General features: G+C 42.0%; 2 protein-coding genes across 5 annotated transcripts; one reads left to right on the top strand and one right to left on the bottom strand.

Moving 5' to 3' along the window:
* The first annotated feature begins 32,151 nt into the window (after nt 1-32,151).
* On the top strand, nt 32,152-81,993 carry ZC2HC1A (zinc finger C2HC-type containing 1A). 4 transcript variants are annotated; one of them, XM_075920483.1, is made up of 10 exons: nt 32,152-32,310; nt 38,356-38,432; nt 39,932-40,048; nt 41,928-42,069; nt 44,043-44,191; nt 49,623-49,719; nt 50,719-50,797; nt 69,714-69,833; nt 75,101-75,214; nt 76,063-81,993. In XM_075920483.1, the coding sequence occupies exons 1-10, from the start codon at nt 32,295-32,297 to the stop codon at nt 76,247-76,249; spliced, it is 1,098 nt and encodes a 365-aa protein (XP_075776598.1). In that variant the 5' UTR covers nt 32,152-32,294; the 3' UTR covers nt 76,250-81,993. The 4 variants fall into 4 exon arrangements, with proteins under 4 accessions (XP_075776598.1, XP_075776600.1, XP_075776599.1 ...); XM_075920482.1 differs by having other exon boundaries at nt 32,153-32,310; nt 50,689-50,797; XM_075920485.1 differs by lacking the exon at nt 69,714-69,833.
* Nucleotides 81,994-87,825: 5,832 nt separating this feature from the next.
* On the bottom strand, nt 87,826-126,634 carry IL7 (interleukin 7). The gene is made up of 5 exons (XM_075920481.1): nt 125,838-126,634; nt 107,561-107,700; nt 103,549-103,635; nt 97,764-97,919; nt 87,826-95,438 (listed from the first exon to the last, which is right to left on the bottom strand). The coding sequence occupies exons 1-5, from the start codon at nt 125,845-125,847 to the stop codon at nt 95,289-95,291; spliced, it is 543 nt and encodes a 180-aa protein (XP_075776596.1). The 5' UTR covers nt 125,848-126,634; the 3' UTR covers nt 87,826-95,288.
* Between the last annotated feature and the right edge of the window lie 1,106 nt (nt 126,635-127,740).

Raw genomic sequence — 127,740 nt, 5'->3', positions numbered from 1 at the left:
AATTTAGTTATCTCTCTTGAAAAAATTAAGTTGAAACTCCCTTGTAAGAACAGGTGTCACAAAGACGGACCAACACAATTTGCCCACCTTAGATAAGACAGAGGATACAGGCCCCTATGGATATAAAGATGGGTCCAGCAGCACACTTACTCTGAGCGTCAATCAACCATCTGTCTGCTGGTCGGGTTAGGTGATTGGCCTCCCGAGGTTCCACGGGGACACCCACCTCGTATTCGTCTTTCCTAGGAATTGAGGGACTGGCACTGGCCTGAAAAGCTGGAGTCGAGAGGCACAGAAGGGGGGTAAAAATTGTACCTGGTTGCGTCCTTTGTCTTAAGTGTACGCATAGACTTAGAGCTCTTTAAAGATTAAGCTGTCACTTGGTACCATTATTTCTATTTTCTATCTTTATTTTCTTTGTAACCATTTTTAAGATCTATATTTGCTAGCAGTTAAGAAATAGAGCAATAGCTATTGTAACCATATGATTTATAAACTTCTTTAATAAACTTGTAACTATTTAAGCTTTAACCTGACTCCTTCAGTTGCTGTAATAGAACCAAGCACAATTTAAAAGAACTCCAGCCGGTCATAGGGGCTGACGCAAGCAGAGCTGGGCATTTGGATCATGCCGCCTCCAGGGAGCAGAGGCATAGGGGCACCCCTCAGCCTTCCATAGGCTGCCCACTACGGAGGGACCTCGGTTCTAGCAGCTAAAGACACGGGTGTAATAAGCTCTCCTGTAAAAACTCTGGGGCGTCTGTCAGCCTGTTGGCTGCCCGCCACGAAGGGACCCAGGTCCTAGCGGTCAAAGACACAGACATAAAACTTCTCGGGGCGCCTGTCGGCCTCCCCTAAGGCCACCGGCTGTGACAGGACCTCGTGTCCTAGCAGTTGAAGACTCGGGTGTAACACACACACACACACACACACTGCCCTGACCATCAGCTGACACAGAGCAGCCTCACTGCTACAGCAGGAGCATGATGCAGCACCAGGTTCTCTTTGGGGAGAGTGCAACGCTCTGGCTAGATACTCTTAAATCCCCAGGTTTTAATTAGACCAAACCAGAATGTGCTGTAAACTAGAATTGTAGCTGGAAACTTTTCCTCTATCGCTGCGTGCTTGCCAGCTAAATACAAAACACAATTTTGCTTGTCTTCAAGCTCTTGGTCAGGTGATTTTAATAAGACGAGACAAATTACGAGGAAGACAGATGGTGAAGGTGTATAATACATATTCCACTTATGTTTGTTTATGTTAATTGCAACAACTATCTTGCTATAAGTATTGAGGTTCATGCAAATAGCAAGATTCAAACAAACAGAATAATAGGATAATTCATTAATAGCTGTTTACAAGACTACCTGGCATAGGATCTTATAACTACTTTGAATGTCAACAGCTGTTTAGAGAGATTTAGCCTGTTCAATGTAACTATACATGTAAGAAAATAAACATAACTATTGAAAACAGTACAACTGTTGTGCACAAGCTCCTGTTGGAAGCAGCAACATTGTGTCATTTTGCAATATGTTCTGTGTACATGATGGAAAGATGGGATGCGGGAAAGCAAAGGTTGCTTAGTTTCTGATTACACGTGTGTACACACATACACATACTCTTTCTCTCCTCCTCCCGCCCGTGATACCTTCAGGATAATGTGTTATGTTTCAACACAGCAGGTGCTCTAAAATGTTTGGAAAAACTCAAGACTTTTTAATTCTGGTGTTGTTGTTTTTAAATTGTAGTATGTGTATTCAGTCCCTAATGGCACTGAGAACTTCTTTGGTATTTAAAAAAATTAATTATAACAGTTGAGATACCGCATTCTGATAAACGTTGACAAATGTACAGGCTGTAAAGAGCTGCATCCCTATTTCTAAACTCAATTTGCAACAACAAAGCACCATTCAAAACATACTGGCATCTTTCTTCGTTGATGTACCATTTCTCTGTAGTTAAACAATTACTAATTATTTCATGTCAAAGTATTCTCACTTCTGTTACTTAATTTAGATCCACATTCAGCTATGAGAAAAAAATTGCTGCTTCCACTGGAGGAGAAAAGCTTCTGATCACAGAAGGGCTAGCAATATCGCAGTTTGATTTACAAAGAGACGAGAGGCCAATCAAAGAGTAAGTAAAGGGGAAAATGGTGGATCACCGTTAGAGCCTTGCAAATCAGGATATTTGCTTTATCTGTATGGAAAATGTGGACCATGTTTGTGGATCAGATGTGCCTACAAATTCTGTATTCACCCAGGACTCTAGTCATCATATTGCAATATTGCCACGTCTGTTTGGTACAGGAGGGAGAGAAAGTCTCAGGCACGTTGGGCCTTGCCCATTGAGAGCATTGCAAATGAGAAATTTTTTGTGCCTTATGTGTTAATCTGGGCTTGCTCCACTGTGCATCAGTTGAAGTTTCTTTAGCATCTGAATTGATTCCCATTGCAGTCATTAGACTTGGAGCTCACAAACACTTGGATCATTTGGTTCTTGTGTGAGCTGGTGGGATTTAGCTGCCTGCCCGGCAATCAGGAAAATGCTGTTTTTGTCTAACAATAATATATCTACTAGAAATACACATTTTAAAGAAGTGCTTTCAGGAAACATGAGCTATCATTTCATTTTATATTTTTTTAATTGCTGTCATCATCAGGATATTGCTATTTGCATACCCGTGGTCCCTCTAAAGACAGAGGTGTAACTCGCATAAATTAGCACAAATGTGAGATTGTACGTGTAAGCAAAAATGTTCCTTTGCCCCAATGAAGATTCATGAGGGCTTTTTAAAAAATTGTTGCTTTGAAGGAAAAATAACTATCATGCTGAGAAAACTACATCTATGCCTACCTGCCTTGGAGTCTAGATGAACAGTCATTTTTACCAGCCCTCATGTTTCCCATTAGCACCACCAAGATATCATCCTTTGCCTAGCAACATAAATTTAATCTTTATTTCTGAAGCCTACCCTCTTATCTATATCATTTCCTTGACTTGCCAGGTTTTATCTGATGCAACACTACCTATGAGATATGTAAGTTAACATCACATTTACTCATACACTTCACACAAGCTTAATTAACATACACCCCCTGTAGAACTGAGCAGAAACTACAAACCTACAAAAACAAGCAATTTTGAACTGTCATTTCTGGTACATAAGCAACATTTGCAAAACTGGCCAAGAAGGGCTTGTCTGAGAAGGGCTTGTCTGGTCATTAATTATGTGACTGACCCCTCCTATAAAATCCAAGTTATATTAAATTCATGTATTTATTATGATATAGATCGCCTAACTGATATTTTAGATTAGCATGCCCAACATTGTTTTAAATCTAGTATTTAGTGGGCATAATATATTGTTGTTGGACAAGTACAGATGACCACTAGACAGACCAAAAATTCGTTCTGCAGATCCCATGAGAAAACTCTTTGGCCAGAAATGGAAATGTCCTTGCAACAAAATAGAATGGTGTGGTGTCAACTTACGTTCATGGAGGAATGGATGAAGACAAGCCTAACAAAGGTGATACTCTGAACACTTAATCCCATAATAATGTTATATTTAATCAAAGGGGCCTGGCCTCTTTCAGGGACTGACAGAGTGGGAGAGCCAAATGCCCCATGGTGGGTGAAACCAGGAAGACCTAGGCCACCATGCTAGAAGCAAAAGGACAGGACAGGAATAGACAATATGGAGGAGGATCCTGCAGCTCAGTTGAGTGGCAGCCACTGAGGGAGACAGATGCTTCCAGCCTGCTACTGGAGCTGGAACCCATGGAAGACTTGTTAGCCCAAGAAAACATCCCAGTGCCAGGACTGCTAGACAGGCCTGATGCTGAGGAGCTGCTATGATTGCCATTGGCAGTGCACCTGAAGAGAGGGAGGAGGATCTTGGGGTTCAGGTACGCTCTATGGGGAGAGGAACAAGTGGTCCAGGGCAGCCGAGTACTGTCTGGCTATAAAGCTGGCAGACTCTAAGGGTATGTCTACACTGCCACCCTAGTTCGAACTAGGGTGGTTAATGTAGTCAATCGAAGTTGCAAATGAAACCTGGGATTTAAATATCCCGGGCTTCATTTGCATCTTGCCGGGCGCCGCCATTTTTAAATCCCCAGTAGTTCGGACTCCGTGCCCGCAGCTACATGCGGCATGGAGTAGGTAGTTCTAATTAGGCTTTCTAATTCGAACTACCGGTACACCTCGTTCTACCTGCAATGAGGTGTAACAGTTAATCCGAACTAAGAACTTAGTTTGGATTAACTTCTGACTGCTGCGTGTAGCCGCGGGCAGTCAGTTCGAACTAAGGGGATTTAAAAATGGCGCCCGCACGGGAACATGCAAATGAAGCCCGGGATATTTAAATCCCAGGCTTCATTTGCAAGTTCGAATGCCTACATTAGCCACCCTTGTTCAAACTAGGGGGCTAGTGTAGACATATCCTAAGATTCTTTCAGAGAATTATGATTTCACACTGGGGAAGAAGCAAAAGAGCAAGCTGACTTATAAAGCAGAGCAATCTTGATTACCTAACAGTAACAGCAAGACTATAGAAAATTATTGGCACAAGGGGGTTATTTCATTATTTTATTTTTTAGAAGATCTTCCCCATGCTAAAAAAATTAAATAAGACATCAAGCAGGAAAAGCAAATGATCATAGGAAAAAAATTCCTCTCTGGGGTTGACCTAAACAAATCTGAAGATTATGAAGTGGTTTGATTACTGACTCAATCATGTCTTAGTTTCCACTTACTTAAATTTTAACAAAACATATCTGCCTCCTGGTGGTCATCTGTAGTATGTTAAGTAGAAAAATTTAGAAATGAAATCTGTCTAATTGTGGAAAGGGGTGTCTAAGGTAGAAAGGATCCAGAAAAATATTAATGATCGAGAAAGACTAGTTGAAATCATAAAAACAAAATATTGTATGCCATCTGCCTTTTACATGTATTCATTGACTTGGGACTGATGCCTCACCCAGAGTTTTTCCTTAATAAAATAAAAGACTTTAGCCTCAGACCATTCCCACGAGATGTACCCATTTCCTCAAAGGAAGAAACCTTTTCATCTAGCTTAGGCAGTGGTGCTAAATTCAGGAATGTATAATTGTCTTGTTTTCCTACAGGATACTGACTGCCAAAAGGGGTGCCCACAGAATTCATTCAGGATTCTCATGTCTGACAGCAGTTCTGCTTAAATTGTTTTCTTTCTTTGCCACTCTCCCAGCAATCCTGTAGGCTTTTTCCACAATGTTGTTTGCAAGTTAGAAGCTGGTTTTGAAACTTAGATAGATCTGAATACACCAAGATCTGCATTTGCCAGGTAGTTTGTGTTTATCAGAAGTCAGCGATGAAAAAATACCAAAAGAAATTTCAAATAGCAAGTCTGAAAGAAGACAGAAGCTGTATTACAAGACTAGAATACACAAGGGCTGAAGGATTGATCACTATGGCTACGTCTACACTACAAGTTTTCTCAGCAAAAAATATGCAAATGAGGGACTCATTTCCATGAGTCACTATCTCATTTGCATATTTTCTGCAAAGGTATAAATCTTGTGGAAAAAGGGATTTTTGCACAAAAGAAAACGTCTACACTGCTTGTTTTTGTGCAAAAAACCCCAGTGCAAAAACGCAATTCATGCAATGAGTCCCTCATTTGCATATTTTTTGCCAAGAATACTCGTAGTGTAGACATAGCCTATGGCCTTATCTTAAGTTACCTGACCAGGATCCAGGTTATAAAAGGGTACATGTGTTCCAGATGCAAAGTAGAGTCTAGTATCCATTGACTTCTGGGGCACCAAGCCCATGAGAGATCCACTCTATTTTGGACAACAAAGTAAAAAGGGAGCTATGTGAGTGTGGAAAGGGAAACTAGGTCATTTTATTCATTTAAATAAATCTGCCATTTTATCAGAGATGCTCAGTACTACAGGATCCAAGAGAAACAAACTGTGCCAATAACTGGCTTACAAATAAAATTATATCAATAGTTCCAAACATGTCACAACAACATGAGAACTGAAACTGAGTGTCATTGTGTAATGTATATGCAAAAGTCTCTGCCAAACCATGTATTTCTCTAATGCTGAACAAAGTCATTCAAACTAATACCAACATCTGCTTTGGTTCTCTTCCACTTTTTCCACCGGCCCTGCCAAAACATATGTGTTGCTGACTCATGCACTCACTTCAGAATCAGCCAGATGTCTTGCCTTTTCTCTTTGTTCAAAAGAGGACACTCTGGCAGGCTCCAGCATGTGGTTGATAGCCTTGGCTACCTGCATGAGAATGGCTCTGATACTGGATTTTCCCACCCCAAACTGGTTCCCTACTGAGCGATAGCAAACTTAGGCATGGCAAACTCCACTGGGTAATGGCCACGCACTACTGCATGGGAACGGGCAGGTCTCATGCAGGTGTCCTATCACCTGAGGGCAGGGGTGAGCCACTCGCAGAGCTCCAGGAAAGTTGCTTTGCACATGCAGAAGTTCTGAAGCCACTGCTGACTGTCCCATTCTTGCATGATGATGTGGTCCCGCCAGTCTGAGCTCATCTTCCTCCATGAGAAGCGGTGTTCGACTGTGTCTACGGGATCGACGGGTGTGCACAGAGGAAGGAGTGCCAAGACTGAGCTGAGTAGGGCCTCCAGTCCATGCTGGGGTTCGTTGTCCTTGTCCCAGTGGAGCAACATGCAAGCACAATGGAAGTTCTGTACTATGAAGTGTAGCATAAGAGCTATAAGCATGGCAATGCTTTGCAGCAGCTCTGGCTCCATGGTGTCAGCGCTGTGGCATACATGCAGGCACCCAGAGCACGAGAAGGTGTGTGCCCACTGCATCCCCTTTCTTTCCTGCAAGAGGGAGGCAGTGGAGGAGCAGCTTGTGAGACACGGCCATACAGAGGAGCTCTGTAAGTACGTGACGCAGCTTGCAGGACCAAGCAGCCACAGGAACTATCTGTCCTCCTGGCACCCTCCCCACAGTGCTTCTGGGGGCTCTTATTCTGAGGCAGGCTCTGTTAAATATGGACGTACTACTTCAGACTTATTTTTAGGCTTCCCCATAGTGAGGACACACTAGTTTGAATTGGTTAAATTAGGACTTTTTAAGTCAAATAGTTTCCTTGTGTAGACATGGCCTTAGTGAAAAGCTCCCCCTCCCATTGCTAGTCTCAAGCCAGCCAATTCCTCCCAACAGTGATACTGGTTTAAGTTTGGCACTTTAGTCCAGCATTCTCTGGTGTGGCATGATTTTAGTTAGCCGGACGCCCACTTATCAAGGGTGTGGCCAAGTTTCCTGCTGTTCTATAAAGTTTGTTTACAGCCACCAGTCTTGGCAGTCAGTGCTCTGTGCTGTTATTTAGCCACAATTTACCCCTAAATGTCTTCTAAGAGCCCAGTAAGCAGTGGAAGTGTTGGTAATGCTGCTAGACAATACTGACCTTTCTTGGTTCCGCAAATTCTCTGGTTCAGCACCGGTCAGGTCCTGAAGGTGCCAGACTAAAGATATTTAACCTGGACTTATGTATAATATTTTTGAATGTAGTAGTACAATCTCTCAAAGATGTATATGCACATGACAAAATAAGGACTTAGTTGTCAAGTTCTACAACAGAAAACTGGATTAATTTTTGCCAGGCATTAAGAAGCCTGGCAGTGTTTGACAAGCTTAAACTCCTATTTGTCTTCGTTTTACTTATATATATGCTTGAATAAATATACCTCATGGAAATGATATGAGATGTTGGGCCCTTGATTTAGCATATATATTGCAGTAGGTATTATACAGTCATACCAACCTATTGCAAGTACCCTAATGGTGAACAGGCAATTTTGTTTTAAAGTCTTTCCAAGCTGTCAAAACTCACCATGAGAATTAAATTGGTAATTTCTATAAACTGGTCCATGAGGCTGTACAACAGGAGATATAAATGTATTGTACATTAAGTGAAGATGTTGCACAGATTCTTGATGTGCACACGAAAAAAATGTTTGGCTACCAATTGCTTATTCATAACCTCATCTAACCCAAATAGAAGTTGTGTAATGAAGATGATTTTGGCCAGGGACTGATTGTTTTTAGTTACTCACATCACACCTGGAAATAAGTATGTAACTGTTGTAATCTAAGGCCTCAGCCCTCAATGCGCAAAGCACTTTGGCTTTGATCTAACCTTCCTTGAAGCCAACAAAAAGACTTCCATTGATGTCAATTGGCTTAGACTAAAGCCCTCAAGCAAGTGTTTAAGTCCCATTAAAGTTATAAATCACAGAAACACAAAAAGGCTAGACAAACACTAGAGATCAGGTCTGGAGTTTTGAGAGGCAGTAACTGTTATGTTTTAATGTCTTGTGTCTTGAAATCCGTTTATAACATCATGCTCTAGCTCACTTGTATCTGTACAAGATGGGATATGGCCATAGCCTCTCCTCCTCATTCCCATTAAGGTATCTTGTGCTAGAGGGATGTGAATGAAAAGAGTTGCCTTGTCTCATGGGATTAGTTGGCCCTAACTACTATGCATCTGTACAGCAGGTGGGCACAGCTTGGCCTATGCCAAAAGGTCGCCTCAGCAAACTTTCAGCACCCAGGAGGAGATTTCCCATTCTCACCTGTTTAGCACTGCTTTTTAGGGCCCTGGGCAAAGGCAGAAGATTGGGCTTGCTTCCAAAAGCCTTAGGGTATGTCTAAACTGCAGGTGGGAATGTGCCTTCCACCCCATGAAGATGGACATGTGCTAGCTCTGCTGGAGGCACCACTTGTGGGGTGGCTCAAGCTAACCACCCAAATAAAATCGTGCCTGAACCTGTGGGTTCCTACTCGGGTGGCCATGCCACGAATATCCACACTGCTATTTTTAGTATGCTATTTAACTAGGCTAAAGTACATTTATATCTACCCAGGCTGGGGAGGTTTGCTCCCAGCCACTGTGTAGACAGATCCACATTGTCTTCCTTGGAACTCCCTAGCAATCATAAATATCATAGATCCATTAGAATGTACTAAACTGAATTTCAAGTGAGGATTCTCCCTTGACTCCTTAGCTCTGCACTGTTTAGTAATTCAGCAGTACCAGAATAGAAGGACAAATCCTGCTGCCTGCTATACTGGAGTAAAGCCATAGCAGCAGCTCTGAAATGAATGTTTCATAGATTTTAAGGTCAGGTAAAACCAATATGATTATGTAAGCACAACATGCAACCTCAAACAGTAATTAATCCCTTCTTCTAGGATGCAATTCAACTTTATCTTTTAGAAAGGCTTAAATGTTGTTGTAGATCCAGAACAAATGAACCAAAGTCAATGTTGTTACTCCCGATTTACATGTGAGTGACTAGGAGCAAGATCTGGCCCCAAGCTTTTTAGGCCTCAGTCATACAATCTGATTCATGCAGGCTGACTCTTATGATGATGTGGAGTCTCATTTTGGGACTCAGTGTGGGTGCCAAATGGCAGGACTGGAGCCTTAGTTTAATCATTCCATGGTATCTATGCCCTTCAGACATTTAATAGGCTGACAAAGAGCAGCTTCCATTTTAGAGTCCACAGAATAGTTTCTTCAGACTGAATGCCTACGACACTGAGGAGACTATTCTGTAGACACTAGAAATGGAAGCTCCTACAGAATAGAAAGATCTATTCTGTTGGAGTATGTCTATACTTGCTCCCTAGTTCGAGCTAGGGATGCAAATGTAGGCGACCGAAATTGCTAATGAAGCGGGGATTTAAATATCCTGTGCTTCATTACCATGATCTCGCCAGCGCGTCAGTCCGCTCGCCAGCTGATTCGAAAGTGAAAGTGCGCTCCTGGACGCGTTAGTTCTAACCAAATCCCTTGGTTCGAACTAATCAAAAAATGAGGAGGTTTGGTTCGAACTAACGCATCCAGAAGCACACTTACACTTTCGAATCAGCTGGCAAGCAGAGTAACGCACCGGCAAGAAGTGATTACTCAAATACACACACACACTTCTCATTACTTGAATCTTATAAAGCTACTTTAGGACTATGTTCTTTCAGGTATGTGCATGCACTACAGCTTGTTGCTTTCTGTATGAGAGCTGTAAACATGCACATCTGAGAACAGAATTTGGCTCTAAAAGACTAAAGTGCAAACTGATATAAAGCAAAACTTACTCAAAACTTGAACTGTACTTTTTTTTCCCTCTTTATTTGCCAGTTACAAGGAATGATGGGGAAATAAAGATACTGCAATAAACACTGGAAGAGAATTCCTTTTATTTTCCATGTACAAATTCAGGACCTGCTCCTGTAAATTATATTTGCAGAAGAACACTTACTTACACAGCAATGTCCTATTGATGTCCTGTGGTAATGGCTCTTGTTAAACAAATGATCATTAAAATATCCACCAAAATAATTATGCTATAGGCTTTAAGGCCAGAAGGGACCATCATGATCACATGGTCTGAATCTCCTGTATGTTGCAGGCCATAAAGCCTCACCCACCAACTCCCATAACCTCTGGCTGAGTTATGGCAGACCTTAAATCATGACTTAAAGACTTCAAGTTAAAGAGAGACTCCACTATTTATACTAATTACACCTGCAATGCTCCCATACCCATGAGGTAGAAAAGGCAGGAGGGAGTCCAGAATCTCTGCCATATATGGGTCAGGATGGATTTTTCCCTGGTCAGATTAGCAATCAGACCTTGAGCATAAGGGAAAGACCCATCTGTCAGACACCTGAGAAAAAACGTGCTATAGTATTTCAGAGCCATCGCACATCTAGTGTCCCATCATGTTATAATATGATTAGAGACAGTGGTGCTGTTATATATAATCTTCCAAGTATTTTTTTCTTAGCATGAGAGCAAATGTTCATCCTTAGGATGGCAGGTTACATGGTAATGGTTTGGTTATTTAAGATCATGGGTAGAAGGAGCCATGGACAGGCAGCTGGTCATTCATTCTTGGCCATTGTTTCTGATTAAAGTCTATTCCAGAGATGGAGTTTCTCCCTGGAAATTTGAGATCCTTGAAAGGGTTCTGCCTGCTCTTTGTACAAGTCTGTTTCAGGACTGGTGTATAAGTAACTACAAATAAGTTACACTAAAAATATACCATGACTTATTTCCATTAGAAATCAGATATGTCAGGCCATTAATCTGCTACTGTTCTCCAGACCATTCTCTAATCAAAATCTCAAGTGATAAAAATCTATAGAATACTGAAACTCGATAAACAAACAAGCCTTCACCGCAGGGTAAGTATTCAAAGCCTGCCAGAAACAATAAAAGAATAGAAGTGAGCAGTCACCATCTCAAAGTGATCGAAACAGCACACGGATGAATTATGTATAGAATCTTAGCACAAGTCTGAGCACAGCAAACATGTTACAGTTGATTTCCATTAACATGGTATTAAAGCATACCAAAAAAACTCCAAGTACTGGAGAGTTCGTCAAAGTTTATCTGGAATATCTTCTAAACGTCAGCAGTTTACCATGCTAGCTGGACAAGTTCCAGTAAGGAAGGTGAATATGTTGCACCATTCTTATGAGATTAGAAAACAAGCTAGTATTTTACTATCTTTTAATTATTATAATTGACCTATCATTTAACATGTTTTGGTAATTCCAATGGCATTTAGCAACAACATTTCAGTGGGAAGAGGGCATTTGCGTTATTTGTCCAAACTAGTTTACAGATTTGGAGACACTGACTAAGATTATGTAATTATGAAATGGCAGTGCCTGCTATTTTAATTAATAAACAATTATATTCAATTCTTTGTAGTTCCATGGGACCTTTCATCTGAGGACATTATAAACTTTAATTAATCCTCAGATCACCCCTGTGATGTAGATAAAGAGTATATACAGATCACTTCACCCACTATTGAAAGGCAGCCACCTCTGGGGTGGAAGGCACTAGTTGTTTAACAGCCATACAAGATATGAAATAAATGAATATTGCATCAAATGGTGAGACTAGAATTTGCAGGGTTGTATGTACATTTAATGTCACTCAACTGGTAGTTGACCGAGATGCTGGGATTAATACTTTTCTACTTTAGAACACCAAATTCAACTGACCCTCCAAACCAGTTGAGGTTTGTTTGTCAACTTATGGACCCTTTCCTATGTTTCTTTGAGACAAATCATCTATTGAAATGATGGGTGGTTTCTTATAAAGAGAGAGACAGAGAGCACCTCCAGACTATAAGGTTGTCATATTTTATGCCCAAACTTCTTGAAAGTGTACACTGAACACTTGAAAAGATCAAATACTTTCAGAATATAACATACAAAACAAAAAGGCCCAATATTTGCCTTTATATTTATATTGCAACTATTTCCCATTGGTGAGCTAAATGAGGCAAAATTAAGGTCAAAACAATTTAAAAAACAAACACAGCTCCTTAAATGGATTATTCTATATACTTTAAGAACAAAACATACTTCTAAGTAAAAAGCAGAATCTAATATGTGAATATGGTCAACTGTATTTTTATTATAGATTTGTCTGTCTTGAGTTTTATTAGGAAATTAAAATGAATAGCCTCAGAGCATTGATGCTGTCCATTACAATAATATATTTACATATTATTCATAGCAAATAGTGTAAAGATAGGCAATCATGTACCTGCATCATGCCTTGGTTTCCCCATCTCTAAAATGGGGATGATATTAGTTTTTGATTTGATATTCAATGCAATTGTATAGCTGTATGTCTGGCATTTTGTGGTTGGACAATATTAAAATAAGTTCTATATCAATTCGCATTTTCCCAGAATAGGAAGTGTATGTTAGCTGCATGTGTTTCTATTGGTGGTGCACATCTGCACATACTTTGGTGCACATAACAAAGTTTGTTCTGCACAAGGATGGAAAAACTTTGAGAGAGCATTGGTCAGGATACCACCCCTCAGAAACTGGACTGTAATGTGTTGGAATGATAACAAAACTCAAATATTTCTAGAGGCATAGCAAATTACAAGATGTTCTTTGGTACTTTTCTTCCTAATTGTGGGTAACAAACTTAGTTGAACACTGAGCTGTGGTCTACACTAGGGAGCTATTTCAAAATTACCCCCCTTATTTCAAAATAATAAGAGGCACGTCCACGCTACCAAGAGATTATTTCAAAATCTGTACTCCTGCTTTCCTCGGGGAATAACCTTATTTTAAATAGTTATTTTGGGAGTTATTTCGAATTTAATTATTTTGAAGTAATTTCCTAGTATAGATATGCTGTGGGAGTGTGTGTGGAAGATGAGACACTTTAGCTATTTGCCAAGAAAACCTAAAGATACCATAAAGGAAGCAGCCATGAGGTGGCCAATAGTGGACCTTTATGAAGTGAACATACCCCCGGGAAGCAAGTGTATGGGCACGTGTGAAGCTGTAATAGAGCCAATGGGAAGAAGCTGCTGTGAACAACTTAGCTGGTTCTAGGGCAACTGGGGCACAGAAAGTATTTTCCCTGGAAAAATCATGGAAGGGATCCTTGAGAAATCCATTTTGAGGCACTTGGAAGAGGGGAAAGTGATCAAGAATAGTCAGCATAGATTCACAAAGGGCAAGTCGTGCCTGACCAATCTGATTAGCTTCTATGATGAGGTAACTGGCTCTGTAGACATGGGAAAATCAGTGGATTAGCTATACCTTGACTTTAGCAAGGCTTTTGATACGGTCTCCCAAAATATTCTTGCCAGAAAGTTAAGGGAATGTGGATTGGATAAATGGGTGGTAAGATGGATAGAAAGCTGGCTAGAAGGTCAGGCCTAACAAGTAGTGATCAATGGATGACAGTCGGTGTCTAGCGGAGTGCCCCAAGATTCGGTTCTAGGACCGGTTTCAGTCAATATCTTTATTAATGACCTGGATGAGGGGATGGATTGCACCCTCAGCAAGTTTACAGATGACACTAAGGGTATGTCTAGACTACATGCCTCTGTCAGCAGAGGCATGTTTCACAAGGCATAAGGGAGCGGTCTACAAAGGCTTCCCTTGTCGACCGATCTGCGTCTTGACTGCTGCGCTGTGCCGACAATCAGCTGATCCAGCACAAGCCGGGGATATTTAAATCCCTGCTTCACTGACTACGTCGGGTAGCCTATTTTACATGCCTCTTCTGACAAAGGCATATAGTCTAGACATACCCTCAGCTAGGGAGAGAGGTAGATACACTCGAGGGCAGAGATAGGGTCCAGAGTGACTTAGACAAATTGGAGGATTGGGCCACCAGAAATCTGATGAGGTTCAACAAGGACAAATGCGGAGTCCTGCACTTGGGACGAAAGAATCCCAAGCATTGTTACAGTCTGGGGACCAACCAGCTAAATAGTAGTTCAGCAGAAAAGGACCTGGGGATTACAGTGGATGAGAAGCTGGATATGAGTCAACTGTGTGCCCTTGTAGCCAAGAAGGCTAATGGCATATTAGGTTGCATTAGGAGGAGCATTGCCAGCAGATCCAGAGATGTGATTATTCCCCTTTATTCGGCTCTGGTGAGGCCACATCTGGAGTATTGTGTCCAGTTCTGGGTCCCCCACTACAAAAGGATGTGGACACATTGGAGAGGATCCAGCAGAGGACAACCAAAATGATTAGAGGGCTGGAGCATATGACCTACAAGGAGAGGCTGAGGGAGTTGGGTCTGTTTAGTCTACAGAAGCAAAGAGTGAGGGGGGATTTGATAGCAGCCTTCAACTTCCTGAAGGGAGGTTCCAAAGAGGATGGAGAGAGGCTGTTTTCAGTAGTGATGGATAGCAGAACAAGTAACAATGGTCTCAAATTGTGGTGGGAGAGGTCCAGGTTGGATATTAGGAAAAACAATTTCACTAGGAGAGTGGGGAAGCACTAGAATAGGTTACCTTGGGAAGTAGTGGAGTCTCTATCCCTAGAGATTTTTAAGTCTCGGCTTGACAAATCCCTGTCTGGGTTGATTTAGTTGGGATTGGTCCTGCCTTGGGCAGGGGGCTGGACTTGATGACCTCCTGAAGTCTCTTCCAGCTCTATGATTCTATGAGCGTAAGCCAGTAGGTGCTAGATCGGTAACTATTGAATAATATAGTGAAAGGGAGACTGAAAAAGGATAATGTGATCCCTGAAACCAAAGGGAAGCGGACAGGGCTGTAAACAGAGAAACTGATGCAGGAAGTTTTCCAGATCTTTAAAGGGCCAGTAGCATGGAGCCTTAAAGGGGCTGTGCATCACTATCAGTCATCCAATGTATAAGTGAGCAGTGTGTAACTTTGATTTAAAAGATTCTCCCAAGCCCAAATAAGCTTGCCTCTTCCTAATGATTGTACAGGGTGCAAATGTCAGTGTGTGGCCATGAGGAATGAGTGACTTAGAAGGAAATGGTAAAAAAGTCAAAGTTTGAGAGCTGAATAAGTTAGTGATGTAGCCATTGAAGTCTAGGGGAAGTTCAGTCAGACAAGATGCTTCTTCATCTCCTTAGCTCTGAAATTTTGTAACTACATACCACAAATTATCCTACCCTGATTTTAAGATAAACAGTAATAATATCTCAGATTTAGAGTGAAGCACCAAAAGTAATTTGACAGAAGTTTTTTTTATCTATCTTGACTGCAGATGATAAATTATTACTGTTTCTCTGTCTGTGTGTTGTACCCTGAAATGCTATTCTGGTGCTGCAGGATAAATCTCATTTCCACTCCTGCTCCCAATTTAAATAGACCAGGGACGGGGAACCTATGGCAGATTTGGCCCTGGTTTGCTTGGATCTGATCCCCAAGGCTCAGGGCTCCCCCCAGAATCTGGGAATCAGCGCTGGTGCTCCAGGTCTGTGGCCCCCTCCTGCCCAGCCTGCTTCTGCACCCTTCCAATCTCCCAGATCCAGAAACCCCACACACCACAAGCCTGCTTTCCACAGCCCCCCTCACACACTGAACCCCTCATTTTTGGTCCTATCCCAGAGCCTAGAGGGGCCCACAAAATCTACCAGCCTGTGTTCCTCTAAACTCTGGTGTGCAAGAGGAATGTGGGGAGTGTCTTTCTGCTTCTCAGTCAGAGGCCACATCAGTGAGGGGGGGGGGTTACTTAATTTTATTTTATTTTGAGTGACCCCCCTACTGATTTCTCAATGGGTCAGCAGCCCCTGACCCAAAAAGGTTTCCCACCCCAATATACCTTTCAAAATATCAGTTTTCTAAATTGTAAGTGTTTAAATGGAAATGAGTAGAGAAAGCAGTTCAAAGAAAAGCAGCAACACATATTGTCAGCAAAACACAATTTCTTTATCCAGTATTACTAATGCATGACCTCTGTATGACTTTTCTGAACTTGACTGTACTTATTGCAGTTGGCACTGTGTAAAATTGTTTGAGGTCTTATTGCTCTAGCCAAATGAACTTGAAACTCTACTTGAAAAGAGCAGTGAAAATACAAGAGGGACAGGGTAAAGTAGACAAACAAGAGGCATGCAGCAGAAGATATGCCAACTAAAATGTTTATTAAAGAGATTATACACTGTTCATTTTCCTGTAATTGCCAGAAATTGAAGCATTGCTTTTAAAACACATAAAATAATAAGACAGAAAAGGATATTATGTATTCAATATAATATAGTTATTAAATTTGCAAGGGCATTGCAGGACATAGTCTTACTAGTTAATGAAGATCACTAATCTTAGATATGTTTTGTAGAATGAAGGTACAGGTAAAATCTAATGCTATGTCTACACAGCAGCATTGTTTAGAAATAACTGATGTTATTCCAAAATAACAAAATCCATGCCTACACTACAAGCAGCTATTTCCACATAATGTTGAAATAATATCAAGTTGCAAGACTCCTTCTTCTGACTCCTGTAACCCTTGGAGCTGGAAGAAGAGTGCTCTTTCTCGGACTTCCTGCTGTGTAGATAGCACCAAAAGCCGAAATAAGCTATTTCGACTTAAGCCTCGCAATTCATAGAATCATAGAACTGGAAGGGACCTCAAGAGGTCATCGAGTCCATTCCCCCACCCTCAAGGCAGGACCAAGCTCCGTCTACACCATCCCTGACAGATGTCTATCTAACCTGTTCTTAAATATCTCCAGAGAGGGAGATTCCACCACCTCCCTTGGCAATTTATTCCAATATTTGACCACCCTGACAGTTAGGAATTTTTTCCTAATGTCCAATCTAAACCTCCCCTGCTGCACTTTAAGCCCATTACTCCTTGTCCTGTCCTCAGAAACCAAGAGGAACAAATTTTCTCCTTCCTCCTTGTGACACCCTTTTAGATATTTGAAAACCGCCATCATGTCCCCCCTTAATCTTCTTTCTCCAAACTAAATAAGCCCAGTTCATGAAGCCTGGCTTCATAGGTCATGTTCTCTAGACCTTTAATCATTCTTGTCACTCTTCTCTGTACCCTTTCCAATTTCTCCACATCTTTCTTGAAATGTGGCGCCCAGAACTGGACACAGTACTCCAGCTGAGGCCTAACTAGTGCAGAGTAGAGCGGCAGAATGACTTCACGAGTTTTGCTTACAACACACCTGTTGATACAACCTAGAATCATATTTGCTTTTTTTGCAACAGCATCACACTGTTGACTCATATTCAACTTGTGGTCCACTATGACCCTGGATCCCTTTCCGCCATGCTCCTTCCTATACAGTCGCTTCCCATCTTGTATGTATGGAACTGATTGTTCCTTCCTAAGTGGAGCACTTTGCATTTCTCTTTATTAAACTTCATCCTGTTTACCTCTGACCATTTCTCTAACTTGCTAAGGTCATTTTGAATTATGTCCCTATCCTCCAAAGAAGTTGCAACCCCACCCAGTTTGGTATCATCTGCAAACTTAATAAGCGTACTCTCTATCCCAATATCTACATCATTGATGAAGATATTGAACAGTACAGGTCCCAAAACAGACCCTTGCGGAACTCCACTTGTTATCCCTTTCCAGCAGGATTTAGCACTGTTAACAACAACTCTCTGACTACGGTTATCCAGCCAATTATGCACCCCCCTTATCGTGGCCCTATCTACGTTATATTTGCCTAGTTTATCAATAAGAATATCATGCGAGACCGTATCAAATGCCTTACTAAAGTCTAGGTATATGACATCCACCGCTTCTCCCTTATCCACAAGGCTCGTTATCTTATCAAAGAAAGCTATCAGATTAGTTTGGCATGACTTGTTCTTCACAAACCCATGCTGGCTATTCCCTATCACTTTATTACCTTCCAAGTGTTTGCATATGATTTCCTTAATTACCTGCTCCATTATCTTCCCTGGGACAGACATTAAACTGACAGGTCTGTAGTTTCCTGGGTTGTTCTTATTCCCCTTTGTATAGATGGGCACAATATTTGCCCTTTTCCAGTCTTCTGGAATCTCCCCTGTCTTCCATGATTTTTCAAAGATCATAGCTAAAGGCTCAGATACCTCCTCTATCAGCTCCTTGAATATCCTGGGATGCATTTCATCAGGACCTGGTGATTTGCTGACATCTAACTTTCCTAAGTGATTTTTAACTTGTTCTTTGTGTATCCTATCTTCTAAACTTACCCTCTCTCTGCTTGTATTCACTACGTTAGGCACACCTCCAGACTTCTCAGTGAAGACCGAAACAAAGAAGTCATTGAGCATCTCTGCCATTTCCAAGTTTCCTGTTACTGCTTCTCCCTCCTCACTGAGCAGTGGGCCTACCCTGTCCTTGGTCTTCCTCTTGCTTCTAATGTATTTATAAAAGGTCTTCTTGTTTCCCTTTATGCCTGTAGCTAGTTTGATCTCATTTTGTGCCTTTGCCTTTCTAATCTTGCCCCTGCATTCCCGTGTTGCTTGCCTATATTCATCCTTTGTTATTTGTCCTAGTTTCCATTTTTTATAGGACTCCTTTTTTATTTTGAGATCATGCAAGATCTCATTGTTAAGCCAAGCTGCTCTTTTGCCGTATTTTCTATCTTTCCTACACAGCGGAATTGTTTGCTTTTGGGCCCTTAACGTCCCTTTGAAATACTTCCAACTCTCTTCAGTTGTTTTTCCCTTCAGTCTTGCTTCCCATGGGACCTTACCTACAAGTTCTCTGACAAGTTGATGTAGTTCAAGTTGACGTAGTTCAAGTTGCGTAGCTTATTTTGGCTTTAGGCCTGCTATGTAGACGTGCCCAAGAAGGGTAACACAAAAGGCAAAACTACAGGGTAAAGCTGAGAAGGACTTTATGGAGTTGACTATGAAAAGGATGAAGTGAGCACCATGTGGACAAGGAGTGGATTAATATTGGGATTTTGTGGTGACAAATATATTGGAGAGTGCTGAAAAAGTTGTGGGTGAATCAAAAAGAAACTTGGTAGTGGAACAAAGTAGTACAGGAAGTGACAAAAGAATAAGTTAAACTCTAGCAAAGGAGTATAAGCAAATGAGATAGAGGAATGCAAAGATGGGAAAAAATTGGCTTTAAATAGAGTTGCAAAAATAAAAGCAAAGATCTCAAAGAGCTTTACATAAGACTTGGGACAAAAGAAGAGGCAAAAGAAGTATAAAGACTGATGAAAATTCAGAACAGAAGTCCTAGAGACATAAAAGAAGAAACGTATATGATGTTGACCAATAAAAGATCAACAGAAAAGGAATTTTGAACAGTTTTTAAATGAAGAAAAGAGAACGATGCAACTTCAAAATTATGAGTTTGGGTGTAATGGAGTTTATAACAACAAATGAAGTGGCAAATGCTATAAAAGAAAGGAAAAATAATAATGTCCTAAGCCCAGATAAAATTCTTATTTCCACCTGCTGACATCCCTGCCTCATTCAGTCATGAAGGGAGAAAAGATACCAAATGGATGGAAGAGACATACAAAGGAAAAGGTGATGCTGGCAATTGCAAAAGTTGGAAACGTAAAGCTGATGTGTCATACAGTGAGACTGTGGGAGATTGCCATCTGGGACTATGTCTAGACTGCAGGCTTCTTTCAGCAGAAGCTTTTCCAGAAGAGATCTTCTGAAAAAACTTCTTCTGAAAGAGCCCATCCACACTGCCAAAGTGCATAAAAAAGAGATCTGCTTTTTTGAAAGATAGTCAACACTGAATGGGCGCTATCTTGCATTTCAACTGTGATTACTATGGATGGAGTAGCCACCTTTCGGAAAATGGCTTCTTCCTTGTAGAAAGAGGTTTACCAATGTCAGAAAACCCCCTCTGTTTTTTCTATTTTTTTTTTCAAAAGAATGAGATTGCAGTGTGGATGTAAGTAAAGTTTTGTTGGTAAAACAGCCGTTTTTCTGAAAAAAAAAACCACCTCTGTAGTGTAGACATAGCCTGTGAGGGAGAAGAGGCAAAATAAATATTAGCACAAATCAACATGGCTTAATGCCAGAGAGATCAACAATAGATGCTCATCCTATAATTTGGGCTGGCTCAATGTTGTAGAGGCAGTGCAACCCACTGCTGTATGGAGAGATCAGTGGTAAGAATTTTAGCTTCATTGTGTGCTTCTGGGCCAGCAAAAGCTTTTGTTTTGGAAAATGGAAAGGAATGTTTGGCATCGGGATGGGGGTGTTGGGAATTTAGTATGAAATCTCAGGGTTCATCACTTGAGGCTTCAACACTTGTTCACCATTTCCTGGCTAACAAGTGCCCTGGGTGTCTGGCACCAAATCCATTACCAATTTGGGAGTGACTTGGGGGAAGCTCAGTCTTGAAAATGGGTGGGCAGCTAATTTAAAAAATTATAATTTAAGAAAGTCTATTGGCCTGGAATAATAGAATACTAGAGGTGGAAGGGACCTTGAGAGGTCATTGAGTCCAGTCTCCTGCCCTCATGGCAGGACCAAGCATCGTCTAGACCATCACTGATAGATGTCTATCTAACCTGCTCTTAAATATCTCCAGAGATGGAGATTCCACAACCTCCTTAGGCAATTTAATCCAAAGTTTAACTATCCTGACAGTTAGGAAGTTTTTCCTAATGTTCAACCAAAGCCTCCCTTGCCGCAGTTTAAGCTCATTGCTTCTTGTCCTATCCTCAGAGGCCAAGGAGAACAATTTCCTCCCTCCTCCGTGTGACACCGTTAGATACTTGAAACCACTATCTTGTCCCCTCTCGATCTTCTCTTTTCCAAACTAAACAAGCCCAATTCCTTCAACCTTCCCTCATAGGTCATGTTTTCTAGACCTTTAATCACTTTTGTTCTTCTTCTCTGGACTTTCTACAGTTTCTCCACATCTTTCTTTAAATGTGGTGCCCAGAACTGGACACAATACTCCAGCTGAGGCCTAATGAGAGCAGAGTAGAACAGAAGAATGACTTCTCATGTCTTGCTCACAACACTCCTATTAATGCATCCTAGAATCAGGTTTGCCTTTTTTGCAACAGTATCACTCTGTTGACTCATATTTAGCTTGTGGTCCACTATGATCCCTATGATTAATAGATGTAACTAACAGTCAAGGAATGTTACTCCTACAGTGTGTTCATTATGCACTTGATAATCTCTATTGGTAGGACAATGAAGTATGGAATATATAAAATGCCATCTGTTGGATTTCTTTTCAATGGATTGGCTTTCTGATAGATCAGGAACTGCAGCTCAGCACCAAGAATGTGACAACATGTAATACCAAAGCATTCTGTGATTACGAATACTGAAGCCATTAAACATCAAGAGAGCATCAAATGATCTGAAGAAAGGGGTAAGCAGTGAGGTAGTAAAGTTTGCAGATGATACCAAACTGTTTAGGATAGTCAAGACAGAAGCAGACTGTGAGGGACTCCAAGAAGATCTCACCAAACTGAGTGATTGGGCAACAAAATGGCAAATGAAATTTAATGTGGATAAGTGTAAAGTAATGCACATCAGGAAAAATAACCCCAACTGTACGTACAGTATGATGGGGGCTAATTTGGCTACGACAAATCAGGAAAGAGATCTTGGAGTTATCGTGGACAGTTCTCTGAAAACTTCCACACAGAGTGCAGCAGCGGTCAAAAAGGCAAATAGGATGCTAGGAATTATTAGGAAAGGGATAGAAAATAAGACCCAGAATATCTTATTGCCCCGTATAAAACTATGGTACGCCCACATCTTGAATACTGTGTACAGATGTGGTCTCCTCACCTCAAAAAAGATATTTTGGCCTTGGAAAGGGTTCAGAAAAGGGCAACTAAAATGATTAGGGGTTTGGAATGGGTCCCATATGAGGAGAGGTTAAAGCGACTGGGACTTTTCAGTTTAGAAAAGAGGAGACTGAGGGGGGATATGATAGAGGTCTATAAAATCATGAGTGGTGTGGAGAGGGCTGATAAAGAAAAGTTATATATTAGTTCCCATAATAGAAGAACTAGAGGACACCAAATGAAATTAATGGGTAGCAGGTTTAAAACTAATAAAAGAAAGTTCTTCTTCACACAGCGTGTAGTCAACCTGTGGAACTCCTTGCCAGAGGAGGCTGTGAAGGCTAGGACTATAATAGAGTTTAAAGAGAAGCTGGATAAATTCATGGAGGTTAGGTCCATAAAAGGCTATTAGCCAGGGGATGAAATGGTGTCCTTGGCCTCTGTTTGTCAGAGGCTGGAGAGGGATGGCAGGAGACAAATCGTTTGATCATTGTCTTCGGTCCACCCTCTCTGGGGCACCTGGTGCTGGCCACTGTCGGCAGACAGGATACTGGGCTAGGTGGACCTTTGGTCTGACCCAGTACGGCTGTTCTTATGTTCTCATGTAAGAGGCACATCTGCAGTACTCCTTCCTAGACAGTCGCTTCCCATTCTGTATGTGTTAAACTGATTGTTCCCTCCAAAGTGGAGTACTTTGCATTTGTCATTATTAAACTTCCTCCTATTTACCTCAGACCGTTTCTCCAATTTGTCCAGATCATTTTGAATTATGACTCCTTCCTCTAAAGCCTTTGCAACCCCTCCCAGGCTTGGTATCATCATGAAACTCATCTTCTTTAAAAAACAACAACAACAACAACACCTTCACTACATTTGCAAGCCTACTGAGAACATACCTTTTTGATAGTTTAAGATAAACCAACTCCTTCAAGAAAGGATTGGTTCTGGACAGGCATATTCTGGACAGGTAAACAAAAAAAAACCCTACAGAAACAGTATTTTTTCCATCTCTTAAGAGAGAAATCACACCTCTGTTTTACACAATTATTTAAATTGAAATAAAACCATCTTTGGAACTCCATTTTTACACACTACCTTGCTTGTCAGAAGGTGAGTTGAGAACCCTCTAAACTGTGATAATTTTTTAATTTCTGAACTCTTTGGCAATGTCTACTCTTCCCCATAGTTTGGACTATGGGCAAGCAAACAGTAGTGTGCACCAAAATGTAACCCCTTTTGAAAAGGGTTAAATTAATGTCAACTAGGCACCTTTGAGTTGGACCTGCAACTTCCAGATGGGGGACCTACAGCAAAGCACTTTGATGTGCACAGCTGTTCACATTCCTGTAGTCCAAAGTGCTGGGCAGTATGCACAAGCCCTTAATGTCTGTGTTCATCAGGCCTAGCATGATTATTTGCAGGGGTTAGTTTCAATGAGGTTCTGTGTCCCAGGTTTCTGGCATCTATTAATCCTAGGGCTCTACCTCTGCCCATGAAGGGTTGTGGGGGCTGCTCCTCCAGTGGTTCAAAGAACTCCTGGGTTGACAATGCACAGGGGCTGGGCTACCCAGGGAACCCTCACCACTGGCACCTGTGGCAGCCTCGTCCTCTTCTCCCATGGGCTGGGGGTTCCGGGGGGAGGGGGCTGCCTCCACCATGTGCAGCCCACAGCTTCAGATCATGTATCAGGTAGGATGTGCCTCCTGGGCAGGCAGGGTCAATAATAAAGCATGGGGCCACATGCAGGGGAACCAACTGCACACACCTCATGCCAGCCTGATGTTGATTTATCCAGCTTCAGTGTGTGATGCATTGCTGACTTTCACCCATGAATACACACACTGCATGGTATTTATAACACCATGTTTCAGGTACAAGACATTTCATTTAGCATAAATATTGCAAATCAAATCCAACTGCTGAGAAAAGAATAGAGTATAAATTCTGGCAAGCCAAATGTAAAAGTATAATTAGGCAGTCCAAAAAACAATATAAAGAGCAACTACTCAAAGATTCAAAAAGTAACAGCAAATATATATATATATATATATATATATATATATATATATCTGTCAGAAGCAGAAAATCTGCTAAACAATCAGTAGGATCACTGGATGATCAAAGTGCTGAAGAAGTAGTACAGGAAGACAAGGCCAGTATGGAGAAGCAAAATGAATTATTTGCATCATTTTTCACTTCAGAGGATGGGAGGAACACTCCCACATATGAGTCATTCTTTTTAAGTGATAAATCTGAGGAGCTGTCCCAGAGGTGTCAGTAGAAGAAGTTTGGAACAAACTGATAAACGCTATATCATCAGAACCGATGGTATTATCAAATTTGGCATTATTCCTCGTGGAATGAGGTTTACCAAATTCGAAATAAGCATACCACTATTGTGAATTAATTTTGAAATAGCAGTTTGGCTATGTAGACACTAGTTAAGTTATTTTGAATAACTTTGCTGTGTAGACATACCGCTAGTGTCCCTCTGGTGTTTTTAGGAATCTGTGTGAGAAGAACCATAAATTCTTACATAGCTTTTTTTATCTTACATAGCTTTTGCATATGGCCAGAAGTCTTTGTTACAAAGCTTGGTTCCCATTCCACTCAGTGGAAACATACTGATATCACAAGATGGAGACCAGCACCAGGTGACCTGGTCACAGGTCCCTATAGTGTCACACCAGCCACAGCTCAGAAGCTGTTTAGAGTATCCTCAGGAAGGCTCCTAAATGGAAGATAAGCTTTGTCTGAGGTCTTTTGTTTTCTCTAAAGTAAATGCACCCCTACTTCTCCAATCTTCTATCCTATGTCAGAGACCCCAACCCTCTGTTCTACCAACCATGGCGATGTCCAGATTCATTTCTCTGCTTTTCCACACAAGCACCTAGAAAGAACAGAATACCTTCCATGAACCATTAAATAGTATTGTCCTCCATCAAACCCCCTGCCGCCAAAAGCTATTTTTACCATACTCATAGGCCAACTGATGATGATTGGATAGATAGCCATTAAAATGTTTCTGATATTTGTCATATTGTGTACTTGTACAGTGTCTAGCAAAAAGGGCTCCACTCCTGACTAACAAATTTAGGTTCTACCATAATATAAATTACCAGTATTGAAGCCTACAATCAATTACATTGCCAAGAAACTCCATATGACTATGACTTTGAGTACAGGCAGTCCCCGGGTTACGTACAAGATAGGGACTATAGGTTTGTTCTTAAGTTGAATTTGTATGTAAGTCGGAACTGGTACATATTGTAGGGGAAACTCTAGCCAAACATTTCTCCAGAGCTCAGTTTTATTCTCCCACACCTCACTTCCCTCAGTCCTTTATTCTTAAGCTGAGGTGTCTGCTGAGAAAAGCCGCTCCGCGTCTCCCTGGTCTGCTGGGGGGGGAAGGGGGGGAAGAGGGCGCTAGCTTCGCGTCTCCCTGGTCTGCTGGGGAGAAGCAGCTAGTGCGAGGTTGCCTCACCCCGTTTGTAAGTAGGGATCCGATGTAACCCGGGGACTGCCTGTAGTGTAGAATCATAGAATCATAGAATAATAGGACTGGAAGGGACCTCGAGAGGTCATCGAGTCCAGCCCCCCGCCCTCAAGGCAGGATCAAGCTCCGTCTACACCATCCCTGACAGATGTCTATCTAACCTGTTCTTAAATATCTCCAGAGTGGGAGATTCCACCACCTCCCTTGGCAATTTATTCCAATATTTGACCACCCTGACAGTTAGGAATTTTTTCCTAATGTCCAATCTAAACCTCCCCTGCTGCACTTTAAGCCCATTACTCCTTGTCCTGTCCTCAGAAACCAAGAGGAACAAATTTTTTCCTTCCTCCTTGTGACACCCTTTTAGATATTTGAAAACCGCTATCATGTCCCCCCTTAATCTTCTTTTTTCCAAACTAAACAAGCCCAGTTCATGAAGCCTGGCTTCATAGGTCATGTTCTCTAAACCTTTAATCATTCTTGTCGCTCTTCTCTGTACCCTTTCCAATTTCTCCACATCTTTCTTGAAATGTGGTGCCCAGAACTGGACACGTAGGGATACGTCTCTTATCCTTTGCATATTTGTTTGTAAGATATACTTATGTATACAATTCAAGCAGTCTATTAACGTATACACTTTTCATCATATGGGCATACCCAGAAGGCTTATTGAAAGGGCAACTTAGTAGTGCTAAGGAGAGTATTGCAAACTTACAACAAAATGGGACCATCCTAGTACTAAAGATCCCTACCTATTAACAGATCTGCCACAGTTTCATTCTGTGATGTTGGGTGATTCAACTTAACGTCTCTGTACCTCTGTTTTTGCCACCTGTAAAATGTGGAGTATGACACTTTGAGGTCTACAGACAAAGTGTGCAAGCTGAGTTTGAATTATTTTTGCTTTATCTTCTGTTATATAATGAAACATGTTGCTGAAAACAGTTTGCCAATGAAATAGTGAATTTTAAGTAGTGTACATACAATGCATTAACAGGTTAAGATACTAAATAGTTGCTAACAAAGCAAAAATATTTCCTCAGTATAAAACAAGTGTATTGACACAGTCCCTGTGATCCTAGCCATACTATAAAGCCTGTCATTTTCTATTGTCTTATCATGACTTTGCAGGCAATGGAACGAGAGGGCTGATAAGAATTGTTTTATATTTTTTTCTTGTGCTTACTAATGTGTGAATGATAAACATTCATGTCCCTTATAAAGAATGGTTACATATAGCAACTGAGTTCTCTGAGAGGTTGTCTGTGCAAATCCCACTGTAGTGCACATGTGCCCCACTGATGTGAGATCAGAGTCTTTGAGGTTCTGTTGGACCCTGCCTGCTGTGTATGTCTTTGTGTAGCTATACCCAATAACATAAAGGGCAGAGTAGCCACAACTGTCCCTCAGTTCACTTGCTGACTCAGAATCCCAGATAACAAAGACAGAAAAAAGTGGGGATGAAAAGTAAGTCTAGGGATCTACACAGACAACAAACATCTCAGTGAACCATGGTTACTTAAGGTAAGTAACCAGTCTCTCTTTAAGTATGTGTCTGTGTGGCTCCCACTTCCGGTGACTGGAGCATAGTGACGCATTTGAAGGGCGGGATTGAGGAGTCGCAACTGCCACTAACTAAACAGTGACTGTGAGAGGATAATTCCGTGTAGCTGTCTTGCAAAGTTCAGACAGAAAGATGTTCCTGAAGCAGAGGTATCAGAGGGGTAGCCGTGTTCGTCTGAATCTGCAAAAGCGACGAGGAGTCCTGTGGCACCTTATAGACTAACTGAAGTGTAGGAGCATAAGCTTTCGTGGGCAAAGACCCACTTCGTCAGATGCATGTAGTGGAAATTTCCAGAGGCAGGAATAAATATGCAGGCCAGGATCAGGCTGGAGATGACGAGGTGGATCCAATCAAGGAGGATGAGGCCCACTTCTAGCAGCTGATCTGGAGGTGTGAATTCCAAGAGAATAGAAGCTGCTTTTGTAGTTAGCAAGCCATTCACAGTTTTTGTTTAATCCAGAGTTGATTGTGTCAAACTTAAAGATGAACTGTAGCTCAGCAGTTTCTCTTTGAAGTCTGGTCCTGAAGTTTTTTTGCTGCAGGATGGCTACTTTTAGATCTGCAATTGTGTGTCCAGGAAGACTGAAGTGTTCCATCACAGGACCTAACCAGATCAGCCATACTGTCACTGGTACATTCTCCTGCACATCCACCAACGTAATATATGCCATCATGTGCCAACAATGCCCCACTGCTATATACATCGGCCAAACAGGACAGTCCCTACGTAAAAGAATCAATGGACACAAATCTGATATTAGGAATGGCAACATACAAAAACCTGTAGGGGAACACTTCAATCTTCCTGGACACACAATTGCAGATCTAAAAGTAGCCATCCTGCAGCAAAAAAACTTCAGGACCAGACTTCAAAGAGAAACTGCTGAGCTACAGTTCATCTTTAAGTTTGACACAATCAACTCTGGATTAAACAAAGACTGTGAATGGCTTGCTAACTACAAAAGCAGCTTCTATTCTCTTGGAATTCACACCTCCAGATCAGCTGCTAGAAGTGGGCCTCATCCTCCTTGATTGGATCCACCTGGTCATCTCCAGCCTGATCCTGGCCTGCATATTTATTCCTGCCTCTGGAAATTTCCACTACATGCATCTGACGAAGTGGGTCTTTGCCCACGAAAGCTTATGCTCCTACACTTCAGTTAGTCTATAAGGTGCCACAGGACTCCTCGTCACTGAAGCAGAGGGTTCAGCTTACACTATACTGGATTGAGTTTAATATTTGAAGCAAGAAAGCTATCAGCCCTCAGATAAGAGACACTACATAATCCATCTTGATATGCTGTGGGAGGAGATGTCTTGCTGCTTAAAAGCAGGAGAGATGGCAATAAAAAGCTGGGGAATCTGTCTGAAAGGCCCTTGCATCCTGGCTAAGGCATTTCTTTTCTCCTAGAGAGGGACAGACTGTTGGAAAGAAATCGGGTAAAGCAGGATTAGCCATGAGAGCTTGAAGTTCATTGATCCTTATGGCTGCTGTAATGGCTCCTAAAAATAGGATGACTCTGACCAGATATCCCAATATTTAAGCCTTTGTTCCACATCCCAACTGCTGTACTATTCAGGATGCCATTTGCTCTGATATTTGGGTGGGAAGGTGAGTGGTGGGCAGGGGACTGGGGATGAAAAGGCAAGCACCCAAGTAAGCATTGAAGCAAGTGATGGGTGGAGAGGGTGAGGAGGTGAGAATTGAGAGGGAGTGAGGTAGCAAGCAGTGAGAGGGGTGAGGAGGGAAGTGGGGGCAAGGATGAGCTCTTGAGGTGAGCAGTGAGCCAGCAGTGGGCAAGGGGGTGTCTGGTGGGGAAATGAGGAAGGGAATGGAAGTTGGGGAAGGTGAGAGGAAGCAAGGCACAGGTGGGGAACTGAGGAAGGACAAGTAAGCCAGTGACAGGCAGGGAAGGGGAGGACAAGCAGGGAAGGAATGGAATGTGAAGCAGAAGTGGAGCGTGAGCAAGCCAACTGCACCCCAATGCTGCTGTGATCTGGTCACCCTACCTAAAAAGAATGTTTAGGGAGTGAGGTGGCCACAGCAGCAGTGCCTCCGGTCAGGGCCGCATTATGACTTTTGTGGGCCATAGGCATTTTTGCCTTCGTGGGCCCCTCCCACCATAATAATATCAATATTAAAAATTATTTTTGATATAACTTTAAATACTTCAACATTTTATTTTTTTCTGTTTTAGGTAAAATTTAATAGATTTTCGTGGGCCCTGAAAGTTTCATTTTTTTCTGATGTAAGAAAAAATTTAAATATTTTCCTCAACCCTAAAAGTTCATTTTTTTCTTCTGATTTTAAAATAAATTAAAACATTTTCATGGTCCCCTAAAAGTATTGTGTGTCCTAGGCACAGTGCCTACTGTGCCTAATGGATCAGTCGGCCCTGCCTCCGGTCTCTGGGGCTGACCCAGGACTGCGTGACTGCAGCAGTTACTTCAAGGGGGTGCAAAGCCAGGTAAGTATCTCCCTCATGCCCAGACCCCCATAGTCCATCACTCAATCTCCTCCCTGACCAAGACTACTGTGATGGATAGGAGGGGCACTCGCCATCACCCAGTGACTAAGGGATTAAACTCAGGTAGCTAGCAAGGATGTTGGCAGGGGGCCAGAAGAACCAATGGGGATACAGTGCTGAAATTTGAATTGTATAAGATACCTTGCCTGCTTTGTGTGGGGAAGTTAAGCCTAGAGTTGAGACACAAACAATGATTTAAAACCAGGGAAATGGACTGAACAAGAAAGGGATTGTGATTAAATAAAGAGAAACATATTTAGTCCCAGAATCTAAGTGGGTCCATAAAATCCACTAACTCCAGAATCCCAGAAAAGTAAATCTGGGAAATTCTGAACCTCAGTCTTCCTTGTCCCTTCCCCTTACACCATGAGGCTGGAGCATCAGAGGAGTGAGGTGTCTCAGTAGGGGGCCACATCAGTGAGGGTTGGGGGGGGTTGGAGTTTTTTTGCTTCCCACTTGTGTGGTCCCCAACTGATTTTTCTGTGGGTCAGTGGCCCCTGACCCAAAAAAGGTTCCCCATCCCTACCATAAATAAAGCATTAAAACTTTTGTGTTGGACATAAATTAGAATTTTACTTTATTTAAAATGAAGTTTGGTAAACTAACATGAGAACGTTAAAATGCTAGCTATAGCTGGTTCAGAAAATATGGTCACTGTATCCAGCCTGCTTCTTTTCTCTCCACCCTCCCCCCCCCCCAGCATGAGGATCCGTACATAGAAGTGAATAAATCTTTGCATGCCACTTCTGAAAGGTAGCTGACCCGTTCTAGATTTTCAGCAGCTCTAAGAGAATTAATCATAATTAATGGATGATATGCCATTGCAGATAGAAGTAGGAAGATGGAAAATGATATAAGGAGATTTGGGATAGATTGGTATAGAGAAAAATAAGACATAACAGTGGGATTTGAGGGTAGAGGGAGAGTTGATACAAGGGAATTAGGGATGTTAATTTTTTATCAACCAACTAATTGACTAGTTGATGGATTTTCAATTAGTTGATAAGCGGTGGCGCTACAGCTGGATTAGCTCTGGCAGAAGAGCTAACCCCACTGTGGTTCTGCCTTTTAAATGTATTAAGAGCCTGCCAGAAGCCCAGTATGGGGGATCCAGCACAAGCCGGGACAGGTGATTCCTGGCTTGCACTGGGTCCCCCCCGCTGTGCTTTAGCTTTTCAAATGTATTAAGAGGCAGCAGGCTCTTATTACGTTTACAAAGCAGAGGTGCAGCATTTGAGACTGGGCATGAGCTGGGAATCAGCTGATTCCAGGCTCACTCCCAGTCCCTGCTACCCGCCTGCCTCCCTTGCCTCCCACGGAGACAATGCTTGGGGGAACGAGCTTTTAAGCAGGCTCCACCCAGCGCTGGCTCCTGTTCCCCCACTTGCTGCCTCTGCTTTTGCTTATTGGATAGTCAGCTAGTCACTTACATCCCTAAAGGGAACAGAATAATGTTAGTCAGATTTGGTCAGATCAATGGTCCATCTAGCACAATAGCCCATCTTCTGACTGTGGCCAGTGCTTCAAAGGGAGACCAGGGCAATTATCAAGTGATTGATTACAGGGGTGGGGAACCTAGATCCAGCCCCTGAGGCTTGGGGCTCCCCTCCAGTATTGGGAAGGTGCTCTAGCCCCCACATTGCTTCTCCATGGGGATAGAGCACATAAAATGTACTAGTTTATCCTTCTCCCCAGGATGGGATGTGTGAGGGAATATGGGGAGTGTCTTTCTCCTTCTCAGTTTGGGGCCATGTCAGTGAGGGTTTGTTTAGGTGTTTTTTTTTTTTTTTTTTTTTTTTTTTTTTTTTTTTTTTGCTTTTCACTTGTGTCCAGCCCCCAACTGACTTTTCTGTGGGTTAGCAGCCTCTGGCCCAAAAAAGGTACCCCAGTTCTGAATTACATCATCCCAGTCCAGCAACTGGCAATCAGAGGGAATCTGGGTTGAAAGGAAAAGATTAGCAATGAACTGAGGGAGGGGGAGTTGAGAGTAAGAAAAGATGTACAGGCATTTGTCAGAGGATTCAGGAGAGTGGAACGTAAATTAGACTAAGGACATACTGGATGCAAGAAAATTGCATGGGGAGGGGAAACAAGGGGTATTTTGGAAGATGCCAGGGAAAAAGTAAGAGAGCCAAAAGAACTGGGGGCCACCAGGGGATTTAGAGCAACTGGGGGACATGAGGCTTTGGGAAGGGCTCGAAGGATGGGGACCAGGACCCGGTCATTTGGGGAGGTGGAAGGATGCGGGGCATTAGGGGAGCAGCAGATTGAGGTCCCGGGTGGGGGAGGCCACGCGGAGGTATCTGGGGAGCGACTAGAGACGCAGGGAAGACTTAGAGATGCGCGGGCATTTGGCGGCGGGGGCAGTGCAAGGGGAGCGGGTGCGCGGGCAGGGACAGGAGAGGCGGGGAGCTCGGACACGTAGGGAGGAGGCCAGAGAGGCCGAGGGGGGCGGGAATCAGGCGGCTGCCAGAGTCAGCAGCGAGCGCCTCCAGGTCCGGCGGGGGGAGGGGAGCCCTGTCTCCCTCCCTCCTGCCCTGCGCGCCGGCCGGGAAGCCAATGGGAGCGGGGGATCTTAGCGGCCGGGGTGGGGCCGCGTTGCTACAGCAGCGGCAGCCGAGCCGAGCCGGAGCGCGCCATGGAGGAGCTGGAAGGTGAAGGGTGGGGCGCGGGGAACGGAGACCCAGCGGGTCCCAGCCCCGGGGGAGGAGGCGGGAGCCTTGGAGGGCGGGGAGCCGCGCCGGGCCGCTGTGTGTGTCCGGGGCTGGGCGGGGCTGGCTAGGAAGGGGGGTGGGACGAGGAGCGGGGGTGCCTGGGGGAGGGGAATACGGGACCTCAGCTCCGCCTTGGGCACCGCATCCCCCACCCCCCGGAGGCAGCCGGGCTCCGGAGCCGCCGCGGGGTGGGGGTGCGGGGCCCCTCCCAGTTCCTCCTCGCTGTGGCTCGGCAGAGCCCCGGCCCGGCGCCGAGCTACGCGGCTTGCGGTCTCTCCGGGGCACGAACAGCCTCGTTTGCTGCGGCTCAGAGCGGCTGCAGCCTGCCAGCGCCTTGGGGAGCCGCGCGGCGTGTCCTGGGGGGCCGGGTCATCCCGGCTGTCTGCCCAGCAGTGACCTTGCGGGGCCAGGGTGGGCTCCACAACTGGGCGCTTACGGTACGTCTAGACTACCTGTCGCCAGAGGCATGTAGCTTAGGCTACCAGGCATAGGAAAATGAAGCTGTGATTTAAATAATCGCCACTGCATTTAAGTGTACATGGCTGCCAGCTGAGCCGATCAGCTGAGCGTTTGTCCACTCAGTGCAGTAGTCTGGACATGCCTCCCTCAACATCAAAGGCATTTGTCCATCTCCCAGATTATTTAAATTGCAGCTTCATTTTCCTATGCCTAGTAGTTTAATCTACGTGCCTCTGTTGCCAGAGGCATGTAGTCTAGACGTACCCTTTAGTGCTTGGCTGTTTGTAGACACACATTTGCTTCCAGGTTTTAAAAGCACCTGATCATCTCTGCAGCATTTTTTTGGGGAGTTCCCAACCTAAGGCTATGCCTTGCTGATGTGCTGCAGCCAGTTGATATCCTGGGATTGACACTAGGACTAGGCATTGTTTTGGTTGGTGCCAGCAATCTTGTAGGCCTTGTTTATCTAGAGCATTGTGTTAGATTGTATTATAAGTTTGAAGCACTTGCTTGAGATATTATAAATGATTAATTATGTCATGGTATATATCACAAACTTCTATTGATGTAACTTTTTCCACCCTCCTGAGCAGCATTGTTATAATGAGCTAACCCCTAGTGTAGACCACCCTAGCGCTGTAGTTACTACTTCTTGGAGAAGTGAAAGAGAAGCTCATAGGTAGTACTATAATGCTTAGTGGGAATGTTGGAGCAGTGCTGTAAGTGTGGACAAGCTCAACTTTTTATCTGGTAGAGTTAGATTAATGCAAATAATACTTGGTTGGGTTGTAGCAGAAAGCAGAATAAGGCTGGAAGAGAATGTAAGAGGTCTACGAATTCAATACACTGCACCCAAGAAAAGACTACATATCCCCTGACAGGTGTTTGTCTAACATGGTCTTAAAAATCTTCAGTAAAAGAGAAAGATGTTAGATTTAGATTAATCAACTAATCAAATAGTTTATGTAATTTGTATCAACTATTCAATTAGTCGATAAGGGCACCTCCATCTTTGAAATGTAACAAGAGCCCTCTCCGCTCTTGCTACGTTTCAAAGGTGGAAGCATCGCAGGGAGCATGGCCAGTGGGAGACTCAAGCAATCTCCTGCTGAGCCTGTGCTCCCTGCTTTTGAAATATACAAGAGCCATGGGAGGGCTCTTGTATATTTCAGAAGCAAAGCACCACTGGGTGTGTGGGGCCAATAAGAGATTCAAACAGTTCCCTTCTGGCCCCCATGCGTAACCAGTGGGGGACTATTTGAGTCTCCAGCTTGCCCCAGGCTCCCAGCACTTCTGCTTTTGAAATGTAGCAAGAGCCTGGCATTTGCTTATTGGATAGTGAACTAGTTGCTTCTATCCCTAACAACAGAGATTCCACAACCTCCCAAGGCAATTTATTCTAGTACTTAACCATTCTGATAGGGAGTTTTTCCTGAAATCCAGCCTGAATTGCTTTTGCTGTAGTTTAAGACCATTGCTTCTTGTCCTGTCTAAGGATGTAATGGAAGAACTGTTTAAGCGATTAACCAATAAGCCCGGGCTTATTGATCACCACAAATGGTTGTACACAGGCTCCTGTCCCATTCCCAGGGAGCCAGCTGCCACCCTGCGCTGTCTATCAGAGCCTGCATTATGGGGTGGCAGCTGACTCCTGACACGCACTAGCTTCCGGGGAGTCAGTATCACAGTCAGAAGCCAGCTCTCCAGGAGCAGGTTGGCGGGTGGGAGCCGGCTTTTGAGCCAGTTTCCCATGTGTACTGGCTTCTGCAGAGCTACCTGCCCCCCTGCGCTGCATTTCCCCCAGCCCTCTGCGTGTAAACATGTATCCACTGAAAATTTCAGCAAGTACATGTTTACCAAAATAAACATATTTTAACATTCCTTTTAGAATGCTTGCATTTTTCAGCAGTTTTGCAGTGTTGACTCCTATTTAGAATAGTGATAGAAATGTAGCCGTGTTAGTCTGGGGTAGTTGAAGCAAAATGCAGGACAATGTAGCACTTTAAAGACTAACAAGATGGTTTATTAGAACCAACTAACAAGATGGTTTATTCGTGGGCCAGACCCACTTCCTCAGATCAAATAGTGGAAGAAAGTAGTCACAACCATATATACCAAAGGATACAATTAAAAAAAATGAACAAATATGAAAAGGACAAATCACATTGCAGAACAGAAAGGGGATGCGGGGGGGTGGGAAGGGGGAGGAAGGAAGGTAAGTGTCTGTGAATTGCTGATATTAAAGGTAGGGAGAGTGGGATGTTTGTGAGTTAATGGTATTACAGGTGATAATTGGGGAAACTGTCTTGGTAATGGGTGAGAAAGTTCAAAGTCTTATTAAGTCCTTGTTGACAAGTGTCGAATTTTAACATGAATGACAGTTCAGAGGATTCCCTTTCAAGTGCAGATGTAAAAGGTCTTTGTAGCAGAATGCAGGTGGCTAAGTCATTTAGAGAGTGTCCTTTCTGGTTAAAGTGGCAAGAAACTGTTTTCTCTTTGTGATCTTGTCTGATATCTGTTTTGTGGGCATTAATCCTTTGGCGAAGTGTCTGAGATGTTTGTCCAATGTACATAGCAGACGGACACTTTCGGCACATGATAGCATAGATTATATTTCTGGATGCGCAGGAATATGTGTTCTTGATCTTATAACTCACTTGGTTAGGTCCAATAATGGTATCAGCAGAATGAATATGTGGACAAAGCTGGCAACGGGGTTTGTTGCAAGGGAAGGTACCAGGGTTGGTATTAGTGTGGTATGTCCTGTGGTGGTTGGTAAGAATCATCTTGAGGTTAGGTGGTTGTCTATAGGAGACTATGGGTCTGTCTCCCAGAGCCTCTTTGAGTATGGTATCCTGTTCCAATATAGGCTGTAGTTTATTGATAATGTGTTGGACAGGTTTAAGTTGGGGGTTGTAGGTGATGACAAGTGGTGTTCTATTGTTGGTTTTCTTGGGTCTGTCTTGAAGTAGATGGTTTCTAGGTATTCGTCTGGCTCTTTCAATTTGCTTTTTTATTTCTCTGGGTGGGTAGTTGAGATTTATAAATGCTTGGTAGAGATCCTGAAGCTTCTGGTCTCTGTCAGTGGGGTTAGAGCAGATGCGGTTGTATCGAAGGGCTTGGCTGTAGACGATGGATCGTGTGGTGTGTTCTGGATGGGAGCTGGATGCATGTAGGTAACTGTATGAGTCGGTGGGTTTTCTGTAGAGAGTGGTGTCTAATTTTCCATTGTTGATTTGTACGGTGGTGTCCAGGAAGTGGATCTCTCGTGTAGAATGGTCCAGGCTGAGGTTGATGGTGGGGTGTAGGTTGTTGAAATCTCTGTGGAATATCTCCAGTGTTTCTTGGCCATGTGTCCAGATCATAAAGGGAATCCTCTGAACTGTCATTCATGTTAAAATTCGACACTTGTCAACAAGGACTTAACAAGACTTTGAACTTTCTCACCCATTACCAAGACAGTTTCCCCAATTATCACCTGTAATACCATTAACTCACAAACATCCCACTCTCCCTACCTTTAATATCAGCAATTCACAGACACTTACCTTCCTTCCTCCCCCTTCCCCCCCCCCCCCCCGCATCCCCCTTCTGTTCTGCAATGTGATTTGTCCTTTTCATATTTGTTCATTTTTTTTAATTGTATCCTTTGGTATATATGGTTGTGACTACTTTCTTCCACTATTTGATCTGAGGAAGTGGGTCTGGCCCACGAAAGCTCATCATCTAATAAACCATCTTGTTAGTCTTTAAAGTGCTACATTGTCCTGCATTTTGACTCCTATTTAGTTTGTGATCCAGTATGAGCCCCAGAGCCCTTTCCACAGTGCTCCTTCCTAGACAGTCATTTTCCATTTTGTACATGTGTAGTTACAAAATAGTTCCTTCCTAAGTGGAGTGCTTTTGATTTTTTTTCCATATTGAAGTTTATCCTATTTACTTTAGATCTTTTTTCCAGTTTGTCCAAATCACTTTGAATTTTAAACTTATTCTCCAACACTTGAAACCCTTCACAGGTTGGTGTCATCCACAAACTTTATAAGTACAGTCTATGCCATAATCTAAATAATTGAGGAGGATATTGAGCAGAACTGACCCCTGCATTATCCTATTCAATCCATCCTTCCAGCTTGTCTGAACCACTAATAGCTACTCTCTGCAAATGGTTTTCCAACTAGTTATGCACCCAATTTATAATAGGTCCATCTAGTTTGTATTTCCCTAATCTGTTCATGAGAAAGTCACGTCTGACAGTATCAAAAAACCTTACCAAAGTCAATATATACCACACCTACTGCTTCCCCCTTATCCAAAATGCTTGTTCTCCTGCCAAAGAAAGCTATTGGGCTGGTTTGACATGGATGTGTGAAGAACAAATCATGCCAACTGTCACTTTAAATCAATTTGCAAGCACTTAGAAAATAATAGTTTAAATTATTTTTATAAAAAGAAATGTGGGTTACATATGCTGTGATAAAGGACCTGCTCATGTAATAATATTTCTTTCCAAAGAGTGACAAAAATTAGTAAGTTAAACATGTGAAATATAGAATCATAGACATGTAGAACTTCAAAGGGACTTGAGTAGATCATCTAGTCCAGTCCCTTGCACTGAAGCAGCAATAATTAATTAGACTTTTCATGACAGGTGTTTGTGACAGTGTAACCTGTTCTTAAAAAGCTCCAATGATGCAAATACCGCAGTCTTTCTTGGCAATTAATTCCAGTACTTAACAACACTTACCATTAGGAAATTTTTCTTAATGTCTAAACTTCCTTGCTTCAACTTAAGCCACCTTTTCCTGTCCTCTTCTGTTAAGAACAATTTTATCACCCTACATTTTCTTGCAATGTTTTAAGTATTTTAAGACTGTTGTTTTATTCCTCTTTGTCCATGTCTCCTTTTTGTTTTCTCCAGATTAAACCTTTTTTTCTTTTCAATTATTCCTCATAGATGATGTTGTCTAGACCTTTAATCATTTTTGTTTCTTTCTTCTTGTTTTTCCTCAATTTGTCTACATGTTTACCAAAGTGGTGCCCAGTACTCCACTCCTCAGTAGAATGGAAGAATTAACCTTTGTGTCTTGGTTACAACACTCCTGCCAATACATCTCAGAATGCAGTTTGCTTCCACCCCCCCCCCCCACACTTTCGCAATGGTATTATATTGTGATCCACTAAAACTCCCAGATTTCTTTCTGCAGTACTTATTCATAGGCAGTCATTTCTCATCTTCTATTTGTGGAATTGATTATTCCTCTCTGGCAGCCCTGGAGTAGCAGGGCTGGGAGCTGGCAGCACCTCACCCCTGGTCTGCCGCTTCTGGCCGTGTGGAAGACCACTGAATCCCAGACCAGGTTGAAGGCTGCTCCCAGTTAACCAGTTACACATTCCTACTAAATATATTAAGTCAGCAAGGGCAAGGTGGAAGAAAAGATTTTTTTACATACCCAAAGTGTTGTCAAAAAGTTGAAAAAAATCAGTTTGTTTATAATAAATATGCATGTTTTTTTTTCTTTTTGTTAGAAACTGATCTTTCAGTTCCAGCTGGAGATCTATTACCATGCAAGATTTGTGGAAGGACATTCTTTCCAACAGCACTGGTGAGTAAAATGAATATCTTTTTCTATTTGCTTTTGAAATACAGATGTAAGAGATTAGTCAACTTTTGGATGAACAGTTTATCGGATTGTCGACTAGTGATGCAACTAGTTGCTTCTTCCCTCTCCCCCCCACTGCCTCTATCAGAGAGAGGCAGCAAGTGGGGAGGAGTAGGAGCTGCTGCTTGGGGGAAGCTGGCTTAAAAGCCAGTTCCCCCCATCAATGTCTCTGCGGGGGACAGGGGAAGTAGAGGCACAGAGGGAAATGGCACAAGCAGGGACTGAAGCAGTGTCTGCTTGCGCTGCTTCTGCTGCAGTTCTGCTTTTGAAATGTACAAGAACCCCAGTGGGGCTAATGAGGCTCTTGTACATTTCAAAAGGAAGCCCCATGCTTCCTGCAGGGCTTCTGCTTTTGAACTGTAGCAAGAGCCGAGATTCATGCTGTTTGTATAAATATTGCGTACATTTCCCCTCTTCTTCTTGCAGTTCAAGGGTGGAGGCACACTTATAGACTAATCCAGTAGTCAGTGGATATCTCACTGACTATTCAATTTTTTTTAATTAATCTAAATGTAACATCCCTATTTTGAAATAGGTTTCTCAACTTAGAATCCTGTGTTGATCCCTCTGATGTGGTCAGGGCAGCAAAGCATCCGGGTCTACATTTTCAAAAGTTACTAATGACGTTTAGTTCCTGCTTTGTGAGGGTACTCTACTTAAAACACCGTAAACAAACCTGATTTTCAGAGTTCCAGTGAAAATCAGGCCTTTTTAAGGACACTTACAATTACTAGTCACTTCTGAATATGTAAGCCCACATATCATCCTGTACTAAATTGAGAAAGGGTGAACTTTGTCAACCATCCCCGATCTGCGTTGCTATGAAGTGTGAGCATGTCCTTCTTAACACCAATCTTTATTATTATTCATTTTATAGTGAAGAACTTAATGTCAAGCTTCCTCTCACTTAGGGTACGTCTAGACTGCAAAGTTTTCTGGGATACCAGAAGTATCCAAGGAATGCGTCTGCTTTTCTGAAAAAAAATTCAGAAAAGCAGATGCGTTTTTTTTTGCCTCCTTGTAAACCTCGTTCTACGAGGAAGAAAGGATGTTTCGAAACAGGCTTTTCCCCCCGACATTTGGCCCAGTACAGATGGGACAAATGTCAGAAAAGCCTCTTTCGGAAGAAAAATGTAAGGAGATACGCAAATTGAGGTTCGAATCATCCAACTTCTGTATGCAATGACAGTAATTATTTATCCATATAATGTATTTGCTTTGAGCTTGTACCTTTTTTCTCAACACTTGGTATGGCTGCGTGTTTTAGAGAGAAGACTGACAATTCAACAAGAAGTGGCATAAATGTTTAGGTGAAATCATTCGCATCATCTTGAGAAATAGAAGGCTATTGGTTATTTTTTTATCTGATGATTGAACTTTCTAATAAGATCTTCATGCTGTTTGTATAAATATTGCATACATTTCCCCTCTTCTTTTTACAGAAAAAGCATTCACCCATTTGCCAAAAAACTGCTACAAGGAAAAGGAAGGCATTTGATTCCAGTAGACAGAGAGCAGAAGGAACTGATATTTCCACAGTAAAACCTCTGAAACCACGGGTAGGTAGATAGCCTCTGAATATTATGATTTTTGGGCTTGTATTTTGTGTTCAGTTAATTATTTGTGTGCAAGGAATACCACTGGTGGTAATGCATATGTGGCAGTCAGAACAACCTTAGCCAAAACATACAGTTAGATCAAGAAACCGGTATAATTGTAAAGTCCACTATCTTGTAAAAATTTAGATTAGATTAAAACAGACCCAGCTTTCTAGTGATATAAAGTAGTAACCTGTAGCATTTAATAAGACACTGGTTGCTAAAATCATATTGGAATTAAAATGTAGAAAGAAAAATGATGTAATCAGAATGACATAATTGTGAAATGTGATGGACCAGTGCAAATGTTTTCAAGATTAGTATACTATTCAAGATTAGTATGCTATTCTAAGTGCCAGTCTGCCCTAGTTTTTCTCTGGATGGACATGAGTGAACAAAACCACTGGGTCCAACATTCCTCTAACAGGGTCTGGGCAGATTCTGACCACTGTTCTAGATCTGGGTCTCTAGAGTTTAGACTCCACGTCTGAACTCTTTCTTATGATGTTGGGACTCTGTAGTCTCAGCTGCCCCAAACCCTGAAACCAATATCTCAGAATTCCACTTAGTTGTGGGTATAAACCTTTCAGGGACAAAGTTACAGGAAAGCAAAGAAGACAGGCTTAGCTAAGGAATTTCTTAGCCACAGTCACTTTTCTCTTTGAAAAGCACTAGAAATTTACAGATCTTTACAAAATAAGAGAAGTCCTGAGGTTCACCTCTTTGGCTGAACAGTTGCAAATCTACCAACCACACTGATGCCACTGTGTAGAAAATTCATTGTTCTATGATTTTAGTCCAGCAGTTGAGGCACACTCCAAGTTTCTGGCCTTAGACTGCTCTGTGATAGCTTCTCAGCAAGAATCCTTCAAGATAACAAGCATGTTTTCTGGACAGGATACATTGTAATAGACTTGCAAAGTTACACGTTTCACACATGGCACAAAATCAAAATAGAAATTACAGAATAAAAGGGATTTCACAGGTTACTGCAGATATACTACTCTGTCACACTCAGTTTTGGCTCTGGACTAGGGATCAGAGAGCAGAAAAGGGTATCAGAAATCACGGTTTTCAGAAATTCCAGGTATACTGCTGATTAAAATATTTACTCTTTGTGTTTCTGAGACACAAACTTTTGTCATCCTTATGCCAAACTGGATATCCAGATCTTTCTCGTTTAAGGTGTCACCCATGTTCTTCTTTGCAGATTTATGCAAACACATAGCTCTTTATGTGTTTTGAAATATAACTTTGCTTTAGGGTCAGACAGGATTTTAAATATTATAGTATTAAATAAAAAACAGGACTATGTAGCACTTTAAAGACGAACAAGATGGTTTATTAGATGATGAGCTTTCGTGGGCCAGATCCACTTCCTCAGATCAAATTGTGGAAGAAAATAGTCACAACCATATATACCAAAGGATACAATTTAAAAAAAAAGAACACATATGAAAAGGACAAATCACATTTCAGAACAGAAGGCGGATGCGGGGGGGGGGGCAGGGAAAGGGAAGGTGAATGCCTGTGAGTTAATGATATTAGAGGTGGGGAAGGGTAGATGTCTGTGAGTTAATGGTATTAGAGGTGATAATTGGAGAAGCTATCTATTTGATCTTAGGAAGTGGGTCTGGCCCACGAAAGCTCATCATCTAATAAACCATCTTGTTAGTCTTTAAAGTGCTACATAGTCCTGTATTTTGTTTCAGCTACACCAGACTAACACGGCTACATTTCTATCACTATAGTATTAAATAGTGCATAATAAAATCAGAAATGTGTTGTATAAAATGAGGTACCCCAAAACACCTTAATTTTTTTTTTGTTGGCTTCATAGCCAGAACCCCCCAAAAAACAATCCAACTGGAGACGAAAGCATGAGGAATTTATAGCAACTATACGAGCAGCCAAAGGACTAGATCAGACTCTCAAAGAGGGTGGAAAACTTCCTCCTCCTCCTCCACCTTCATATGATCCAGGTATGTGAAATGGTGAAGTTCCATCAAAGTTTGTAATTTTGATATGTTGTATGTGTTGAATTGGTAAGGAATAAAAAGGAATCAGATGCTCATGAATGTGTACAGAGAACTGTCATCTGATAACAGCTAAATAGCTGATGATCTGTTACGGAGTCTGACTGACTAAGAATTGCTAACGTCTATGGGATGAGTCAGGTTTTTGTTTCCTTTCTTTGGAAAAGGAAATCTTTCTTTAAGAATCAGGCCGCCCCATAAAGTATGAGAATTATGTTGAGGAGAATGCGTAGCACTCATGCTGTTATGCCATTTTTTATGATAACTGTCTATAGTCAAGTGAAGACTTCACATATTATTTGTTCCAAAATTTGGACTGAAATTTTATACTCTTCCGAACTATTGTTCCAAATTTAAAGTCAAGTGAATTTTAACTAACTTCATGGATAAATGTACATCTTTGAAATTGAGGTCATGCAGAATATCACTGGTATAGTCCTGTATTAGTGTTTCCACCAATTGAATGCTCACTTTGACTGTGTTCTCTTATGTTTTGTTGCAGTCCCTTCTGTAAGCCAATGAACAATAGCCTAATAGGGCTGAAAAATTACCTTTATCTGTGTTTTGATCAAGTTGCTTGTAGAAAATGTGCATTTAACTGCTGCAGTGCAATGGGACAATAATAACAATATTTCTCATTGCCAGGTGGCTGGGTAGTTAAAAAGTCAAAGAATAAACTAACCAAGTACAGTTTGGAAAGTATGCAAACCCTGATGCTTAAGGTCTTAAGATTACCTTTAAGGGTCTGATTTAAAGCCTATTGAAATAAATGTGAAGACTTCCATTGGGTTTCCGATCATGCCCCCTTTCCGATCATGTCCCCTCTAGGATTTTTAAAAAAAAATCTTCCCCGTGAGCATTTTTTTCTGTAATTACTTGTTCAGGATATCTAGCACCATCCCTACTGGCCAATGTTGGAGACAGGAATGGGGCAAAATGAAATACTATTTTTAATCCAGTAAGGTAATTCTTACGGTACACTGCTTGGATTCTGCCATCATTTATTGTGGATTTGCTAGTATTTGTGTAATTTTAAAGGTAGTTACCAATACAGGGCACTCTCCTTTCCCTTCTCACTCAGCACCCATGTGAAGAGGCCTTCCAGGCTATTAATGTATATGTTACCATATCGGATTAATTCTCTTTTTGTTACCATTCCTTTATATGAAGTCCAAAGATTTAATCTGTGTGAACATTGATTTCTGTAGCTGGTTGAGTCTGGTATCCACATGTCAAATGGCAGAGTTTAGACATGTAGGTCTGAAAGCTTTGTAACTTTACCCAAGTATATTTTCTCCTTGAAATTTATCATCTCTAAGGAAACATCTTTGAACATAGAAGCCAGGATTATCTTTCATTGTTACAAATTTTAGCAAAGCTTTTCCTACCTTTTGCAAAGCTAGCAAAAGTTATTCCTTTTGCAAAGCAAGAGAGACTGTAGTCACTGCAGTGATTAAATTCATCCCGAATTACAACGTACGCACAAATTAATCTGTTTAAGAATGTCTCTAATTTGAGTTACATTTTCCCTTTGATTCAGTTTCCCTGGTCCATATGTGACTTAATTTTTTAGTAATGCTTTCAGTATGCACAATGTTCACTTGTTTCAAAATTATCGGTGAAAACTTGAAATTGCTATTGTTATCTTTTGGGACTTCAATAATAAAGTTTTTGAAAGTGTAATTCAAATCCCAATGATAAATTAGGGCACTCAAATGCAAAGGTTCCTATTAGCAGCTATAGAAATTATATATCTTGAATTTTAATTAGTCTTATAGGTCTTATAAGATATTATCATAAGCAAGCTAGTAAAATACAGTCTAGAGGAAATTACTATAAAGTAGTTGTACAACTGCCTGAAAGACCCGTTGTTCATCTTCCCTTTTTCAAGTTAAGGTGTTTTTTGTTTTGTTTTTAAGATTACATTCAGTGCCCATATTGCCAGAGAAGATTTAATGAAAATGCAGCTGACCGGCACATCAGTTTCTGCAAGGAACAGGCAGCACGTATTACTAATAAAGGAAAATTGACTGCTGATGCAAAAGGGAAGCTGCCTGCCCGAACACAGGTGAATTATGATACTTTCTTTGACTGATGATTTATTTTTATGTCTTTGATTGTTAAGCCAAGTCAGTTAATCATTTTAGGAGTATCACAAAGATAAATATTTAGATGTATAGTGTTAAATAGAGTTAAATAACTTTAAATATATTTATAGACACAGATGAGGATTTGTAGAGTTAAATAATGCAAGTCCAGAATAACATAACTGTGTGAAAGAGAAATCAAGAGGCATAGATAAGAGAAAAGTTTAGGGGGTTGGATGATAGTTAATTAAGTGTAGAGATTCAGGAAGACTTTCCCAGATAATACGAGTCAGATAAAAGAAAGCTGTCTCAAAAGATCAGTGAGATTCTGGGAAATGGAAGAGATGTAGTGCTCCAGACTTTTGCATGCAGAATACTGAAGGTTTATGGAGGCATTAGGAGGAGGAGGAGTACAGAAAGGCAAGATTTGTAAACTAGGTTGAAACAAGTCCAGAGAACATAATAAAAACAAGAACTGAATTTTGAACTGGATTCTTAACTGTGGAGCAAGTTAAGGTACTAGAGCAGTGTTTCTTAAACTTTTTAAGACCAAGGAATACCAAACAATAATTTTTTTTTATGAGGAACACCAAGGATTTTTTGCTGGGGGGGGGGGGAAGTTGGGGGGAACACGGGTTGGGGTTTTTTTTTGCTCAATAAAAGGTAGCCTGCCCCTTTAAGGGTGGCCATTTTGAATTATATTCTCCACAGCACACCTCTGAGTGTGCCGCAGAACACAGCTGAAGAAACACTGTACTAGAGTATGACAATTCTGACTTTTTTTCATGGGACATATGAGAAATTACCAACAAAATAGACAAACAAAAACAATGAGTCTATGGCATCTTAAAGACTCACAGATTTATTTGCTCATAAGCTTACATGGGCAAAGACTTACTTTGTCAGATTTATTTATAGTAAAGCCATGTTCACCTTTAAGGTGCCACAGGACTCCTTGTTGTTTTTGCAGATACAGACTAACGTGGCTACCCCTCTGATAATTTTATTTAGTTGTTTTAGTTTACACTTGTTTTGTTACCATTTTCCTTTTCTGTCTACATCTCTCATGTCCAGACATCTGCCTAGCAGCTCTCTGATAAATATACCAGGTTGCTGAGATGATGGTACACAGATGTCTGGACATGAGAGATGTAGACAGAAAAGGAAAATGCTAACAAAACAAGTGTAAACTAAAACAACTAAATAAAATTATCAGAGGGGTAGCCACGTTAGTCTGTATCTGCACAAACAACAAGGAGTCCTGTGGAACCTTAGAGACTAACAGGATACATCTACGCAGTAGTGTGTACCTCAAAATATGCTACGCAATTTGAGCTACACAAATTACATAGCTTATTTTAAAAGAGCTTATTTCAAAATTTGGCGTTGTCTACACAGTGCTAATTTCAAAATAAATCACTATTCTGGCAGCTTCCTTTTAATCCTCTGCAATGAGGTTTACAGGAAACTGGAATAAGAAGCCCATTCTTTCAAATGTATTTCAAAATAACAAGCATGTTCTTAAGACATGCAGAATACTATTTTGAGATAACAGATGTTATCCCAAAATAGTGCTGCTGTGTAGATGTTTCCATAGATATATTAGGGCATAATCTTTTGTGGATAAAACCCACTTCTTCAGATGAATTGGAGTGGAGGTTACAGAGGCAGGGATATATACACACGCACACACAGGGCTTGACAAAATACGGAAAACCCTACTCGCCAGACAAAAAAGGGACTCGCTGCCCTCCCCCCCAAAAAAGTGTGCTTTTTTTTTAATGGCATAAATTCCTAATAAGAACAGTAATTACTAATAAGTTATTAATAAATATCACCAAGTTGTTAATAAATACCTTATAAACCTCTACCTTTTCCCTCTGCTGCCATGTCTCCTCCCCTTGCTCCATCAGCTCCCCTGGTGCCTGCTTCCTACCACCCCTCACCCTCCTCTGCTGTCCTGAGACCTGCCCCCCTCCACCAGCCCTTCTCTCCCCCCTGTGCCCACTCCTCCAGTAGCCCCACTCTGATCATGTGAGCTACCCCTCCTCATCCCCTCTCCTAACACCTCCCTCTACACACCTGCCCTGCCTCTCCTCTGGTGCTGGTCCCTCCCCTTCAGGTGTCTGCCCTTCTGCTTCACCCCCAGAATCTCCTGGCACCTGCACCCTCCTGGTGCCTCCCCCTTCCCTCCTGCCCCCTTTGCCCTCTTTTTCCCTGATACCCACCCCCTCGCCATCCTCTCCCCTGTTCCCCTCATGCCCCTGTGCCCTCACACATGCCTTGCTCCTCGCCTTCCTCATGCCCACCCCTTCTTTCAAGCCTTCTCCCAGCACCTCCCCCTCCTCCCTCTAGCCCCCAGTGCCCTTTTCCTCTCCTCTCCCAGCATCACCCTGTTCCCCCCTCCCACTGACACCTTCCCTCCTGCCCTTTTCCTCATTGTCTGCACTTGGCCCCCTGGGATTTGTCTCTCCTGCACCCCTGTCTCTTGGTGCCTTCCCCTTTCTTCTTCTTCTTCTTCTTCTTCTCCTGACCTCCTCCGCTCTCCTCCCCTTCCCTACCCTCCCCTCAGCACAAGCCCCTTCCCCATATTTTTCTCCTCCCCTTCCCTCCCCACAGCCCAGCCCAGCCCCTTCCCCTCCCCCAGGGCCAGCTCTAGGTTTTTTGCTGCCCCAAGCAAAACGTTTTGCCCCCCCCACCCCTTTTTTGTGTTGTCTTTTACACTCGCCAGCTGGTAAAATCTACTCACCACGGGCGAGCGTATTTGTCGAGGGGTGTGTGTGTGTGTGTGTGTGTGTGTGTGTGTGTGTGTGTACAGTAAAACTCCAGTTGTCCAGCATCCAGTGGTCTGGCACGCCTGCTAGTCCGGCACCACCTGGAAAACGGAAGTGCTCTAGGCAGCCAATTAGAGCTGCTCTGCCCTGGGCTTCCCTGAGTCAGCCACTCATCAGTTTCAGGAGCGGCTGACTTGGGTACGCCCGGGGCAAAGCAGCTGGGGTGCTGGGTTGGTCCCGTAGCGCTGCCCCTTGGCTCTGCGGGACCAACTCGGCAACCCCACAGCTGCTCTGCCCCGGGCGTCCCCAAGTCAGCCGCTGCTGAAACTGACGAGCAGCTGACTTGAAGAAGCCCGGGGCAGAGCAGTTGGGATGCTGCCGGGTTGGTCCTGCAGCGCTGCCCTCCCATTTCCCCTCACCCCACCCCAGACACCTCAAAGCCCCCCCTTCCGAAAGTCCGGCATACTTGATAATCCGGCACCCCCTGGGACCTAAAGGTGCCGGATTATCGGAAGTTTTGTGTGTGTGTGTGTGTGTGTGTGTGTGTGTGTGTGTATATAATATACACATACATATACAGGGCTCGACAATCTATGTAATCTACTCGCCTGCGGTGAGTAGATTACATCCCGGAAGAGCCGGGTTCGGGTGATGTGCACATGCGCAGAATGCCGGACAGCACGGCTGACGAGCAGGGCTCGCCAAGCCGTGGCGAACCCTGTGTGTGTGTGATATATACACACATACATATATATATAATGTTAATGAAGCTAATCAAGTCAGGGTGGAAGTGGCTCACTCACGGCATTTGCTATGGAGATGTGAATATCAAAAGACGGGAAATTGGCTTTGTTGTGTGTTAACCATTGAAGATCTTTATTCAGTCCTAAGTTGATTGTATTGAATTTGCAGATGAACTCCAGTTTTGTAAGTGGGTTTTGAAATTCTTTTGTGGAAGGATGGCTACTCTCAGATCCATTACTGACTGTCTAGGGTGGTTAAAGTGTTTGACACCTGTAATCAAGGTTTGAAGAAAGACCTGACCTGGATGGGCTGGTACATTTCACACTGTAATGACATAAAAAGTTAAGCACTGGGTACTTATACCCCACTCTGTTAGCCTCATTTAACACAGACACTCTAATTGACTGACGATATTTTTTCCTTTTTTTTTTTTTTCCCCCCTTCTCTTTCTCTCTCCATCCCCTTTCTTTCTCTATTTGTTTGTACCCTGGACTATGGATGTAAGCGACTAATTGACTATCCAGTAAGCAAAAGCTTATTGGCTAGTCAACTAGTCCCTCGACTAGTCGCTTCCCTGCCCCTTGCAGCAAGAGGGGGGAGCAGAAGCCAGTGCTGGGGGCAGCCAGCTTAAAAGAGAGTTTCCCCCTCAGCACTGTCTCCACAGGGGGTAGCGGGCTGATTCTTGGCTTGTGCCCAATCCCAGCCAGTAATTTCTACATTTAAAAAGCAGAAGCATGGGGCGGGACACCCTGTTTGAGCTGGGACAGCTGATTACCGGCTCACGCTGGGCCCTTCCCCTGCTGCACATTAGCCTTTTAAATGTATTAAGAGCCTGTCAGCTTTTAATGCATTTAAAAGGCAGAGCTGCAGTAGGGTTAGCTCCTGGATGGGAGCTAACCCTGCTGCAGCTTCCCCATTTATCGACTAATCATCTAGTCGATGGAAAATTCATCGATTAGTTGATTAAACTAACTTTAACATCCCTACACTGGACCCCATACTTCATTCATCTGAAGAACTGGGTTGTGACCACGAAAGCTCATGATACCATCTACATTTTTGTTAGTCTCTAGGGCCGTGTCCAGACTCAGGGGTTTTTTCGGGAAAAGTAGCCTTTTCCCGAAAAAACTTCCCCTGCGTCCAGACTCAAGCCGCGTTCTTTCGAAATTATTTCGAAAGAACGCGGCTTTTCTTTTGATGGCGGTAAACCTCAATTTACGAGGAAGAACGCCTTCTTTCGAAAGTTCCTCTTTCGAAAGAAGGCGTTCTTCAATGTAAAGAGGCCGTCTTCGAAAGAGAGCATCCAGACTCGCTGGGTGCTCTCTTTCGAAAAAGCGGATTTCTCTTTCGAAAGATCCGTCTGCAGTCTAGACGCGATCTTTCGAAAGAGGCTCTTTCGAAAGATGCTTTCGAAAGAGGCTCTTTCGAAAGAAGCCTGCAGTCTAGACATAGCCTAAGGGTGCACCTACCCTTCAGGGCTTAATTTGAAATAAGCTACACAAATTGAACTACGCCAATTAGTAGCTTATTTCGAAGTTGGGAGCATCTGCACAGCATTTACTTTGAAATAGAGCACTCTTCCTCTGACTTTCCTTAATCCTCATACAGTAAGGGTTACAGGAGTCAAAATAAGAAGTCCTCCAGCTTGACAGTATTTCAGCATTATTTCAAAATAACTGCCTGCTGTGTAGACACGGACTAAGTTATTTCGAAATAATGTCGCTGTGTAGACATAACTTTAGGTGCTGCAGAACTATTTGTTGTTGAAGGTTTTTTCAGTTACAGACTAACATGACTACCCTCCTGAGGCTAACAGTCTTTTACTTTATATTTTATTACTGGATTAAACAGCTAAATAATTAATTATATTATAGTTTTATGTCCATTGTTACAGTACAAGCCTGCTACTGTTAGAAAGGCACCTTCTACAGGATCAACACCGTCCTCTTCACGCTTACCACAGCCAAGTAATGTCAGCAAAACTGTTGTAGGTATGAACTGGTATTTTGAACTGTATATTTACTTTCTAAATAATTGATTTCAGATGGAAATAATGATTGTATAATTTTAGTAGCAGTAGAGTTCTACAAGTAGTGCGCACAGATAAAGACAAGACATAAAAGTTTCTTATGGAGAACTTGTAGAACTCAAACAGTAGCACATGGGTGAGTTATATTGCAGTTGGCTTTTACTTGCATACTACTTCCTGTTGCTTTTTACTAGATTTTTTTTTTGTAATCACAGGCCTTTTGCTACATTTTAAATTGGCATCTATTGTGATTTTTGATTTGTAGATTTAGTTATTCAATAAAAATTCAATTAAAGACTTAGTAAGTGTCCTAAAACAGGGACACTGTTTCAGTCTGTTCATCGAGATACTTTTTAGCACATTTATGACTTTATTCATGCGTATTCCTATTCAGGTCACTGAGACTGCTTTCATGCTTAATTACCCATTTGGTTAAGTACTGTGTTTAACTGGGTCTTCTGTGGACTGATCAAGTGCAACACTGCTTTTAATTTCAGCCTTTTGAAGTCAGATTTTGATTTTGGTTGGTAAATTCTCTTAGTACACTGCATATACTGGTAAGCAATTTAAAATATATGTATAGTAAAGCAAATTCCATAAACATTGGGCCCTATTCTAATTGCAAATAGGCACCTAGCATTTCTGTCTGTGAAATTCATTATTGCATTTATACGGCCCTATTCATTATTGAATTTTCTTTAAAATGCAGAATGCACCAATTCATGCCCGTATTTTTAGTAGAATAGACCTTTTTGTCTCACTGGGCTTCTAGGTAATGATTAGTACTCTTACTAGTGCCATTATATATTCAGAAATGAGTTTTTAAGAATTTTGTGTTCTGATTTAAAAGTGGGCTCTACATGTTATCATACAAGAATACTATTTTTTCATCCAGTAGCAAAATCTATTATTAGCTTCTTTATATCATAAGGTACGCCTACGAGTAAAGTGTTATCTACAGGTGGGCCTTCTGGAAGCAAAATTCAGACCTTATCTCCAGCTCATAAAAATTCAGTGAGTGTGACAAGCCCACAAGCAGGGTAAGTCCACGTTAATTTTGTAGTTCATGTTTGATTTGTCCTTGATGACGTTAGTTTTAAAAGTGTTAGTTGTTTACTGTGCCATCAATTATATTTAAAAATAATTACTTTCCTTTCTATTAATGATAGAGATGAAATAGGTCAATTTTATCCCTGAGTCAACTCTGATTTTTCTGCATATGAACCAAAGATAAATTTTACATGATTTGTTTAGGCCATAATATGGCCCACAGGATGGATCCAGCTTGCCAAACATTTCTCTCCAGCCCACCATGGCCCTCCGGGAAGCTAAAAGTCCCATCCAAGAGAGTTTACATCTAAGAAATAGGATAAGTCACAGATGGATATAGATATACTGAGCCCATATTGGTCAGCATCATAGGCAGTGGTGTCTGCATACTAGTAGACTAACTATTGTCAAGTGTTAGGGGTTGTTTTTGTAAGCATTATGGAAAAACGGGGTTTTGAAGGGGGATAATGAAGTTGTTTTGTTGATACTTATAGGGAGCTCCTCGCAAGCATAGTGGACAATGTGAGAGAAAGTATGAAGGTATATACATAACAAGTAGGCAGTGAAGGCTGGTATCTGAGGCAGTTGGAGGCAGGCCTTGACATTTCAGTAGTACATGAATGATGACATACTCAGAGTAGTTATCAACAATTTGCTGTCAAGTTGGGAGGGCCTATCTTGTGGAGTCCTGAAGGAAATCAGTCCTTTTCGCTGGTACTATTCAATATTTTAATTAGTGATTTGGATAAGTAAGTGGAAAGAATGCCTATAAAATATGCGGGTAACACCAAGCTGGGAAGAATTACAAGTACTTTGGAGAATTGGATTAGAGAATTCAACAGATCATGGCAAACTGGAAAGTTGGTTTGAAGTTGAGATGAAAGTCAATAAAAGACATTATTGTGTAAAGTATTTTACTTAGGAAAGAAAAATCAAATGCATACCTAACAGTAGCAGGGAATAATTAAGTAATAATACTGCTGAAAAGCATCTGGAGATTACAGTATATCATATTCATCATATTTATCTCTTTTTAAAAAAGGCTATCATTCCTGGGTATATTATTAACAGGAGTGTCATCTAAAAAGTTAGAGGATAACTGTCCCACTCTGCTTAACAATGGTAAGGCCTCAGTGGGAATATTGTGTCCAGTTCCGTAGATATCCGTGTGGATACAAAATTGGTATCTGCATCTGTATAAATGATTCGTGGATATCCATATCCATATCTGCGGATACCCATGGTTATAAAGCATATATTTGCAGTGTTTGAGACAAAACTTATATCTGCATCCATATCTGCAAAAATGAGCTGTGGATATCTGCATCCACATCCTCACATACAGATACTCGCAGATATAAAGTGGATATCTATGAATTTGTAGAGCTATACAATTGTAGATATCACATTTTAAGAAAGATGTGTTCAAATAAGGGACAGCAACAAAAACGATCAAAGGCTTAGAAAACATGACCTATGAAGAATGGTTTAAAAAAAAAAAAGATACAGTAGAGTCCTGATTATCCGACCTAAATGGGACTGATGGGTGGTTGGATTAACGAAAATGTCGGATAATACGGAAACACGTATAAAATCAGGTTTATTAATAATTATTCTACAGTACAACTAACATAATGGAGTACAGAACATTTAGTATGCAGCGTGGCAAAACGCAAAAGTTATTGTTTTAAAAAATTAGTGATTGAAGTTTGTTTCCCAGCTTTTTTTCTTTTCCTTGCGGCGAGGTCGCGCCAGCGTCTCAATAACATAACATCACTAGCAGTTGCCTCCCCTTGTTGTTCAACATAAGCCAGTGCCGCCTCGAGAGCCTTGACCCCTTCACTATGACTCATTCTCTCCGTTTTGTCATTGTCATTTGTATCTTCTTCATCTTCATTGTTATCCCGATTCACCAGAGCTATTATGTCGTGGTCAGTCAGTTCTTGTTGCTCATCCTTCTCCATCCATTCCTGTATATCATCATCATTCACTTTCTCACAGCTGGAATTTGTTGTAACAAAGGTAGCAGGCCATCACAATTTTCTTGCACCATTTCTTGTATATTTTCATCTTCCGAAAGTAACTTTCTCCATAATCTTGCCAGAGTTTGCTGTTCAGTCTCTTCCCATGATTGTGCTATCCAGTAAATAACATCTTTTATGTTCACTGTCCTTAGCTTATCTAGCATACCACTTCCATCATCTATCACCTCAATGAGAGTAGTTAAAAGCTTATGGCGATATTTTTTTCTTTAACGTTTCAAGCACACCTTGGTCCATAGTCTGACACAATGAGGTGATATTAGGAGGAAGAAAAATTATTCTAATGTCCCCACTGATCAGTTCATCCTCATGAGGATGAGATGGTGCATTATCAATTATAAGGATTGCTTTCACTGGTAGGTTTAGCAATTTCAAAAATTGTTCTAATGAAGGAACAAATTCATTGAAAAACCAGCCTCAGAAAATTGCTGAATCCATCCATGCATTCCTCTGATTCTTGTACAAAACTGGTAGAGCAGTCATGGCTAGGTTTTTGAAAGCTTGTGGTTTTTTCGCCTTTCCAATAAATGTGAGTCTTAGTTTGTGGTTACCAGTAGTGTTACTATAGGCTAGAATCGTCACTCTTTCTTTACTTCATTTATACCCAGGAGCTGAGGCTTCAGCGCGGGAAGCTAAGAGTTTGTGAAGGCAGCATTTTATAGTTTAAGCCGGTCTCCTCACAGTTACATATCTGCTTACCTGATAATCCTTCATTGTCGATGAGACACTGAAATTTAGCTTTAAATTTCAGAAACCCACCCTGATTTGCCAGTAATTTTTCACCACAGATACTGAGCTGCCTTAACCCATATCTTTTTTTCCAGTGATCAAGCCAGCCTACACTAGCTGTGAAATCAGGTTCCCCTTCATTAAATTCCTTTTGGAAAATCAGAGCTTTCTCTTGCAGAATCGGGCCTGTGACAGGCATGCCCTTATCCCTTTGCTGTGTAACCATAAGAACAAAGCTTCACTCACTTTTTCATATTCACATTTCTTCATTGTTTTTCTGTCCTTCAGTCCTTCACTTGAGGCTCGATCAGAGCACCACTTTTCTAACTCCTTTCTTTTCCTCTTCCAGTCACCAACTGTAACTTGCCCCACACCGAGTTCGGATGCAGTTTTTAGCATGGACTCGCCTTTGTCTAGTCTCTTTAAGGCTTCAAGTTTTTGTTCAATGGAAAGAACCACTTTTTTTCTCTTTTCACTCGCCATGTTCTTCAAACAATAAAATTATATTACAGTAAGGGGAACACGCAATTGGAAAAATGAAACACAATCACAGCACAAACATAAATCACTAGCGCAGAGGAACAAACGAAGCTACAGCCATGGCGGTATATGACACATGCGTGCATAAATAGCATGTCGAATGGCTACGTCGGATAAAGCAGAATGTCGGATAAACGAAGGTCGGATAATCAGGACTCTACCATATGTTTAATCTTGGAAAAAAGAAGACTGAAGGGTGACCTGATAAATCTTTAAAAATATTAAGGGCTGCTATTCATTTGATAATAACTCAGTTATCTAAAATATTCTATTAGCCAGCCCCCTACAAACTCGCAACATGTTGGATAGCAGAGCTTTTACTGTAGTTGTAAATTCTAAAAGCGCACAAAGTCGTCTTTCCTCTATACTGGCTGGTCTGCATAGAGAATAACAACCTACTACTGCTATCAATTATTTTTTTAATTAAGAGGTAGAGATCAGTCTTCTGGATATAAAAATTGCTGACTTTTTGCTGACCCTTATGGTGTCAGTGTGGTGTTCCCAGCTAGACTTTGTATTTGCAGATTTTTTTTTAAATCTTAAATTACACTAGTAAAACACTATTATAAAAAATGTTATTAAGATTTGCAAAGTCAAGCACTCAGAAGTTAGGAACACCACTACGCTGAAGTTTCCATCATGTAACCTAAATTAGGTCTATCTTGTGCACTGAATGAGGCAAGGAGGGAAACCCAGGATATGATTACGTAATTAGTGCCTCCACATACATGGGCTAAATTAAGGCAACTTTAATTCTATAATTTCCTAAGTGTAGCAGGGGGTGGTAGGAAGAAAAAGGATGAGCTCATGATTGAGATAGTTGGGATGCCCCTTCTGAGAACTTGATTCGATCAGTGCCTCTGCCAAATAGTACCTGTGTGGTGATGGGCAAGTCACTGAAACCACACTTTTTCAGTTAGCCACTTTTCATGGTTCCTCACTTTCTGGGTGCTCAGCTTGAAGCTCTGCAGATTGATTTGCAGAAGCACTCAGAGCTGCAGATGAAGGCAATAGGAGCTGTGATTTGAAATTATAAAGGGCTATAAAAATGTTCACTACCCTAGGTGTATCAAGATGGGCATAAAAATTAATAGATAACTGACACTTGTGGCCTTAAATAGGGGATGCAGCTATACTTTTTCCCTCTAGGTGGCAATCTTTCACTGCTTCATGAGACTATTGTTAAAAAGTATTGCTATTCCACTGTGGGCAAAAATTTTGTATGAGGAGGGGTCAGGGTTGTTCCCCTCTCTGGCACACCAACTGCAGAAGGTGAGGACCCACAAGAGAGCTTCAAAACCTTGCCTCTACAGGCACTGGTTACAAAAAACTTCCCCGCTAGAATCCTAATCCACAGATTTGGGGGAATCGCTGCCACCATCAAATGCTTTTTTGTCCCTGAAGACCAGGGTGAACACTGGAAATCACCCTCAGGGGTACCCCAAGCTCTTTTGCCCCAAAAGAGCTTGAGAAAAGAAAGGAGGAAAAACAAGCTGCAGTCTCTGGTAGCAGAACCCTCAGTAAGAGGCATACAGACACACACAGACAGACCTTCCAGGACACAAGAATGAAATCATTTCCTTAAAATAAATGATTATTACAAAACAAAAGATAAACTTGATAAAGCATACGTGGTTGCTAGATGTTACAGGGCACTAAGGAAAACAAATTTAAAAAGACATAGAGAAAATCTGTAGGAACAATGCTTAGATGGTAGAGGGGGAGGGGAGGTAAAGAATCACACAGAGCAGTTAAAACCAAACTACAAAATAAAGAAAGATACCCTGAATGACTGGATTCCCTTTTCCCTTTACTTACTTCTACTTTTGTCTTTGTTCAGTCCACTCCCATGTCCTGAACACCATGGAGCCATGGTAGACCTGCCTCGGTTTAAATCATTCTGACTCTGACAAGTCCTGGTGTCCCTCTGCCACACAAAGAAAGTAGATAAGGAACCTATATTCAATTCAAATTTTAGGGTTACCAGATGGTTTCAACAAAAATACCGGACACGCTTGACATTACATCACAGTCTACATTATATCTTATTTAGAAAATACTGGACATTTATATTTTCTCAGTTTGTTTCCCAAACAGAGAGCTCAAATACTAGACTGTCCGGTTCAAAACCGGACACCTGGCAACCCTAAATTTCAACCCTCTATGTTGATTGGTTCCCCCCAACCCCCTGGCCAACACCTTTGCTAGCTATCTGAGCTTCACTCCTTAGTGCTGGTCAGCACTGCTCCTGTCCATTACAGGGGGTCATTCCAAGAATTTGGTAAATGGTCAAGGGCCACACTCTTTGATATGAATGGAGGAGGTGGAGGGTATGGGATGGAGATGGGATGCAGAAGGGAGCTTGGGATAAGGAACTGGGGTGCAGGAGGGTTGTGGAATCTGGGAGTGAATTTGGGTGAAGGAGGGGGTTGTGATTTGGGACAAGAGACTGGGATGCAGGAAGTGGGGTATGGATGCAGGAAAAGATTCTGATCTGGAGGAGGGGTGTGGCGTCTGGAAGGGAGTTGTGTTCTGGAGAAGGGATGTTTGAGGGGGTGCAGGTTTGGGAGGGAGTATGGATGCAGGAGCAGGGGTGCAGAGGGTTTGGATTGTATGAGATAGGACTGAAGGAGAGGGGCAGAGGGTTGGAGAGGGGAAGGAGGGGTTGGGGGTGCCAGAAACAGGCTCTGGCTGGGAGGCACCTGGGCAGTTTCCAGCTAGCAACCCAGCTGTTTCCTCAGCTAGAGTCCCTGCTTTCTATGCCCGTGCACTGGTGCAGACGCCATTTGGCTATGAATGCTGCGGGCACAGAGGAGGGAGGGGTACTTAGCAAATATGCAGCAATGGAAACCGGCCAATGGGAGCTGCAAGATTTTCTGGAGGCAAGGGCAGCATGCGAAGCCTCTCTCTCCCTCCCTCCGGGCTCAGAGAGCTGTTCTCAGCAGCGTATGGGGGTGGGGTTGGCAAGAAGCCTGATGGAGGCTCCTGCAGGCTGGATATGGTGGGTGGCAGGTTGGATCCCGCCCGGGGGCTGTATTTGTCCCACCCCTGTGCTATTCAGATAAGGCTATTAACCATGCATGTTTTAAAGGTGATTTCTGAAATGCAGTGTTTCTTTTAAATAATTCTGTAGTAAGAAAATTATGTAGCTCCATTTTATGTTGTAATAATGCTTAAATAGAATAATGTTTAAACAGATGTATTAATGCAACTCTGTGGTAGCATTCTCTGAAATGCTTCCAGTTCCATGAGTAGAGTCAGAAATGCATATTTGCAGAGTCTAAATCTGTGGATGAGATGATGTAGTAAGTGAGAGCTTATACAGGAAGGATAAACCTAAACCAAAACAGAACCAGAGTTCTGGCTTGTAAACTGAAAAAGTTATAGAAGTTTTTAAACTGAGGCATGAGGGGAGGTAGAAAAGTTGAGAGATGCAGAGAAGTGCAAATTCAGGCAGAAACCTGAAATAGAGTAAATTCATTAAAGGGGGAATGCCACATCTTAGTAAAGAGGATAGAGAAGAAGTTGGTATAGTGAGGCATAGTGCACCATTAAAATATTCTGTTTAAATATACACATGAAAGCAAACAGCTGGATATTGACAAAATGCTTATACAAATGCTAGAAGTCTAAACACTAAGATGTCTGAACCAGGGTTCCTGGCATTAAATGAAGATAGTGATATAATAGACATTTCAGAAAATTGGTGGAATGAGGCTAATCAATGGGACACAGTAATATTACTGAATAAAATATATAGGAATGGCAGAGTAGGTCATTCTGATGGGAGAGTTTTAGCGGGATAGCCATGTTAGTCTGTTACTTTAAAAACAATGAGTAGTCCTGTGGCACCTTAGAGACTAACAAAAATATATATAGTATCATGAGCAGAAGAGGGATAACGCAAACCCAGAATTTAGAACAGAAAAAGAAGGGGGAGGGGAAGGTACCTGTCAATTGTAGGACCAATGCTAATGAGGCTAATTAAGTGCGCTGGAAGTGTCCGATACTTAGCTTTTGATGTGAAAATGAGATATTAAATGCCTGGAAGACTTGATTTAAAATGCAACATCCAATTGGTGTCTTTGGTCAAGCCCAGAGAAAAAGCGTCAGATTTGCAAATTAATGTCAATTCTTCTCTCTCTCTCGCTCTCTCTCTTTGTAATGAGCTAGTGAAATAGCTTTGCAGAAGAATGGCTACCTTTAAATCCAGTGAGTGACTTGTGTCCATTTATCCTTTGTTGTAGGGACTGTCCAATTTGACTAGTGTACATAGCAAGGGGCATTGCTGGCACTTGATGACATATATCACATTAGGGCCAGGTCTTCACTAGACCTGGAAGGTCAGCTTAAGGTATGCGGCACAGGAGCCAAGCAAACAGAGCTGTAAACAGGGGAGTTTGAGTGGGAGTTTGTAAAGGGAGTTTGGATATTGGAACTTGTTTGGAGTTTGTTTTTGCTGTGGAGAGAGTGTTTTGGTTTGTTTTTGTGTTCACCGGACTAATAGGATTTTGGTGAGAGAGTAGATAAAACACAGAGGCATTAGTGTCCATGGCCCAAGTAGTAGAGAACACAAGGAGGATGATTGGATGAGTGGTAGCTGCGGTATGTACATGATTCTGGAGGAGGTACCTGAAAGGAGTTTTGTTTGCATGAAGTGCCGCCTGATAGAGCTAGAAGAAAAGGCCTGGAGATGCAGGTGGAAACTCTGGTCGAGTTTAGAAGGGGGTTTGAGCAGATGATGGGGCAAAGGCATGACGTAGCTGAAGGGGAAAGCTTAGATATGCAGATGGAAGCAGGATCAAGAGCCTCAGAGGGGGGACTGCTGGGCGGAGAAAATGGACAGTGGAAGCATGTGACTCAGAGGACCAGGCAGAGGAAAAGATGGGTCAGTGAAGGAAAAATAGAGCTCAAGAACAGGTATGTGGAGCTGGAAAATGAAGGAGTACAGCAGGTAGATAATGAAGATGGAAGGGTAAGGAAGAAGAGAAGAGTGGCTAGTCCCATAGATAAAGGGGAAGACTTAATGGAGACAACACCAATAATGAGCATTAGGATTACAAGGGAAAATAGGAATGGCAAGGACTTGCAGCCAGAGGAAGCTAGAGATAGACCAGAGAATTTCACTGTCACTAGGAAAAGGCAGGTCTATGTGATTGGGGACTCCTTATTGAGAAGAATAGATAGGCCTGTAACCAGAGCTGATCCAGAGAATAGAAGGGTGTGCTGTCTGCCAGGTGCTAAGATACGAGATGTGGAACTGAGGTTGAAGAGAATTATTAAGGGAGCAGAAAGGAATCCATTGATCATCCTTCATGTAGGAACAAATGATACGGCTAGATTCTCGCTGGAACGAATTAAGGGAGACTATGCTAGGCTGGGGAGGATGCTCAAGGAAATTGAGGCTCAGGTGATCTTTAGTGGGATTCTGCCTGTTCCTAGAGAATGGCAACTAAGATGTGACAGGATTATGATGATCAATAGATGGCTTAGGCAGTGGTGCTATAAGGAGGGCTTTGGGATGTATGGTCACTGGGAGGCATTTATGGACAGAGAACTGTTCTCTAGAGATGGACTTCACCTAAGTAGGGAGGGAAATAGACTTCTAGGATGGAGGCTGGCCCAACTTATTAAGAGAGCTTTAAACTAGGAATTTGGGGGAGACGGTTGGGAGATGCCCAGGTAATCTCTATGCCAGATTTTAACACTGAGAGGGAGGAAAGCTAAGTAAGAAAGGATATAGCTGGGGGTGGGAGAATGAACATGAGGAAGGGTGGGGTGGATACTAGTCTAATAGGTCATATTGGAGGTATAACGTCTGTTCCAAATTGGGTAAAGAATGTGAATGAGGCCAAACAGCAAAAATTAAGATGTTTGTACACCAATGCGAGGAGCCTAGGTAACAAAAAGGAGGAACTAGAGCTATTGGTCCAGGAAGTGAAACCAGATGATATAGGAATAACAGAAACATGGTGGAATACTAGGCATGACTGGAGTACAGGTATTGAAGGGTATGTGCTGTTTAGGAAAGACAGAAATAAGAGTAAAGGTGGTGGAGTCGCATTTATATCAAAGATGAGGTAGATTGTAATGAAATAAAAAGTGATGGAATGGAGAAGACAGAGTCTGTCTGGGCAAAAATCACATTAGGGAAGAAAAATATCAGATCCTCCCCTGGGATAGTGCTTGGGGTGTGTTATAGACCACCAGGATCCAATTTGGATATGGATAGAGACCTCTTTAATGTTTTTAATGAAGTAAATACTCATGGAAACTGTGTAATCATGGGAGATTTCAACTTTCCAGATATAGACTGGAGAACAAGTGCTAGTAATAATAATAGGGCTCAGATTTTCCTAGATGTGATAGCTAATGAATTCCTTCATCAAGTAGTTGCTGAACCAACAAGAGGGGATGCTATTTTAGATTTGGTTTTGGTGAGTAGCGAGGACCTCATAGATGAAATGGTTGTAGGAAACAACCTTGGCTCGAGTGATCATGAGCTAATTCAGTTTAAATTAAATGGAAGGATAAACAAAAATAAATCTGAGACTAGGGTTTTTGATTTCAAAAGGGCTAACTTTAGTACATTAAGGAAATTATTTAGGGAAGTTGATTGAACTAAAGAAATTATGGCTCTTAAAGTGGAGGAGGCCTGGAATTATTTTAAGTTAAAGTTGCAGAAGCTGTCAGAAGCCTGTATCCCTAGAAAAGGGAAAAAAATTATAAGCAGGTGTGTTAGACCAAGCTGGATGAGCAAGCATCTCAGAGAGGTGATTAAGAAAAATCAGAAAGCATATAAGAAGTAGAAAATGGGAGGGATCAGTAAAGAAAGCTACCTTACTGAGGTTAGAGCATGTAGGGATAAAGTGAGAGAGGCTAAAATTCAGGTAGAGTTGGACCTTGCAAAGGGAATTAAAACCAATAGTAAAAGGTTTTATAGCCATATAAATAGGAAAAAAAAACAAAAAAAGAAGTAGGACCGCTAATTACTAAGGATGGAGTGGAGGTTAAGGATAATCTAGGAATGGCCCAATATTTGAACAAATACTTTGCTTCAGTCTTTAATGAGGCTAATGAAGAGGTTAGGGATAATGGTAAGTTAACAAATGGGACTAAAGATAAGGAGGTAGATATTACCATATCCGAGGTAAAAGCCAAACTTGAACAGCTTAATGGGAGTAAATCGGGGGGCCCAGATAATCTTCATCCAAGAATATTAAAGGAACTGGCACATGAAATTGCAAGTCCATTAGCAAAATTTTTTAATAAATCTCTAAACTCAGGGGTTGTACCATTTGACTGGAGAATTGCTAATATAGTTCTGATTTTTAAGAAAGGGGGGCAAAAAAGCGACCCGGGTAACTGTAGGCCTGTTAGTTTGACATCTGTAGTATGTAAGATCCTGGAAAAAATTCTGAAGGAGAAAGTAGTTAGAGACATTGAGGCTAATGGCAATTGGGACAAATTACAACATGGTTTTACAAAAGATAGATCATGCCAAACCAACCTGATCTCCTTTTTTGAGAAAGTAACAGATTTTTTAGATAAAGGAAATGCAGTGGATCTAATCTACCTTGACTTTAGTAAGGCATTTGATACAGTACCACATGGGGAATTATTGGTTAAATTGGAAAAGATAGGGATTAATATGAAAGTTGAGAGGTGGATAAGCAACTGGTTAAAGGGGAGATTACAGCGGGTCATGCTGAAAGGTGAACTGTCAGGTTTGAAGAAGGTTACTAGCGGAGTTCCTCAGGGATTAGTTTTGGGGCCAATTTTATTTAATCTTTTTATTGCTGATCTTGGCACCAAAAGTGGAAGTGTCCTAATAAAATTTGCGGATGACACAAAGTTGGGAGCTATTGCCAATTCAGAAAAGGATCAGGATATCATACAGGAAGATCTGGATGATCTTGTAAATTGGAGTGATAGCAATAGGATGAAATTTAATAGTGAGAAGTGTAAGGTTATGCATTTAGGGATTAATAACAAGAATTTTAATTATAAGTTGGGGACACATCAGTTGGAAGTAACAGAGGAGGAGAAGGACCTCGGAGTCCTGGTTGATTATAGAATGACTATGAGCCGCCATTGTGACATGGCCGTGAAAAAGGCTAATACGATCTTGGGATGTATTAGGCGAGGTATTTCCAGTAGGGATAAGGAGGTGTTAGTGCCATTATACAAGGCATTGGTGAGACCCCATTTGGAATACTGTGTGCAGTTCTGGTCTCCCATGTTTAAGAAGGATGAATTCAAACTGGAACAGGTACAAAGAAGGGCCACTAGGATGATCCGAGGAATGGAAAACCTGTTTTATGAAAGGAGACTCAAGGAGCTTGGCTTGTTTACCTTAACCAAAAGAAAGCTGAGGGGGGACATGATTGCACTTTTTAAATATATTAGAGGGATAAATACCAGGGAGGGAGAGGAATTATTTAAGTTTAATACCAACGTGGACACAAGAACAAATGGATATAAGCTGGCTAAAAGGAAGTTTAGAAACCTTTGTCTAATCTCAATTCTAATCATTAGAGGAGTGAGGCTCTGGAACGGCCTTCCAAGGGAAGTAGTGGGGGCAAAAGATCTCTCTGGTTTCAAGATTAAACTAGATGCGATTATGAAGGGGATAGTTTGATGAGATAACATGATCTTGGTAACTAATTGACCATTCATTATCAGTGGGAAATAGGTCAATGGAGGGATGATAGGAATTACTATAGAGAACTTTCTGGGTGTCTGGCTGATGAGTCTTGCCCACATGCTCAGGGTTTAGCTGATCGCCATATTTGGGGTCGGGAAGGAATTTTCCTCCAGGGTAGATTGGCAGAGGCCCTGGAGGTTTTTCGCCTTCCTCTGTAGCATGGGGTACAGATCACAGCTAGAGGATTCTCTGCATCTTGGGGTCTTCAAAGTATTTGAAGGCTTCAGTATCTGAGGGTATGTCTACACTACCCCGCTAGTTCGAACTAGCGGGGTAATGTAGGCATACCGCACTTGCAAATGAAGCCCGGGATTTGAATTTCCCGGGCTTCATTTGCATAAGCGGGGAGCCTCCATTTTTAAATCCCTGCTGCTTCGAACCCCGTGCAGAGCGGCTACACGGGGCTCGAAGTAGGTAGTTTGGACTAGGGTGCCTATTCCGAACTACCGGTACACCTCATTTCACGAGGAGTAACGGTAGTTCGGAATAGGAACCTAGTCCGAACTACCTAGTTCGAGCCCCGTGTAGCCGCGCTGCACGGGGTTCGAAGCAGCGGGGATTTAAAAATGGCGGCTCCCCGCTTATGCAAATGAAGCCCGGGAAATTCAAATCCCGGGCTTCATTTGCAAGTGCGGTATGCCTACATTACCCCGCTAGTTCGAACTAGCGGGGTAGTGTAGACCTACCCTGAGATATAGGTGAGAGGATTATTCTAGGAGGGGTGGGTGAGATTTTGTGGCCTGCACTGTGCAGGGAGTCAGACTAGATGATCATAATGGTCCCTTCTGACCCTAAAGTCTATGAGTCTAGCTACATAGAATACCTTAAGATGAGTTTGGTGACATCCACACAGCGGGAGGCCAACAGGAGCAAATGCTCCCATCAGCTTCCCTTACTTTTCGCAACTGTGAGAAATACAGGTGCGGGCGCTACCCTCAGAGTTCAATTTATGGGTCTAAATCAAACCCGATAAATCCAATGCAGAACATCAATTTCTAGCTCAGCGACTGTAGATATGCTCTAGAGGGTATGTAGTTGTATGAGCCCCTGATGTTGTGGCTTATGTGATTAGGTCCTGTGATAGTGTCACTTCCATAGGTGTGTGGACAGAGTTGGCAATGCGGTTGTTGCAGGTGTAGGTTTCTGGGTCAGTATATGTGAGGTGTGACTGCTGGAAAGTATTTGCTCCAGGTTAAGGGGTTGTCTACAGGCAAGGATTGACCTATTTCCCAAAGCCTGTGAGAATGAGAGATTGTTTTGTGGGAGAGTGGCACTATGTGAAAGAAAGCTTAAGGTCACATAAGTAAAATCTCAAATGAATCAAACTGTACCATAGTCTTCTCTGGATAGAAATTCCACGTTTGAATAATAAGAGTATAATAGCAGAATATATACTCCTAATCACCTGGTTAGGATGGTGATGGTGATTATGAAACACTCGGGGAGAGTAGAAGCAACAAAGGCAGAAAACACAGTAATAATAGGGGATTTCAGCTATCCCCATGTTGACTGCGTGTATTTCGCCGCAGATGGGGAATGTTTCTACACAACATAAATGACTGCTTATTGGAGCAGCTTGTCTTAGAACTCATAGAGTGGGAGTCCTAGATAGAGCATAGGATTTCCAAAGGATGAATGTAGCCTAACCTCTTGGTAATTACATTATGTAATTCATTATTAACAATCTTGATGAGGTGTGGGGGGAAAATACCAGAGAAACCCACCACAGTGACATTTAATATCACAAATAGAAATTACCCCAAAATTATGAAGCTAGTGACACAGAAAGTAAAAGAAACTGTGATGAAGTTTGCAGGCATATTTAAAACACCATGATAGAGGCTCAAAATAAATGTATATCCAAAATTAAAACAAAAACAATCTGATGACCAAAATAAGTCACCATGGCTAAACAGAGTAAAAAAAAAAAAAAAAAAGTGGTAAAAAGGCATCCTTTAAATATTGGAAGTCTCAGAACTGCTAACTAGTATGTAGTCTATCCATTTAAATCAGCTTCTGTACTGGATGACTGGAGGGTAGCTAAAGTAGTGCCAGTTTTTAAAAAGATTCTAGAGCTAATCCTGTAAGTTACAGACCAGTAAACCTAATTCCGTACCAGCCAAATTGATTGAAATGATAGTAAAGAAAACAATTATCAGACACAATAGGGTATGTCTAGACTGAAAGGCTTTTTCCAGATACCGGAGGTATCCCGAAATAGCTACCCTGCACTCAAGGAACACGTCCACTATTTTAAAATAATTTTTGAAATAACGGACGGGCTATTTCGGCATCCCTGTAAATCACATTCCATGAGGAATAAGCAATGTCTCGAAATAGTGCTTTATTTCGAAATTTGGCACTGTGTAGATGTGCCAAATTTTGAAATTGCAAATTGTGTATCTTACTTCGATTTTATTTAGAAATAGGCTAAGTGCAAATTGCATATCTTATTTCAGTTTTAGAGTGCAGCTTAGATGTATCCATAGATGAACATGTGTTTTTTCCAAAGGAAAATCATGCTTCATCAATTTAGTAGAATTATTTGAGTGGTTCAACAAGCATGTGGACAAGGAGGATTCAATGGATAGGATATACTCAGACTTTCGGAGAGTGTGACAAGTCCCTCAACAATGGCCTTAAGCAAACAAACCAAGTCCTTGTGGATCAGTACTTGGTTAAAATATAGGAAACAAAGGGCATGAATAAATTATCAGTTTTCACAATGGTGACAGGTAAATAGTGGGTTCCCCAAGGATCTGTACTTGGACATGTGCTTTTCAACATAGTCATAAATTATGTGGAAAAAGGGTAAACAATGAGGTGGCAAAATTTGCAGACCACACAAAATTGCTCAAGATAGTTAAGTCCAAGGCTGTCAGTGAAGAATTACAAAAGGATCTCACATTGGGTGATTGGTCTACAAAATGAAAGATGAAATTCTGAGTTGGTAAATACAAAGAAGTACATATTGGAAATGTAATCCCAACTATACATGAAAAAATGATGTCTAAATTTAGCTGTTACCACTCAAGAAAGAGATCTTGGAGTCATCATGGATGATTTCCTTGAAAACATCCACTCAATGTACAGCCAAAAAAGCTAACAATATTAGGAACCATTGCAAAAGGGATAGAAGATAAAACAGAAAATATCATGATGTCACTATATATGTGCACGGTGCGCACGCACCTTGAATGCTATATGCAGTTATGGTCACTCCAACTCAAAAAAGAGAATTGGAAAAGGCACAGAGAAGTACAATGACAATGATTAGGAACAGGAACAGGTTTCATACAAGAAAGATTAAAAGGGACAGCACTGTTCAGCTTAGAAAAGAGGTGACTGGAAGAGAATATGATAGAATTCAATAAAATCATGAATGATGTGGAAAAAGTGACTAGGAAAGTATTATTTGCCCCTTCACCTAACACAAGAATCAGAAAAAACTTAAAAAACAACAAATAGTCTAGTAGCACCTTAAAGACTAACAGAACATGTAGACAGTATGAGCTTTCATGGGCAAAATCCACTTCTTCAGATGACCGGAGTATAATATGTCCAGAAAAAGAGACAGTAAGTAGATAGTTCAGATAGTTACAGGAGGCTGTTAAGAAACATTAGCATCTTCATTGTTTGGTTGATTGGTTAAGTCATTAAAAGGTTGAAGATAGTGTGGGAGCCATCCTATAACCTGGTTCAGACGACTAGCATAAGAATTAAACTTGTGAATGAAGTTAAGTTCCAATCCTTCTCTGTGTATTTGTCCTGTGAAATTGGTCAGAGCCAAAACGGCAACTTGGAGATCTGTCAATGAGTGTCCAGGAAGATAAAAGTGTTCTCCAATATCAGGATTTACCCAGTGAATGAACAGGCAGCAGGCTTAAAACAAACTTAAGGAAATGCTTCTTCACACAATGTACAGTCAGCCCGTGGAACTCAATGCCATGGGATGTTGTCAAAGCAAAAAGTGTAACTGGGGTTTAAAAAAGAATTTGATAAATTGAAGATGGTTAGGTGAATACTCATGTTCTGGGTGTTTCAACAAATGTCAAGAAAATAATTATTTTTAAGCTCCGAGAGCACAAATGGAACATTAGGAAAATAAAAGGAAAGCCTGGGTGAGGAAAAACTCCATTGACTTCTCTAAAGCCAGAATAATATTACCTAGATTTTATATACCTAACTTTTTATTCATAGGTCTTAGAGTTGGGGAAGCTGAACACACAGAAACGTGATTTGCTTAGGGTCAGTCAGTAGAACACTTGAGACTAGAATCCAAGTGTACTGAGTCCTAGTCCAGTGCACTAGCCACTAGGCAACACTACTTCTCTTGAAGTTTTTCACCCCTTCACAATTGGAGACCTGGAGAAAGAAAATTAACCCTAAGTAGGCAGTAGTCAGGATCATATTTGGATAGTGAATCAGGTTAATGAGGCCCCAAGTTAGTTCCAGTGCACACTTTGAAGAAGCTCTAAGAAGTGCTATATTATGACAACTTCTTCATTTGGGGAGAGGGGACAGGAAATTCCTGTTAAGCTGCTTGGCATACTCAGATCTCCGGTAGAGTAGTACAATTCAAGTTTATTATGTACTTAGAATTAGAGCTGGGTGAGAAACAGTTTTTCCATCCCATGAGAATTTTTGAGACAGTGTTATGAACCACTCCCCAAAAATTCTGATCAGGTCAGTAGAAACAGCTCATTTAGATATTTTTAAAATATTTAATGTTCATTTAAATTTTTTTATTTTTGTTACATTTTTACTCAACATTCACTTATATTTTGAAACCAAAATTTATTTGACTAAGAAATGAAACTTTGTGATTTAGAAGATGCCTTAAACAGCATTTCAACAACTTAGAAATTTTCTCAAACTATTTTTCAGTTTAATTGATCCCTTTTCGGCAAAGGGTTTCACTTTTGTCAAATTGGCATTTGCTGACCAAACAAGGGTTGTCAAAAATGTATGATTAGCTGTTTAGCATTTCCATTTTATAATGGTAGAAGACAGGTCATGCCTGATATTGACAATGACGCTTATCTGTTCTGGCTAAAGTATGTTGTGTGCTGATTCTGAAGACCTATCCAGTACCAAAAATGCCTTCTCAAGCAGTTCTGCCACAGTCTTTTTAAAATGTCATTGTTTCTGCCATCTATTTTAATTAATCTTTAAGAAATGTTTATACACAGTTCATACACAGCTTTAATTCTCCATTGAGGACTATATAAATACATACACTTCCTGATCTGTTCCATACTTCCAAATGTCATCTCTCTGACTCTGTTGACCTCAAGTTCCCACCAACAAATTAAAGGCTCAATCAACTTGGATTTTTAAGTTCACCTGTATTGACAACCATATTTAGTATTGTTGGTCTTGTTACTTGTTGTATATACATTTTTTGCTGACATTGCATTGAGATAATGTAAGTTTCAAGAACTATGCAGAGCCTTACTGCTTTTCTGTAGTATCTTGCAATCTGCATGAATTTAGTATCTTTAAGATGATACTGTAGAAATGGATAATTGAATGAAAGATAATATTCATATTAGAGAGGTATACAAAGAAAATAACTAATTTTCACGGGTTATTAAAACCATATCAAAGCTTAATTTATATGTTGATGAATTAAGTTGCTATGAAGCCAATACTAAAATTACATTTTAGTACCTTGAACTTTCTTTTAAAAAACGTTATGGATTTTGCTGGCTCTTTATAGGCATATAACAAAAGTAAGGTTCTTTTTGCCTCTACCTCATGAGAATTTGGAAATTGTGCTTCTGCCTTCTCAGAATTTTAAGTCACATGGCGTCCGGGTCTCTCAGTGTTAGACAGGGATGCGAATAAAAGGCATATTGCATTATTTTGATGTTATGCTCAGGAACTCCTGAAATGGGAGAGGGAAGAAAGACCACTTCTCCTTTTTCAGGAAGTGTAGTCTGGAAGAATATAGCATTTTCCTCATACTTGCCCTCTGTTTTATCCCACGGTTTGCCTAGCAAGGTTGGGGTGTGACTCTTCCGAACAATAACCTGCTGATATTAACTCTTGCACACTAATAGTTCCTCAAAGAGGTTTGAGCTAGTATTTCAAAATATTGTGGCTCAAAGAACACTAAGGAACTGTTTCTCCATGACAGCAGGGTCCACATAGATCATTAGTATGCAGCAAGCTAGTATGGGGTAGATTCTTGTTCCAGTTTGCCACAAACTAAATATTTGGGTAGGCAATCTGTCAGTGAAGTTTGTATGAGTTCTGCATGAGCTCTCCATTCTGCTTCATTGCCATGATTAATTTTACTTTATAATGCTACCCAGTTTATTGTGAGATAGTAAATCATTAAATTACACCTTTTGGGATTACCTAGATTTAATAATTTGCATTAATGTGTTGGAGACACTAATCCCAATATCCTTTCTGGCACTTTAGAAGGAAGTGCCTTTTGATAGACCAAGGCTATGTGCAAGGAATACATGTGCTTTTCTGAAAACATTTTTGGAAAAGGCATGTTTTTTTGGCATCCCGGTAAACCTCGTTCTATGAGGAAGAAAGGATGTTCCAATAGAGGGTTTTTTCCCGACATTTGGCCCCATATAGACAGGCCAAAAGTTGGAAAAGCCTCTAGAAGAAAAGCGAAAAAAGATACTCAAATTGCAACTTTTCTTTATAGGGTAAATATAGCCCAAGATTGTAAATAACTTCCTGAAGTTAATGTGTTCACTGGGTCTGACTGTACAAGATAAGAATAATTGAATTCAAAAAATGAATAGAGCTGTGATGAGCAAGATAAATGTTTAATTGTGATTACTTGTTTGAAATACTTGCAATAATATAAATGGCAAAGTAGCAAACTCCTTATGAGTCCACCTTTATATATTTTAATAGTAAGACGGACAAGTTAGGCCCACCACTACGAACTGGAAGAGATGTACAAAGGTTGTATGACAGTGATACAAAAACAGACAGTACCATCAAAAGACCAAATGAGTTGTTGCCCATTAACAAGTAAGTATTGCAAATCAGTGTGCTTTATCTCTTTTTCAGGTATGTTCCCCCAAAAGAGTTGGAATATTGAAAGCATTTTGTGACTTTTGAAATATGCAAAACTTTCCTCATAAAGTTATCTGATAACATTGTAACTTACTAGCTTCTCCCCTTCTAAGTGTCTCTGTGAATAATAGACCAAAACCGGGTGTCTTGTGAGAAGGAGGAAATAAATAAGTAACTCTGTATAGGTTTGGTGTATATAACTCTCATATTGGATAAAATGTTTTATAGTCGGACAGAAAACACAGTATAGTGCTTGCACCAGAAGACCTTTTCCACCATTTCTTCCTTTGGCTGCAGCTTATTACATTTACTCTTATTTCAACTATCCCCATGTTGACGGGGTGTATGTCACCTCAGAAAGGGATACATACGGAATGTTTCTAGACAACAAATGACTGCTTATTGGAGCACCTTTTCTTAGAACTCATAGAGTGAGAGTCCTAGGTAGAGCATAGAATCTCCAAAGGATGAATGTAGCTTTCAGAAGTTATTGAAAGTCATATATACCATTGCTTCAACTAGGAATGTAAAATTTCGATTAACTGACTAATCAAATAGTCGATGCAATTTGCAGTCGATAGGGTGCCTCCACCTTTGAAGCATAGTATCAGCCCTAGGTCTGTTGCTACACTTCAAAGGAAAGTGCTGCAGAGAGCACAGGGCCAGTGGTGCTGCACGCTGCGTGAAACCTGGGGTCTAGCCCCTGGCTCCACACAGTGCCACCGCTTTGAAGCACCCCCTCTTCTCCCCTCTCCCTGCTGCCTCTGGGAGGGGAGCGACTAGTTGACTAGTTCACATCCCTAGCTTCAACATGGTATATAAAATATTTTTCTGTATGTTGAAACAGAAAAAATATACCACTTCAAGGTAACTGGACAAATGCTGATTTTTAAATGGCAAATACTTTTTATGTAATATGTTAAGGTAAATTGCTAAGAAAGAGTTAGTTACAAATAGTGACACATTGCAAAAATATACAAGAAATGAATATGACTTATTGAGGGAATATTTTGAAATAATAAAAGCAATTTTCTGACAATAATTGTTCTCAAAGATGCTGTTTTAATTTTTAATATTTAATTTTTTAAAAATGTAAGACTACTTAGACAAAAGAATTAATGGTTGAGTGGCTAAAGTTTGATATCAAAAGAAAAAGAACACTGGTCCTTTTTCCTGAAGTGCGTAGCATTTCTATCTTCTGTTGGATTCGGATTGATGTAGGAGTGCACAGCACCTCTGGAAACCAAGACACTTTAAAAAAATTATGTAGCTGTCTAACATTAAATAGGCCAGTTTGGAAAAATCTGGTGCTAATAATTAGAACAGCAAACATGCTTGAATGACCACCATGCCTTATATCAACAAAGAGGATGTGACCTAGAAGAGAATTACTGACATGGAGAGTATGAACATTTTTGGAGTTCTACTGATGACTAATTTTTGAACCACACATGTACCCTTATAGAATCATCGAAACTAGGACTGGAAGGGACCTCGAGAGGTCATTGAGTCCAGTCCCCTCCCCTCATGGCAGGACCCAGTACTGTCTAGATCATCCTTGATGGACATTTATCTAACCTACTCTTAAATATCTCCAGAGATGGAGATTCCACAACCATCCACAACTTATTCCAGTGTTTGACCACCCTGACAGTTAGGAACTTTTTCCTAATGTCCAACCTAAACCTCCCTTGCTGCAGTTTAAACCCATTGCTTCTTGTTCTGTACTCAGAGGCCAGGAAGAACAATTTTTCTCCCTCCCCCTTATGATACCCTTTTAGATACCTGAAAACCGCTATCATGTCCCCTCTCAATCGTCTCTTTTCCAAACTAAACAAGTCCAATTCTTTCAGTCTTCCTCTCTAGACCTTTGATCATTCTTGTTGCTCTTCTCTGGACCTTCTCCAGTTTCTCCACATCTTTCTTGAAATGTGGTGCCCAGAACTGGAAGCAATACTCCAACTGAAGCCTAATCAGAGTAGAGCGGAAGAATGACTTCTTGTGTCTAGCTTACAGCACACCCTTGTAGTTATAATGATCAACTTTTCTTACTGGAGAGCTTCTTTTGTGATCTTAGTATCTAGACAAACTCTACCAGTATACTTGTTTTTATTGTCCTAATATGAATAGTCCAACCATATGCAGAAATGTGTCTGTGTCCACTTAAGCTACCCAAACTAATAATGTAATTTGAAGAATTTGTGGTGGAGAAAGTGGACTCTATAAATTCTACTCTTAGCATGCTAGCTGTAGTCAAGGTCGTCTAATCATTTATAATCCCCCTGTTTTCAGTTGCTTAAAACTTTGCCAAAGTTTATCCATTTGGGCTGAAATGTTCCATTGTAGTTTTCTACCTCAGGCTGCATTTCTTGTTCAATTTCAGTCAAAATTGTTCTTCTACTTCAGTGAATGAGATTAGAGAAAATTACATTTTACCCTTTAAAAATAATTGGCAAACTTTTATTAGAAAAACTCCACTCCCTCCATGATTTGGAAAAGAAACTGAAAATTTGATTGGGGGGGGGGGGGGGGAGCTTTGTGACAGTGAAGTGCTTTTGAACATCCCTGTAAAAAAAAAAAAAAATCTGCCCAAGTTACAAGCTTTTGACAAAAATCAGTTTGCAGATGCTTGTGTAAAAGCAAAAATCTGATTCCACTTGGATTGGGAGTTGTGAGGTGGAGGGCAGAATAGAACTGGTTGGAAGGGAGGCTGAGACTGGGCGCTGTGTGTAGGAAGACTGGAGCTGGTTGAGGTTGAGTAAGGAGAATTAGAGCTTGGAGGGGAGAGGAGTACTGGTACTAGCTGAGCAAGATCACTGGGAGCCATTGAGGAAAATATCTGGGACTCAGGAGGTGATTGAGGTGGGGTGGACGGTAACATTGAGATTGGATGATGCACTGGGTAGAAAAGTGGGTCTGGCCGGGCAAGAAGAAGAAATAGTTCTGGGGGAATTGGGAAAGAAGAGACAAAACTGACAAGGAGCTTGATTGTGGGGAGGGAAAACTTAGAACTGGCTGGATAAAAACAGTTGGAAAAATAGCCAGGGAGTGGGTAGCCAGGGAGTCATTAATCATGTGATCAAATATTTTTTTTCCCACAGGACTCTAAACTCAAGTTCACAGGACATATCTGCTCTGTGGATTAATCAGGGTTGCAGAAAGTTAGTTCAAGGACGTTGTGGTCTGTAGAATGCTGAGGAAGTGGAAGATGCATACTGTTTGTAGTACTGGGGCAGGCCCCAAACTAAAGGCCTACCCCCTCAGCGAAAGTGGAGAACTGCTAGACTCAGACTTCAGCTGATTTTTGGGGACAGCAGATGAAAGAAACAGGATTTGGAGTGAGGTCAAAGATTAAATGAGAGAGCCGGCCTCTGGGGGGGAAGACCGAGAGAACCCTGGGCAATGCCCTCTGCTCCTCAGAGACTTTCAGATGAAGGTGCATAGTGAATGAGACAAGGGCTAGCAGGATGAGAAAGGGGGATCATATCATTGAGAAAGCTGAATGTAGCTGGAGATCAAGGATTGCATCTTTGCATCTGCCACAGAGTTCCCATATCATCCTTGGCAAGTAACTTAAGCCAGAATTGTGTGTGAGTTTTCTGGGTGCCTGACTTCTTCACAAACTGGGTCTTGATTTAAAAAAGTGCTGAGCAGTCATTGGTGCAAGTGAAGTCCATTGGTACTGTGCTTTGAACAGTCAGTTCCTAGATGTTTCAAATTGGGCATCCAAAATTAGGGGATATTGTTTATCTTCATGCCTATGTGCATCAGTTCCCTATGAGTAAATGGGGCTAATAATTCCTTGTCATCCTAGAGGTGTGTAATGGAAATATATTCTTTAATGTTTGTGAAGCACTCATACTATAGTGATGAGTTCTGTAGACAAGCCCATGAAGAAATTAATAATTCTGTATTCAGAGCTGGATTTGAATAGTGTGCAATAGTGAGGCCTATGGTCACATATTGAATGATAAATAGTTGTTCATAAATTTATTACTCATGCACTGCATCTGGCAGAGATCCTGTGGAAAAACAAATATGTGATAATGTAATTAAAAACTGTATAATACTGCATAGGCACAAGGAGGCTAAATTAAGGTTGCCCAGGCAAACTATTCTGGCATTTCCAAAATATTGAAAGCTTGACTTTGCAACCTTAATAGTGTACTTGGAGCTAACTTTTTGTCTGTAATTGTGGTTGGCTTTTTTTATTAAACAATGCTTTTATAAAGTAATCCTTACAATGCTGTTGGTAAGTAGGTAGTAAACAGTGCTTACAGACAGTAGTACTAAACAAAGTTTGCAATCAGCTGATGTCACAATTCAATCTGTGAGCTGGGGCTTTGGGCCAAATTTCTCCCTGGCCTCAGTGGGTGGTTATCAGACCAATTCCCTAACTTTAGCATTTTCACAGTAGTGTTCAGCGCAGTGGGTCCAAATCACAGAGTTCAGGAATCTTAATCTGCCCTTGGTTATTACTGATGAAGGTACCTTTTAAAATAAAAGCTTATGCTATGCTCTTGATACCAGGGCTGCTCAGGGAGAACACCCTAGGTAAACCTGCTCAGGGATAGCATGGCTTGTCAGTGCTCTAATGTTCCTCTGCTTCTTCAAAGGGAGCAACTGTCTGGAGATAAGACTGGGACAGGGCAATCCTTTAACTGGGTATCTTCATCCAACTTCCCGTTTTCTGTGGGAATTCTTAAGAGAGTTTCTGCCTCTATGTTGTTGCATTATTAAACTGAGTCATTTGACAAACCATAAAAGATGAGGTCTGCTTCCCTGTTGGGTAAAAGTTATCCCCTTGTCACCTTGCTTAAGAGGAAGAGGCTGGACCAAGAGGGTATCATCGTCCTTCACAATCTGCCTAAAAACTCTGCCATCCTTTCAAAGCCACCAGACAGTTGCTTTTGGTTCTTCTAGAAAGCCCTAAGAGAACCATAAAATCACTTTTAGCCTGGCAGTTAGTGTGATGCAGAATGAAAAGTTGGGAGCAAGAGTGAAATACTTTACCACCATTAGCTAAAGGGGTTGTAGTATTATCATAGCTGATTGAGGTCCTGGCACTTGATAGTCCTCAAACCTTGAAAATCTTTCTGTAGCTCTTCACTCCCTCTTTGGTGGGTTAATGAGGTTCTGCTGTTCTTACAAAATATTGGCAATGTTGTACCTGGACAGTTTATTGAAACTTTTTACTTCATTGAATATCTACTCTCTTCCAGAGGCAGCACCATGAAAACTCGAATATCAACTCCTCCAAATATGGCAAAAAACACAGCCACAGGTGCTTTAGTAAACAAAAGGAAAATCTATAATGCAGACAGCTACTCAAGCAGGTAGTTTTTAACTCTGTAATCTTGTAAGTAAATAGACATTTTAGGGGAATATCTCTGTACAAGAAATGATGGGAAGGGTGATGCACAAACTGTTATGGGAACCTCTTAATTCAATATTCTTAGTATGCTTTGTAAATTTAGCATATTTGTGTTATAGCTTAGTGTAAAAGTAAAACTTCACCTATCCAAGTGTGTAAGGTTCAGCATTTCTTGTGAAAAGGTTATGAGAGAATAGGATGATTCTTTCAAACTAAATGTAAGGTTTATTTAAATCAATTATTGATAACTGAAGAAGAGAAAATATGGAGTTTGTAGTTCTAATTCCACACGATCTGAGATGTTTTAGTGGTTGTGATTTTCTGAGGTTCTCAACGCCATATATTTCCTTAGATGTTAACTGGAGTTGTGCGTGCTTGGAGCCTCTGAAAATTAGGCAGGATATGTGTCTTTAAAAAATCACAGTGCTATTTCTTTTGCTGTATACCTGCATTCTTTTAAAGATATATTTAGCATTACTTTTCAACAAAATCTTTGGGGGATCAGTGATAGAATTTCTAGTTAGAATAACTAATGACACAAATGTGTTTTTCCTGCTTCTAAGATTCTGGTGTTTTCTTTAATTTTTTAGTTTTACTAAAAATGTTTTACTTTTAATTTCAAAGTTGGTAGCATGTTGGAAAGGGTGTACAAAATGTTATTTCAAGTAGTCTGGCTGATTGTCCCCGTCATACCAAAATTAGTCACTTCTTAAAAAAATAGTAATTCTTTGCAAAGGGTTAGAATGGATACTTATTCCAGGCTACACTGTATTAAATTATACTATGAACATTTGTTATCTGATTTTTCAGGTCTGATGGTAAAATTGGGTATGATAGTGGAGACTATTCATCCTCAGTTAATGGAGGAAGTACAAAAAGCAGTGATGAAAATTCACCTGTACAGTTATCAAAATTTTGCCATGAATGTGGAACCAGGTACCCTGTGGAATGGGCAAAATTCTGCTGTGAATGTGGAATTCGAAGAATGGTTGTTTGAATGCATTCTTAAAAGCTAACAAAACAAAAAGGAAGAAATGTAGCGCTTCGGTTGCCTATCACAGCATGAAATGCTAGAGCACTACTTCCAGTTATAGTTCGTGCTGCAAATACGCTGAAATACCATGTTTTAGTAACTGAGTGCAATCCCTTTGGTTACATAATTATTTATATATAAATATATATACTGTATATAAAAGTAACAGGTATCTAAAACTGTGCCATTCAAGGACACTCTAATCTCCGGAAAATATTTTAAGCTGAAATAGACATGTGTTTGGTAATTTAGCAAATAGAAATGGATCACTTTGTATAATACTAGGATGTAAAATATTCTAGCTATGAAACACTTGGGCTAAAAAAAATGCTTCTGAGAAGGAATCACATATACTTACTGGACACTTACTTAGAAACTGTATTTTAAGGAAGTATGAAAACTGCACGAGCAGCTCTTAACAACTTTCTAATTAAAATTTTAAAAGATTGTCTTTGGTTAAAGAGATTAAATATACTATTCTAAAGAGATTCCATGGCTATTTACTGGGTGTGCTTCTAAAAGATTTGTTAAAGCAAATGAACTAAAGTGCTATGTGAACATATTGTTCACTTATGCAAAGAAAAATTGGATTTCTGTATATCTCCCAACATCACCTTTTCAGATAAGAACCAGTGAAGTTTTACATATCGAAGCTAGCAATATTGAACCAGGCATTTAAAAAAAAAAACAAAAACATGTTTTTGATAATATCATACTTTCCTTTCCATAATTGTCCTTGAGTCTTATCCAACAGCTCCACTCCCAAAGATGTCTACAAGTTCCTACTCCTCCACTTCTTTTATAAAAGGAAAGATGAAATAATTTACTCCATAAATAAGCTTTTATTAGATATGTGTTGAGATTTTCATAAATGTTTTCTAATAGAACTTGTGGATAGCTTTATAGGATGATTATCATAGAGGATGAAAATAAATTGTACATTAATTTTTAAAACAGCCCTTATAATGTATGTACCTGATATTGTAGGTTTTGATAGAAGTCATCACATCCTTTATTCTTATCCCTGTACAATAGGCACAGCCATGTATATATTGTGGCACAATTATACTTCATGGGATAATATGTGAATATTGAATTATTTTGTCTACAGTTACTGCATTCTCCTGGGCTGTGTACTTCAGCCACTGAAGTTAATAGCAGAACTCTCATTGACTTCACATTGACTTAACTTTAAAATTTGTAACATGGCAAATAGGGCATGTTTGAAGGGCAGTTTAAATAACCAGGCTGAGTTTCTTAATCTGTGTCTAAATTTAAATGTTTTTGTTATGTGACATTTGTTTAAAGTATTTGTTTTTCCCTGGGAAATCAAACATGAAAATCTAATTTTGCCTTTCCCAAATTAATTGTGCTATATCTAGCCCAAAATAGTTACTTTTAATTCATTGCTGCCACTATTATAGCATGAGTATGATTTATGTTCCGGTGGTATATTGAAGCTTTCTGCCACATATGGTATAACACTGCTGTATTTTCAATTCATGTTCTTCAGAGGTACTAGTCATATTTTGGAGACTACAGATAATGGGGCCAACAACAAATGAAATGTTTGATATTCATTATGTACATACTCATCTCTGATTTTTGTGGATCTCTTTAGGGACTTAATTAATTCTGTCATTTTGTGGGCCCAGACTATTATAGATATTCTGTGATGATCAGTTCAGTGGTACTGAATTGTTATGTAATTTTTCTGAGAAATTAAGTGCTTCTAGGAATTGCCCCTTTATATGGTGTATTGACATTTTATGCTAATTCTAAAATAAAGCCACTGAGCTGCCCGTGTTTAGTGTGTAAGAGTGAATAACTGTTACATGTGGTGATGTTAAATAGGTAGACTTGATGGATTTTAACAAAATTTGGATGCTAAAAATAAAGATGTATAGCATTTTACTTTTGGCAGTTTGATATATACACATGGGAATTACAGTTCTGCATTCCTTGTGGGGACAAACCCCAATGGAAAATCTTCCCTAGAATCATATTAATGTCTGTTGTCCTTTTGTGAGCCATCTACTCTCGTGTGAATTTCACCTCACTGAAGTTGTTGGCAGTGCCCAGAGGATATAAGAATGGGACAAATATGGATTCATCCAAGAGAGACTGAAGGTTCTGGAGACCCACTATCTGATCTCTTTAGTTTCTGTTCTTGTATTTGTTGGCAAATAAAACGTTATTTTAAAAAATAAACAAATGATAGCAGCCCATAACTCGTGAGCCAACTGCTAATTACAACGTGTGCCTATAGTATAAAGGGAAAGTTTAGCAAGGAAACAGATTAGTTTCATGATTCTGAGGATTTTATTGTGAATAATGGGAGAAGTGAAGGAACTATCTACAAAATTACAAAAAACCTTTAAAGTCTGTCCTTTTGAAACCATACATTCTTTTCCAATTCAATGCATACAATATATGGATTTATGGTAACTGCTTTTTGAGCTGTTGCAAAATGCAGTGCTTGTAAGTCAGGTTTCAGAAAATTCTCGGGAAGTTAAGCACCATTTTTTCCTTTTAATTGATATTTGTGTGTATTCTAAATTTAATTTAGCATTACAGCTCAGTAAATTTGAACCTAGATAACTATTGACAAAATGTAACACTTCCTAACATGCATGTTTGAATAAAGACATTGAAAAAGATATTAATAAAGACATGGAAAACTCTAGCATAAGATTTGGTTATCCAGTTTGTTGCTGCATACTGAGGCTATAGTCCATGTGTTTATATTTATCAAAATTGTTTTATTAAGTAATATTACAGATTTTTGAAGTATCTATTGCTATGTAGAAAGGACTGCATTGCACACTGTAGCAGCACAGACTGCTGCCTTTCCAACCAAATGATTGTTAGCAAACAAAAATGCAATAGTTTTCATAATACTCATTAAAGAAGCTGTTTAAACAGAATATGAAACATGTAACAAGGAATGTGGTTAAATACAATATAAAAAGCAAGAAATAAGCCTGGTGGTTGAAGAGAGATTAGTGAAGGTCTTGGAGGCTTAGTGTATATCTCTCCAAATATATGTGTATGCATATGTCCTGCTTGAACTCAAAAAAGTCATTATCCAAAATTTAATGTAGCTAAGTTAATAATTTTTAATTAAAATGGAGAGAGGACTAGAGGAGGATTATGCACCCTAAAACTGCTGAATAACAATATGCACAGGCTGTATATTTAAAACATCTCCAAATAATTCTGTTGTAACTCCATGGGTACATGTATTACTTTCGCCTTTATAACTTTGATGACTTTTACTGTCTACCATATATATTGTGCTCTTGTAAAGGTTCTCTCATTCTGTAGGAGGGCATCAGTGGAAGGATTTCTCCATGAACATCCAGCTCTGAGGTGTAGGTTTATGGTACGTTCCTGCATGAAGATGCTGCCATGCCATTCTTCCTTGTCCTGAAGATGTTGAGTGCTGCCTCTTTTGAGAGTTTAGATTATGGATGTTAAAATCTATTTAAGTAACTGTGTAACTGCTGAAAATGTCAGCGGTTAGAGGGTGTGGGGCGGCTCCGCAGGAGCCAGTGTGCACAGGGAGTCAGCTTTTTAAGCTGACTTTCTGCACATACTGGCTCCTGCCTGCCCTCCCCCACCCCCCACCCCCCTTTGTTGCTGCCTCTTCTACAGAGGCAGTAGTGCGGGGTGGCAGGTGGCTGCCTGGGAACCAGTGTGTACTGGGAGCCTGTGTGTAACTGAAGGCTCATTGGTTAATCGTGTACACAGTTACACTGCCACATTCCTAGTTTAGACTCTCAGCACCTAGTACTAGGGCCATTAGAAAATCATTTCTGTGCCAGAGAAAGCAGGTATCAATCAGACTTAGTGTCTTATCTGCCCATCTGCCTCTCTATTTCCGTTTACTTTATCAACTCCTTGTTCTAGCTTACATTTATCATTACAAATGAACCTTTCAGGCAGATATTTTGAAAGGGATTTGGATTCCCCAGTACATTTCCTTGGGTGGCTTTGAAAAAATCTGAGTCTTCAAGATTTGTTGCCCAGTAATAAGGCCCAGCATAGTGTTCGGAGCTCTCCATGGTGCTCTGGTACTGAATCTGCTCCTTCAGTACATCTAGTAATCAGTCATGCATTGCATAAGCTACAGGGAAGGGAAGAGAGTTTTGACTCAAAATGCATTTCAGCAACAGCCCCAACGTTAGAACCTCATGGAGAGTCTGTTACTGAAAAGAAGCAGCTCAGTGCTGACGGGGGCAGGGAGGAATAGGTAAAGACAACTTTGATCATGATGGAGATAGAAAAACAGAATCTCTCTGTAGTAGCTTAAATGCTTCCTGCTTGCATCCCTCATGACTAGTCTACTGAATACAAAATCAAATAATGTTGACTGAATGCTACAAAAATCCCCTAGAAATTATAGTTATCAGTCACATTTGAGTCTGTATTGTATGAGGAATAAAACACTCCTGGTAGAAGCTCCTGGTTTTGCTAAACAGTAAAACTTAAATAGGAACAATGTTTTGAGCTTGTAACTGAGAGTCAGCATTGAAAATGAATGTACTTTAAATGGCAGTTTAGGAAATTGAGTGGATTTTCTTTGCCTGCCCCAAAAAAGAATTGCTTGCCTGGGGCGAGTGAGTAGAATTTTTCAAGACTCATTTATCATTAATCTTGGGGTATGTATCTCTTAAATTCAAAACATAATGGAGTACAGAATTCTATTGCATTTCAATAAGCATAGCTGATTCCAAACTAAATTAGCCTATGGTACGTTGGTTTTTTTTTTAATTATAAGATAAATCATGGACTTACGTTAGCCCTATCTTTATATAGTAATAAATTATTAGCAGTGGTTTGTAAATTAGCACTCATTTAGCTCCTTGGTATTTTCTTCCTAGATGTACATTGCACAATGTGAGGGTTGACTAGTAAATATTTCCAGATGAAAAATTAGTTTACTTGTTTATTGTTTATAAATATTAAAGTGCAAACCTGTTACCATGCTTATGGACACTAAATAGAACAACATGTCACAAGAAATTGAAAAATTTAGATTTTCCCTTTACAAATATGAACAGTCTTCATTTGATATATATTAATTCAAAAGAAAATTATTTTCCCTCATGTAAGTAATAGCCTTTGAGACTTAATCAGATGAGTTTTGAAGTTTCATTCAATTCAAAATGACTAATGTAAATGTAGTTATAGAATAAGAGCAGTCTGTGCACCATTTCTGGTATGGGCTTTTGGCAGAAGTAGTGCGTGATTTGCAAATGGTGAAAAATCCAGTAGGTACTTTTTGTCTCCAATGCCACTCCACACTGCTGCCTCTGAATCAGTCCTCTTTCAGGCACTGGCCCTGGCTGTGGGGTGTGTGTGTGTGTGTGTGTTTCATATGTGTGTCTTCATAAGCCAAAGTACCCATTTATGTATTTTATGCCAATGTTTCACCTGTTTTATATAAATGGTTCGTTAATGTATCTGATATTATTAGATATCATTATTGTGTCTGTCATTGTTTCTGCCTGGCACTTGAATTCAATGAGTATTCTCAACTTTATCACTATTAACAGTCTGTTTTCTGTTAAATAGTTTGAATTTTTTGATCACTTATATGCTGTTTGAATTCTAAAGTGTCAATTTGCAAATGTACTTTGTAAATAGCTCACGCAATGCAATTTTTCCAATTATTACCAATAAAGCAGTTATGCCAGATAAAACACTCTTGTATGCTTCTGTATTGTCAAGTGTTAGTTGTCTAAAAAAGTAGCCTAGTGTAGTTTAATACTGTGTGTTTGAATCATATAAGTCATTTGAATTTCTAGGGTATAAAGGAAATACTTATACATGGGCCACATAATGTCTGCTTCTGATATTTGGGCCATCCATTGTCTTCTCTAATGAGCTGAGAGATAGCTAAAATACTGCAAGTAAAACTTTCAAAAGCATATCAGTGAATTTCATTGAGAGCTAGGCTCCCACATGTCACAGTCCACTTTCAAAATAGGACTTAAAAGCCCTTAAGTGATTTAGGAGCTTGAAAATTGTATCCTGAATTTTAATTAGCATTTATACAACTCTTGGAAGATACGAAGTTTGGTCTGAGAAGAATTACCATTATCATGTTTCTACTACTGAGTATGATCAGTTTATAAAGAGCTTTTAGGGTTTTTTCTAACAGTGGACAGAGAGAGTTATTTTAGTACATAGCCAATAACTCATATCTGTGTTGAAAAATTAAATCTCATTTAAACTCCAGGAATTAAGATCAGCATTTTTAATTTCTCTACTTAATTCAGACTATTAGACATAACCAACTGTTTGCATAGACAAACCCTGATGTAGTTTTATTCTGTCACACAAAGTAAATGCATTGTAGGTTGCATCTTCCAAAACCGGAATTTTCTAGTCTGGCATGACTGTACCTTGATCAAAGAACCCTGGTAGCCTAGTGGCAAGATGGCAGTCCAGGAGAGGCCAGGCTGAAGCAGTGGGGCACTAGCTGGAGCTGGAGCTGGCAGCTCCCGACAGCCTGTGGCACTGGGACCAGGTTGGGGCAGACCATTGCAGTGCAGGATTGGGCCGGCAACAGCCTGTGGCAGCATGGGGCTGAAGCTAGAGCCCTGGGCACCCTGCAGAAGTGGGACCAGAGCCTCAGGCTGCCTGAAATCTAAAGAGCTGGTCCTGGGAGGGAACCTAGAGTCCTCTTCTGTCCAGCAGGCAGGGAAGACTTCTTCTCCCACCGCAGTGAAGAAACAACAGCAGCAGACAAAGATGCCCTGCTCATGGTGAGAACCAATTCCCTGTCTGCTCCCAGAGGGACCCTAATCAGATACCCTTTTGTGCTGCTTATGCTGCTCACCTAACCTTGCTAAATTACTAAAATCCTCTTCTGATCAGACCACTTCTTTCTGTGCTTTGTTTTACTTAAAACAAAAAACTCTGGTCATCCAGGAGAAGTGCCTTCTGTTACCCTTTAAATTTTGTCCGAGAAATAGAAATCTGGAAATTGGTTTGCTAAGTAATCTTGCAAATTTCATTTCCTGTGAAGCTGTTCATTCTTGGGAGCAATTTTTTTTTTGTTCTATTACAGCAGCTACTGAAATTTATAAACTGGAAGTGAACAAGTCAAAGAATGCAAGTCATCGTGACATGCAGGGCTGGTGGTGATTCAGTAACTATGGCAGTAAGATACAGGCAGAGCATTTATTAACAAAAACAAACAGCACAAAATTATATAATTTCTCAAGTAAGAATTATTGCCATCTGCTTGTGCGCTCTATTATGATAATATTGATAAGAGAGTCAAAGGAGCTAACATGACCCTACAAGTATACAAAACAGCTGAACAAAGTTTGAGGCTTCATATACAGAGACCTCAGCCTGCTTAGTCCCAAGGAAAACATTCCATTATAAAAATCCTTCAGAACCTTTGATTAAAGATGCAGACAAAAAAAATCAAGCATTTGAAATGTACAGTATTAAATAAGGCTTTCATTTTATCTACCACTTTTTTCTTTCAATTTACAGTTATTTTGTAATAAGGGAAACTTCCATTTGACAATCTTTTAGAGGGTGTATAAGATGGTAATGTTCTTTTTGAGGACAAGCGAACAAGTTAATTAAAATGGGCTGGAGCTGCTGCTGTTGCCATCAATCCTGCTTCTTTTAAGACTAAACAAGACACATGCATGCATGGGGAGAGGGGAGAGCTAGAAAATGCAGCTTCTGACTGATGCACCACCCGATTTTGTCCACCAGTTACACCTAGGGTATGTCTAGACTGCATCCCTCTGTCAGCAGAAGGATGCAGATTAGGCAGGTCTACATTGCAAATGAGGCAGGGATTTAAATATCCTGCACCTAATTTGCATTAAAATGGCCGTTGTGTTTTGCCGACTCAGCACTTTGTCAGCAAAAAGCAGCAGTCTAGAGGGGGATCTGTAGAGAAAGAAAGCCTTTTTCGACAGATCCTGTAAACCTCCTTGCAGGAGGCATAAAGGATCTGTCGAAAAAGGCTTTCTTTCTCGACAGATCCCCCTCTAGACTGCTGCTTTTTGCTGACAAAGTGCTAAGTCTGCAAAACGTGGCAGACACTTTTATGCAAATTAGGCACGAGATATTTAAATCCCTTCCTCATTTGCAATGTCAATCTGCCTAATCTGCATCCCTCTGCCAACAGAGGGATGCAGTCTAGACATACCCCTAGTTTCTGACACATGCATTTTGGTTCATTAATTTCCAAATCCATTCTTTTCTGTGGATGGCATAAATACACTTTTTTGTTTGGACTTCTCAGTCTTTCTGTCTTTAAATGTTGCTAATTTTTGTAAACAAGTTTAGGTAACTGTCTGAGTTGGAATTCTGTTAAATAGAGTACAGGCCTTGGCACACCTACGGATAGACTTCTACTGAGGACTGTGCTAAAGCACTGCACTTGGACTCTCTTAGTGTTACCACAGGCTGTTGTTAGTCATCCGATACTTTGCGATTTCAATTTCACGGGAGTAGTTACTCATCTGTGCTCTTTCCAGTTTGTCCCTGTTGAGCTCTCATTTGCTAATGGCAGTGTTGAAACCTGTTATTTCCTGAAGTGTTGTGGTAAAGGAAAATGGAAAAGGATAAATCAACCATTCAAAAAAAAAAAAAAAAAAAGCAGGTTTCTTCACTGTGCTGTATTGAAAGCTTCAGTGATGTAAAACTGATAGAGAAAAAAGGAAGATCAAGTGAGTCCCAATTAGGTGACTTCTGCAGCTTATGCACACACACATATACAGCTACCTCAGTACTTAAAAGGAAACATTGCCTAGGTTCCTAGAGAAGTGAAAAGTTTCACCCAACCTATAGAACTCATATCTAGGTCCCTAAATATATGCAAATATGGCAATGGCATGAGTACGCTGTCATCCTGACAAATCAAGATTGTGGAGGCCCAAAATGAAAACAAGAAAACCCAGTATTTCCTTCCTCTTGTAACACCTCTCTAATTCTCAGGAAGGAAGATTAGATTGCCAGACTATTTCAACAGCTTTTGATATACCACATGACTACCTAGGTTTTAATCTGAATAACAACATGCTAGCCAAATGTGGAATGTCATCTGCTCTCTCTTAAAGGATTGGGAGAGAGATCTGGGGAAAAACACTTAGGAGTATTAAATCTGCTATGATAATAGTTGCTGCAAGAGTTATTGAGTCTTCTTATCACAAGTCTTAAATGAGAGTTTTCCTTCTAAATAAGTCCTAGAGTTGGTAAACCCTATCTATTTTTATACCCTTTCTTTACCTTGAATACAAGAAACTTTGGGATCTGAAAGGAAAAATAATTAAATCTGAGTTCTAGTCCATTGGTGTGAGAGAGATCTGAGGCAGATATTTTTGTAGGATTCAATATGGATTAAATGTGTATAGTTAATAGGATTATCTGAGAACAGAAATCCATAGTGGGTGGTAAAATTATGATCAGGTTCTTGGATTATTCTAATATTAATTACTGTTTGCTGTGGATCTTGACTTTTTCCCTTGCCTGACCATGCTTTTCTAGAGTCCTGTGTCTTTGAGATTTTGTAGGTAATTTCCTTTTTAGAGATTAGTATGGACATTCTTGTATCTTAATCTGGGCAACTGATCTTTAAGATGATCTATCCTCTGTCCCCCCTCCCCCTCCCAAGATTTTAAGAAGTATTGTCTTGGAGTTAGAAACAGCAATTACATTGGGATGAATAAGAAACTGTCAATTCTTTTGAGTACCTTCTGCATATTTCCATTTGCAGAAATATTTGGCTATAGAAGTGTTGGCACTATTACTACCTCAATTCCTTCCAGATGCTGCAGTTTAAGGGTATGAATCATCTTACATCCGCTTCTTTCTTTAATTAGTGTGCTAATTTAAAAAGCCCAGAACACGCACATAATAAATAAATAGGATAGTGATAGTAATAGTTTTAGATGAGTAGTACAGTAACTTAGTAATTACATTAGTGTAGTTCATATATTTTTTCTTAATTTGCTTAGAAATAGATACTAGCTATAATGGACATTAGCACAAAGAAACAAGGCTTCAAGAAATATGTTGCATCTGACAGGTTTTTTTCCTTTGATGCTCAGGTATGGAGCTTGCAATGTTCAGGTGAAACATTGCATGTTGCCAAATATGGAGCACACTTACCCTGAGCCAGGAAACATAGATAAAATACCCTGTGAGTCTGTCTGCTATAGGACTTGTTCCTTGCTATGTGTACAAGATCTAAGATTTCAAAGGGGTCTGGCAGAAAAATAAGAGACCAGAGTCAGCTCAGTGTACATCTGCATCCACAAAGTCATCCAGATCCATGATAAGAGCTTTGGTGCCAGGCTCCTGTTCCAAGTCACGTGAGGTTCTGCCAGTGAGATCCTCAGCTCTGACCTCTGTCAAGATACCCATCTCGGATCCAGACAGGAGTTATATAGATCTATGAAATGTGCACAGAACATCTACTTCAAATCCAGGGATGAGGAGTGCTAAGCATTTATCTAGCAGTTCTTATTGCTTGCTTGGAATGAAATTAAAGACTCCAGTTCCAGATCTGTATCCAAGTATATGGGCCTGAGATCAAAGGCTGCAGATCTATCAGCAAAGGTCTACAATGCATAATAGAGCTGACAGCTCTAATTCAAATGTATATGTACCCTTTTATGGATCCAACAGAAATGCAGTATCCCACAGACAAGACACCTGGAAAAGAGAGAAAGTTGCCTAGTTTTATTGCCTCTTCCATCTCAAACCCATATAGGGTCACCAGGGAAAATCTCTTCCACAAATTCTATTTAGGATTCCCATTTCACAGATCTGATAGATGGATCTGACAGGGGTGTCGACTCGACAGTTGCTTCCTGGAAGAAGTGTTCTAAGGAGGGATCCTAAATTTCCTGAGTATCCTTCAGAGACTGCTATACTGAATTGGACAAGCTGACAGGAGTACCTTATGCCTCCTCAGATGCTATGGCTGTATTGGTTAACTCAGTCTCAGTTTTCTTGGCATACTAGAATACTAGATTCTGTAGGGCTAGAATAAATTCTACTATCTTCTATGGAATAGATATGCCAGGATTCTTCAGCCATGGATCAAGGGCATTCAGATGATTCCCTGCCTGCTGAACAGGAGCTAACCTCAGAAAAGGAATACCAAGAGGGACTTCCATGAATGTCCTGAGGATTCAAGAGAGTTGCAGATCAATTAATCTCCTGATGGCAGTGTTGGAATAACAGCAGTCTAGTCTCTCTGGCTATGTCTAGACTGCAGGCTTCTTTCGAAAGAGAAATCCGCTTTTTCGAAAGAGAGCACCCAGCGAGTCTGGATGCTCTCTTTCGAAGACGGCCTCTTTACATTGAAGAACGCCTTCTTTCGAAAGAGGGACTTTCGAAAGAAGGCGTTCTTCCTCGTAAATTGAGGTTTACCACCATCGAAAGAAAAGCCGCGTTCTTTCGAATTAATTTCGAAAGAACGCGGCTTGAGTCTGGACGCAGGGGAAGTTTTTTCGGGAAAAGGCTACTTTTCCCGAAAAAAACCCTGAGTCTGGACACAGCCTCTCTGAGGTTGCAATTCAATATTGTGAGTTAGTGGATAGGATAGGATAGCAATGACCCTCCATTTAGCTTCAGATGCTTTGGAGGAAATTGCCTACCCAATTTTCAATATTTTATGGTCTAGCAATGAAACTTAAAGTCTCTTTGCCCATATTAGAAAGATTATGGCAGGCAACTAGCTAATTCCCTTTGGTCCAAGCCCTCTTCATGTCAATCAGTTTCTAAAAAGACTGATAAGGTGCATCAAATCCCAGAAAAGGGTTTCTCTTATGTTCATGTGCTTCCTCAACCAAACTCCATAGTAGCTATTCTTCAAAGACTGATATCAGGCATTCAACTTTCTATCCCACTGGATAAGAAAGAAATTATCCTCTTTGGATAGAAAACTGTTTTGTTCCACACCTCTGAATATTCTGCCGAGCTATGAAGACTGCATATCAGTTTGAATTGTTGAAGATGATGGTTCTTTTTTACCAAAGATCTACAAGACGACCAAAGGAAACTAATATCAACCACTATTGGTGAAGGACAAAAAGTGGCCAAACATGCCCTTTGGCATGTTTGATTTGTCTAATACTACTTCTGGAGCTTTCTTGCAACAGCATTATCACTTTGTATCTAAACCTGGCACTAGGTTCATCCTATCTCCCACAAGGAACCATAGCTAAAATAGGAGATGAATTATTTAGCTTTCAGATAGATGAAACATTGGGTAATTAAAGGAAACTCTGTCCAAAGTTAGTTCTCTGGGGCTTTATCTACACTGTCCCCTCTTGCACAAAAAATATGCAAATGAGGCAAAGTGGAATATTGCTGCACCTCATTTGCATAATTAATGAGTCTCCGTTTTTGCGCAAGAGGCTTTTGTACAAGAACCGTTCATCCTCTTTTTTTTAGACAGCTCCTTTTTGTGCAAAAGCCTCAAAATGGAGCTTCATTAATTATGCAAATGAGGTGCAGTGATAGTCCATGCTTCACTTCATTTGCATATCTTTTGTGCACGAGGGGCAGTGTAGACATAGCCTAAGAGTTATGCCACTTTAAAGAAGATTTTCTAGCCCAGTTTTCCATTATCAAAGCTAACAGATCACCTTTATTTGCCTCCTAAGGAGGTAACAATATCATCAGCAACAGGCTTAATCAAAGCCATAACTGGGGGGAAGGGGACCTTCAAATCTCATAAGAAAACAAAGAACCCCTCAAGTACCATTGGTTTGCCATGTATTAGAGCACATGTTTGACTATTAGTTGAGAGCTTTGAATTAATCTTAGCAAAACAGTTTGGAGACAATATCCAGAATTTATAATTTCACAGCTTGCACCTGGTTCCAGGTTTTGGATTCATATAATAAAAACACTATAGGGTCCTGTTCAAATCATTTCCCTATATACCTCCTTCCCTCCCTCTTCAGGGATCTCTCTTATGAGAGACTGTTATGACTAGACAAGTGCTTCTGAACATGGGTGCTATAGAACAAGTTCCCATGCTATCCAGTACTAGGGGCCCTAAAAGCATTTCTTCCACAGCTTTACAATTCAGTTATCCAAGCTGCCATCAACAACATGATGCAGTTTATGATGTGAACAAAGAAGTGGGGACTCATTTGATTTACCTGTGAAATGAAGTGAAAAAGCTATGAGATTTGCTGCATAATTTTCTCTGATAAGCTTTACACATATCAAGAGAACACAACAAATTGGTAAATCATCTCAGCAGACAATCATCACAGATGCACGAATGGTCTCTAAAACAACTTGGTAATTCAGGATATCTTCAAACATTGGGGGTTCCCTAGTCTAGATTTGTTTGCCACCAGTCTCAACACCGTATTCCCTTTCTTTGAGTGTCTGCTAATGAGCAAATCCTTGACAGATATTTTTCTCCTGAACCGGGGAATAGTTCTAATGTATGCATTTCCTGCATTCACTTTGATTTCCTAAGTTCTAAACCAAGGCGGGCAATACTTTTTAACAGGGGGCCACTCCAAGATTTTGGAAAGTGGTCAAGGGCTGCAATCTTCCTTGATATTAATGGAGGGAGGTGCGGGGTCTGGGATGGAGGTTGGGTGCAGAAAGGAGTTTGAGGTAAGGGAGGGAGTTTGCGTGAAGAAGGTATTCATGACCTGCGGCACTAGACTGCAGTACAGGGGGTTGGATTGTGACTTAGAGCAGAGAATTGGAGTATAGGAGGGGGTGCAGCTTCCCTCTCCCCTCCGGGCTCAGTTTTTCAAGTGAAACTGCCCTGCTGCCACATTTCTGAGTAGTGTGTGGGTGTGGTGAGGCAAGCAGGGAACCTGCCTGGGGCTCCCTGCAGTGTTCATGGGCCGGATCTGGTGGCTTGGCAGGCCAGATCAGGTCCACAGGCAGCATTTTGCCCAGGCCTGTTCTAAACTAAGTAAAGCAAGATTCTATCAGGATATCTTAATTGGCCCATCATGGCCAAGACAACAATGGAACATCAAACTACTTCACGTTGGGCTCTACCATTATTGACTGATCTTTGCACCATCCACACTTCAGATCTCTGCATCATATATATAGTGGCCCAATGTCTGTGACTGTAACGCTGAAATGCTGGCTGTTCCCTCTAGGCAGCACTGTTTCCTCCCGCCATGGCGCTTGGCTGACTTCTGCACCACTCAGCCGGGCCGCCGCATGGGAGCAAGTGGCGCAAGTGGCCATTTGGGGTCCGCGCTCCCTATGCAGCAGAGAAAGAGAAGAGAAGAGATAGAGAGAGGCAGAAGGCAGAGGAGAGTTGAGAGAGAGAGGGGGAGGCAGTAGGAGGAGGAGAGAGAAAGAAAGAGACACGGAAAGAGAGACCGGAGGCTCAGGAGAGAAGACCAATGTGGAGGACAGACCTGAAAATCCTGTCTTATGACGGGCTAATTGGCTAGTTTACCAGGTTGAGCAATAGCACTTCCATGGAAATAGAAAGTTCTGAGGTGTATCAACAGGAATGTCTTATATAAAACACAGGGGAGAATTCTGCTGTATTCCACTGTAAATTTGGATTTCCAAATAGTTTGCAGTTTGCAACAGCTTAATCTGTAAAGCACTATGATGATTCATACTTTCTGCAGCAGGAGAGGAAATCAATGTTGCCAATTAACGCTATTGCCTGTATTCTGTACACATTGGCCAGACAGAAAGATTATGCTTTGGTGAAGTCACAGAATCCCATCTTAGACACTGCAACACTAAAGAGTAGTAATTTCTTGCAAAGCAATTAGAATGATATCCAAAGCTGTAAATTAATGAAGGCTCATGCTGTTTCAGGGAAGCCAGCTCTTAGTCCCATTCTATGCCCTGTATCATTTTTAAATGTGAGTTTGTAGTGTTATTTTTATTACATAAGTTACGCTCACAAAATCTACATTAAAGGAAAGTTAAGATTCTGAAGGCAAGCACTCAAAAGTTAAATAATTGTGGAATGTGTATTTGCAATTCTGCATGCGTATGCATCATACTTGTTTAAATTACATGATCACATGCTATTTTCCTCATGGGACCCATGCTCTTCAATGAACGAGTAGTTCAGTATTTATTATACTTATTCACAGGGCTCGCTGAACTGCGCATGTGCAGATAGCACATGTGATCTGTCCGGTGATCTGCGCATGTGCAGATAGTTCTGTGCATGCGCAGATCGCCCAAACCCGGCTCTTCCGGGTTACAATCTACTCGCCACAGGCAAATAGATTGTATTATTTGTCGAGCCCTGCTTATCCACCTATTTCAAAATGTAGCCCCAGACTTTATTTTAGTGCCACCATCCCAATCCTGTGCTGAATACAACATTATTCACTTCTTCAGGGACATTTCTATCGTGCTCTTCTGGTGAAATGAGTGCTTCAGACGCAATAGTATCTTCAGATCTTCTCTGTATCATCGTATATATAGTAGCCCAATGTCTGAGACTCTGTAACGCTGGCTGTTCCCTCTGGGCGGCACTGTTGCCTCCTGCCATGGCGCTCGGCTGACTTCTGCGCCGCTCAGCCAGGCCTCTGCGTAGGACCAAGTGGCACAAGCAGCCGTTTGGGGAGCGTGGGCCCAAACGACCGCTTGTGATGCTTGTCCCCGACGGAGACAGAGTAGAGCAGAGAGAGGCAGGAGAGGGAGAAGAGAAAGAGAAGGATGGAGAGAGAGGCAGAGGAGAACTGAGAGAAAGAGAAAGAGACACAGAACGAGAGACCGGAGGCTCAGGAGAGAAGACCGATGTGGAGGAGAGACCTGAAAATCCTGTCTTATGACAGGCTAATTGGCTAGTTTGGTAATAGTATTGAAGACCTACTTTATAGCTCCATGAATAACTTAAGGCTAAAATGTCAAAAGTCCACTATTTTGATGTTCCAATTTTGGGAGACACAGGTCTAGTTTTTCAGAGGGTTTGACTACACTGCAGAATTTTCTGAAAAAACGGCAGTTTTTCTGGAAAAACTACAATTATGTCCACACTGCAATTGTGTTCTTTTGACAGGCAAAATAATGCAGGTTTTTTTCCCAACAACAGTAAACCTCTTTCTATGAGGAAGAAGGCTTTTTCTGAAAGAGCTCTTTCAGAAAAAGGCGTGTGTGGACGGACAAGAGGGTTTTTTTTGAAAGAAGAGGCCTCCAGGAAAAAGCACAAGTGCCCTCGTGGCCACTCCGTCCATAGTAATCACAACTTAAATGCAAGATAGCATCCAATCAATATGGATGCTATCTTTTGAAAAAGCAGATCGCTTTTTCAATGCGCTTTTGCTGTGTAGACGCTGTCTTTTGAAAGAAGTTTTTCTGGAAGATCTCTTCCGGAAATATTTCTTCCGATAGAAGCCTGCAGTCTAAACGTAGCCAGAGTACTTAGCGTTGTCCTTAGGTGTGATGTTCAGTAACCACTCTGAGCCAAGAAATCTGACAGTATTCCATTTCATTCACTGTCTGATTTCTAACTCACTAGCAATGCAATGAGCGTCTGCATAACACGACTGGTTCCAATGAGCTCTTGCCAAACCCTCCTAAAGATACACTTCCCCACAACAGGGATAGAATCCAGTTCTCCAGGATGCCATTCAACTTCCATTGCCATTAAGACCATCTTTTCACAGTCACCCGCCTTTACTACATACCTTCCAAATCTGCAACAAATGAGGCAGGGCCCTATAGACAACAGCCTCTTCATTTCAGAATACTGATTCTATGCACAAAATTAATAGTGCTCTAGAAATGAATGAGGCAGGGTCCAGTGGAAAAAATGAGTAACAATGTAATTAAAGACTGCATCATAGTGCATGTGCATAAGACTGAATTAATCATGCCATGCTCAGTCTCTGCCTTCCTGGGCTGGAGTGTGCTTAGTGCAGATTGAATCTTCTGAGAATGTAGCTGCTAAGTTTCTAAGGAAGGTACGTAAACTGCGGAGTTTTTAGGCTTAACTTCAAAAGGCATAACCCTGACAGGGTTGCCAAATTTCAAGCCCTTAAGAACATAAGAGCTGCTATGCTGGGTCAGAACAATGATCCATCCAATATTCTGTCTCTGACAGTAGCTATTACCAGAGCTTCCAGGGGAGTGTACAGAACAGGACAGCTGGAGTGATACACTCTGTCTTCCCCTCCCAGCTTCTGGCAGCATATTAGGACTGCCCGGAACATAGGGTTAATATCCCTGACCAATTTGGCTTACTAGTCATTGATGGACCTGTCCTCCATGAATGTATTTAGTTCTTTTTTGAACCAAGTTATACTTTTAGTTATCACATCCTATGTCAGAGAGTTCCACGGGTTAATTGTACATTATGTGAAAAAGTACTTACTCTTATATGTATTAAACCTGCAGCAATATTAGTCTGAAGTAGACACCTGGCATGGCAAATTTCAGCCTGAATAGCGTGAAAAGGTTACAAAACTACTGAAAACAGGATCGTATCATGGGAAGAATGTGATGGGGTTGCTCCTCATATCAGCCTGGAAGAAACTGAATTAGGTCAGATGAGCCCAATCAGACTTAACTGCTTGCTTGAATTCAGCACACAGGGCAGGGCAAGGTTCCCCTCATATCCATTGCAGAGTAGTGTTGCTTGAGGCAGTGAATAGGAAGACTGCCTGAATCACTATAGGATGACATAGGGGCGCAAACATGAGGCCTGCCTCACACTGCTTGGGCACAGAGATGTTGAAAGACTCCCTTTCACTGCTTGGCCTGAGTCACAAAGTGGCTATGCTAAAACTCCATCTGTGGGAAGAGAGTAACAATAATGCAAGGGAAGAAAAGAGGTGGTGAACCATGTAGATCTAATTGCTTGAAAGAGGTGCCACCCAGCAGTGAGTACAGCACGTGACAGTCAGTTACCTTAACTAAAGGTGACATTATCCCATCTGCGTCAATGATGTTTCCATATGCCAAAAACAAGAACAGAAGCAATTATACCAAAAGAGACACCATTTTTTTAGATATATTACAAGTGGGTTTTGTTACAAAAGGAGTAGTAATATATAAGTAAGAAATTGTGAGGTATAAGCAATTAATAAATATTTATACATTCATCAAAATTAAATATAAACATTTAATTGGTAAAATGCCAATATATTATTCTCTGAAAATATTCATATCTTAAGTCATGTCTGTCTTATATTAAATACACTATGTAAAATATATACATAAAAAGTCATCAAAATTAATGTAAGCTGTTTCAAATAATCCTGCACCTAAATGTGATGACTAAATCCACAAAACTGGCTGAGTGGAGAAAATACCAATCTTGCCTGCGTTCAGGAGCTACCCTTTTCTCCATTCCATAAACCTTATTCTGTCTTGCCTCTAGCTACTTCAGTAACCTCTGTACTGTATCCCTGCAAAATGGATACCTCTCCTTAACATGCTTAAGATAATTTATTCCCCTCTCCTTCAATGGCACAGATCTGGTTTCATTTTTTTGGCCTTAAAAGTAGCTTGCAGTTCCCATCAGAGACTAGTATTTCAACTATTACTGCATCAACAGAACTGGCTCAGGAGCCATTCTTAGTTACCATACCTGTTTAGATCTATGATGTAGCTATACAAAACATCATAATTTGACATTTTGCTTTCTTTGCCATTTCCAAGATTATTTATCACACTAGGCACCTAACAAGTTTCTTTTCATCTTAAAGTAATATAAAGCTACTCAGAAAATATGACCAAGTAATTTTGTAGATAGCTAGAGTCTAAGTACTTTTCAGGGCATAAAGATGGGGCTATAGCATTCTATTGGTTTTTTGCTTCCAACTGTGTTGTTCCACTTCTTTGACTTCTGCAGTCCAATTCGTTGGTTTCCATTGGCTCTGTCCCCTGAAACAAGGTATAGGTTCTTCTCATCGGGACTTTTGCAAAAATTATGTATGTAAGCAGACAAAGATACCTGAAGAATGCATGTGAAGTGCAAAGGTGTCTAGCAATGTCACTTTGAAAAGACAGGACTGTATCTTAATTTTTTTTACCTAGCAATTTCTTTTTCAAATTTATTCCAGCAGGATCTAAGGCTAGATATAGTTTCCTTTAGTTCACATAATTCTTGGCAACATTTTTTCCTGGAGTTTTGTGTCCCTTGTGTGTCTTTCCTGGTTTGTGTAACCTCTGTGCAAATCTGTAAAAAATATTTTAAATTGTTAACTGAGATGAACTTTTGTTCCTTTCTGCATAGAAATACTTTAAAACTACCAATAAATGTAGCTATCCTACATAAGAACAGCTATACTAGGTCAGACCAAAGTCCTGCTTTTCAACAATGGCCAATGCTAGGTGTCTCACAGAGAATGAACAGAACAGGTAATTGTCAAGTGATCCACTATTGTCCATTCCCAGTTTCTGACAAACAGGTTAGGGACACCATTCCTGCCTATCCTCCTAATAGCTGTTGATGGACCTTTCTTCCATGAATTTATATAGTACTTTTTTGAACCCTGTGAAAAGTCTTGGTCTTCACAACATCCTCTGGCAAGGAGTTCCACAAGTTGACTGTGCATTGTATGAAGAAATACTTCCTTTTTTTAAAACCTGGTAACTATTAATTTCATTTGATGACCCCTAGTTCTGTTATTTACTTTCTCCATACCAGTCATAATTTTATAAACGTATATCATAACCCCTCTTAGTCATTTCTTTTCCAAGCTGAAAAGTCCCACTCATTTTACTCTCTCCTTTATATGGCAGCCTTTCCATACCCGTAATGAGTTTTGTTGCCTTTTTCTAAACTTTTTCCAGTGCCAAGATATCTGTTTTGAGATGAGGTGACCATATCTGCATGGAGTAATTCAAGATGTGGGTGTGCTATGGATTTAGATAGAAGCAATAAAATAGTCCCCACCATATTATACATGTAATTGGGATTATGTTTTCCAATATATATTATTTTGTCTTTATCAACATTAAAATTCATCTTCCAGTCACCTAGTTTTGTGAGATCCTTTTGAAACTCCTCACAGTCTGCTTTGGACTTAACTATCTTGAGCAGTTTAGTATTATCTGCAAACTTTGCCATCTCACTCTTTACCCTGTTCTCCAGATAATTTACGAATATGTTGAATAGGTCTGGTACCAGTACTGACTCCTGTGGGACACCACTAGTTACCTCTCTCCATTCTGAAAACTCACCATTTATTCCTATCTTTTATTTTCTATCTTTTAATTAAGTGAGCCAGAACACCCAGACACACAACCAGAGAACTCAGTCTTGACTTGGAAAGAAGTATGTCAGCTACTGAACTGCCAACTTCTGGTAGCACCCAGGGTGCTTTGAAGTTTTCATATGTAAGTACTAATCTGTCCTAATCCTTGGTTATTTAACGCATGTAAAAATCCAATAACTATTACAGGATGAAATTGAAAAATTATGATACAACAATATTATCAGAGAGTACATCTAGACTGCGAGAATCTATCAGAAAAAGATACATAAAATGCACTCCACATTTTGAGTATCTTTTTCCGATACTTTTGTCGGAAGAGGCTTTTTCGAAATTTGGCCCATCTAAACGGGGCCAAATTTAGGGAAAAAACCCTCTTTTGAAAGCCCCCTTCTTCCTTGTGAAATGAGGAATATACAGAGGCGTCCTGAAGAGCTTGTTTGCTCTTCTGCAAAAAAAAGTGAAAAAGTAAACACGTTCCCTGGATGTGGTAAAGTTTTATTCTGAAACCCCCCCGTATTCTAGTCGTACCTTGAGTGATTACCATCAAATGTTGTTTTTCTCTAAAAAGTCATATAATATGACTGATTAGTATATAAGCTTTGAAGTGCATTCTCTAATTGCTGCAAGGGGAACTGAATGCCTGAAATTCCTATTGATATTAATATAAGCTGTCCCCAAAATATTCAGTTTAAAAATGAAAGTAAAACTATCTTTGCTTTTAGTGTGCAAAAACCAGGGATCAGTAGAGAATCAGGCTGCACTTGATGCACAGTCTAATTCATGAAGACTAGCTTACTGGCCATGTTTTCCTCAATTGTATTTTGATAAGGCAATAAACGTATTAATTCATGCAAACTATGCAAATAATAACAAAGCTATATTTTATTTGAAGAGGGAAAAAACAATAAGTCTGCTCTCATCTACAAAGCTGCTCTAGTGAGCTAACTGTTAAGTGGTCGATGCAATGCCAATTGGAGTCAATGGGAACCTATCCATAGACATGCATGAGCTTTACATAACAGCCTTAAACTCCATATCAAGGAATATACTGTATGGAAGTGTTTCTTAAACTTTTTTAGGTCGAGGAACACCAAACAATAATTTTTTGTATGGGGAACACCAAGGATTTTTTGTTGAGCAAAAAAAAAAAAAAAAAACGGTGGTTGTTTCATGTTGGCAGATGGTAGTAATCCCTTATTCTGAAGAGCCTTATTAGATAACAATGTACTTCTTTTTATTAACAGAATCTGCAAGATAGTTTGTAGGTTCCCACAACAACTTACCTCTTTCCTTTTGCTCCATTTATCACATTTGCAGTGTAGAATGTCTAATGTCATACACGAAACATGAGCAGTTCGCCATCTGAACTCTTCATTGATCTTTTGTTTATAAAAGAATTTAAGCAAGTCACATGCCATGTTCCGTAATGACCTTATTTCCTATGAAAAAAGAAACAAAGAAAAGATGTCTTGAGTTTGAATGCCCTTAGATTTTATATCATTGTTGGCTATCTTAGGGTACGTCTAGACTACATGCCTCTGTCGCCAGAGGCATGTAGATTAGGCTACCAGACATAGGAAAATGAAGCGGCGATGTAAATAATCGCCGCTTCATTTAAATTTACATGGCTGCCGCGCTGAGCCGACAAACAGCTGATCAGCTGTTTGTCGGCTCAGCGCTGTAGTCTGGACGCGCGGGTGTCGACATCAAAGCCATTTGTCGACCACCCAGGTATGCCTCCTGGGATGAGGTATACCTGGGTGGTTGACAAATGCCTTTGATGTCGCCACCCGTGCGTCCAGACTACAGTGCTGAGCCGACAAACAGCTGATCAGCTGTTGGTCAGCTCAGCGCGGAAGCCATGTAAATTTAAATGAAGCGGCGATTATTTACATCGCCGCTTCATTTTCCTATGTCTGGTAGCCTAATCTACATGCCTCTGGCGACAGAGGCATGTAGTCTAGACGTACCCTTAAAGTCAAAGCTGTTGAGTAGGCATTAATTTTTTGAGAAACTAGTATGCTGCATGCTTCCAGTATATCATGTGATTAACCTGACTACATTTTCAGACCCTTGTAGTGTATTACTAGATGTGTTCAATTCAGTCTGCAATCACAACTGACAATGGTGGGTTTTGCCCTTATCTAGAGCAAACAAATGTATCAAATTTTTAAAAGTGATTCTGTGATTTTGACAACTACCCTCTGGTACCATGTGTCAATAGCATTTGTATATAGGACAGTGACAGCCCTCCTCCCCCTATCCCTTCTTTCCAGCAACTCAGATAAGTGGAGTAGGAGGGTAGGCTTGGAATGAACATGTGCCAACATCTTGAACAGTTACACAAAGGTAGTAAATATTTTTTTTTCTTTTTTGAGAGATTCTGGCATCATCCCTAACCTGCTGAGTGAGAGCATAATGAGAACCAATATCAAAGTTGCTGGGCTACAAATGTTCTGAATGGGGATCTGTGCTAAAAGTACTGCTGAAGACACTTGTGTCCTTGCTGAATGAATGATTAGGGTGGGAACAGTGGCTGGTTTGTAACACATGCAAATACGTGACATGATCCATGATTGAATTATCTGAGCTGAGAAGGGAAACTTTTCATCTTGGCTGTAATCTACAAACAGCAGGATGGATTTCCTAAACTGTGCAGTCCTTTCTATGTAGAAAGACTGTGCATGCCAAATGTCTAAGGCAAACCAAAAAAACCACAAACCAAAAAAAAGCCCTCTCATTGACGTGATCCCAACTGAGAACTGAAAAAGTTACTCCGCACATTCCCCTTGTGCACTAGAGCCTAGGGAGCCCTGGCTAGTAGATCTTGTGTGCTTCAGCCCCAAAGAGCCACTTAAGGTACATCTACATAATAGAGTTATTTGGAATAACAAAATGCGCGTCTACACTACAAGCCTTTATTTCAAAATAATTTTGAGCTAGAAAACGTCTTACTCCTCTAACCGTCATTTTATGAGTAGGAAAGTCGGAGGAAGAATGTTCTTCCTTGTACTTCCTGCTGTGTAGACCACACCAAAAGCCTAGTTAAGCTATATCAACTTCAGCTACGCAATTGTTATGTAGCTGAAGTTGCATAACTTATTGCAACATTAGTCCTGCTATGTAGAAAGTTTTCTTCCAGGAGAGGTAATACGGTAATAAGCAAGTTGTCAGTGGCTTCAGGTGATAAGACAAGGTTGAGGTCCCAAGGGTAGAGGGCGGGCGACTGTCACTCTTGAGAGTATAACCTCTCTCAGCCCTTAAGGAAATGATTAGAAAAGTTTTTTGCTTGCAAATGATGAATCAGTCATTCAACCAAGGGTGAAAAGCAGAGATTGCTGCCAGGTGAACTTGAATCAGTGCTACAATAGAACTTTAAGGATGTGTCTAGACTACACGCCTCTGTCGTCAGAGGCATGTAGATTAGACACATAGTCAAAGTCAAATGAAGCCGCGATTTAAATGATCGCGGCTTCATTTAAATTTACATGGCTGCCGCGCTGAGCCGACAAACAGCTGATCGGCTGTTTGTCCGCTCAGCGCGCTAGTCTGGATGCTCCCCTGTTGACATCAAAGCCCTTTGTCGGCAGCCCCGTTATTCCTCGTGGGATGAGGTTTACCGGGGCTGCCGACAAAGGGCTTTGATGTCGACAGGGGAGCGTCCAGACTAGCGCGCTGAGCGGACAAACAGCTGATCAGCTGTTTGTCGGCTCAGCGCGGCAGCCATGTAAATTTAAATGAAGCCGCGATCATTTAAATCACGGCTTCATTTGACTTTGCCAAAACAACAAATCTACATGGCTCCGTCGACGGAGCCATGTAGTTTAGACGTACCCTAATTGACTGCTGTTTTAAGTGCAGCAAGTACTCTAGAACAAAAAGTAGCAAGAAGCACATAGCCAATAAATGCTTTTGGGAAGACCAGATAATGAAATACTTCCATTCTGCCAGAATGTCCCTGATGAAAGACTTTCTGCTTCCTAGTAGAACCTGAAGCATCTTCTCTGAGCAAACAAGTTCTGTAGGATTTAGCCATGGAGCTTCCAGGCTGTCAGAGGGACTTAAGGTCTGGGTGGAGCAGATGATCATAGTTCTGAGAGATCAGGTCTGTTTGTAGAAGAAATGGTTTTGATGACACTGAGAGGACCAGCAGAAGGGTGTACCAGTGTTGGCAGGACCAACTCGGAGCTATCAGAATGAATCACAGTTGGTCCCATTTGTTCTTCAACATGATCTTGTACACGAGTGAACAGGAGGACATGCACAGAACAGGTGACATATCCATGGAAGTAGAAAAGCAAAGTGACCTGAGACTGAGACCCAAAAGGGAGCAGAATTGGTGACATTTCCTCTTGTGCTTTGTAACAAACGGATCTGGGGAGTCCTTCACTGCTGGAAAACAACCTTCACTACATGTAGGCATAGGATCCACTCATGGTGATTGGGGAAGGATCAGCTGAAATGATCTACTATCTCATTTTGTGCTCTTGGTGGACAGAAGTCCTCTGAGTGAAGTAAGTTTTATACAAAAATCCCACCACTAAACTACCTCCCAACACAGAGGGGAAGAGTGAGCTCCTCCCTTCCTGCTGATGTAGAATATGGCTGCCATATTGTCTGTTGGAATTGACACATTTTTGCTTGTAACATGAGGCAGGAACATCTGACAAACCAGGACAACTGCCCTGAACTCTCTGACTTTGATGTGCAGAAAGAACTGGTCCTAGATTCAAGGCCTTGAATTCTGAGGACACACAAGTATGTTCCCCAGCCCAGTGGTGAGGTGGCTGTGACCAGGGATAGTGATGGATGGGGCCACAGAAAGTTATGCCCTTGCAAACTGCCAGTGGGTTCTGCCACCAGGAGAATGAGTTAAGAACCAGGGGAGGGAACGGTAAGATCAAATCCAAATGGTGGCAGAGTACACTGTCTTTCTCAGTCCTCATTTGGCCTCTGACCAGATGTACATTGAGCTGCACCCCTTATCTCCTCAAGAAAGCTGTTGCTACTGCCATGCACTTTGTAAAAATGTGCAGGGTAGTTGGCAGGCCAAACAGGAGAATTGCAAATTGGTAGTGCAATTCCCATTTAGATTTTTCAGGGATATAGGAGGTTCCTCAGATATGTAATGGAACATATCTGAGGAACCCCTATGTTCCTAATTGGACCTGGATCACAATGGCCAGCTTCCTTTTAGACAGTACCAAGGGCTGTGGGAGTATCCCAATGTGGGTTGCACTCTGCTCTGGTCTTTATGTGTGGCCATCCTAGAGGATGGAGAACGTCCTCTATTGACTGGTGGGTTTTTTCCCCCCTCAGCATCAGGGATAGTAAATGGTGCTCAGGTGCCCAGACAGTTGCAGGAGTGCTCCTCATTGACACCAACATGCTTGGTGCTGAGTCTGAATGACCTGGCTCCAATGGAGGTCTGATGCTGCTTCTGTTAAAATGGATTTCAACCTAGCATCCCGGTCGTTATTGATACAGGGCTTGAAGTCCCTGTAGTTCATGCAGTTCTCCCATACATGAGCTTCCCCTAAGCCGGGGTGGGCAAGAGGTGGCTAGCGAGCTGGATTCAGCCCACCAGGCCATTGGATCCGGCCTATGGCCACCGTGCTGGCACCCTTTCTACATAGCAGCTCAGCCACGGGCTGCTAATTGCTCTGGATGCTGGGGAGCAAAGGGGAAGCTTTGAATTCTAGGGGCAAAATTTCTCAGCTCCCATTGGCCAGTTTCCAGCCAATAGGAGCTGAGAAATTTTGCTGGAGGCGAAGGGTACGTCTAAACTACATGGCTCCATCGACAGAACCATGTAGATTTGTTGTTTTGGCAAAGTCAAATGAAGCCGCGATTTAAATGATCGTAGCTTCATTTAAATTTACATGGCTGCCGCGCTGAGCCGACAAACAGATGTTTGTCCGCTCAGCGCGCTAGTCTGGACGCTCCCCTGCTGACATCAAAGCCCTTTGTCGCCAGGGGCAGCTGGAGAAGAGGTTTTAGGGTGAGTTTGATTAAATTTGTACTGAGGTTTCAGTGTAGAATTAGCCAAGTGGTTTTGTTTCTTTTTATGTGTAACCTATTTTGCTCTGCCTGTTCTCCCTTATTATCACTTAAATCCTTCTGTTTCTACTTAATAAAATCATTTTCTATTTTCTATCAAACCCAGTGTAAATAATTATTACCTGGGGGTGGAGGGAGGGCAGCCAGTGTGTATATTCCCCCTTTCATTGTTAAAGGTGGCTTACCCTTATCGAATTCTTTGGGGGTTGATCCTATCTGAGAAGTGCTATCCCAGGAAGCTGGGTCCTGAACTGCATTCTCCTTGAATCTAAAGAGGTTTAGAGTCTGTACTGCTTCTTGGTGGGGGCAGGGATCTCAGCTCCATGCCTTGGCTGAGGACCGGGCAGTGAGGAGCCCCAGAGAGCGGGAAGGCGAGGGGCAGTGGCCTTGTCAGCAACCCAGGAGTCATCCCTGAGGGGTCATCTGTGACCCACCCCATTACACCATTGAGCAGGGCTGGACTAAGGGGTGGGAGAGCCGGGCAGCTGCCTGGGGCACCAACCGATGGGGGGCGCCTGATGGCAGCTGTAAGGGGCGCATGGTGCCTTATAGCTTCCATCAGGCACTGCGTGCCTGGCTCCTGGCGGGCTGCAATGGCTGCCCGGGGTGGAGGCCGCGTTAACCCCCGCAGTGCCTTCCCTCCGCGGCCGCAGGGCCCTGCATGGCCAGGCGCGGCCCACCCAGGCGGCCCTGGGCATGTGCCGTGCACCCGCCCATGTGCCCCGGGGGCAGGCTCACACATGCAGTGTGTGCCTGGAGGCAGGCCCGGGGGCCCCGGGGGCAGGCTCGCGCATGTGCTGTGTGCCCGGAGGCAGGCCCGTGCGCCCCAAGGGGCAGGCTTGCGCATGCGCCGTGTGCCTGGGGCACCACCGCCCACCCAAGGCGCCAAAATGGCTTGGGCTGGCCTTGCCATTGAGTTAATATTTTCTGATGGTTGTGCTCAGGGTGTCTAAACACTTGCATTGCAATAGACACGAGCAAGCAGTCAAAGAAGAAGTTGTCTTTTACCTGAGTATCATTGCAGAAAAACACACTAGGGTTTTCACGTCTTTTATTCCTGCAGCACCGGTCACGTAATTTTCCAGACATATTTTCCTATAATAGATCATATGTTAAATAATATAATGAGGTTCTAATCAGGCTGGCTTGATTTGTCTTTCAACATTTGGTGAGATTAACTCCATACACTGCTTTTTGGGATGGCACCAAGAATAACAGTTGACATAGAGTTTACTGTTTTATTTCTTTGCAAGTAAGCAAAGAAGGAAATAATTTAGCTGTAGTTTACCAGGATAGCTATTTATAATTTTGAAACTACAGATTCTACTTAATTACTTGATTCTTAACAGTGATTTTTATTTTGTTTTTGTTTAAAATTTATCTCCTTAGGAAATATACATAGGTTGATCCAAAGCATCTTCTAAAAATATGAATAGAAGTTGTGCCTAAACCCCCTAAATGTCTTCAGCTGTAAGTCTTGCCCCTTTGCTCCATCACTGTTTATTCCCTTTGTTTTCTTGTTCTATACCTTTCTTTGTCACACCGATGCTTGTAGTAACTTCTAACTTTAACACATTTTCTCCTTCTCTTCTTTCCAACCTTTTCTTAAAAGTCTCTCTGTACCTTGCAGAGAAAATGGGTTAATTCATACTAGGGAGTTAAATTTAGTTTAATCAACAAATCGACTAGTCAATGGATTTTCCATCAACTAGTCGATTAATCAATAAGCAGAGGAGCTGCAGCAGGGTTAGCTCCTGGCCAGCAGGCTCTTAATACATTTACAAAGCAGAAGTGCAGCTTCTGGGACTGGGCACGAACCAGGAATCAGGTAATTCCCACTTGAGCTCGGTCCCTGCTATCCTCCACTTCCTCTACCCCCCATAGAGAAGGTGCTAGGGGGAACGGTCTTTTAAGCAGCTCCTCAGCTCCTGCTCCCTCCTTTGTTGTCTCTGATAGTGGCAGTATGGGGGCAGCAGCAACTAGTTGATGAATTAGTTGACTATCCAATAAGCTTGTCTAGTCAACAATCCAATAAGCAAAATTAGTCGCTTACACCCCTGATTTATATCAATATTATGTCATCCTATGTTTAAAAAAAAAGAGAAAGTTTTAGTTATTCCTATCCTTTCGGTTTCCCTTTGTATTTTTGTCTAACTTTGACATTGTTTCAGCAGCATGCCTGAACAAAACTGACTTTAACTTTGGAAACAGCAGATTCATTAAGCACAGAGCTAGTGAAGTCCTAAAGAGTCAAATATTCAAAGAAATAAAACAATTAAGAGAGCATAAAACAGCTTTGTTTGCTGAAGTACTTGAAATTGCTTTCCAGACACAAGAAGCACTTAACAGGTCCAACTGACCTCTCAAATAGCTTGACAGCAATCACTCTGATAGGTAGCTAGGTCTCGGGGTGGGATAAAAGGGGAGTGGGTGAAGCTCTGTCCCCACTGGAGTTCATGACAAAATGTCTACAGATTGCAAGAGTGCCAGGATACAACTAGAATTCTGCAAATCTGCTGATATCTGCAGATCATTTTGGGAACTGGATGCAGATACAATTTTGTATCTGTGCTAGGCTTCAGATATAACCCACTAGTTGCCTGTTGTTAATGTTTCTAATCATCAGACATGAAGAAAAATCACAATGAGCACTGTCACACATAATCTTTAATAAAAATATTTTACTCTTGTCACTCTTTTAAACTCACCCATAATTTAGAGGAAAATAATCATGGGAATCTTGGTTCCTGAGAATGTAAGAAATACACAGCATAGTGTAGGGAGAAATCATTGTTATTCTCTGTGTATTCTGACATTACTTACTGACAACGTTTTTATTTAATATTTTTGCTGTCTGAACCACTGCATTTACAGAAACCTAGATCATATTTAGCCTGGAGCTTATCCTTACATATCTTGCTCTGAGTCAGAGTAGACAGAAATTAGTAACTAAAACGAAAGTAGTATTTCTTTACATGCAAACTGCAGCAGCGCGGTATTTTATCAGAGCTGTTAATTATGATGACTATACTTTTGCTTCTAGACTGCAGGTTCAAACAGGGCACAGTTTTTGTAATAACTGAAAGTTATTTGCTATCACTATGGGATCTTAGACAAGAGGATAGTAGACCCTTTTCACCACTAATACAGTATTACTAACAATTCTTCTGTTAGTAATCTAGGCAGGCAGACAAGTCCTGATTAGACGCGAACACTGAACTCACTTCTCCAAAGCTAAGGGAACACATATTGTCTGGAAAATGAAGGAATCTGCACAATTGGTGCTTGTGCTAACCATATTCTGTGAGGTCTTCAGATTTCAATATTCATAATCCCATATCTTTCATGAACACTAAATGCACAGTTCTTAAATAAAGGTTAAATAGCAAATTCTTTGATTCTTTTCTAGTTTCCTATGGAATTCTAACAATGAGGAAGGATGAGCATTAAAATGGAAAAAAGACTGATTTATTCATTAAGCTCCTATTTTGGATGATGTGGAGAGTTGTTGACTCAAACATTCCATTTAAAATACTAGCACAGAGGTATACAGTAAAATACTAGACTAATGGTCTGAGTATGTCAGCCTTCCCCTTACCTGGCCTTTCACCTGGCTTTCAAATTAGGGATGTTGAAATGCATTTATTTGTGTAAATATGTATCTGCTGAAATTTTCAGCGGGTACACGTTTACATGCACGGGAAGGGGAGGTGGGAGCCAGTGCCCCCGTATCTCTCACACCTACCCCACGCTGCTGCCTCTGTATCAGAGGCAGCAGTGCAGGGGGCAGGCAGTTCTGCGGGAGCCAGTGTTCATACCTTCTCCCTCCTATAGGAGGCAGCAGCACGAGGTAGAGGGGAGGCAGCTCCATGGAAGCCAGCAGGCACGGTGAACCAGCTTAAAAGCCAGCTCCCCATGAGCATTGGCTCCTCTCCTTCCCTGTCCCCCTCCTGCCTCTGATATAGAAACAGCAGGAGAGGGTTAACTGATGAACCCAGGTCATCAGTTAACCGTGTACTTGGCTACACATTCAGTTCCCTATTTCAAATATGATGATTATTTCCAAAACAGAATCACTGGCAGCAGTGAGAGGTAGAGATAAAGACTGAGGGCTAGTTTTGTGCATATGTTCGACAATGGGCATAAAACTTAAGGCAAAGTTATAAAAAGATGCAAATTATGGGTAAGATGATGTAGCTCTTGCTCAAATTTAATAGTATTTACAAACAACTACTACATAAGGGTATGTCTACACTACCCTCCTAGTTCGAACTAGCGGGGTAATGTAGGCATACCACACTTGCAAATGAAGCCCGGGATTTGAATTTCCTGGGCTTCATTTGCATAAGCGGGGAGCCGCCATTTTTAAAACCCCGCTGGTAAGAACCCCGTGCAGCGCGGTTACACGGGGCTCGAACTAGGTAGTTCGGACTAGGCTTCCTATTCCGAACTACCGGTACACCGGTAGTGAAACGAGGTGTACCGGTAGTTCGGACTAGGAAGCCTAGTCCGAACTACCTAGTTCAAGCCCTGTGTAGCCACGCTGCACGGGGTTCGAACCAGCGGGGTTTTAAAAATGGCGGCTCCCCGCTTATGCAAATGAAGCCCGGGAAATTCAAATCCCGGGCTTCATTTGCAAGTGCGGTATGCCTACATTACCCCGCTAGTTTGAACTAGCAGGGTAGTGTAGACATACCCTAAGTGCTTTGCAGTGGGATTAGATATTATACAATCTATATCGAAATGTTTTATATCTCTAACTGTCTGATGCAAGAGCATAATCATCTCTGGATCATTTGTACTTGGAAATAACTACTATTACAGCTTGTTGTGAGTGTAAAATTAGAGGCTACACTGGTATTTCCTCTAACAAAAAAACAAAATAACAAAGATCAGCACATCTATTTTAACATGTGCCTTTAAATGTGACATTTAGCATGAATGAACCTTAAAACTATTCACAAAAAGACAACTTTGACTTTTTTTTTTAAATGTAAAACAAAAGATTATGACTACCTACCAGAGAATTAATATCTTCGCTTAGGACATTCTCATACTTTTCTCGTATTACAGCTGTATTTTCCATCACACAAGTAGATGAATTTACTGGCAACAGAACTACTAATAGTGGCAGAATTCCAAAGACAGACCTAAAAAAAACTAAATTACAACATAAATCAAATACATATTTAATAACATGGAGTAGTTTCTATTAACTATTATATAATGATGTGGGTTTTTAGTAACTTTATCTGGGACTTATTGTATAATTTTACCAAATAACTGGTACATTAAAGTCCTTCGTATGAAATGTTGTGAAAATGCCTTTAAACATACCTTTCTGACAAGATATCTTTTAAATACATTTTCAGAGCATGCTGCCCGAGGCGGTGTTAACATGAAATTAATTAATGCAATAACTATATTGAAGGGACAATAATCTCCTTAAGGTTAGTTAGAAATCCTGACTTCCTACAGCATACTGCAGTTGAAATATACAAGTTTTCAAGTATAATTTTATTTTTTAAATGTTGGATTTGTGCTTTAAAATAAAGTTAGTGCTCATGAAAGAGACTGTACTATATGACCTCAGTTGGGAAGGTTGGGCCTCTGAAAGCATCATGCAGTCTGCCAGTCCTAGAAGCTAAAATAGCCTTTATATGCTAACTCTATTTTGAGTGAAGTCAATGCAAAAATCCAGCGGAATTCAATGGGAACAGACTTATGGCCAAGCTAATCTGTAACATAAGCTTCAGCACAGCTCCCTGCCAATGGACCTTAGTGCTATCTTGGAAGGGCTCTCTCTAGGAATAAGGATATAGATCAGTCTTTGTAGCCTGTCAATCCCTCTCCGCTAATATTGTCAATTGAGGTTGTGACAGTAATGTTGACAGAACCACAATTCCATAGAACAGGAGTTCTGAAATTTTACTGAACTATGATTCCTGACAATGAAAATTAATACATTTAGTACATGGTCCTAGGAGGGGGGATAGAAGCCTGAGCTCTGCTGCCCCAGCGGGGGCAGAGGGGATGGCAAAGCTGAAGCTGAAGGGCTTTAGATCTAGGTAGGAGGCCTGTAACCTGATCATCACAGAGGGCCACACCCCTTTAGCCCTGGGTGGTAAGTAGGGCTTCGGCTTTGGCTGTGACCCCAGAGCCCAGTAAGTCTAATGCTAGCCCTGGAGACTCCATTAAAATGGGTTCAGGACACACTCTTTAAGTTCACTGGCTCATCTCTTGAAGTGGGTTTTTTGCCCATGAAAGTTCATGATATTAATATTTTTGTTAGTCTCTAAGGTGTTTGTTAGTTTTAGGTATTTCTAGATCATCTTTCACCAAAATAATAAGCCATAAAATACCCATCCCAGGGAAATAATTTATGGCCACTAGGTCAGGCCTGGATTTTAAACACATGATGAACTAAAGGTGAAAGGCTCAGTATCTCATTACACATTCCCTAACCTAGTCAGGCTTTAAGAACAAATAAAGAAAAGTACATGTAACCCACATTGCACAGGAAGCCTGCACCACTTACCTTGGGGCAAGGGTGGATAAAAATCAGTGATTCAAAAATATATATAAAAAAATCAAAATTTTTATTTAAATTGGATTTTTTTTTGACAAAATGCTTTTTGAGGAAAAAACTTAAAGATAGTTTTTTATTGAGATATATTATAGCTCAAAGATATCTCATCATGGAATAGGGATTAAATTCTGATTCTATAGTATGAAACAATATATTCATGTAATACTTAAGAAAAGTTTTGTAAATCAGTTCCAATAGCTCATGGATTAGGGACCCAATCTTATGGGGTTCCAAAGGCTTCTGTATTTAGGCAGAGGTGGAGAGTAACTAAGTAGAAATACTTCATTACACTACTCAAGTACATTTTTTCAGTATTTGTACTTTACTCAAGTAATTTATTTTTATGAAACTTTGACTTTTACTCAAGTCATTTTTTTAGAAAATATTATATTTTTTACTCTACTACAATTTCTGGAAAGCACTTAGTTACTCACTACTTTCATCATCCTGATTTGCCTAAGCACATCTTCCTGTGCAAGCACCCAATCATCCAAAAAAATAACCAAACAAGCAGCACAATGACCCTGCCAACAAGGAAGCCTTTTAATAGCCCATTAACACCTTTTCATTCAAAAGCAGTATCTATGCAGGCACTGCCAGCCTGAGACCTGAGCAACCATGGCCCCTGCCCAGGGTGATGTGCTGAGGGTGGGGATGCATTTGAATACTCTCAAGTGACCTTCCAAAGGAAGGAAAGAGAGTAGTAAAATACACACCTTGGACCTCAAAAAAGCAGATTTTGACTCCCTCAGAGATCTGATGGAAAGAATCCCCTGGGATGTTAACATGAAGGGGAAAGGAGTCCAGGACAGCTGGCAGTATTTTAAAGAAGCCTTATTGAAGGCACAGAAAGAAACCATCCCGACGCATAGCAAGAGAGGCAAACCTGGTAGGAGACCAGATTGGCTTACAGGGGAAATCCTTGGTGAACTTAAGCACAAAAAGGAAGCTTACAGAAAGTGGAAACTTGGACAAATGACTAGGGAGGAGTTTAAATGTATAGTTCGAGAATGCCGGGGGGCTATCAGGAATGCCAAAGCGCAAATGGAGTTGCGACTGGCTAAGGATGTGAAGGATAACAAGAAAGGTTTCTACAGGCATGTCAACAAGAAGAAGGTGATCAGAGAGGGTGTGCAGTCCCTAATGGATGAAGGAGGTAACCTAGTGACAGAGGATGTGGGGAAAGCTGAAGTACTCAATGCTTTCTTTGCCTCTGTATTCACGGACAAGGTCAGCTCCTGGACTTCTGTGCTAAGTGACGCAAGACAAGAAGAAGATGGACAGCCCTTGGTGGGTAAAGAACAGGTTAGGAACTATTTAGAAAAGCTAAACGTACACAAATCCATGGGTCCAGACTTAATGCACCCGAGGGTACTGAGGGAGTTGGCAAATGTCATTGAGGAGCCTTTGGCCATTATCTTTGAAAAGTCGTGGAGATCGGGCGAAATCCCGGATGATTGGAAAAAGGCAAATGTAGTGCCCATCTTCAAAAAAGGGAAGAAGGACGATCCAGGGAACTATAGGCCGGTCAGTCTTACCTCGGTTCCTGGAAAAATCATGGAAGGGATCCTAAAGGAATCCATTTTGAGACACTTGGATGAGAGGAAAGTGATCAGGAATAGTCAGCATGGATTCACAAAGGGCAAGTCGTGCTTGACCAATCTGATTAGCTTCTATGATGAGGTAACTGGCTCAGTGGACATGGGAAAGTCAGTGGATGTTATATACCTTGACTTTAGCAAGGCTTTTGATACGGTCTCCCACGCTATTCTTGCCAGCTAGTTAAGGGAATGTGGATTGAATAAATGGATGGTAAGATGGATAGAAAGATGGCTAGAAGGCCGGGCCCAGCGGGTAGTGATCAACGGTTCGATGTCAGGATGGAGGTCGGTTTCTAGTGGAGTGCCCCAAGGTTCGGTTCTAGGACCGGTTTTGTTCAATATCTTTATTAATGACCTGGATGAGGGGATAGATTGCACCCTCAGCAAGTTTGCAGATGACACTAAGCTAGGGGGAGAGGTAGATACGCTTAAGGGCAGAGATAGGGTCCAGATTGACTTAGACAAATTGGAGGATTGGGTCACCAGAAATCTCATGAGATTCAACAAAGACAAGTGTAGAGTCCTGCACTTGGGACGGAAGAATCCCAAGCATAGTTACAGGCTGGGGACCAACCAGTTAAGTAGTAGTTCTGCAGAAAAGGACCTGGGGGTTACAGTGGATGAGAAGCTAGATATGAGTCAACAGTGTGCCCTTGTAGCCAAGAAGGCTAATGGCATATTAGGATGCATTAAGAGGAGCATTGCCAGCAGATCCAGAGATGTCATTATTCCCCTTTATTCGGCTTTGGTGAGGCCACATCTGGAGTATTGTGTCTACTTCTGGGCCCCCCACTACAAAAAGGATGCGGAAGCATTGGAGAGGATCCAGCGGAGGGCAACCAAAATGATTAGGGGTCTGGAGCATATGACCTACGAGGAGAGGCTGAGGGACTTGGGTCTGTTTAGTCTGCAGAAGCGAAGAGTGAGGGGGGACTTGATAGCAGCCTTCAACTTCCTGAAGGGAGGTTCCAAAGAGGATGGAGAGAGGCTGTTCTCAGTAGTGACAGATGGCAGAACAAGGAGCAATGGTCTCAAGTTGTGGTGGGAGAGGTCCAGATTGGATATTAGGAAAAACTATTTTACTAGGAGGGTAGTGAAGCATTGGAATGGGTTACCTAGGGAAGTAGTGGAGTCTCCATCCCTAGAGGTGTTTAAGTCTCGGCTTGACAAAGCCCTGGCCGGGTTGATTTAGATGGGATTGATCCTGCCTAGAGCGGGGGGCTGGACTTGACGACCTTCTGAGGTCTCTTCCAGTTCTATGATTCTATGATAAGGGGATGGTTGGATGAAATAACATGATCGTGGTAACTAATTGACCATTCATTATCAGTTGGAAATAGGTCAATGGAGGGATGATAGGAGTTGCTATAGGGAACTTTCTGGGTGTCTGGCTGGTGAGTCTTGCCCACATGCTCAGGGTTTAGCTGATCGCCATATTTGGGGTCAGGAAGGAATTTTCCTTCAGGGTAGATTGGCAGAGGCCCTGGAGGTTTTTCGCCTTCCTCTGTAGCATTGGGCACAGATCACAGCTGAAGGACTCTCTGCATGTTGGGGCCTTCAAAGTATTTGAAGGCTTCAATATCTGAGACATAGGTGAGAGGATTATTCTAAGAGGGGTGGGCGAGATTCTGTGGCCTGCACTGTGCAGGGGGTCAGACTAGATGATCATAATGGTCCCTTCTGACCTTAAAGTCTATGAGTCTATGAGACCTTGCCTGGGGCCAGCCAGTTAAATAGGAGGGAAACCCAGCAGCCACCTCAGCCATGGTCAGGAAGGACAGAGGTATCTCCTTTTGTCAGGTAAATCCTCTGCTCTGAGGAGCTCCCCATTCTCCCTGGGTCAGAGGGCCCCTGTGGCGAGAGGGTGAGGCAGGCTGTGCTGGAAGAGGCTTAGGGTGGGCAGCTGAGTTTGGTGGGGATTGAAGAATTGTGTCTGTGTGCGTAGCTTCCCTCTGTGTGCTGGCTGGCTGGGATTTGGAGCAACCCTGCTATCTGGATGTGTGCTAGTGTGGAGCAGCCACTTCCTGTGTGTCATATCTGAGGGAAAATATTTAATCCAGGGGTGGGGAAACTTCTTTGGGTAAGGGTCCCTGACCCCCAGAAAAATTAGTCAGGGGCCACACACAAGTGAGAAGGGGGGGGGAAAAAACAGAACCCTCACTGATGTGGCCCCCCGCTGAGCAGAAGAAAGACATTCCCTTCGCGCACTAGAGCTTTGGGGGCCCAGGCTAGTAGATTTTATGTGTTCCAGCCTCATGGGAGGATGTCAGGAGGTTGGAGCACCAGCACGAGGCGGGGGGGTGGGGGGGGCTGAGCCTCAGGGTCCAGATCCAGTATGTGGGGGAGAAGCAGCACAGTGCCATGTGCTGCTGCTTATCCTTCCCCTGGCTGGGGGAATGCAGTGCTGGAAACTGCTAGTCAGAGTTTCCCCGCTGCCCCATTAGCCAGATTTCGAGGCTATATCGGAGAGAGATTTTTGTTTCTCCACCTGATTTTTCCCGCAGGTCAGTAGCTCCTGACCCAAAAAAGGTTCCCCACCACTGCTCCACAGTTTTCCAGAAGGAGCATCTTCATCAACAGCTAGGCTGTGTCTACACTGGCATCCCTTCCGGAAAAGGGATGCTAATGTAGCACTTTGGAATAGGCAAATCCGCGGGGGATTTAAATATCCCCCACGGCATTTGCATTAACATGGCTGCCGCTTTTTTCCAGCCTGGGGAAAAGCGCCAGTCTAGACGTGATTCTCTGGAAAATAAGCCCTTTTCCGGAGGACCTCTTATTCCTACTTTGAAGTAGGAATAAGAAATCCTCCGGAAAAGGCTTTATTTTCCGGAGAATAACGTCTAGACTGGCACTTTTCTCCAGCTTTTCCCCAAGCCAGAAAAAAGCGGCAGCCATGTTAATCCAAATGCCGCGGGGGATATTTAAATCCCCCGTGGATTTGCCTATTTCAAAGTCTACATTAGCATCCCTTTTCCGGAAAGGGGTGCCAATGTAGACACAGCCCTATTGTTGTTTCACACACATAAGTATATATGCAGATATATATAAATGCACATTGTGTGTATGAAAAATAATGGTGCCTTATGATAACTCGGGTGGTCAACCATAGATTTTCATAGGATGGCTAGTTTTTACTTTTGGATACTTGAATACAATTAAGATGTGATACTTCTGTACTTTTACTCAAGTAGTTTTCCAGAAGGATACTTTGACTTTTACTTAGTTACATTTTTTTCAAAGTAGCAGTACTTTTACTCAAGTAACTTTTTGGGGTACTTTATCCACCACTGTATTTAGGTTAATCTTTCTATCTATGCAATGGAACTCAGTGCTCAGTCTAGAAGATACCATCAGGGATGGTTAGTTTTGCAGTTCTCAAACTGTGAATTTGTATCTCCACAGATAACATTATTTTTAACAGCAAAACTGTTTTTAAATAAATAAATAAATAAATTAATTAATTAATTAATAGAGGTGAGAAATAATAGACCTCAACCCCATTGTCCCCCTGCAAATTTGTGTACATGGAGTCAATCACTTGCCTCTCTCTAAAAGTGCAAAGTTTCAAAAAATGAACAGAAGGTTGTTGGGAGCGGAACAGATCTGGACAAGGAGAAGTCTGGAGATAAACGTGAGAAGGGAGGGACAGGCAGTAGAAACAAAAGTGAAACTGTTTGAGCAGCATATTCCAGAAGTCTTGATGGTCTTTCTGAGTGTAGCCTTCATTGATTTGAGATCTATCTAGGATGTTAGATATTGGATAACTGAATAATCATATAACCACATGAAATTTTTGCAGTTACATGATTATCTGATAGTCCCCGGGATTCACTCCCAGGGAGACCCCTGGCAGCCTGCACTGCTGCCTCTCTATCAGCTCCCCTCACAGATCAGCTGCCTACCGCCCCATGCTGCTACCTCTGATAGAGAGGAAGCAATGAAGGATGGCAGCAGCCCTTGTCTGTGTGTGGGAGGGGGGGTCTGAGCACCCCACAGACGGGGGCTGCTCAGTGAATGTGAAACACCTGCTGTTGGTGGGGAGCTTAGACCACACACAAGTGAGAAGGGGGAAAAAACCCCAGAACCCTCACTGATGTGGCCCCCTGCTGAGCAGAAGAAAGACATTCCCTTCGCACACTAGAGCTTTGGGGGCCCAGGCTAGTAGATTTTATGTGTTCCAGCCTCTATCCACAGTGAGCCCGAGCCAGTGCAGACACGGCAGCCTCCCCTGCCTCCTCCCCCCTCTGTATGATTGAGAACTCACACTTCATTAACATAGTTCATCATTAAGATCAGGATACGTTCCACCCAACAGAGCAGATATAACAGGCAAATTGTTGGATAAAGTGTATGAAAGAGAAATTGAGCAATGTGCAAAAGGTTCAGAGGGTAAAATTGTTAACCTGAGTCTTGATGGGTGGGGCAATGTCCACAATCACTCTGTAGTATGTGCTTGTGTCACAACAGAAGAAGGGAATGTCTTCCTTATTGAAATAATTGCTGCATCAGGAAATGCATACCCAGCAAAATACCTACAAGAAGTAGCAGTAAAAGCTAAAACAAATTGTGAAAAAAAAATACAATGTATAGTATGCAGCCTAGTCACGGACAATGCTGCAAAGGTGAGAAGAAATTTTGTAGAGAGAGGAGACAATCCCAAGCTAATCACATACGGTTGCAATGCTCATTTGATGCACCTCCTACTCAAAGACTTCAGTGTTGAAGAAATTGCAAAATACTTTGGTCACAACCATTTTGCAGTAGTTGCTCTGAAAAAAGTATGAGGAACCAAGCTAACTCTCCCATAAAGACATGCAATAGACTCAGTAGTGTACTGTTTTGAGCAGTGTATCAAGAACTGGCCTACTCCGATGACAGTTTGTGACCATAATCGTTAAAAAAAAAGACACCATCACAACCAAAATTCTCAAATGGGCTTAAGAGAAATGTTGAACACATTGGCTGTGTCTATATTGGCACCCCTTTCCGGAAAAGGGATGCTAATGAGACCAATCGGAATTGCAAATTCCGCAGGGGATTTAAATATCCCCCGCGGCATTTGCATTTACATGGCCGCCGCTTTTTTCTGGCTCGGGGTTTTGCCAGAGAAAAGCGCCAGTCTAGACGCGATTTTCCGGAAAATAAGCCCTTTTCCGGAAGATCCCTTATTCCTCTGTATCTGCGGCAGCAAGGATGGAGGAAGCAGGATCTGGTGCTGGGGGGAGCTAGCTTAAAGACGATTCTCCCCAGTACCAGTTCCGTGATGCCTCCTGCCCCTCCCACAGTGCTGCTGCCTCTATTAGAGGCAGCAGCTTAGAAGAAGGTGGGGACAGGGGAGGCTGCCATGAAGTAGCCCCTGTCCGTGGGAAATCTGAGCTCCCCATGGACAGCAGCTGCTTTGCATCTACTGGAGCTGCCTCTGTCTGAGGTGAGTCTGGGCCTGCTGCGGGCAGAGGCTGCTTCGCAGTAGCAGCCCCTGTTTGTGGGGGGCCCAAGCTACCTGTGGACAGAGGCAGCAGCATGGGGCAGCAAGTAGCCTGTCTGCAAGGGGAACTTTTTAAAAAATATCTGTCTCATGACACGGAGGCAGCAATATAGGGTGGCAGGGGGCTCCCCAGGAGTGGTGCTGGAAGCACACTGGCTGCTGGGCCCACCCTTGGGGACTATCAAATAGTCATGTAACCACAAAGATTTCATGCAGTTACATGACTATTCAGATACCTGCTATCGAACATCCCTAACAAGCACTATCTCCAGCACATTTTCTTGCAAATATTTTCATTACTTGGTACCATGGTCAAAGCTTAACTGCTGAAGAAGAGGAGTTGCCTATGACATGGGCATCCAGCAATCATTCCTCCACAATGCCAACTATAACAAACTTCAGAGCTAAGGGTGAACCAATCAAGAAATACAGTATGGATGTGTCTAGACTGGCAAGTTTTTCCACAAAATCATATGATTTTGCGGAAAAACTTGCCAGCTGTCTACACTGGCTGCTTGAATTTCCGGAAAAGCACTGACGATCTCATGTAAAATCATCAGTGCTTTTCCAGAAATACTATGCTGCTCCCGTTCGGGCAAAAGTCTTTTTCCGAAAGACTTTTGCGCAAAAGGGCCAGTGTAGACAGCACAGTACCGTTTTCCGCAAAAAAGCCCCGATCGCAAAAATGGCGATCAGGGCTTTTTTGCGGAAAATCACATCTAGATTGGCCACGGACGCTTTTCCACAAAAAGTGCTTTTGCGGAAAAGCATCCTGCCAATCTAGATGCGATTTTTCCGAAAATACTTTTAACAGAAAACTTTTCTGTTAAAAGCATTTTCGGAAAATCATGCCAGTGTAGACGTAGCCTAGATGTTTGCTGATGTTGTTTTAAAGAAAGTCACACTACTGAACTGGAGGAAGTCACTTAGGCACTTGGATTCAGAGACTGTTGAAGTGATAATCTCTCTTTTAAAAAAAGTATGTTCTTCTGCCGGTGTAGAAAGAATATTTTCTTCCTTTGGACTACTCCATTCCAAATTGGGAAATAATTTGGGACCTGAAAAAGCAGGAAAGCTGTTTTTTCTTCTCCAGATTATGAACAAACAGAAATATGCAGGTGAAGATGAGCAGACACCAATATTTTAAGATTCTGATGTTGAGCTGGCTGATGGAGTTGACTTGTTTTTTTAAAAAACATTTAATTTAACTATTTTAGTTAAAATAATTGTAACAAAAAACCCCAAACAAACCTGATTTTAAGGAACTTGAATGTTTAACTAAATTAAAAGGTTCATATGCTTGTTTTGTTAAAATATTACGTTTGCAGTTGAAGAAAAAAATACAGAATACATAAACGTTGTTTTAGTTAAATAAAACAATTTAAATGTCTGTCTGGTGATGTTCTCCTCCAAATACAACATGGGAAGAAAATATTCCAAATATTAATGACTAACCTGTTGAGTTGGAGATAGTTCACCTTGCAATGACTTCACAAATATTTGCTTCAATTATCTTTAGTATATTAAATGACCAAACAATCATTCATTTTCTGATATAGCTGTAAAACTATTCCAAAAAGTTTTCAAAATAAATCACACTTTAAAAATGTATAGTATATACCTTATAAAATGAAACCTATATCTATTTATTCTTCACAAATATGTATTAAGGTTATAACAACCAACAAGAATGCACTTTTATGTAGAAAGCCATGATTAAATCAAGTCTTCTTGACTAGTGATTTAAATCATGATTTACATCAATTTCATTTAAATTAATCCCTACCCTGCTTGAGGCTGTGGATTTCAGTAGGCAAAGTTAGGCATTAAAATGCTGAGTCTAAAACCATGTCTATGCTGCCACTTTACTGCACTGCAACTTTTTTTGCCTAGGGGCATGAAAAAACACCCCTTAAATTTATTACAATGCTTTAAATCCCCACAATAAATGGGCTGCCAGCACTGGGAGCCACGCCCCTCATTTACATAGAGTGCTGGGAGAGCTCTCTCCTAGTGCCGGCGCTGCAGCCACACTTTCACTTTAAAGCAGTGCTGCAGCAACGCTTTAATGTTCTAAGTGTAGATTTAGCCTAAATCTCCTCAGTAGATCTTACCCTAGGCACCTGTCTGCATTTTAGGCTCCTAATTACCTTTGAAAATCTGGCACAAAGCACTTTGTAATCCCTTGAAATTGAAGACATAAATATAGTCATTATAAGGCCAAAAAGTCTATAATTTCTTAGGGCTGTCTCTATAAGTACAGTGGTTCCCAACTTCTGCCAGGCCATGTCCTCACACTGCCAGGCTTTTGATTAGCCCTGCCCACTGGGGTTCCCCATAAAGGAATTCCCTCCCCACCCATTTCACCATTCAACAGCAGGGTGAGTAGGGTGGCAGGTATCTGGGTGTGCTGCAGCTGGAGCCGGGGCTGCGGTAAGGCTGCCCCTACCAGCCCCGGTTCCAGCTCTGGCAGCTACTACATGGCCCAGCTATGAGGGCTGTGTGGAGAGCAGCTGCAGCACTGGGGGGAGTGGCTGAAGCCGCATGGTGGGTGGCTGGGGCCTGCTCGAGGCAGGGGCCTGGGACCTGCTGCAGCTACGTGGCAGGGGCCCTGCTCTTGCTCCAGGCCCTGCTTCTGCTCCGGTGGCCGGGCTCTGCTGCGTGGCAGGGGGGGCTGGGGCCTGTTCCGGGGGCCAGAGCCTGTCACGTGGCAAGGGGCCAGGGCCTGCTCTGGTGGGGGACTGGGACCTGCCACTTTGGGAGAAGGAGGGTTTGGAGCCTGCCTTTGCGGGAGAGTGGGGCTGGGACCTGTTGCATTGCAAGGGGGCCGGTAACTGCTACGGCTGGTGGTGGGGAAGTTGGGGCCTGCTCTGATGGGGGGCTAGGACCTGCTGCAGTTGCTCTGGCTGCCAAGGTTGAATAACATAATGTGGGGGGGAGTTGCAGGGCGTTCAGGAGTCAGGCTTGAAGCATATGAGTGACCTGATGATGGGTGCAAATTTTGGTGAATCTGGAAATATTTTATTTGCATATTCATTATTTGCATAATGAATATGCAAATAAAATGTTGCCAGCCCACCAAAAGTTTGTGAATGGGTTTGCCAGTCCCCAAAATAAAAAAAGATTGGGAACCACTGACATAGTATATCCCTGATCCTGCACTCAGACCTCTGATTCCTACAGAGCCAGAGTTTAAGGCCAGAGGGACCACAAGATCATCTGTTCTGACCTCCTGAATATCACAGTGTTGCACAAATTGCAAGGTTCGTCCCCTAGAGGCTAGTCTAATTTGCCCACAGAAGAGAGTCACACTTTAAGCTGGGTCCAACTCAATTTTATTGTTTGCAAACAATGTTCGGCTGTGGAGCTAAAGCTGCAAAGCAAAGCCGACCCCCAACATCTCATAGGCAGGGGGTCTTATAGGGTTAACATCCTTCCTGGTTTAGGTGCCTTAACATGATAGGTTACTTCATTTTTGACGTTTCGTATTCTTATAGGTTAGGTTTTGTTTCCAAATAAGGGGTAAGTACAGTGCTGGCTTCGCAGTTTACAGTTACTTGTTACAACACTACTTACAACATACAATTAGTACAAGACAAGCAAATTTAGCAACCCCCCCCCCCTCGGGGTGTGTGGGTGTGGGGCATGCGATCTCGCCCTTGTCAGCATTCCTACATAAATCGCTGATATGGCAGAAATATTCAAGCGATTGCAATACATGCCTGTGGTACGTGCACCGTGAGACGAGGCCAATGGCGTTAGGGGACTTGGTCTCCTCTTTTTATATATCAACAGTCCAACACCACCACCCTGGACTCCATTCTAAATTTGGTTCTAGGGTATGGATGTAAAATCCCGGTTGATCCAATGGGTTAAACATTAGGTTAGCCTATCATCTGACTTATTAACCGACTAAGTGAGATCCCTCACTCCCTTGCTACTGGCTCCCAGCCCCCCACACTGGGGATGAGGCTGGTTCTGCCGGCTTTTAGCCCCTATGTGGGGGTTGGGGCTAACATCAACTTCCAGCCCTTCCACCCCACTCTGGAGCAGCCCCTGTCTGCAGGGAGCCTAGGCTCCCCATTAACAAAGGCTGCTGTGGACACCAGAACTGCCCCTGCCTGCTGGGTGCCCAGGCTGCCATAGACAGGGCTGCTCTAAATGAGAACAGCCCTGTCTGCGGTAGGCCTCCTGTGGGTTTAGATCATCCCCCTGTCCATGGCAGGCAGGGAGCTGCTCCTGCCCCACACCGATTTCCAGTTAACCAGAACTGGTAAACATTATCCATTTACGGTGATGATTACTGGTTAACTTTTCACATCCCTAATGTATGGTTTAGAGAGTGTTACAGTCCCTAGGATACTGGGGTTACGTCTAGACTGCATCCCTCTGTCGACAGAGGGATGCAAATCAAGCACGCTGAAATTGCTAATGAAGCAGGGATTTAAATATCCCACGCTGCATTAGCATAAAAATGGCCACCACTTTTTTCAAAATGGAACTTTTTCGAAAGAAAAAAAAACAGCAGTCTAGACACCGATCTGTTGAAAATTAACCCTTTTTCGACAGATCCTGTATTCCTCAAAAAATGAGGTTTACAGGATCTGTCGAGAAAGGGTTTGTTTTCAACAGACACGCATCTAGACTGCCGGGGTTTTATCCCGAAAAAGGTCCATTTCGAAAAAAAGCAACAGCCATGTTTATGCTAATGAAGCACGGGATATTTAAATCCCTGCTTCATTAGCAATTTCGACATGTCTAATCTACATCTCTCTGTTGACAGAGACACAGCGTGGGTGATAATGTGGCACAAGGAGAGAATAGGAGGGAGTGAGATGTACCAATGGCAGAAGCTCATGCAATGGCAAGGAAATGAGCAAGTGGGATGTATCCCAGATAATCCTGGCAAGTGACTGGCACACATACTCTGCAGAGAAAGGCAAAAGAGAGTCAAGGTTGCTACCAATCAGACTTGGGGAAATAATCCTTCTGAACCCTACATATGGTGATCAGCAGGGCTCGCCGAACTGCAGCGAGCCCCGCTCGCCAGCAGCGCTGTCCGGCGATCTGCAACCGAACCCGGCTCTTCCAGGTTACAATCTACTTGCCACGAGCAAGTAGATTGTATTATTTGTCAAGCCCTGGTGATCAGTTAAATCCTGAGTATATGATAAAGAACCAGCCAGACAAGCACTTGAAAAACAGAATGCTCAGTGCTCTGCCAGAGCGCTGGCACGCTCCATCTAGTACCTCATCTCCAGCTGTGGCAATCTTGGATGCTTCGAAAGAAGGTGACCAAAACAAAAAGAAAACACCCCGCATAGAGTGTGTGTAGTGGGGGGAAGGTGGGAGTGGAGGGGGAATAGGAGGGAGGGGAAGAGGGTTTCCTTCCTGCAATTGGCCAGCTGGAGCCCTGAATCATATTGGAGAGGGTCCACAGAAGAGCAACACGAATGATTAAAGGTCTAGAGAACATGACCTATGAAGGAAGACTGAAAGAATTGGGTTTGTTTAGTTTAGAAAAGAGAAGATTGAGGGGGGACATGATAGACGTTTTCAGGTATCTAAAAGGGTGTCATAAGGAGGAGGGAGAAAACTTGTTCATCTTGTCCTCTGAGGATAGAACAAGAAGCAATGGGCTTAAACTGCAGCAAGGGAGGTTTAGGTTGGACATTAGGAAAAAGTTCCTAACTGTCAGGGTAGTCAAACACTGGAATAAATTGCCCAGGGAGGTTGTGGAATCCCCACCTCTGGAGATATTTAAGAGTAAATTAGATAAATGTCTATCAGGGATGGTCTAGACTGTATTTGGTCCTGCCATGTGGGCAGGGGACTGGACTCTATGACCTCTCGAGGTCCCTTTCAGTCCTAGTATTCTATGATAAGCTCTTAGAACCATAAGATGTAAATTGGAAATGATCTTCTATCTACACCTTCATAAGCAACCCTGTCATCAGTCACACACATGCATTATCCAGCTCTGCCTTCACACTAATTAAATCATTTGCCCCTATAACTCCTACAGGGAGGCTGTTCCAGAACCTCATCCCTCTGATCATTAGAAACCTCCTAGTTTCCTGCCTCAGTTTGTTCATGGCCAGTTTATATTCATTTGTTCTTGTGCCAACATTGTCTTAAATAGCTCTTTACCTGCCTTAGGGTGTGTCTAGACTACATGCCTCCTTCGACGGAGGCATGTAGATTAGCCAGATCGGAAGAGGGAAATGAAGCCGCGATTAAAATAATCGCGGCTTCATTTAAATTTAAATGGCTGCCCCGATCTGCCGATCAGCTGTTTGTCGGCAGATCGGGGGAGTCTGGACGCGATGCCCCGACAAAGAAGCCTTTCTTCATCGACACAGGTAAGCCTCGTGAAACCAGGTTTACCTGTGTCGATGAAGAAAGGCTTCTTTGTCGGGGCATCGCGTCCAGACTCCCCCGATCTGCCGACAAACAGCTGATCGGCAGATCGGGGCAGCCATTTAAATTTAAATGAAGCCGCGATTATTTTAATCGCGGCTTCATTTCCCTCTTCCGATCTGGCTAATCTACATGCCTCCGTCGAAGGAGGCATGTAGTCTAGACACACTCTTAGTGGTTAGCTCCACCCTCAATGTATCTATACAGACCAATCATATTCTTTCTCAGCCTTATTTTTGCAAAGCTCAACGAGTCAAACTCTTCCAGTTTTCTCTCATATGATAAGCCTCCAATCCTTCACTCATCATAGTATGTCTTTTCGGCACCCATTCCAGTTTGAATTCAACTTTGACACTTGTAACAAGAATTGTACATAGTATTCCAAATGAGATCATACTAGTACCTTACAAAATGGTATTAATAGTTCTCTAGCTCTACCAGAATATAGCTGAGGAATGGTTCACAATTGCCTTTTTGACAGCTGTATCACACTGGTGGATCAAAGTCATCTTGTGATCAAGGAATACAGCCAGGTCTCTTTCCTCCTCTGTCCCTTCCACCTAAGGAACCCACATCTTATAGCAGAAATTATTATTAGACCTTAGGTACATGACATTTGCACTTTGTACTATTGAATTTATCTCATTTTTGTTATTCTAGTCTTCAAGGTCATCCATATCTTCCTTTATAATATTCCAATCCCCCTTCTTTTGATTATACCATTCCATTTGTACCCCAATGAAATTTCATTAGCACACTCCTATTTTCTGTGCTAAGGTCAGTAATAAAATGAGAGTAAGATTGGGCCTAAAACCAACCCTTGAGGAATGACACTGATAAACTCTTTCCAGTTACTTTTTGTCATAACCTGTTGTCCTTTCCCCCTTTTGCCAGTTCCTTATCCTCCTTACAATTTTTGTACTAATCCCCATTTTCTCTAATGTAACGAACCATTTTCCAGTTGTTTTATATTTCAAAAGACAAACAACAATGCCCCAAGTCTGTTCAATGCAATAGATCCAATCAATAATACTGAACAAGAATTAAGCACATCTCTTACAGATACTGGTATATGGCAACAACACCATAGCCACAGACCCACTTAATTTAGAAGTTTGAGACTAAAGTAACCTGCAAAGGAAAAAGAGGGCATTAAAGGTTTGTTGTGGTATATGTGGGTTTTTTACATTAGTAAATTTGGTCATAATGAAACCATAATACTCATACCATAATAAGAGCCACGAAAGCTCTGCACTTAAGAAGGGAAAAGATTTTCAGTCAGACTTCAGTTTATACATTTTAAAAAGTTAACATCTATTTATCTGCAATGACTCATTGCTGTGTTGGAAAAGGAAACATTTAACAAACTTTTAACAAACACTGCTCTTACACTGCAAGTATATGAATTCATGACTCCTACTTTCTAAAATCCTCAGCCAGCTGGATTTAACAATCCTGGGAGTTCCAGATGCAGGGAAAAGCCCCCATTTACAAAAAGCAACTATTAGTCCCTTCAGTGTTCAAGAAGGGGGGCAGGCAGACACACAATCACTTGTTATACCACACGGGAAAGAGATCACTTCAATTCCCTCAGCAACACCCTAGCAATATCTGTGGATTAAATGATGCTAATAGAAAGCTACCAGCCTGTAGCATCCTCACAGGGTTTCAATGCTTCCAAAAGCCTCCACTGGAAGCTGTTCAGGAGCACCAGCCAGTCCAGGTTGGTCTCTCCCTGCTGTGGCTGGGAGCATCGGGCAGTCTGTGTTCCTTTGGCTCTCAAGCCATGGAAATGCCCCAGTGGCCTGAAGAAGAGGAGCTTCTACAGCCAGCTCCTCAAAGCAGGGGCATGCACAGTGCTCCCAGGAGGAGGGGGATGGCAAGCAGTGGTGCCTCAAGTCAGCAGGGGCACGAAACTTCTTTGGGGCCACGGTGAACATAAGAACAGCCACACTGGAATAGACCAAAGTTTCATCTAGCCCAACATCCTGTCTTCTAATAGTGGCCAATGTGTGGTGCTCCAGAAAGAATGAACAGGACAAGAAATCATAAAGTGATCCATCCCCTGTTGCCCATTCCCAGCTTCTGGCAAACAGAAGCTGACACCATCCTTGCCCTTCCTGGTAAAAAATCCATTGATGGACCTATCCTCCATGAATTTATCTTGCTCCCTTTTTAATCCTGTTAAAATCATGGCCTTCACAGCATCCTCTGGCAAGGAATTCCACAGGTTGTGCATTGTGTGACGAAATACTTCCTTTTGTTTGTTTTAAACCTGCTGCCTAGTTAATTTTATCTGGTGACCCCTAGCTCTCCTGATATGGGAAGGAATAAATATCCTTCTTTAGTCACTTTCTCCACATCAGTCATGATTTTATAAGCCTGGATCATATCTCCCTTGCTTCCCTTAACCCTCTCTTTTCCAACAGCCAGGAGAGGCCAGGTCTTTTAGCAGGGGAGTGTGAGGAGAAGGGAAACAGCAACTCCGGCCCCAGGCGGCAGAAAAACTGCTCCCTCCCCTCTCCCCCCCCCTCCCCCAACAAAAAAAGTAACATTTTCTTCCTGCATGCAGAGCAGGGCTGTGCGGGAGCCTGCAAATCCCAAAAGCTTAACACCCCCAGTCCTTGGGCTGAGGCAGGGGCGCCGACAGCACCTTGGAAGCCGGGATGCGTTGTTTTCCAGGCAAAAGTGTGTGTGGGGGGGGGGGGGGGGGAGACGCAGCCACTAATATTGGGCCAGCTCGTAGGACCCTCACAGCATCTGTATCTGCTGGGCCCGGCGCGCAGCTTCGCGGCCAGGGCGAGGAGCGGCGCGGCGGGTGGGGGCTGCTGGAGCTGAGGAGGGCGGACTGCAAGCGACCCCGCTCTCACCACTGCCCGGGAGCAGCCGGCTGCCCTGCGGGCAGGTGCTCGCGCCAGCCTGGATGGGGCGGCGGAGCTTCCTTGCCCGCTCCCCAACCCCCGCCGCGCTCCCTGGTTTCCCGCTAGCAGGCGGGCAAACGTGGGAACCGGGCGCTTCCACTTTCGCTCTGAAAAGCTGGGAAATTCCCGGTCGGATAGCGGGGATAAAAGCACCGTCGCGGGCGCCGCGGCTGCAGTGCGGGCGGCAGCCGGGAGCCAGCGCAGCCGGGTGAGGCGCGCGCTGCGGGGCGAAGGGCGCGCGCTGCGGGCTGGGGTGCGACGTGCGGGGCGCTCCTTACCATGGGACATGGTCCGCAGGGGGAGGTGGAGAGAGCTGCGCGGGTGGCTTCTCGGTCATGGTGGCGGCAGAGGCACGTCCATGGCGCGTGGCCGCTGCGGGAGGTTGGCGGCGTGCAGAGTCCGCGCCGGGACACGTGCTGCGGGGCGGAGGGGCCGCCGGCGTCCCCTTGACTCACCAGCCCTTTGGCCGCAGCCACCTCGGGGGAGACGCGCTGGCTCCTCGGGGCTCTGCTTTTCCCATGGGACTTCCGCGTGCACAAGCTACTTTCACTTTCCGCTCGGCCCGTGGGGCCCCTGCTCTCCAGCCAGGGCTGCGGGCTCGCGGCTGCCCCGCGGCTGCACGCGGGGCTGGGCCCGGCTCTGGCGCAGGAGATTCCCCTCCCGCGGCAGAGCAGGTGGGGCGGAGAAGTCAGCGCGCTCCTCTCGCGGCTCCCCCCCCCCAGCGCAGAGAGCAAAGCCCGCGCCCCGAGACCGGCCCTGCCAGGGGTCCGCCCTCGCCTGCACCCCAGAGAGCCGGAGCTTGCGGGCAGGGCACAACCCGGGAGTGGGGAAGCAGAGAAGGCGGCAGCGCTGCACGCCAAAGGCAGAGCTCCGCAGAAGTGACAGCTGCAGGCGCTGCTGTGTGCGGCTTGCCCCTGTCAGGGGGAGAGGAGGTGGGATCACACATGCCTTCGCCTTCCACGCCCAATCTCCCGGGGATCCTAGAAGTGCGGGCAGAGGCAGAAGGGTGTACCTTGGCAAGGCGCGTGGAAAGAACCATTCATTAGTAACCGGGGCATTCCGGAAGGCTGCTGCTGTTGTTTGTTTGTTTGGGTAGTTGTGTCTTTAGGGGCGGGGGTGTTTCCCGCGGGGGGGGGGGGGGGCCGATCCCAGAGCGTCCCCACTCCACCTCGGGGGCTATGCCAGCTGGCACCCAGGAACAGGGGATTAAAACTTGCGACGTGCCACGGGGTGCAGGTTACTGTTTTGGATTTCCTGCGCGGCTTTCCAGCACTCCCTCCAGAGCGCGAGCCAGACGCAGTCCGATTGAGTCTGCCTGGACGTACCCACTAGTTTAGCCCGCTGGGTCAGAGGAGAGCAGCGAGTGGAGTAAAGGCAAAGTGAACAGCGTGAAGTAGCGTCAGTGCACCCTGCTCGATGTGAAAGGGTTTGAGACGTTAGGGGGAACAAGCAATGCCTCCCCAGTGAGTCTGCCTGCAGGCATCATTTCACAGCAGTCCCTTCCCTCACTGAAGTCTGTGGAGTCCCGCCCAGTCCCAAGCCACAGCAGTCTGCTCACGGGGATCTCCATGCAGGATCCGGCCCTAACTTTGTTAGCTAGTTACAAGGTATTGAATGGAAAAGAGTTTTTCCTGAGATTACTGAATTCATCGCTGGCTTTTCATTGGTTCTACTTGGCAAGCACCCTACCTGTATCGAAATTTGTCACTTTCTCTGGTCTAAAGTAGCCTGACTGATTGATATTGAAGGCATAGTGCAGGCAGGGCTTATTGATGGGCGAAGCCACTGAGGGGAGGGTCCAGAAGTTTAGGATGGGCATGATTTAGGGGTTTAGCTGTCCTGGCTGTCTTTGAAGGGAGCACTGGTGACCCTGTTCATGATTTGGGATTCATAGGAAAGCACCAGGAGCACTGGAGGGGATGAAAGCTTTGCATTTTAAAGCCCCAGTTTTGCAAACACTCATGCATGTGATGAACTTTATTTACTGAAGTAGCCCTATTGATCTCTGGTGGTATTACTGCTATGAATCAAGGTAGGGGTAGGTATGATTGCAAAATCACAGCGAAAAGATGTACCAAAAGTTATGCAAGCACATGCTAGCAAACTCTTAGTTTGTAAATCTTATAGGAGTACTTGATTTAGCTGGCTTTAGATATTGTGAATAAAAATACTAGAAATCAG

The sequence above is a fragment of the Pelodiscus sinensis genome, chromosome 2, assembly GCF_049634645.1.
Source record: "Pelodiscus sinensis isolate JC-2024 chromosome 2, ASM4963464v1, whole genome shotgun sequence".
NCBI lineage: Eukaryota > Metazoa > Chordata > Testudines > Trionychidae > Pelodiscus > Pelodiscus sinensis.
The sequence above is the reverse complement of the archived record's forward strand: the minus strand, read 5'-3'. Positions and strand labels throughout refer to the sequence as shown.

Coding starts and splice junctions, on each gene's coding strand:
- ZC2HC1A (XM_075920482.1), top strand. Junction 38,433..39,931: donor CATTCTTTCCAACAGCACTG/GTGAGTAAAATG, acceptor TTCTTTTTACAG/AAAAAGCATTCACCCATTTG. Junction 49,720..50,688: donor TGTCAGCAAAACTGTTGTAG/GTATGAACTGGT, acceptor TTATATCATAAG/GTACGCCTACGAGTAAAGTG.
- IL7 (XM_075920481.1), bottom strand. Junction 97,920..103,548: donor TTTTCTGCAATGATACTCAG/GTAAAAGACAAC, acceptor CTTTTTTCATAG/GAAATAAGGTCATTACGGAA. Junction 95,439..97,763: donor AATGGAGCAAAAGGAAAGAG/GTAAGTTGTTGT, acceptor TATTTTTTACAG/ATTTGCACAGAGGTTACACA.